At 40.8% G+C, this 144179-nt stretch overlaps 1 protein-coding gene across 8 annotated transcripts; it reads left to right on the top strand.

Moving 5' to 3' along the window:
- Positions 1 to 61519: 61519 nt before the first annotated feature.
- NBDY (negative regulator of P-body association) lies at positions 61520 to 127158 on the top strand. 8 transcript variants are annotated; one of them, XM_077888760.1, is made up of 4 exons: positions 61520 to 61890; positions 63205 to 63317; positions 69279 to 69359; positions 111822 to 112082. In XM_077888760.1, the coding sequence occupies exon 1, from the start codon at positions 61655 to 61657 to the stop codon at positions 61859 to 61861; it is 207 nt and encodes a 68-aa protein (XP_077744886.1). In that variant the 5' UTR covers positions 61520 to 61654; the 3' UTR covers positions 61862 to 61890; positions 63205 to 63317; positions 69279 to 69359; positions 111822 to 112082. The 8 variants fall into 8 exon arrangements, with proteins under 8 accessions (XP_077744886.1, XP_077744892.1, XP_077744890.1 ...); XM_077888764.1 differs by lacking the exons at positions 69279 to 69359; positions 111822 to 112082 and adding exons at positions 123887 to 123968; positions 125833 to 127158 and having other exon boundaries at positions 61521 to 61890; positions 63199 to 63317; XM_077888762.1 differs by lacking the exon at positions 69279 to 69359 and adding an exon at positions 95537 to 95617 and having other exon boundaries at positions 61521 to 61890; positions 63199 to 63317.
- The last annotated feature ends 17021 nt before the right edge of the window (positions 127159 to 144179 follow it).

Raw genomic sequence — 144179 nt, 5'->3', positions numbered from 1 at the left:
CATACACGTAGATCAGTGGAACAGAATAGAGAATCCAGAAGTGGCCCCTCAACTTTATGATAAATTAATATTCGACAAAGGAGGAAAGACTATCCACTAGAAAAAAGACAGTCTCTTCAATAAATGGTGCTGGGAAAATTGGACATCCACATGCAGAAGAATGAAACTAGACCATTCTCTTACACCATACACAAAGATAAACTCAAAATGGATGAAAGATCCAATGTGAGACAAGAATCCATCAAAATCCTAGAGGAGAACACAAGCAACACCCTTTTGAACTTTGCCACAGCACCTTCTTGCAAGATACATGTATGAAGGCATGGGAAACAAAAGCAAAAATGAACTATTGGGACTTCATCAAGAGAATAAGCTTTTGCAAAGCAAAAGACACCATCAACAAAACTCAGAGACAACCTACAGAATGGGAGATGATATTTGCAAATGACGTATCAGATAAAGGGCTAGTTTCCAAGATCTATAAAGAACTTATTAAACTCAAAGCAAAGAAACAAACAATCCAATCATGAAATGGGCAAAAGACATGAATAGAAATCTCACAGAAATAAAATAAATAAAATAAAATGAAAGAAAAAATCTCACAGAGGAAGGGAATAGAAATGAAGGGAGAAGAAATGGGTAGGAAATATCAGAAAGGGAGACAGAACATAAAGACTCCTAACTCTCGGAAATGAACTAGGGGTGGTGGAAGGGGAGGAGGGCAGGGGGTGGGGGTGACTGGGTGGTGGGCACTGAGGGGCACACTTGATGGGATGAGCACTTGGTGTTATTGTGTATGTTGGCAAATTGAACACCAATAAAAAATAAATTTATTATAAAACATTTAAAAAAAAACAAAAGATCCTCAAAAGAAAGCTAGGATAGCAATCCTCACATCAGATGAATTAAAGTTTATCCAAAGACTGCAGTAAGAGATGAAGAAGGACATTATATCATACTTAAAGGACCGATGCAGCAAGAAGACCTTTCAATCATAAATACTTATGCCCCTAATGTGGGAGTTTCCAAGTATAACAATTAATAAGCAAAGTAGAGATATTTATTATTTATTTATTTATTTATTTATTTATTTATTTATTTATCTATTTTTTATTGAAGTTCAATTTTTTATTGGAGTTTGCCAACATATAGCATAACACCCAGTGCTCATGCCATCAAGTAAAGAGATATTTAAATACTAAATACAGTAATAGCAGGAGACTTCAACATCACACTTTCTGCAAATGACAGAACTTCTAAGCACATCACCAAGGAAATAGGGGCCTTAAATGATAAACTCGACCAGATGGATTTCACAGATATATACGGAACTTTCCATCCAAATGCAACGGAATACACATTCTTCACAAGAATATATGGAACTTTTTCCAGAATAGATCACACACTGGGTCACAAATCAGGTCTCAACAGATACAAAATGACTGAGATTGTCCCCATCATATTTTCAGAACACAATATTTTGAAACTAGAACTTAATCACAGGAAGAAATTTGGAAGAAATTCACACCGATGGAGGTTAAGAGCATCCTACTAATAGACCTACTAATAGATGAATGGGTCTGTGAGGAAATTAGAGAAGAATTAAACAGATTCATGAAAAATAATGTAAATAATGATACAACTGTTCAAAAGCTTTGGGATTCAGCAGAAGAGATCCTAAGTGAAAAATACGTCACAATACAAGCCGCCGTCCAAAACTAGAGAAAAACTCAAATACGGGAGCTGAACTTGCACCTAAAAGAATGGAGGAACAGCAAATAAAATCTATACCAGGGGCAGCCTGGGTAGCTGAGTCGTTTAGCACTGCCTGAAGCCTAGGGTGTGCGTGATTCTGGAGACCCATGATCAAGTCCTGCATCAGGCTCCATGCATGGAGCCTGCTATTCCCACTGCTTCTGTATCTCTCTCTCTCTCTCTCTCTCTCTCTGTCTCTCTCTCTATCTCTATCTCTATGTGTCTCCCATGAATAAATAAATAAAATCATTTTTTAAAAAAACCTACACCAAGCAGAAAAAGAGAGATAATAAAAACTCAAGCAGAATTAAAAGAAATACAGAGCAAAAGAACAGATCAGCAAAATGAGAAGTTGGTTCTTTGAAGAATTATATAAGAGAGAAAACCAATTAGCCAGCCTTATTCAAAAGAAAAAATACTCAAATTAATAAAGTTATGAATGAAAGAGGAGAGATCAAAACCAATGCCAAGGAAATACAAACGAGTTTTTTAAAGATTTTATTTATTCATAGAGACAGAGAGAGGCAGAGACACAGGCAGAGGGAGAAGCTGGCCCCGTGCAGACAGCCTGACGTGGGACTCGATCCAGGGTCTCCAGGATCACGCCCTGGGGGGCAGGCGGCGGTAAACCGCTGCACCACCGGGGCTGCCCACAAACGATTTGAAAAACATTACGAGCAGATATATGCCAACAAATTAGGCAATCTAGGAAAAATGGATGCATTTCTGGAAACATACAAATTACCAAAATGGGAACAGGAAGAAATGGATAGCCTGAACAGGCCAATAATTGGAGAGGAAATTGAAGCAGTCCTCAAAAAAGTCCCAAGACACAAACGTCCAGGGCCAGATGGCTTCCCAAGGGAACTCCATCAAACGTTTAAAGAAAAAACCATACCTATTCTACTAAAGTTGTTCCAAAAGATAGAAAGGGATGGAATACTTCCAAACTCATTCTATGAGGTCAGCATCACCTTGATTCCAAAACCAGACAAATACCCTCCACAAAAAGGAGATTATAGACCAATATCCCTGATGCACACTAATGCAAAAATTCTCAACAAGATACTAGCCAAAAGGATCCAACACTACATTACGAAGATTATTTACGATGACCAAGTGTGATTTAAACCAAGATTCAAGGCTGATTCAACACTTGTAAAGCAATCAACGTGATAGATCACATCAACAAGAGAAAAAAAAAGAGCCATATAATACTCTCAACAAATGCAGAGAAAGCATTTGACAAAATACAGCATCCATTCCTGATCAAAACACTTCATAGTGTAGGGATAGAGGGAACATTCCTCAGCATCTTAAAAGCCATCTACGAAAAGCCGACAGGAAACATATTTCTCAACGGTGAAAAACTAGGAGACTTTCCCCTAAGATCAGGAACATGACAGGGATGTCCATTCTCACCACTGCTATCAACATGGTACTAGAAGTTGTAGTCTCAGCAATTGGACAACAAAAAGAAATGCTTTCAAATTTACAAAGAAGTCAACCTCTCCTTCGCAGATGACATGATACTGTATATAGAAACACCAAAAGACTCCACCCCAACATGGCTAGAACACATAGAACATTTCAGCAATGTGGCAGGCTACAAAATCAATGCCCAGAAATCAGTGGCATTTCTATACACTAACAATGAGACTGAAGAAAGAGAAATTAAGGAGTCAGTCCCATTTATAATTGCACCCAAAAAGGATAAGATACCTAGGAATAAACCTAACCAAAAATGTAAAGATCTAAACCCTAAAAGCTACAGAAAACTTCTGAAAGTAATTGAGGAAGACACAAAGAGATGCAAAAATATTCCAGGCTCATGGATTGGAAGAATTAATATCGTGAAAATGTTAATGTTATCCAGGGCAATTTACACATTTAATGCAATCCCTATGAAAATACCATGGACTTTCTTCAGAGTTGGAGCAAATCATCTTAAGATTTGTATGGAATCACAAAAGACCCTGAATAACCAGGGGGATTTTGAAAAAGAAAACCAAAGCAAGGGGCATCACAATGCCAGATTTCAAGGTGTACTACAAAGCTTATGACAAGACAGTGTGGTACAGGCACAAAAACAGACACATAGATCAATGGAACAGAATAGAGAACCCAGAAGTGGACCCTGAACTTTATGGTCAACTAACATTCGATAAAGGAGGAAAGACTATCCACTGGAAGAAAGACAATCTCTTCAATAAATGGTTCTGGGAAAATTGGACATCCACATGCAGAAGAATGAAACTAGACCACTGTTTTGCACCATACACAAAGATAAACTCAAAATGGATGAAAGATCTAAATGTGAGACAAGATTCCATCAAAATCCTAGAGGAGAACACAGGCAACACCCTTTTTGACAAATACCTACCATTTGCTTCAACATGGATGGAACTGGAGGGTATTATATGCTGAGTGAAATAAGTCAATCGGAGAAGGACAAACATTATATGTTCTCATTCATTTGGGGAATATAAATAATAGAGAAAGGGAATAGAAGGGAAGGGAGAAGAAATGGGTAGGAAATATCAGAAAGGGAGACAACATAAAGACTCCTAACTCTGGGAAATGAACTAGGTGGTGGAAGGGGAAGAGGGTGGGGGGTGGGGGTGACTGGGTGGCGGGCACTGAGGGAGGCACCTGACGGGATGAGCACTGGGTGTTATTCTGTATGTTGGCAAATTGAACACCAATAAAAAATAAATTTATCTTTAAAAAATAATAATAAAAATAATTTTAAAAAAGTATTTGAATCAGTAATGAAAAGCCTCCCAAGTAACAAAATGTCCAAGAACAGGTTTCTTCACAGGTGGATTCTACCAAGCATTTAAAAGAGTTAGCACCTATTCTTCTCAAACTCTCAAACTATTCAAAAAGCGGAGGAGGAATAGGACAAGGAGGAGGAGGAGGAAGAGGAAATGGAGGAGGAAAACTTTCAGCTTAATTCTATGAAGCTGGTATTATCCTGATACCAAAATGACATAAAGACACCAAAATGAGAGAGAGAGTGAGAGAACTTCAGGACAATTTCTTTGCTGAACATAGATGCAAAAATCCTCAACTAAATACTAGCAATCCAAGTCCAACAATACATTAAATAAATCTTTCACCATTGTCAAGTGGGATTTATTTGTGAGTTGGAACTGTGGTGCAATATTCACATGTCAATCAATGGGGTACATTAAATCAATGAGAAAGAGTAAAAACGATATGATCATTTCAATATATGCTGAAAAAGAATTTGACAAAATAGAACATACATTTATTATAAAAATCCTCAACAAAGTAGATGTAGAAGTAATATTCCTCAACATAATAAAGGCCATATATGAAAAACTCGCAACTAACCTCACACTCAATGATGAATAACTGATAACTTTCCCCCCTAAGGTCATTAGCAAGACTAGAATGTCCACTTTTAACACTTTTATTGAACAGAGTACTGGAAGTCCTCGGCAGAGCAATCAGACAAGAAAAATAAATAATGGAATACAAATGGGTAAGGAAGAAGTAAAACTTTTACTATTTGCTGATGACATGATACTCTATATACAAACCCTAATTACTCCATAAAAACTACTTCAATGAATAAATGAATTCATAAGGTCACAGGATACAAAACCAAGATATAGAAACTTTGCATTTCTACAAAATAATGAAGTAGCAGAAATATAAACTAGTACAAAAATTATATTTAAAAGTACATCAAAAAGTATAAAATAACTAGGAATAAACAAATGAGGTGAAGGACTTATACTCTGAAAATGGATTGATGATAGAGGAAAATGATTAAAACAAATGGAAAGATATTCCATTCTCATGTATTGGGAGAAGAAATATTGAAAAAATATCCATATTACCAAAGTAATCTACAGATTTCCGCAATCCCTATCAAAATACCAAAAACATTTTTCACAGATTTAGAACAGATAATCTTAGAATTTTTATGCAAAGACAAAAGGTCTGGAATAGCAAAGATGACATTGAAATCAAAGAACAAAAACAACAAAATCCCAGATTTGAAGATATAGTACACTTATTTAGTAATGAAAACAGTATGATAGTTGTACAAAATTAGACACAGAAATAAAAAGAACAGAGCCCAGAAATCAACCCACAATTACATCACCTATTAATCTATGAAAAAAAGCAAGAATATGTAGCTGGAAAAAGAGAGTGCCTTGAAAAAATGGTGTTGTAAAAATGGCTAGCAACAGGTAAAAAAGGAAAGTGGACCACTTTCTTATACTATACAAAAAAATAAAATCAAAATGGATCACAGTCCTAAATGTGAGGCCTGAAATCATAAAACCCTAGAGGACAGGAAGGCAGTAATTAATTACTCTCATGTCAGTCCTAGTAACATTTTTGTAGATATATCTTCTGAGGCAAGGGAAATAAAAGCAAAATTAAGCTACTGGGACTTCATCAAAAGAAAATGCTTTTGCACAGCAAAGCAAACAAAATAAAACCAAAAATCTGAGAAGAAGATATTCGCAAAAAAATATAGCCAATAAAGAGTTTTTATCCAGAATATATAAAGAACTTAGCAACTAAACACCAAAAACTTCAGAAACAATAAAAAAAATGGGCAGAAAACATGACAAAACATTTCTCCAAAGAATACATAAAAGAAACACATGAACAAAAGACACATGAAAAGATGTTCAACATCACTAATCATCAGGGAAATGCAAATCAAACCACAATGATGTATCACCTCACACCTGCCAGAATGGCTAAAATCCAAACTACAAGGAGCCACAAGTGTTGGTGAGGATGTGAGAAAAAGGAATACTTCTGCACTGTTAATAGGAATTCCAACTAGTACAGACTGTAGAAAACAGTATAGAGGTTCTTCAAAAAAATTAAACATAGAGGGGTGCCGGAGTGGCTCAATTGATTGAGCATCGGACTCTTGATTTTGGCGCAGGTCATGATCTTAGGGTATCAAAGCAAGCCACATTTGGGGCTCCGTGGTTAGGAGGGAGTCTTACTGAGATTCTCTCTACCTCTGCCCATTCACTCCACTCATGCTCTCTCTGTGAAATAAATATATCTTTTTTTTAAATTTATGTTCAATTTGCCAACATACAGAATAACACCCAGTGTTCATCCTGCCACGTGAGGCCCTCCGTGCCCATCACCCAGTCACACGAATCCGTCGCCCACCTCCTTTTCCACCATCCCTTGTTCGTTTCCCAGAGTTAAGTGTCTCTCAGGTTTTGTCACCCTCACTGATATTTTCACTCATTTTCTCTCCTTTCCCTTTGTTCACTTTCACTAATTTTTATATTTCCCAAATGAATTAAGACCATGTAATGTTTGCACTTCTCCAATTGACTTATTTCACTCAGCATAATACCTTCCAGTTCCATCCACATCAAGGCAAATGGTGGGTACTTGTCATTTCTAATGCCTGAGTAATACTCCATTTTAGACGTACACCACATCTTCTTTATCCATTCATCTTTCGATGGAAACCAAGGCTCCTTCCAGTTTGGCTCTTATGGACAATGCAGCTATAAACATTGGGGTAGAGCTGTTAAGCTGTTTCACTGACTGTCTATGGGGTAAATTGCCAGCAATGCAATTGCTAGGTCAGAGGGCATATCTACTTTGAACTCCTAGTGGAACCTCCACAGAGTTTTCCAGAGTGGCTGCACCAGTTCACATTCCCACCAACAGTGCTAAAGGGTTCCCCTTTCTCCACATCCTCTCCAGCATTTGTGGTTTCCTGTCTTCTTAATTTTCATCATTCTAACGGGTGTGTGGTGGTATCTCATTGTGGTTTTGATTTGTATTTCCCTGATGGCCAGTGATGTGGAGCATTTTCTCATGTGCTTGTGGTCCATGTCTATATTTTCCTCTGAAATTTCTGTTCATGTCTTTTGCCCATTTCAAGATTGAATTTTTTTTTGTTTCTTTGGTGTTAAGTTCTTTATAGATCTTTAATGCTAGCCCTTTATCTGATATGTCATTTGAAAATACCTTCTCCCATTCTGTAGGTTGTCTTTTAGTATTTTTCGCTGTTACCTTTGCTGTACCGAATCCTTTTATCTTGATGAAGTCCCATAATTAAGTTTTGCTTTTGTTTCCCTTGTCTTGTTGAATGTATCTTGCAAGAAGTTGCTGTGGCCAATTTCAAAAAGGGTGTTGCATGGGTTCTGTTATAGGATTTTGATGGATTCTTGTTTCACATTTGGATCTTTCATCCATTTTGAGTTTATCCTTTTGTATGGTGTAAGAGAATGCTGCAGTTTAATTCTTCTGCATGTGGATGTCCAATTTTCCCAGCACCACTTATTGAAGAGACTGTCTTTTTTTACAATGGAGAGTCTTTCCTGCTTTGTTGAGTATTACTTGACCATAACGTTGAGGGTCCACTTCTGGGTTCTATATTCTGTTCCATTGATCTAAGTGTCTCTTTTTGTGCCAGGACCACACTGTCTTGATGAACACAGTGTTGTAGTACAACCTGAAATCTGGCATTGTGATGCCCCCAGCTATGGTTCTTTTTTAAAATTCCCCTGGCTATTCGGGGTCTTTTCTGATTCCACACAAATCTTAAAATAATTTGTTCTAACTCTCTGAAGAAAGTCCATGGTATTTTGATAGGGATTGCATTAAACGTGTAAATTGCCCTGGGTAGCATTGACATTTTCACAATATTAATTCTTGCAATCCATGAGCATGGGATATTTTTCCATCTCTTTGTGTCTTCCTAAATTTCTTTCAGAAGTGTTCTGTAGTTTTTAGAGTATAGATCCTTTACCTCTTTGGTCAGGTTTATTCCTAGGTACCTTATGGTTTTGGGTACAATTATAAATGGAATTGATTCCTTAATTTCTCTTTCTTCAGTCTCATTGTTAGTGTAGAGAAATGCCACTGATTTCTGGGCATTGATTTTGTTGTATCCTGCCACACTGCCGAATTGCTGTATGAGTTCTAGCAATCTTGGAGTGGAGTCTTTTGGGTTTTCTCTGGAGGGTATCATGTCGTCTGTGAAGAGGGAGAGATTCACTTCTTCTTTGCCAATTTGAATGCCTTTTGTTTCTTTTTTTATGCCTGATTGCTGAGGTTAAGACTTCCAGTACTATGTTGAATAGCAGTGGTGAGAGTGGAAATCCCTGTCTTGTTCCTGATCTTAGGGGAAAGGCTCCCAGTGTTTCCCCATTGAGAATGATTTTTGCTGTGGGGTTTCGTAGATGGCTTTTAAGATGCTGAGGAACGTTCCCTCTATCCCTACACTCTCAAGAGTTTTGATCAGGAATGGATGCTGTATTTTGTCAAATGCTTTCTCTGTATCTATTGAGAGGATGATATGGTTCCTGTTTTTTCTCTTGTTGATATGATCTATCACGTTGATTGCTTTACAAGTGTTGAACTGGCCTTGCATCCCCGAGGATAAATCCCAGTGAGTCATGGTGAATAATTTTCTTAATGTATTGTTGGATCCTATTCCCTAGTATCGTGTTGAGAATTTTTCCATCTGTGTTCATCAGGGATATTGGTCTATGATTCTCCTTTTTGGTGGGGTCTTTGGTTTTGGCATTAAGGTGATGCTGGCCTCATAGAGCGACTTTGGAAGTACCCCATCTCTTTCTACCTTTCCAACAGCTTTAGTCGAATAGGTATGGTTTCTTCTTTAAATGTTTCATAGAGTTCCCTTGGGAATCGATCTAGCCCTGGACTTTTGTGTCTTGGGAGGTTTTTAATTACTGCTTCAATTTCCTCCCTGGTTTTTGGCCTGTTCGGGTTTTCTTAATTTCTTCCTGTTCCAGTTTTGGTAGTTTGTGGTTTTCCAGAAATGCATACATTTCTTCTAGATTGCCTAATTTATTTGCATATAGCTCTTCATAATAAGTTTTTAAAATCATTTGCATTTCTTGCTATTGGTGGTGATCTCTCCTTTCTCAATTATGATTTTATTGAGTGTTTTCTCTTTTGTTTTTAATAAGGGTGGCTAATGGTTTATCTATCTTATTAATTCTTTCAAAGAACAAAGTCCTGGTTTGGTTCATCTGTTCCACAATTCCTCTGGTCTCTATTCCATTGAGTTCTGCTTGAATCTTTATTAACTGTGTTCTTCTTCTGGGTGAAGGTTTTATTTGCTATTCCTTCTCCAGCTCCTTTATGCGCAAGGTTAGCTTTTGTATTTGAGTTCTTTCCAGTTTTTCGATGGATGCTTGTATTGCAATGTATTTTCCCCTCAGGACTGCTTTTGCTGCATCCCAAATATTCTGAATGGTTGTCTCTTCAATCTCATTAGTTTCCATGAATCTTTTTAATTCTTCCTTAATTTTCTGGTTGACCGTTTCATCTTTAAGCAGAATGGTCCTTAACCTCCACATGTTTGAAATCCTTCCAAACTTCTTGTTGTGATTTGGTTCTAATTTCAAGGCATTATGGTCTGAGAATATGCAGGGGACGATCCCAATCTTTTGGTATCGGTTCAGACCCAATTTGTGACCCAATATGTGGTCTATTCTGGAGAAATTTCCATGTGCACTTGAGAACAATGTGTATTCAGTTGAGTTTGGATGTAAAGTTCTGTAGATATCTGTGAAATCCATCTGGTCCAGTGTATCATTTAAAGCTCTCGTTTCTCTGGAGATGTTGTGTTTAGAAGACCTATCGAGTGTCGAAAGCGCTAGATTGATGTCACCAAGTATAAGTGTATTATTATCTAACTATGTCTTAACTTTGGTTATTAATTGATATATTTGGAAGCTCCCACATTCGGGACATATATATTGAGGATTGTTAAGTCCTCTTCTTGGACAGATCCTTTAAGTATGAGATAGTGTCCCTCTTCATCTCTCACTACCGTCTTCGGTGTAAATTTTAGTTTATCTGATATAAGGATGGCTACCCCTGCTTTCTTTTGAGGACCATTTGAATGGTAAATGGTTCTCCAACCTTTTATTTTCAGACTGTAGGTGTCCTTCTGTCTAAAATGAGTCTCTTGTAGACAATAAATAGTTGGGTCCTGCTGTTTTATCCAGTCTGACACCCTGTGTCTTTTGATGGGGTCATTAAGCCCATTCACGTTCAGGGTTACTATTGAAAGATACGAGTTTAGTGTCATCATGATACCTATTCAGTCCCTGTTTTTGTGGATTGTTCCATTGGACTTGTTCTTTAAGAGGAATTTTAAGAGTCCCCCTTAAAATTATTGCAGAGCTGGTTTGGAGGGCACCTATTATTTCAGTTCCTGCCTATCTTGGAAGCTCTTTATCTCTCCTTCAATTCTGAATGAAAGGCTTGCGGGATAAAGTATTTTTGGCTGCAGGTTTTTCTCCTTTAGGACCCTGAATATATCCTGCCAGCCCTTTCTGGCCTGCCAGGTCTCTGTGGAGAGGTCTGCTGTTACCCTAATACTCCTCCCCATAAAAGTCAGGGATTTCTTGTCTCTTGCTGCTTTAAGGATCTTCTCTTTATCTTTGGAATTTGCAAGCTTCACTATTAGATGTCGAGGTGTTGAACGGTTTTTATTGATTTTAGGGGTGGATTTCTCTATTTCCCGGATCTCAATGCCTGTTTCCCTTCCCAGATTAGGAAAGTTTTCAGCTAGGATTTGTTCAAATACATATTCTGGCCCTCTGGCCCTTTGGCGCCTTTGGTAACACCAATTAAACGTAGGTTTTTCTTCCTCAGGCTGTCGTTTATTTCCCTTAATCTATCTTCATGGTCTTTTAATTGTTTGTCTCTTTTTTCCTCAGTTTCCCTCTTTGCCATCAACTTGTCTTCTTTATCACTCACTCGTTCTTCCACCTCGTTAACCCTCTTTGTTAGGACTTCTAGTTTGGATTGCATCTCATTCAATTGATTTTTAATCAATTGCCTGATTAGTTCTAAATTCTGCAGTCATGAAGTCTCTTGAGTCCTTTATGCTTTTTTTTTCTAGAGCCACCAGTAGCTTTATTATAGTGCTTCTGAATTGCCTTTCTGACATTGAATTGTAATCCAGATTTTGTAACTCTCTGGGAGAGAGGACTGTTTCTGATTCTTTCTTTTGAGGTGAGGTTTTCTTTCTAGTCATTTTGCTCAGTGCAGTGGCCAAAAACAAGTTTTATTGAGAAAGGGAGAAAAAGAGAGGATAGATAGAAGGAAAGAAAAGAGAAATAGAAAAAAGAAAAAAGGAAGAAAAGAAGAAGAAAAAGAGAAAGAAAGAAAGGAAAAAAAGGGTGTGGAAACAAACAGAAATCAAAAAGAAAAAAAAAACGGGGTGGGGGTATCTTCTGATTCTGTATACTTTAAGTCCCTGGACTTGCCCTGGATCTTGTCCCTCTAGCTGGTCTTCTGGGGGAGGGGCCTGTTGTGCTAATTTTCAGGTGTTAGATCTTTGGGGAGCTGCTCTGCCCCCTGCCTGATGCAGGGGTTAGTGGGGGTTATTTCCCCCGTGATGCCCTGGGAGGAACAACCACAGTGGCGGCCGCCACCTCTGGAGCCCTGGATTCAGCCTCCACAGTAACTACAGAGCTCTCGGTCTGCCGGGGCCTGGATGTTCCGGGGGCGGGGCCGCTGATATGCTCAGCTCAGGGCAGAAGTGTCTTTGCTGACCTGGGCCCTCCTGGCCTCTGCCTGTCTCGGGGGGAGTCGGATCCTGGGCTGTGTCCCCGGTGCCCTGTGCTGCTGGGCCTGCGCCGTTGAATGTGTGCTCAAGACCGGGCAGCCCCCTCCACACGGAACCGCCGCCTGAGCCCCTCAGAGCTGCTCCCGCCGGTGCAGCCCCCTCACCACAGAGCCGCTGCCCGAGCCCCCCGAGCTGCTCCCGGAGCCGGGCAGCCCCCTCCACGCGGAGCTTCTGCTGGAGCCCTCTTTTGAGGACCTCTTGAAATGTAAATCGTTCTCCAGCCTTTCATTTTCAGGCTGGAGATGTCCTTAGGTCTAAAAGGAGTCTCTTCTAGATAGCAAAAGGATGGGTCTTGCTTTTTTTATCCAGTCCCAAACCCTGCATTTTGATGGGATCATTTAACCGATTTACGTTGAGAGTAACTATTGAAAGGTATAAATTTAGTGTCATCCTAATACCTCTTCAGTCCCTGTTTGTTTGTTTGTTTGTTTGGATTATTTCTTTCCCCTTCTCTTTCTTTTTTTTTTAATTTTTTAAATTTATTTATGATAGTCAGAGAGAGAGAGAGGCAGAGACATAGACAGAGGGAGAAGCAGGCTCCATGCACTGGGAGCCCGAGGTGGGATTCGATCCTGGGTCTCCAGGATCGTGCCCTGGGCCACAGGCAGGCACCAAACCGCTGTGCCACGCAGGGATCCCTCCCCTTCTCTTTCTTTTATAGGTTCTCTCTTAATATTTGTTGTCCAGCTGGTTCGATGGTCACATATTCTTTCAGTTTCTGCCATTCATGGAAGCTCTTTATCTCCCCTATTCTGAATGAGAGCCTTGCTGGATAAAATATTATGGGCTGCATGTTTTTTCTCCTTTAGTACCCGGAACATATCTTGCCAGCCCTTTCTGGCCTTCCTTATCTCTATGGAGAGGTGTGCTGTTAATCTGATATTTCTCCCCATATAAATAAAGAGTCTTTTGTGTCTCACTGCTTTAAGAATTTTCTCCTCAGGTTTGTAATTTGCAAGTTTCATTACTAAATGTGGAGGTGTTGAACTGTTTTTATTGATTTTGTGAGGAACCTCTCTATCTCCCGGATCGGAATTCCTATTTCACTCCCCAAATTAACAAAGTTCTCAGCTATGATTTGTTCAAGTACACTTTCTGGCCCTGTATCCCTCTGGGTGTCTTCTGGAACCCCAATTATAAAAATATTCTTCCTTCTAGGCCTATGATTTATTTCCCTTAGTCTTACCCCATGGTCTCTTAACTTTCTATTTTTTTCCTCGCTTCTTTCCTTACCATCAACTTCTCTTCTATGTCACTCACTCTTTATTCCACCTCATTAATTTAGCCATTTTGACATCCATTTTGGGGAGGCGGGTCAAGATGGTGGAAAAGCAGGGTCCCCATGTCACCTGTCCCCTCCAACTTAGATAACTTTCAAATCATCCTGAAAACCTACAAATTCGGTCTCAGATTTAAAGAGAGAAGCGTTGGAATGCTACCGAGAGAAGAGTTTCCACTTCTATCAAGGTAGGAAGACGATTAAAAAATAAGGAAATGAAAAAGCATCCAAGGTGGAGGGGCCCCCACGAGGAGCGGGTCTAAGGCCGCACTGCGAGTGCCCCTAGGACAGGAAAGCCCAGGCCTGGAGGAGCAGGAGCTTTACATATCATCCCTGGATGGAAAGGTGCTGCAGGGAACTCGGGCAGGATCCCAGAAGGGGCAGGGATGCCCTAAGGCTCCCAGGGGCACTAACAGAGGGACTGCGCCCTGGGGGAGATTGTGCGACACGCTGTGGGCCGAGCTCCCTAAAGGTCTGGAGTGCACACCCGGTGGGCCTCAGGAGAAGTTCCGGCTTCAGCTCCAGTGGCGGCTCTGCTCAGAGAGGGCTGCGGCATCCCGAGAGCGTGTGTGGAGCGGTGCAGGCTCCGGAGCCCAGGAGACTGAGGGGCAGACCAAAGATCCGGCACTCCGCCCGGCACAGGCAGAGGCCAGGAGGACCCAGGACAGAGAAGACGCTCCTGCTGCAGGGTGACCCCAAGCTGTGCAGATCAGAGCCGCCCGCCGCCAGAGCATCCAGACCCCTGGGAACTGAGAGCTGCAGTAGTTACTGCGGGAGCTGACTCGAGAGCTGGAGAGCTGGGCGCCCCCACTGTTGTTGTTCCTCTTGCTGTCACCTTGTACATGGGACTGAGCAGGAGCCACGCAGGATAAACAGCTCCCACTGAGCCATGCACCTGGAAAGGGGCTGAGCAGCTCCCCCAGCAGCACACACCTGAGAATCAGCACAGCAGTCCCCACCGCCAGAAGACCAGCTAGAAGGACAGGGGAAAAGCAAGTATTGACCAAGCAGCACTGTAAAGTTCCAAGGGAAGTCGAGGGATTTACAGTATATAGAATCAGGATAGTCCTCCTTTTTTTTTTCTGCTTTGTTCCCCCCCCCCTTTTTTTCTTTTTTTTTTTTTTTCCTTTTTCTTTCTCTCTTTTTCTCCTTTTTCCAGTAAAACTTGGTTTTGGCCTCTCTGCACTGAGCAAAATGACTAGAAGGAAAAACTCACCACAAAAGAAAGAATCAGAAACAGTACTCTCTCCCACAGAGTTGCAAAATTTGTATTAAAATTCAGTGTCAGGCTCCCTGGGACACTAACAGATACCTGTGCGCCCAGGAGAGTGCGCCAACCTCCCTAAGGGCTGCAGCACACACGGCTGGACCCGGAGGAGCTCGGAGGGGCTCGGTCGGCTGCTCCGCAAAGGGGGCTGTGTGACCCGGGAGCAGCTCGGAGCCGGTTCCATCAGAGGAAGCGGCTCCGGGTGGAGGGGACTGCGTGCTCCGGGAGCAGGTTGGAGGGGCTCGAACGGTGGCTCCGCGGATAGGCGACTGCGCGGCCGGGAGTGCGAATCCAAAAGTACAGGCCAGGGAGCACTGGGCGCCCGGACACACACCAGGATCCGGCCTCCCCCTCCCCGGGACAAGTCAGAGGCCGGGAGGGCCCAGGACCACAAGGACGCTCCTGCCCCGAGCTGAGCAGATCAGCGGACCCGCCCCGGAGCATCCAGGCCTTGCAGACGGAGAGCTCCGTACTTCCTGCGGGAGCTGAATCCAGGGCTCCAGAGCTGGCACCGCCACTGTGGTTGTTCCTCCTGGGGCCTCATGGGGTAAACAACCCCCACTGCGCCCTGCACCAGGCAGGGGGCAGAGCAGCTCCCCCAAGTGCTAACACCTGAAAATCAGCACGACAGACGCCTCCCCCAGAGGACCAGCTAGAAGGACAAGACCGAGGGGAAGTCAACGGACTTAAAGTATACAGAATCAGAAGATACCCCCATTTTTTTTCTTTTTGATTTCTGTTTGCTTCCCCCATCCTTTTTTTCCTTTCTTTTTCTTTCTCTTTTTCTTCTCTTTTTTCTTTTTTTCTTCCTTTTTTCTTTTATCTTCTTCTCTTTTCTTTCCTTCTTTCTCTCCTCTCTTTTTCTCCTTTTCCCAGTGCTAACACCTGAAAATTAGCACAGCAGGACCCTCCCTCAGAACACAAGCTAGACCGACAGGGGAAAAACAAATTATTGACCAAGCAACACTGGAAAGTTCCAGGGAAAGCCAAGGGATTTACAGTATACAGAATCAGAGGATACTCCCCGTTGTTTGTTTGTTGATTTATGTTTCCTTCCCCCCTTTTTGTTTTCTTTTTTTTCTTTTTACTTTTCTTCTTTTTCTTTTCTTCTCTCTTTCTCGCCGTTTCCCAATACAACTTGTTTTTGGCCACTCTGCACTGAGGAAAAGGATAGAAGGAAACCTCAACTCAAAAGAAAGAATCAGAAAGTCCTCCCTCCCAGAGAGTTACAAAATCTGGATTACAATTCAATGTCAGAAAGCCAATTCAGAAGCACTATTATAAAGCTACTGGTGGCTCAAGAAAAAAAGCATAAAGGACTCAAGAGACATCATGACTGCAGAATTTAGATCGAATCAGGCAGAAATTAAAAATCAATTACATGAGATGCAATGCAAGCCAGAGGTCCTAACAACGAGGGTTAACGAGGTGGAAGAACGAGTGAGTGACATAGAAGACAAGTTGATGGCAAAGAGGGAAACTGAGGAAAAAAGAGACAAACAAAAGATCATGAGGATAGATTAAGGGAAATAAGTGACAGCCTGAGGAAGAAAAATCTACGTTTAATTGGGGTTCCCGAGGGCGGCGAAAGAGACAGAGGTCCAGAATATGTATTTGAACAAATCATAGCTGAAAACTTTCCTAATCGGGGAAGGGAAACAGACATTCAGATCCAGGAAATAGATCCCCCTCAAAATCAATAAAAACCACTCAACACCTTGACATTTAATAGTGAAGCTTACAAATTCCAAAGATAAAGAGAAGATCCGTAAAGCAGCAAGAGACAAGAAATCTCTAAATTTATGGGGAGAAATATTAGATTAACAGCAGACCTCTCCACAGAGACCTGGCAGGCCAGAAAGGGCTGGCAGGATATATTCAGGGTCCTAAAGGAGAAAAACCTGCAGCCAAAAATACTTTATCCCGCAAGGCTTTCATTCAGAATTGAAGGAGAGATAAAGAGCTTCCAAGACAGGCAGGAACTGAAATAATAGGTGCCCTCCAAACCAGCTCTGCAATAATTTTAAGGGGGACTCTTAAAATTCCTCTTAAAGAACAAGTCCAATGGAACAATCCACAAAAACAGGGACTGAATAGGTATCATGATGACACTAAACTCATAACTTTCAATAGTAACCCTGAACGTGAATGGGTTTAATGACCCCATCAAAAGACACAGGGTGTCAGACTGGATAAAACACAGGACCCAACTATTTACTGTCTACAAGAGACTCATTTTAGACAGAAGGACACCTACAGTCTGAAAATAAAAGGTTGGAGAACCATTTACCATTCAAATGGTCCTCAAAAGAAAGCAGGGGTAGCCATCCTTATATCAGATAAACTAAAATTTACGCCGAAGACGGTAGTGAGACATGAAGAGGGACACTATCTCATACTTAAAGAATCTGTCCAAGAAGAGGACTTAACAATCCTCAATATATATGCCCCGAATGTGGGAGCTGCCAAATATTTCACTCAAATAATAAACAATTTAAGACATACTTAGATAATAATAACTTATACTTGGTGACTTCAATCTAGCGCTTTCGACACTCGACAGGTCTTCTAAGGACAACCTCTCCAGCCAAACAAGAGATTTAAATGATACACTGGACCAGATGGATTTCACAGATATCTACAGAACTTTACATCCAAACTCAACTGAATACATATTCTTCTCAAGTACATATGGAACTTTCTCCAGAATAGACCACATATTGGGTCACAAATCAGATCTGAACCGATACCAAAAATTGGGATCGTCCCCTGCATATTCTCAGACCATAATGCCTTGAAATTAGAACTAAATCACAACAAGAAGTTTAGAAGGATTTCAAACATGTGGAGGTTAAGGACCATTCTGCTTAAAGATGAAACACGTGGAGGTTAAGGACCATTCTGCTTAAAGATTTCTGCTTCCCAGAAAATTAAGGAGGAATTAAAAAGATTCATGGAAACTAATGAGAATGAAGAGACAACCATTCAGAATATTTGGGATACAGCAAAAGCAGTCCTGAGGGGGAAAAACATTGCAATAAAAGCATCCTTCCAAAAACTGGAAAGAACTCAAATACAAAATCTAACCTTACACCTAAAGCAGCTAGAGAAAAAACAGCAAATAGATCCTACACCCAGGAGAAGAACGGAGTTAATAAAGATTCGACAGAACTCAACGAAATCAAGACTAGAAGAACTGTGGAACAGATCACCAAAACAAGGAGTTGCTTCTTTGAAAGAATTAATAAGATAGATAAACCAATAGCCAGCCTTATTAAAAAGAAGACAGAGAAGACTCAAATTAATAAAATCATGAATGAGAAAGGAGAGATTACTACCAACACCAAGGAAATACAAACGTTTTTGAAAACATATTATGAACAGCTATATGCCAATAAATTAGGCAATCTAGAAGAAATGGACGCATTCCTAGAAAGCCACAAACTACCAAAACCGGAACAGGAAGAAATAGAAAACCTGAACTGGCCAATAACCAGGGAGGAAATTGAAGCAGTCCCCAAAAACCTCCCAAGACACAAAAGTTCAGGGCCAGATGGCTTCCGAGGGGAATTCTATCAAACGTTTAAAGAAGAAACCATACCTATTCTACTAAAGCTGTTTGGAAAGATAGAAAGAGATGGAGTACTTCCAAACTCGTTCTATGAGGCCAGCATCACCTTAATTCCAAAACCAGACAAAGACCCCACCAAAAAGGAGAATTGTAGACCAATATCCCTGATAAACATGAATGCAAAAATTCGCAACAAGATACTAGCCAGTAGGATCCAACAGTACATTAAGAAAATTATTCACCATGACCAAGTAGGATTTATTACCGGGACACAAAGGCTGGTTCAACACTCGTAAAACAATCAATGTGATTCATCATATCAGCAAGAAATAAAAACAGGAACTATATGATCCTCTCATTAGATGCAGAGAAAGCATTTGACAAAAGACAGCATCCATTCCTGATCAAAACTCTTCAGAGTGTAGGGATAGAGGGAACATTCCTCAACATCTTAAAATCCATCTACAATAGCCCACAGCAAATATCATTCTCAATGGGGAAGCACTGGGATCCTTTCCCCTAAGATCAGGAACAAGACAGGGATGTCCACACTCACCACTGCTGTTCAACATAGTACTGGAAGTCCTAGCCTCAGCAATCAGAAAAGAAAAAGAAATAAGAGGCATTCAAATTCGCATAGAAGAATTCAAATTCTCCCTGTTCGCCAATGACATGATACTCTACATAGAAAACCAAAAAGATTCCACCCCAAGATTGCTAGAACTCATACAGCAATTTGGCAGTGTGGCAGGATTCAAAATCAATGCCCAGAAGTCAGTGGCATTTCTCTACACTCACAATGAGACTGAAGAAAGAGAAATTAAGGAGTCAATTCCATTTACAATTGCACCCAGAAGCATAAGATACCTAGGAATAAAGCTAACCAAAGAGGTAAAGCATCTATACCCTAAAAACTACAGAAGACTTCTGAAAGATATTGAGGATGCCACGAAGAGATGGGAAAATATTCCATGCCCATAGATTGGAAGAATTAATATTGTGAAAATTTCAATGCTACCCAGGACATTTTACATAATTAATGCAACCCCTGTCAAAATACAATGGACTATCTTTACAGAGTTGGAAAAAATTATCTTAAGATTTGTGTGGAATCAGAGAAGACCCCTAATAGCCAGGGGAATTTAAAAAAAGAAAGCCATAGCTGGGGGCATCACAATGTCAGATTTCAGGTTGTACTACAAAGCTGTGGTCATCAAGACAGTATGGTACTGGCATAAAAACAGACATATAGATCAATGGAATAGAATAGAGAACCCAGAAGTGGACCCTCAACTTTATGGTCAACTAATATTTGATAAAGGAGGAAAGACTATCCATTGGAAGAAAGTCTCTTCAATAAATGGTGCTGGGAAAATTGGATATCCACATGCAGAAGAAGGATACTAGCCCACTCTCTTGCACCATACACAAAGATAAACTCAAAATGGATGAAAGATCTAAATGTGAGACAAGATTCCATCAAAATCCTAGAGGAGAACACAGGCAACACCCTTTTTGAAATCGGCTACAGTAACTTCTTGCAAGATACATCCACGAAGGCAAAAGAAACAGAAGCAAAAATGAACTATTGGGACTTCGTCAAGATAAGAAGCTTTTGCACAGCAAAGGATACAGTCAACAAAACTCAAAGACAACCTACAGAATGGGAGAAGATATTTGCAAATGACGTATCAGATAAACGGCTAGTTTCCAAGATCTATAAGGAACTTATTAAACTCAACACCAAAGAAACAAACAATCCAATCATGGAATGGGCGAAAGACATGAACAGAAAACTCACAGAGGAAGACATAGACACGGCCAACATGCACATGAGAAATGCTCCGCATCACTTGCCATTAGGGAAATACAAATCAAAACTACAATGAGATACGACCTCACACCAGTGAGAATGGGGCAAATTAACAAGGCAGGAAACCACAAATGTTGGAGCGGATGTGGAGAAAAGGGAGACCTCTTACACTGTTGGTGGGAATGTGAATGGTGCAGCTATTCTGGAAAACTGTGTGGAGCTTCCTCAAAAAGTTAAAAATAAACCTGCCCTACGACCCAGCAATTGCATTTTTTGGGATTTACTCCGGAGATACAGATGCAATGATACTCCAGGACAGTTGCACCCCGATGTTTATGGCAGTAATGTCCACAATAGCCAAACTGTGGAAGGAGCCTCGGTGTCCATCGAAAGATGAATGGATAAAGATGTGGTTTATGTATACACTGGAATATTACTCAGCCATTAGAAATGACAAATACCCACCATTTGCTTCAACGTGGATGGAACAGGAGGTGGAGGGTATTATGCTGAGTGAAATAAGTTAATCGGAGAAGGACAAACATTATATGTTCTCATTCATTTGGGGAATATAAATAATAGTGAAAGGGAATATAAGGGACTGGAGAAGAAATGTGTGGGAAATATCAGAAAGGGAGACAGAACATAAAGACCCCTCACTCTGGGAAACGAACTAAGGGTGGTGGCTGGGGAGGAGCGCGGGCGTTGGTTTGAATGGGTGACAGGCACTGAGGGGGGCACTTGACGGGATGAGCACTGTGTGCTGTTCTCTAAAACAGTAATGGGTTTGAAATAATCAGGTGTATCACTAAAGAAAACCAACAAATGATGAAAGAGCAATTAAATAAATGATCAGAGAACTCCAATAAACAACAAAAGTACCAAAATGGCAATTAATAATTATCTATCAATAATTTCATTGAGTATAAATGGACTAAATAATCCAATTTAAACAGTTATAGTGATAAAATGGATAAAAAACCAAGACCCATCTATTTGCTGCCTACAAGAGAGTCCTTTTAGACCTAAAGAATCCTGCAGATTTAAAGTGAGGGGATGGGCAACCATTTATCTTGATAATGGAGTCAAAAGGAAGCCAGAGTAGTCATACCTACAACAAACGAGATTTAAACCAAAGACTGTAATGTGAGATGAAGAAGGGCACTATATCATAATAAAGGGGTCTATCCAGCAAGAAGATCTAACAATAGTTATGTTTATGCCACTTACTTGGGGGCACCCAAATATAGAAATCAATTAACCACCATATAAAGGAAATAATTAATAATAGAAAATAGTAGAGGACTGTAACACCTCACTTACAGCAATAAACAGATGATTGAAGGAGGAAATCAACAAGGACACAATAGCTTGGGATGACACAGTGGACCAGGTGGACTTAACAGATATATTCAGAACATTTCATCTTTTTTTAAAGATGTATTTATTTATTCATGAGAGACACAGACTGAGAGAGAGGCAGAGACACAGGCGGAGGGAGCAGCAGGCTCCTTGCAGGGAGCCCGATGTGGGACTCGATCCCACATCCTGGGATCAGACCTGAACCGAAGGCAGGTGCCCAACCACTGAGCCACCCAGGCGTCCCAGAACATTTCATCTTAAAGCAGCAGAACACACATATTCTTTTTTGGGATATTCTCCAGGATAGATCACATATGAGGTCACACATCAGGACTCAACAAGTATAAATAGATGGAGATCATACCATGCATATTTTCTCACCACAATGCTATGAAACTTAAAGTCAATCAGAAGAAAAAATTTGAAAAGACCACAAATAACATGGATGTTAAACAACATGCTAACAAACAAGGAAAAAATCAACCACAGAATCAAAATAGAAATAAAAAATACATGGAAAGAAATACAAATGACCACATTGGACAATGGTCCAAAAACTTTTGGATGCATAAGTAGTCTTAAGGGGGATGTATGTGTAGCAATAAACCTTATCTTAAGCAAGAAAAATCTCAAATAAACACCCTAAATTTACACATGTAGGAGCTCGTAAAAGAACAACACATGGAGCCTAAAGCTAGAAGAAGAAAGGAAATAATAAAGATGAAAGCAGACATAGTGATGTAGAAACTTAAAAAAACAATGGAACAGATCAAAGAAACCAGAGGATGGTTCTTTTTAAAGCTCAATAAAATCGATAAACCTCTAGCGAGAATTATCAAAGGAAAGAGAAAGTACCCAAAGAAATAAAATTGCAAATGAGAGAGGAGAAATAACAACTAACTCCATAGAAATACAAACAATTATAAGAGAATATTATGAAAAACTATATGCCAACAAATTGGGAAACTGGAAGAAATGGATAAATTCCTAGAAACATATAAACTGCTGAATCTAGGTTAAGATGATGGAGTAGTAGGAGGACTTTATGCATACCTTATCTGTCAAACACAGCTAGATAAATATCAAATCATTCTTCACATCCAGGAAATCAATATGAGGACTGAGAGAACACACATAGACAGTGAAAGATTCCTGAAAGCAGAAAGAAAAAAAAAGAAATCCTTCACCTACAAGGGAAGACAGATCAAGTTCATAGCAGAGCTGTCCAAGAAACATGGCAGTCCAGAAGAGAGTGGCAGGGGTATATTCAATATGTCGAATGGGAAAAATACGCAGTGAAGAATACTTTGTACAGCAAGGCTTTCATTCATCATAGAAGGAGAATTAGAGAGTTTCCCAGATAAACTGAAGGAGTTCATGACCACTAAATCAGCCCTGCAAGGACTATTAAAGGAGATTCTTTGGGGGAAAAAGACCAAAAGCAACAAATATTGCAAAGGAACATAGAAAATCTCCAGAAACACCAACTTCACAGTAACACAATGGCACTAAATTCATATCTTCCAGTAATCACTCTGAATGTAAGTGGACTAAATACTCCAATCAAAAGACATAGGGTATCAGAATGGATTAAAACAAAAACCACTAAGAACCATTGATGTGCTGCCTACAATAGACTCATTTCAGTCCTAAATGCACCTCCAGATTGAAGGTGAGGAGATGGGGAAAAATTCATCATGCAAAATGGACCTGAAGAGAGCCAAGATAGCAGAACTTACAGTGGACAAAATAGATGCTAAAACAAAGATTTTAAGAACAGACAAGGAAGGATGCTATATAGTAATAAGGGGGGCAATCCAAAAGGAGCATAAAACAATTGAAAAGATTTATGCAGCAAACATGAGAAAGCAAAATACATAAGATGGTTAATAACAAACATAAAGGAACTAATTGATAGTAACAACAGTGATAGTAGGGACTTTAACACTTCATTTACGTAAACAGATCATCCCAATAGAAAATTAACAAGGAAACAGTTGTGTTGAATGACACACTGAACCAGATGGACTTAACAAATGCATTCAGAACAAACTATCCTAAAACAGCAGAATACACATGCTTTTCAGGTGCACATGGAACATTCTTCTGACTAGATCACATAGTAGACCACAAAGCAAGTTTCAACAAATTCAAAAAGATTGAAGTCATACCATAAATCTTTTCAGACAATGCTGTGAAACTAGGAATTAACCATGAGAAAAACAGTGGAAAGAATACAAATACATTGAGGTTAAATAACATGCTACTAAGCAATGAATGGGAAAACCATGAAATCAAAGATGAAATTAAAAATTACATGGGTAATTACATGGGTGGCTCAGTGGCTGAGCATCCACATTTGGCTCAGGTCATGATCCTGTGGTCCTGAGGTCTGGGAATTGAACCCTGAATCAGGCTCCCTGTGGGGAGCCTGCTTCTCCCTCTGCCTGTCTCTATCCTCTCTCTTTGTCTCTCATGATTAAATAAGTAAATAAAATCTTAAATAAATAAAAATTTAACGGAGAGGATTGAAAATGAAAATACAATGATTCAATGTCTTTCGGGGGGGGGGCAGAAAAAGCAGTTCTAAGGGGGTAGATTTACAGCAAATAGAAGCCAACCTCATGAAGCAGGAAAAATATCAAATAAACAGCTTAACTCTACACCTAAAGGAGCCACAAAAAGAACAAGCAAAACCCCAAACTAGGAGAAGTATAAAAGTAATAAAGATTAGAGTGCAAATAAATGATATAGAAAGCAAAATAATAATAATAATAATAATAATAATAATAATAATAATAATAAAGGTCAGTGAAATCAGGAGCTGGTTTTTTGAAAAGATCAACAAAATTGATAAACCTTTAGCCAGACTCATGGGGAAAAAAAAAATGAGAGAGGGTTCAAATAAAATCACAATGAAAGAGGAGGAAAACAACTGACATCACAAAAATACAAAAGATTGTAAGAGAATATGAAAATTATATGCCAACAAATTGGACAGCCTGGAAGAAATGCATAAATTCCTAGAAATATATAACCAACCAAAACTGAATCAGGAACAATTACCAGTAAAGAAATTAAATCAGTAATCAAAAAACTCCCAGCAAACAAAAGTCCAGGACTAGATGGCTTCACAGGGAATTCAAACAAACATTTAAGGAAGAGTTGATAACTATTATAAAACTTTCCCAAACATCAGAAGTGGAACAAAAACTTCCAAATTCATTCTATGAGGACAGCATTACCCTGATACCAAAACCAGATGACCACAAAAAAAGAACTACTGACCAAGGTCCCTGAAAAACATAAATGCAAACTTTTTCAATAAATACTCAATAAAATACTAGCAAGCCAAATTCAACAATTCATCAGAAAAAAAAAATCATTTGAGATGATCAAGTGGGATTTATTTCTGGGAGAGTAGTTCAGTGTTTGCAAATTAATGTTATACATCCTATCAGTAAGAGCAAGGATAAAAATGATACAATCATTTCAAGAGACGTAGAAAAATTTGAGAAAGTACAACATCCATTCAACAAAGTAGGTTTAGAGGGAACATACCTCAGCATAAAAAAACACAGAGCTAACATCACACTCAATGGGGAGAAACTGAGAGCTTTTCCTTTAAGGTCAGGAAGGATGACAAGGATGTCCACACTCACCAATATTACTCAAGATAGTACTGTTAAACTTACCGACAGCAATCAGAAAACAAAAAAACAAAAGGCATTCAAATCAGTAAGGAAATAACACTTCCATTATTTGAAGATGATATGATACCCTATATAAAACAACCCAAAGACTCCACCACAAAATTACTAGAACTGATAAATGAATTCAGTAAAATCTGCAGGATGCAAAATCATTGTGCAGAAATGTGTTTCTATACACTAATAATAAAACAGCAGATAAAGTAAGAAAACAATCTCATTTACAATTGCATCAAAAATAATAAAATACCTAAGAATATAATTAACCAAAAAGGTGAAAGATCTGTCTCTGAAAACTATAAAATTCTAATGAAAGAAATTGAACATGACACAAAGAAAATGGAAAGACATTCTGTATTTATGGATTGGAAGAACAAATATTGTTAAAATGTCTATACTACCCAAAGCTATTTACACGTTTAATGAACTCCCTATCAAAATACCAGCAGTGTTTTTCACAGAAGTAGAACAGACAATCCTAAAATTTGTATGGAACCAGAAAAGAACTGGAATAGTGAAAGCAGTCTTGAAAAAGAAAAAAACTATAGAGGTATCACAGTTCCAGATTCCAAGTTATATTACAAAGTAGTAAGATATGGTAGTGGCATAAAAATTGAGACAGATCCATGGAACAGAATAGAAAGCCGAGAAATAAACCCACAATTACATGGTTGATTAAAATTCAATAATGGAGGGCAGCCCTGGTGGCGCAGCAGTTTAGCACCGCCTGCAGCCAGGTGTGATCCTGGAGATCCCGGATCGAGTCCCACATCAGGCTTCCTGTATGGAGCCTGCTTCTCCCTCTGCCTGTGTCTCTGCCCCTCTTTCCCTCTGTCTCTATGAATAAATAAAATCTTAAAAAAAAACTCAATAATGGAGGCAAGAATATGCAATGGAAAGAAGATAGTCTCCTTAACAAATGGTGTTGGGAATACTAGATAGCTACATGCAGAATAAACTGAGCCACCCTCTTATGCCATAACCCAAAATGAACTCAAAAATGGATTGAGGACCTAATAGGAGACCTGAAACCATAACAATCCTACAAGAGGGCGCAGTAGTTTCTCTGACATTTGTCACAGCAGCACCCTTTTGTATGTGTCTCCTGAGGCAATGGGAAAAAAGGAAATAAGCTCTTGGGACTACATCGAAATTAAAATAATAAAAAATAAAGTGACAAAAAATAAGAAATAAAAGGCATCAAATTTGGTAAGAAATCAAACTCTCCTAATTTGCAGATTTGATACTATATAATGAAAACCTTAAAGACTTCACCAAAAACGTATTAAAACCTACAAATAAGTTCAGTGAATTTGCAAAATATAAAGTTAATATACAGAAATTTATTGTATTTTCAAAGATTTATTTATTTATTAGAGAGAGGGGCAGATCGGAGAGAGGGAGAGGGTCCTCAATCAGACTCCCTACAGAGGGTGGAGCCCTACATGGGGCCCAGTCAATCCCATGATTCTGAGACCATGATCTGAGCTGAAATCAAGAGTCAGATGTTTAACTGACTGAGCCACCCAGGTGCCTCTATTGTGGTTTTAGACACTAATAATGAACTCACAGACAAATTAAGAAAATAATTCCATTTACAGTTGTTTTTTTTTAAGATTTTATTTATTTATTCATGAGAGACATGGAGAGAGAGAGAGGCAGAGACACAGGCAGAGGGGGAAGCAGGCGCCATCATGCAGGGAGCGCAACGTGGGACTCAATCCCGGGTCTCCAGGATCATGCCCTGGGCCGAAGGCAGCGCTAAACCACTGAGCCACCCAGGCTGCCCTCCATTTACAGTTGTAACGAAAAGAATAATACTCCTAAGAATAAATTTAACCATGGAAATAAAAAACCTATACTCTTAAAAACTAAGATAACTGATGAAAAAATTTGAAGACAACAAAAACCCAATGTTCATGGGTTGGAAGAATTAAAATTGTTAAAATGTTTATACTATTTAAAGTAGTTTATGGGACACCTGGGTTGCTCAGCGGTTGGGAGCCTGCCTTCGGCTCAGGTTGTGATCCTGGGATCCAGGATTGAGTCCCACATTGGGCTCCCAATGGGGAGCCTGCTTTTCCCTCTGCCTGTGTCTCTGCCTCTCTCTCTCTCTCTCTCTCTCTCTCTCTCTCTCATGAATAAATAAATCTTTTTTAAAAAGTAGTTTAGAATTTCAATAAAATATAACATTATCATTTTTCACAGATCAAGAACAAATAATACTAAAATTTGCGTGGAACCACAAAAGACCTTGAATAGCCAAAACAAAATTGAAGATGAAAAATGCTGGTAGTGGGATCCCTATGCTGGTAGTGGGGATCCCTGGGTGGCTCAGTGGTTTAGCGCCTGCCTTTGGCCCAGGCACGATCCTGGAGTCTTGGGATCGAGTCCCACGTCGGGCTCCTGGCATGGAGCCTGCTTCTCTCTCTCCTCCTGTGTCTCTGTGTGTGTGTGTCTCTCTCTATGTCTATCATAAATAAATAAATAAATAGATAGATAAATAAATAAATCTTTAAAAAAAGAAAAATGCAGGTAGTATCACAACCCCAGATTTCAAGATACAGTAAAACACTATTGTAATCAAAATAGTATGGTACTGGCATAAGAAGAGACATAGATCAATTGAAAAGCATAGGGAGTGGCGCCTAGGTGGCTCAGTTGGTTAAGTATCTGCCTTTGGCTCAGGTCATGATTTCAGGATCCTGAGATGGAGCCCTGTGTTGGGCTCCCTGCTCAGTGAGGAGTCTGCTTCTCCCTCTCCCTCTGCCCCTCCCTCCTGTTTGTGTGTGTGTGTGCTCTCTCTCTCTCAAATAAATAAATAAAATCCTTAAAAAAAAAGAATAGGGGATCCAGAAATAAAATCACTCATATATAGTAATTTAATCTATGTCATAGTGTTATAAATATACAGTGGGGAAATAACAGTCTCTACAACAAATGCTATTGGGAAACCTGGACAGCTGTATGCATGGTAATTAAACTGGATCACTTTATTATGCCATATACAAAAATAAACAAAATGGATTAAAGACCAATATGTGAGAGCTGAAACCATAAATATCTTCAAAGAAAACAGAGGCAGTAATCTGTTTGACATCAGCCTTAGCAAAATATTTATTGATGTGTCTCCTCTGGCAAGGGAAACAAAAGCAAATATAAATTATTGGTACTACATCAAAATAAGAAACTTTTGCATAGCAAAGAAACTTTGAACAAAGTTTCATGAACAAAACAGAGAACCTACTGAATGGCAGAAGATATTTGCAAGTGATAATATTTGATAAGAGATTAATATCCAAAATATATAATGAACTTCTATAACTTGACACTAAAAAACAACCAGATTTTTGGAAAATGGTAAAGGATTTGAGTAGACATTTCTCTAAAGAAGACATACAGATTGCCAACAGTCATATGAAAAGTTGCTCAACATCACAAATCATCAGGGAATTGCATATCAAAGCCAAGATGAGAGATCAATTCACAACCGTCAGAAAAACTAGAATCAAAAAGAAATAATTAGTGTTTGTAAGGACATGGAGAAAGGGGAATCCTCCTGCATTGTTGTTTGAATGTAAATTAAACTAACCACTATGGAAAACAGTATGGAAGATTCTTTAAAGAATGGGTGTTATACTATATGTTGGCAAATCAAACCTCAATAAAATACATATATATATAATATATATAATAATTAAAAATAGAAATACCATATGATACAGTAATTTCAGTATTGGTTGTTGGTTCAAATAAAACAATAATACTAATTTGAAAAAATATATGCATTCCTATGTTTATCACAATGTCATGTTTGATGGCCAAGTTATGTTAGCTGCCTGTGCTACATAACCAAGAGATGAATGTATAGAGGGGGGATATATATATATATATATCACACACACAATGGAATATTAACTTAGCGATAAAAAGAATGGCATTAGCAAAAACATGGATGAACATAAAGAGTATTATGGACAATACAGTAAGTCAGACAAATTACATATAATTCTGCTTATATGTGGAATGTAAAAACAACCAAAAGTAGATATGGACACATAAATACAGAGAACTGGAGGTTCCAAACGGGATTGGTGGATGAACGCAAAAGATGTAGGTCCCAACTTGCAGTTATAAATAAGTCACAGGAATAAAAAAACCACAGCATAGTAATAGTAACTATAGTCACTAATATAATAACATTTCTTGTTGATAGATGGTAACTACACTTGTTGTGGTTAGCATTATGTAATGTATAAAATCATTGAATAACAATGTTTTGCACCTGAAGTTAATATGATGTATGTAAGCTATATTTTCATAAAGGAAAATAAACAAAAGTTTTTAAAATGTGAAAATTTGGAAAAGAAGAGAAAATGAGTGTGTATGCACAGAAAAAGGCCACCTGAAGACATAGGAAATTACCCATTCAGCCATCTGCAAGCTAAGGATTAAGGCCTCAGAAGAACTCAGACATGCCAGCACCTGAATTTTACACTTCTAACCTCCATAACTGTGAGAAACAAATTTCTGTTGTCTTTTTTTTTTAAGTGTCAAAATATGTCACAAAAACCCTCATAGTGAGAAGGAAACCAACAATACATTAATCGGTTGAACGAAGGAAAACAACAGGTAAACAGAAAAGGGAAAATATAGATTTTCTATTTCTAATATTTACTATTTTAAAAATAAAAGTATCTAGAATGCCTTTAGACAAGAGCAAGTGCTAGGGAAGTAAAAATGATTTAATAGAAAATTGAGTACCTCTTATTAAATTGACTTATTTTATTTTGTATATTTTTTTATCAGAGTTCGATTTGCCAACATATAACACCCAGTGCTCATCCCGTCAAGTGCTCCTCTCAGTGCCCGTCACCCACTGACTGTTATTTTGAATGTATATGATAGCAATATTTGATAGGAATGGTGTTCCCACACATGGGTAGTATAAGAATATAATGAAATTTAGGATATAATTTGCTAAAAATTCTTGACATTAGCCTTAGGTGTTCATGTGAGATCCATTGAATTCACATTTCATTCATTTTTATTTTTCCAAACTTTTTCATTATTTGGAAAAAAAATTACATATTGAGAATTTACAGTGTGACATTTGGATACATTTGAAATAAACACTACAAACATACAGATTAACAAAATCGTTCCTTCACAGTTACATATTTTCTTTGTTATTTTAGTGAGAGCAATTATATGAACTTTTAGTAAGATACTAAAATAGTATGTAAATTGACATATAATTAATTATTGCAGAATTGGTAACTAGAATCACAGTATGCTATATTAGATCTCTAGGATTTATACAACATATTTAAAAAATTGGGAGCGAGTGAAGAAAACCTTGTCATTTCCCATATTGCAAACATCTAAAAATCAATATTCTATGCTCATCCTGTAAGTATGACTTGCTGAGATTACACATATAAATGAATTTTGCAGTATTTCTCTTTCAGTATGCAATATATTTCAATAGAAATTTTATGCTCTACACTCCTTTTATTCAGGGTGATATATTATCTTTCAGAATATTTTAAACATTGTCTTATATGAATATAACATAATTATTTCTTCTATTTGTCCACTCACGTGAAAATTTTTGCACAACTTGGCTACTATGAAAATACAACAAAAAATTGGGAATACACATATATCTTTAAAATGCAGATTTCCTATGTATTCAGATTGCTTTATAACATGGTAGTTCTATTTTAATGTTATGACAAAAAGCAATGATAATTTATCAAATGTTTTTGAGACTTTCTATGGAAAGCAAGAGAAAAGATGGGATGAAGAACAGAAACAAAGTTACAAAGACTAAGATTACTCTAAACCTAACACTCAATAGGGAAAAGACACAAATGTGTTTAAAACAACAGCCAGGGGACACCTGCATGGCTCAGGAGTTGAGCATCTACCTTTATACTCAGGGTGTGGTCCCAGAGTCCCCGATTTGAGTCCCGGATCAAGTCTGACATGGGTTCCCGACGAGGACCATACTTATCCCTCTGCCTATGTTTCTCCAACTCTCTCTGTGCATATCATGAATTAATAAATAAAAACTGTCAAAACAACAAAATTAATCATTACAAAACATAAAATTCGGAACACTGAAACGAATGAACTCTATGCAAAATAGAAAACTTGATAAAATTTTAAAATATCCAAAGCACATTGAAAACGTCCGTAGAAACAGAAGTATTCATATCCCAGAAAAATACAATTTCTATAAAAATTCTGGCAAAAAAGAAAAAAGATATATACTCCCCATGAGATACAATAACGAACCAAACGAAGTATATTCTCAGCAAACTCTGATGAAGAAACAATCATTCTCTATGACATATGTAAGACATTATAAAAAGGAGTGTATTTTAGAGTCTGGGAGAAAAAGCAGGGAGAAAGAAGGGCGGGGATCCGGACCAACAAACAAGTGACAGAATCCCCGCTCTGCAGCGTCTGGGGTCATCTTTGGTTCCTCACATCTGTCTGGATGCAGCCCTCCTCCTCCACACCTTTCCCTGTAGTCACCTGTGCTTACTATCATGAACTCGGGCACATACCTCCACACCTCTACCCACACCCACACCCATTCTCGCTCTCCCCCCCCCGCCCCCCGCCCCTACACTCACAGGCACGTGCAAACAGGCACACGGGCAGGCGGACGGGCATACGTGCATACACAGCTTTATTCAGGTAGACCGGTCTGGGCAGGCCCCCTCCCTGACGGCCCCGACACAGCCAGTCTCTGCGCAAGGAGGCTCAGTGGGCCCGGCAGACGCCCTTCCTTGTTGTTCCCCTTTCCTTCCTCCCTGCCCCTTTCTGTTTGGCCTCCCACTCCTGAGTTGGGCCCTAGAGCATGGCAAAACAGGCCTCTCTCTGGACAGGGCTCAACCCCTCGCCTAAGTGGCTGAGACTTTGCCTTGGCTGATGGCTCTTCCCCTAGGAAGCCAGGGCTGGCTGGTTCCGCAGGTCCAGCTGGGGCGCAGTGCCTTTTGAGGTCACCTTCGTTCTTCTCCTGCACTAGGGTTCCTCCTTTGCTCACCATAGAAACAAACAATCCAATCATGGAATGGGTAAAAGACATGAAGAGAAATCTCACAGAGGAAGACATAGACATGGCCAACATGCACAGGAGAAAATGCTCTGCATCACTTACCATCAGGGAAATACAAATCAAAACCACAATGAGATACCACCTCACACCAGTGAGAATGGGGAACATTAACAAAGCAGGAAACCACAAATATTGGATAGGATGCGGAGAAAAGGGAACATTCTTACACTCTTGGTGGGAATGTAAACTGGTGCAGCCACTCTGGAAAAACGTGTGGAGGTTCCTCAAAGAGTTAAAAATAGATCTGCCCTCTGACCCAGCAATTGCACTGCTGGGGATTTACCCCAAAAATACAGATGCAATGAAATGCTAAGACACCTGCACCCCGATGTTTCTAGCAGCAATGTCCACAATAACCAAACTGTGGAAGGAGCCTTGGTGTCCATCGAAAGATGAATGGATAAAGAAGATGTGGTATATGTATACAATGGAATATTACTCAGCCATTAGAAATGACTACCACCCCCATTTGCTTCAACGTAGTTGGAAGTGGAGGGTATTATGCTGAGTGCAATAAGTCAATCGGAGAAGGACAAACATTATATGTTGTCACTCATTTGGGGAATATAAATAATCATGAAATGGAATATAAGGGAAGGGAGAAGAAAAAGACTCCTAACTCGGGGAAACAAACTAGGGGTCGTGGAAGGGGAGGAGGGCGGGTGGTGGGGATGAATGGATGACGGGCACTGAGGCGGGCACTTGACGGGATGAGCACTGGGTGTTATTCTGTATGTTGGTAAATTGAACACCCATAAAAAATTAATTTATTAAAAAAAAAAAGCCATAGCTGGGAGCATCACAGTGCCAGATTTTAGGTTGTATTACAAGGTGTGGTCATCAAGACAGTATGGTAGTGGCACAAAAACAGACACATAGATCAATGGAACAGAATAGAGAATCCAGAAATAGACCCTCAACTATATGGTCAACTAATATTCGACAAAGGAGGAAAGAGTATCCACTGGAAAAAGACAGTCTCTTCAATAAATGGTGCTGGGAAAATTGGATTGCCACATGCAGAAGACTGAAACTGTAGCATTCTATTTCTCCATACAGAAGATAAACTCAAAATGGATGAAAGATCTAAATGTGAGACAAGATTCCATCAAAATCCTAGAGGAGAACACAGACAACACCCTTTTTGAACTTAGCCACAGCAACTTCTTGCAAGCTACATCCTTGAAGACAAGAGAAATAAAAGCAAAAAGGAATTATTGGAACTTCATCTAGATAAGAAGCTTTTGCACAGCAAAAGAAACAGTCAACAAAACTAAAAGACAACCTACAGAATGGGAGAAGATATTTGCAAATGACCCAGCAATTGCACTCCTGGGGATTTACCCTAAAGATACAGATGCAGTGAAACACCAGGACATCTGCTGGTGTTATGTTTATAGCAGCAATGTCCACAATAGCCAAACTGTGGAAGGAGCCTTGATGTCCATCGAAAGCTGAATGGATAAAGAAGATGTAGTATATGTCCACAATGGAATATTACTCAGCCATTAGAAACAACAAATACCCACCTTTTTCTTTAACAACAATGGAAATGAAGGGTATTTTGCTGAGTGAAATAAGTCAATCAGAAAGGACAAACATTATATGGTCTTATTCATTTGGGGAATATAAAAATTCGTGAAAGGTATTAAAGGGGAAGGAGAGAAAATGAGTGAAAATATCAGTGAGGTTGAGAAAGCAGGAGAGACACCCAACTCTGCGAAACGAACAAGGGGTAGTGGAAAGGGAGGTGGGCGAGGGATTGTGGTAACTGAGTGATGGGTACTGAGCGGGGCACGTGGAGGGATGAGCATTGGGTGTTATGCTATATGTTGGCAATTTGAAATCCAACAAAAAAATTATAAATAAAAAACTCTTCAGAGTGTAGGAATAGAGAGATAGTTCACAGCATCTGAAAAGCCATCTTTGAAAACTGAACAGCAAACATCATTCTCAATGGGATAAGACTGGGAGCCTTTTCCTAAGTTCAGGAATACGACATGGATTTGCCCTCTCATCACTGCTATTCAACATAGTACTAGAAGTCCTAGCCTCAGCAAGCAGACAACAAAAACAAAAGGCATTCAAATTCGTCAAGAGGAATTTAAACTCTCCCTCTTTGCAGATAACATGATAGTTTATATGGAAAACTCAAAAGACTACACCCAAACATTGCTGGAACTCATAAAATAATTCAGCAGTGTGGCCAGATACAAAATCAATGTCCAAAGACAAAAAAAAAAAATGTCCAGAAGGGAGGGAGCAAGATGGCGGAAGAATAAGATCCCTAAGTCACCTGTCCCCACCAAATTACCTATATAAATTTCAAATCATCCTGAAAACTTACGAATTCGGTCTGAGATTTAAAGAGAGAACAGCTGGAATGCTACAGTGAGAAGAGTTCACGCTTCTATCAAGGTAGGAAGACAGAAAAAAAAATAAAGAAATAAAAAAGCATCCAAGGGGGAGGGGCCCCAGCGAGGAGCCTGGCTAAGGCCGCAGGGCGAGTGCCCCAAGGAGAGGAAAGCCCCTTCCCAGAGAAGCAGGAGCTTCACCAATCTTCCCAGAACCAGAGGCACTCGCTGGGAGTTGGAGCAGTATCCCAGGAGGGCCGGGGACCCCCTCAGGCTCCCAGGGGCACTAACAGAGAACCTGAAATCGAGGGAGAGCTCACCACACACCTTGGCCCAGCTCCCTAAAGGGCTGTAGCACTCGACCCAGAGGGCCGGGAGCGGCTCTGGGGGCACCTCCTCGCAGAGGGATTGCACGGCCATGGGAGCGCAATTCCAGCAGTGGAGGCCCCAGGGCCCAGAGTGCTGTGGGACACAGCTCAAGATTCAGTGCTCCCGCCTGGACAGGCAGAGGACGAGAAGGCACAAGACAGCGTGAGGCTCCTGCCGCCGTTCGCCCGGAGCTGTGCAGATAGGCACCACCCACCCCTGGAGCATCCAGGCCCCTGAAGATTGAGAGCAATGGTAGTTACTGTTACAGCAGGAGCTGACTCCAGGGCTGGAAGGCTGGGCGCCATGACTATTGTTGTTCCTCCTGGGGCCTCACAGCATAAACAACCCACACTGAGTCTCACAGTGGCATCACTGGAAAAAGAGGATAAACAACTCCCACTGAGCCGGGCACCAGGCAGGTGGCTAAGCAGCTCCCCCAAATGCACACACGTGACAATCAGCACAGCAGGCCCATCCCCCAGAAGACAAGCTAGACGGACAGGGGGAAAGCAAGTTATTGACCAAGCAGCACTAAGAAATTCCAGGGGAAGTCAAGGGATTTACAGTATATAGAATCAGAGGATACTCCCCCCTTTGTTTTGTTTTCTGTTTGCCTCCCCCACCCTTTTTTTCTTCTTCATTTTTTCTTTTTTTCTCCTTTTCCTAGTACAACTTGTTTTTGGCGACTCTGCACTGAGCAAAATGACTAGAAGGAAAAACCCACCTCAAAAGAAAGAATCCGAAACAGTCCTCTCCACTAGATGGGATGAGCACTGGGTGTTATTCTGTATGTTGATAAATTGAACTCCAATAAAAATTATTTTATTAAAAAAAAAGAAACAGTCCTCTCTCCCACAGAGTTAAAAAATCTGGATTACAATTCAATGTCAGAAAGCCAATTCAGTAGCACTATTATACAGCTACTGGTGGCTCTAGAAAAAAGTATAAAGGACTCAAGAGACTTCATGACTGCAGAATTTAGATCTAATCAGGCAGAAATTAAAAATCAATTAAATTACATGCAATCCAAACTGGAGGTCCTAACGAGGAGAGTTAACGAGGTAGAAGAACGAGTGAGTGACATAGAAGACAAGTTGATGGCAAGGAGGTAAATTGAGGAAAAAGAAAAACAATTAAAAGATCATAAGGATAGATTAAGGGAAATTAATGGCAGCCGCAGAAGGAGAAATCTACATTTAATTGGGGTTCCCAAGGACGCCAAAAGGGACAGAGGTCCAGAATCTGTATTTGAACAAATCAAAGCTGAGAGTTTTCCTTACTTGGGAAGAGAAACAGGCATTCAGATCCAAGAGATAAAGATACCCACCCCTAAAATCAATAAAAACCACTCAACACCTCGACATTTAATAGTGAAACTTGCACATTCGAAAGATAAAGAGAAAACCCTTAAATCAGCAAGAGACAAGAAATCTCTAACCTTTATGGGGAGAAATATTAGCTTACCTTGTACCTAAATGAGCTGTAGAAAAAACAGCAAAAGGATCCTACACCCAGCAGAAGAATAGAGTTAATAAAGATTCGGGCAGAACTCAACAAAATCGAGACCAGAAGAACTGTGGAACAGATCAACAAAACCAGGAGTTGGTTCTTTGAAGGAATTAATAAGATAGATAAACCATTAGCCAGCCTTATTAAAAAGAAGAGAGAAAAGACTCAAATTAAATAAATCATGAATGAGAAAGGAGAGATCACCACCAATACGAAGGAAATACAAATGATCCTAAAAACTTATTAAGAGCAGCTTTACGTCAATAAATTAGGCAATCTAGAAGAAATGGACATATTTCTGGAAAACCACAAACTACCAAAATTGGAACTGGAGGAAATAGAAAACCCGAAGAGCCAATAACTAGGGAGTAAATTGAAGCAGGAAAACCTCCCAAGTCCCAAAAGTACAGGGCCAGATGGCTTCCCAGGGCAATTCTCTCAAACGTTTAAAAAGAAACCATACCTTTTTACTGAAGCTGTTCAGAAAGATAGAAAGAGATGGAGTGCTTCCAAATTCGTTCTATGAGGCAGGCATCACCTTAATTCCAAAACCAGACAAAGACCCTACCAAAAAGGAGAATTATAGACCAATATCCCTGATGAACATGGATGCAAAAAATCTTAACAAGATACTAGCCAGTAGGATACAAAAGTACATTAAGATTATTCACCATGACCAAGTGGGATTTATCCCCGGGATGCAAGGCTGGTTCAACACTCGTAAAGCAATCAATATGATAGATCATATCAATAAGAGAAAAAACAAGAACCATATGATCCTCTCAATAGTTGCAGAGGAAGCATTGGACAAAAGACAGCATCCATTCCTTATCAAAACTCTTGAGAGTGTAAGGATAGAGGGAACATTCCTCAACATCTTAAAAGCCATCTATGAAAAGCCCACAGCAAATATCATTCTCAATGGGGAAACACTGTGAGCTTTTCCCCTAAGATCAGGAACAAGACAGGGATGTCCACTCTCACCACTGCTATTCAACATAGTACAGGAAGTCCTAGCCTCAGCAATCCGACACCAAAAGGAAATAAAAGGCATTCCAACTGGCAAAAGAAAAAGTCAAACTCTCCCTCTTCACAGATGACATGATACTATACATAGAAAACCCAAATAATCCACCCCACGATTGCTAGAACTCATACAGGAGTTCAGCTGTGGGGCAAGATACTAAATCAATGCCCCGAAATCAGTGGCATTTCTATACACTCACAATGAGACTGAAGAAAGAGAATTTAAGGAGTCATTCCATTTACAATTGCACCCCAAAGCATAAGATACCTAGGAATAAAGCTAACCAAAAAGGTAAAGGATCTATTCCCTAAAAACTACAGAACACTTCTGAAAGAAATTGAGGAAGACACAAAGAGATGGAAAAATATTCCATGCTCATGGATTGAAAGAATTAATATTGTGAAAATGTCAATTTACACATTGAATGCAATCCCTATCAGAATACCATGGACTTTCTTCAGAGAGTTGGAAAAAACCATCTTAAGATTTGTGTGGAATCAGAAAAGACCTCAAATAGCCACAGGAAAATGAAAAAGAAAACCAGAGCAAGGGGCATCACAATGCTGGATTTCAAGTTGTACTAAAAAGCTGTGATCATCAAGACACTGTGTTACTGGCACAAAAACAGACACATATATCAATGGAACAGAATAGAGAATCCAGAAGTAGACCCTCAGCTCTATCGTCACCTAATATTCAACAAAGCAGGAAAGATTATCCACTGGAAAAAAGACAGTCTCTTCAATAAATGGTGCTGGGAAAATTGGCCATCCACGTGCAAAAGAATGAAACTAGACTATTCTCTTACACAGGACACAAAGAGAAACTCAAGAAGGATGAAAGATATAAATGTGAGACAAGATTCCATCAAAATCCTAGAGGAGAACACAGTCAAACCCTCTTTGAACTTGGACACAACAACTTCTTGCAAGATACCTCTATGAAGGCAAGGGGAATCAAAGCAAAAATGAACTATTGGGAGTTCATCAAAATAAAAAGCTTCTGCACAGCCAAAGAAAGAGTCAACAAAACTAAAAGACAACCTACTTTTAGTAGAAGAGTGGGAGAAGATATTTGCAAAAGACCTATCAGATAAAGGGCTAGTATCCAAGATGTATTAAGAACTTATTAAACTCAACAGCAAAGAAACAAACAATCCAATCATGAAATGGGCAAAGAGATGAATAGAAATCTCCCAGAAGAAGACATAGACATGGCCAACAAGCACATGAGAAAGTGCTCCACATCACTTGCCATCAGAGAAATAAAACCAAAAGCACAATGAGATATAACCTCACACCAGTGAGAGTGGTGAAAATTAACAAGACAGGAAACAACAAATGTTGGAGAGGATGTGGAGAACAGGGAACCCTCTTGCACTGTTGGTGGGAATGTGAACTGGTACAGCCACTCTGGAAAACTGTGTGGAGGTTCCTCAAAGAATTAAAAATAGAGCTACCCTACAACCCAGCATTTGCACTACTCGGGATTTACCCCAAAGATACAGATGCAGGAAAAGCCGAGACACCTGCACCCCAATATTTATAGCAGCAATGTCCACAATAGCCAAACTTTGGAAGGAGCCTTGGTGCCCATCGAAAGAAGAATGGATAAAGAAGATGTGGTCTATATATACAATGGAATATTACTCAGCCCTTAGAAACAAGGAATACCCACCATTTGCTTTAACGTGGATAGAACTGGAGGGTATTATGCTGAGTCAAGTAAGTCAATCGGAGAAGGACAAACATTATATAGTTTCATTCATTTGGAGGATATAAAAAATAGTGAAAGGGATTAAAGGGGAACGGAGAGAAAATCAGTGCGAAATATCAGAGAAGGTGACAACATGAGAGACTCCTAACTCTGGGAAATGAACACGGGGTAGTGGAAGGGGTGTTGGGCAGGGTAAAGGGGTGCCTGGGTGATGGGCACTGAGGAGGACACCTGATGGGATGAGCATTGGGCATTATAGTATATATTGGCAAATCAAACTCCAATAAAAAATATCAAAAAAGATATTTACATAGAAAAATTCAATAAAATAGAAATCTAAGAAATAAACTATTGCATATGCTGAAATAATTTTTTAAAAATTTTTTAGAGATTTTAGTTACTCATGAGAGACACCCAGAGAGTTTCAGATACAAGGGAGGAGCAGATTCCACACAGGGAGCCTGATGGAGGACTTGATCCCAGGATCCTTGGTTAATAACCCGAGCCAAAGGCAGACTCTCAGTCTTGAGCCACCCAGTTGCCCTTCACATACTTTCAATAAGAGTGCTAACACTATTTAATGGAAAAAGGACAGTCTTTTCTACAAATTGCATTGGAAAACTGAATATACAAAGGCAAAAATTTGAGTTGGTCCCTTACCTTATACCACATACAAAATGTGAATATCAATGAATCAAAGACCTAAACCAAAAAGGTAAAATTATAAAATTCATAGAATAAATCAGGGACATGAGGAAGTTGGAAATAGAGGAGCAATTTCATTGATATGACCCAAATACCATAGGTAACAAAAGTAAAAAGAGATAAATTGTACTACATCGAAATTTTAAAATTCTGTACATCAAAGGACACAAACAATAAAGTATAAGGCATCCTACACAATGGGAGAAAATATATGCATTATTGATAAGGGTTTAATATCCAAAATCAGAAACTCCTACAAGTCAATAAAGTATAAGCAACCTAACTGAAAAATGTGCAAAGGGCTTGGATACGCTATTCTCAAAAGAAGATTTATAAATGACCAATAAGCACATTGAAAGGCATTCAATGTCACCAATTAAACAATGTTGGGGGTCGCCTGGGTTGTTCAGTCAGTGAAGCATCTTTCTTTGGCTCAAGTCATGATCCCAGGGTCCTGAGATGGAGGCCTGCATCAGGCTCCGTGCTCAGAGGTGCCTGAGTGCCTCTGCTTCTCTCTCTGCCCACCCCTCCCGCTCATGCTGCCTCTCTCCATCTCTCAAATAAATAAATAAAAATATTTATTTAAAAAAACAATGTTGGAAACAATAGGATAATAAAAAATGTCAGAAGGAACAGCTCAGAAATGACATTTCCATCGAGGATTTGAAAAGTTCTGCTCCTGGGTGGAGCAGTAGTTGAAGTGTTTGACTTCTGGTTTCAGCTCAGGTTGTGATCTCATGGTCATGAGACATAGCTTCAAGTCTGGCTCCCTACTCAGTGCAGAGTCTGCTTAAGTTTCTGTTTCCTTTTCCCCCTGCTCTGCCCCCTCTCTTTCTCATTCTCTCAAATTAATAAATAAATCTTTGAAAAAAGAAAAGGATTAATGTATTCCTGGTAATCTAGAAGATCGCACATATGCATAGGCATGTGCATATGCCCAGGAATGTGTGGATACGAACCAAAGAAGCCAAATCCTTACCTCTGGCTGACTTTGAGGCTCTATGTAAGCAGGAAGTGAAGATGAAAGCAGAGTTGTCAACTCCTGTTAGAATGTTGAAGGCATACACAAACATGTACACAGAACTCCTGGGAGACCTATTGGTTACAAACGTATATGGAAATATTTTTGTAATTATTACCTGACCACTGAACTAATGGAGCAGACTTCAGTGACCACACAACATGACAAAAATACAGACTATACAAAATTAGATTCAAAAAGTCACTGAACAAGCTACAGTGTTATCACAAGTAAGAAAAGCAACGAGTCTTAGGAACAGAAAATTTAATCTGCAGAATTTTTCAGGTAGTATTATTTAAAATTTAAATGTAAAATGCACTGATTCCAACAAAAACTATAAGGCATGCAAATAAATAAGGAAATTATGCTCCTTACACAGAAAATAATAAACTATACACACAGAAAGAAGACAACCATTTCTAAAGAACTAAAGAAAATGTCCATCGACTGATGAATGGATAAAGAATATATATACATATTATGAGGTTTACTCAGCCGTTTAAAAGAACGAAATCTTGCCATTTGCGATAACAAGGATGGAAAGATAAACCATTATGCTAAGTGAAATAAGTTAGTTAGAGAAAGGCAAATACCATATGATTTAGCTCATATGTGGAAATTCAGAAACAAAGCAGATGAAGACAGGGGGGAAAGAGGCAGACCAGGAAACAGACTCTTAATTACATAGAATAAACTGAGGGTTACCAGAGGGGAGGTGGGAAGGCGGATGGCTTAAATAAATGATGGGAATTGGGGCACCTGGGTGGCTCAATGGTTGAGCATCTGCCTTTGGCTCAGGTCATGATCCCGGGATCCTGGGATCAAGTCCCGCATCAGGCTCCCTCTGGGGAGCCTGCTTCTCCCTCTGCCTATGTCTCTGCCTCTGTGTGTCTCTCATGAATAAATAAATAAAACCTTAAAAAAACAGTGATGGGAATTAAAGAGGTCACTCATGATGAGCACTGGGTGTTGTATTTAAGCAATGAATCACTAAATTCTTCACTTGAAACTAATATTAAACTATGTTAACTGGAATGTAAGTAAAAATTTGGAAAAGAAAAAAAGAGAAAAGTATGAGATTGGTCTCTCATAAAGTAGGAAGTATCAATAAAGAGGTAGAAATTTTTAAAAAGAACCAAATAGAAATTAAGTGATTGAAAAGTGCAGTAACTGAAATTTCTTTTAAAAAAATCACTAGAGGGGCTCAATAGAATATTTGAACAAGTAGAAGGAAGAATTGATAAACTTAAAGTTGGTGTATTGGGATAACTCATTCTGAGACACATAAAAGGAAAAAAAGTGAAAAATGAACAGAGGTTCAAAGACATGTGGGACATTATTAAACATACCAAAATCAAGAATACAGACATAAATTCTTGTATTTGTGGTCAACTGATTTTTTAAAAGGCTGCCAAAACTATTCAGTGGGTGGCGGTGGGGAGGTAGTATCTCCAAAAACTAATGCTGGAAACAATTGAACATACACCTGAACAAAACGAAGTTAGATCTCTACCTTCCACCGTATGTTAAAATTAACTCAAAATAGATCATAAACCTAAATGTAAGATCTAAATCTACAACACACTTAGGAAAAAATAGGGGCACACGAATCTTTATCACATCGAATTTGGTAATGGATCCAGAGATTTATAACACTCAAAGCACAAACAATAACAAAAATATTAGACCTGATCTAAATTTTTAAAATTTGTGGATGAAAGAACACTGCCATGAAAATGAAAAAAATAACCCACAAAATAGGAGAAAATATTGCAAATTATAATTGATAAGTCTGTTATCCCAAATATGCAAAGAAAACTTACAGCTAAATCATAAAAAAGAGAAATAACTCAATTTTAAAATGGTCACAGATTTGAAAAAAAAAACATTTCTCCAAAGAAGATACACAAGCATCCAATAAGCACATGAAAACATTCCTAATATCGCTAGTCATTAGGGAGATGCAAATGTAAACCACAATGAGATGACACCTAACACACATTAAGATGACTACTATGGAAGTTCCTCCAAAAATTAAAAATAGAGCTACCATATGACCCAACAATTTCACTTGTGGGTATTTTTCCAAAGAAAACAAAAAAGCTAACTTGAAAAGATATATGCAACCCATGTTCACTGCAGCATTATTTATAATAACCAAGATATGTTAGCAACCAAACATATGGATTGATGCATTGATGGATGAATGGATAAATAAGTGATATATATATGTATATACATATATACATATGCTATACATATATAGCTTCCAGTTATAAACTAATAAGTAATGGAGTAGAAGAAGCTAAGATGGTAAAATACTAGGACTTTGGCCTTGCATTGTCCTTAGAACACAGTTAGATAAATATCAAATCATTCTGAGTACCCCAAAAATTGATCTGAGGACTGACAGACTAAACTGCACAACTACAGGGAGTGAAGAGGCCACATCGAGGTAGGTAGGAGGTCCAGAGGCATGATTTGGAGGAAGAAAGGGAACAAGAGTGCTGCAGAGGGGAAGGAGCCCTGGCCACAGAGAGAGGTGAGAGAGGGAGAGGAGCACACAGGGAATTGCACGAGGAAAACACTTCCCTGGAGACATTGATGGAGAAAATGAGAGGGGTTGATTTTTGTGAATTTTTACAACCAGAGGGACCAGAAGTTTTAGCAGTCTGTGGTGTAGCTGGTATATAGTCCTGAGAGTACTGCAGAACTTCTGTACAGAAGACAGCAGATCACCCAGGGGCAGAGAGCACGATCTGAGAATTGCCTGAGATACACTGGTAGAGAAGTTTCCTCCTTCTTGGAGCAAAATTGAGAGAGGTGGCATTGCCTCTCTGAGGGACAAAAGAGCCTGCAGGTGACATTCCCTCCCTGGCCCTTCATTAGAGGTACAGAGACATCTGCTGAGAGCAGCTAACCTGCACAATGGCTCTTTGTAGTGATTTACTCCAAATCCCATGCCTCTGCGCATTGGTGTAACTGCCCTCCTGGGACAAACCTGCATGAAACCCAGCAGAGTGACAATCTCCCCCAGAGTAACAGCATGGGTTTGGGCCATGCCAGCTCCCTAAAATGAGCTGGCCTGCCTGGAATAAAACACAGGTGCACTGTGCTTCCAGATTGGCAGACAGCCCAGACAGAGACAGGGCCAAGGCAGGGATCAGAGGGATATTTTAGACACATGATTGGAGATTGTTTGCTCTTCTGGGAGGGCTTCTCAGGGAAAAGCCAGTGTGAACACCCTCTCCAGGGACAAGGTGGGGGCTAGCAACATTTCCCTCCCTAGCCCCTTGGCATAAAATAACTTAACTAAGCAGCACAGCACCAACATTATCAGCCTAAACCACTTACACAAGACCTGCCCCCTGAGCTCTGTAGGGTACTGCTTTTCTTAGTCAAGTGTGACCAAAAACCAGATCAGTGGGCCCATCCTCCAGAAGACCAGCACAAATCCTCACATGCACCAAGTCTTCTCAGGACAGTGTTACACAAAGCTTCAACTGTAGTGGAAATTGCATCAGATCTCTTCACAAGCAAACTAGAGCACACCTAGTTAAAACTCCATACTCTGGCAAAGTCCAAACACTCCTCCCCAGTGCACACAAGGAGAAACACTATTTTTTAAGATTTTATTTATTTATTCATGAGAAGCAGAGAGAGAGAGAGAGAGAGGCAGAGGCACAGGCAGAGGGAGAAGCAGGCTCTGTGCAGGGAGCCCAATGCGGAATTCTATCCTGGGACCCCAGGATTACGCCCTGAGCCAAAAGCAGAGGCTCAACCACTGAGCCATCCAGGCATCCCAGAGAAATATTATTTAAATGTTGGAAATTTTCTGTTTTAAAAACTAGCTGGGCTTGACAAAAGCATAGAAGACACCAGGTAGTCCTTTACTACAGTGATAAAAGACCTTAAAACTAGTCAAGCTGAAATAAAAAAATGCAATGACAAAGATTCAAAACCAAATGTATGTAACGACCACAAGGATGGAAGAAGCTAAGGAACCAATAAGTGATATAGAAGAAAAAAGAATGGAAAATAAGAAACTTGATCAAAAGAGGAAAGAAAAATATTAAAGCACAAATATAGACTTAGGGAAATCAGTGACTCCAAAGCACAATAACATTGGCATCATTGCTGTCCAAGTAGAAGAAGAGAGGGTAAAGGGAGCAGAAGATTTATTTCAGGAAATTATAAATGAAAATATCCCTTATCTGAGGAAGGAAACACACATCTATATCCAGGAGGCACAGAGAATGCCAACCAAAATCAACAACAAAAAAGCCAATGTCAAGACACATTATAATTAAATTTGCTAAATATAAAGATGAAGAAAAAGCAGCAAGAGAAAAGAAGTCCCTAATATACAGGGGGAGACAAATAAGCTAGCAACAGATCTCTCCACAGAAACATGGCAAGCCAGAGGGGAATGGCATAATACATTCAAAATGCAGAATGGGAAAAATACAGAGCCATGGATACTCTATCCAGCAAGGCTATCATTCAGAATAGAGGAAGAGATAGTTTCCAGATGAACAAAACCTAAAGGAGTTCATGACCACTAACCAGCCTTGCAAGCAATTTGAAAGGGGATTCTTTGAGTAGGAAGGAAAGACCAAAAGCAACAAAGACTAGAAAGGAATAGAGGAAATCTCCAGAAACAATGACAAAAGAAATGATAAAATGGAACTAAGTTGAAATCTATCAATAATCACTCGAAATAGAAATGGAATAAAGGCTCCAATTAAAAGACATAGGAACAAAAGCAAAAATGAACTATTGGGACTTCATCAAGATAAGAAGCTTTTGCACAGCAAAGGATACAGTCAACAGAACTAAAAGACAACCTACAGAATGGGAGAAGATATTTGCAAATGACATATCAGATAAAGGGCTAGTTTCCAAGATCTATAAAGAACTTATTCAACTCAACACCAAAGAAACAAACAATCCAATCATGAAATGGGCAAAAGACATGAAGAGAAATCTCACAGAGGAAGACATAGACATGGCCAACATGCATATGAGAAAATGCTATGCATCACTTGCCATCAGGGAAATACAAATCAAAACCACAATGAGATACCACCTCACACCAGTGAGAATGGAGCAAATTAACAAGGCAGGAAACAACAAATGTTGGAGAGGATGCGGAGAAAAGGGAACCCTCTTACACTGTTGGTGGGAATGTGAACTGGTGCAGCCACTCTGGAAAACTGTGTGGAGGTTCCTCAAAGAGTTAAAAATAGACCTGCCCTACGACCCAGCAATTGCACTGTTGGGGATTTACCCCAAAGATACAAATGCAATGAAACGCCGGGACACCTGCACCCCGATGTTTCTAGCAGCAATGTCCACAATAGCCAAACTGTGGAAGGAGCCTCGGTGTCCATCGAAAGATGAGTGGATAAAGAAGATGTGGTTTATGTATACAATGGAATATTACTCAGCTATTAGAAATGACAAATACCCACCATTTGCTTCAATGTGGATGGAACTGGAGGGTATTATGCTGAGTGAAGTAAGTCAGTCGGAGAAGGACAAACATTATATGTTCTCATTCATGTGGGGAATATAAATAATAGTGAAAGGGAATATAAGGGAAGGGAGAAGAAATGTGTGGGAAATATCAGAAAGGGAGACATAACGTAAAGACTGCTAACTCTAGGAAACGAACTAGGGGTGGTAGAAGAGGAGGAGGGCGGGGGGTGGGAGTGATTGGGTGACGGGCACTGGGGGTTATTCTGTATGTTGGTAAATTGAACACCAATAAAAATAATAATAATAATAAAATAAAAGACATAGGGTGTCAGAATGGAAAACAAAACAAAATACAAATATATGCTGCATATAAAAGACTTATTGTTGACTTAAAGACACCTGCAGATTGAAAAGTGAGGGGAGGGAGAAACATTGATCATGCTAATGGATGTCAAAAGAAAGCCAGAGTAGCAATACTTCTATCAGACAAGCTAGATGTTAAACCAAGACTGTAACAAGAGGTAAGAAAGGGCACTATATCATAATAAAGGGGTCTAGCCTAAAAGAAGATTAATAATTGTAAATATTTATGTCCTCAATATGGGAGCATCCAAATATATAAAATAATTAATAACAAACATAAAGGAGGCAATTGATAATAATACAATAGTAGGGGATTTAACACCCCACCTATAGCAATGCACAGATCACCTACACAGAAAATCAATGAGGAAAGAATGGCTTTGAATGACACAATGTACCAGAAGAACTTAACAGATATATTCAGAGCATATCATCCTAAAGCATCAGATACACAGTCTTTTCCAGTGCACATGCAATATTCTCCAGAACAGATCACACAGTGGGTCACAAATCAGCCCTCAACAAGTACAAAAAGATTGAGCTCATACCATACATATTTTCAGACCACAGTGCTATGAAATGTGAAGTCAACCACAAGAAAAAAATTAGAAAGACCACAAATTCATCTAGGCTAAAGAACATCCTACTGATGAACGAATGACTTAACCAGGAAATTAAAGAAATGAAAAAGTACGTGGAAACAAAGATGAAAACATGATGGTTCAAAACCTTTGGGCTACAGCAAAAATGGTCATAAGAAGGAACTATATAGCGATACAGGCCTACCTCAAGAAGCAAGAAAACTCTCAAATACACAATCTAACTTACAACAAAGAGGCTAGAAAAAGAACAAGAAACGAAGACTAAAGCCAGCAGCAGAAGAAAAAAAATAAAGATTAGAGCAGAAAAAGTGATACAGAAACAAACAAAATCGAGTAGAACAAATCAAGTGAAACCAGAAGTTAGTTCTTTGCAAGAATTAACAAAATTGATAAATCCTTAACCGGACTTATAAAAACAAAATAGAAAAGACCCAAAGAAATAAAATCATGAATGAGAGATGAGAGATCACAATCAACACCACAGAAATATAATTATAAAAGAATACCATGAAAAATTACATGCTGGCAAACTGGGCAATCCAAAGAAATAAATTCCTAGAAACTTAAACATATAAACTACCAAAACTGAAACAGGAAGAAATAGAAAATTTGTATGACTAATAAGCACCAAAGAAATTAAATCAGTATTCAAATTTCTCCCATGGGAGGAGTTAGGATAGCAGAGACATGGGAAGACCTAAAGTTTCTCTTGTCCCTTGAATATAACTAGATAGTTACCAGATCATTGCGAATGCCAGAGAAATCAATCAGAGATCTAAGAAAACAAATGCTGCCAGTAGACCAGTAGAAAAACAACCACCATTTGGAAGGTAGGAGGTGCACAGACTTGAATCTGAGATGATATAGCTGAGGATATTGGAAAGGGGAGGCAGCCTGTTTAAGGTGGCAACTTCAAGGAATCATAACCAGCAGAGTGGAAAACCAGAGCTTTTAGAAGTCTCCTACATAGGAAAGACTATCCACTGGAAGAAAGACAGTCTCTTCAATAAATGGTGCTGGGAAAATTGGACATCCACATGCGGAAGAATGAAACTAAACCACTCTCTTGCACCATACACAAAGATAAACTCAAAATGGATGAAAGATCTAAATGTGAGACAAGATTCCATCAAAGTCCTAGAGGAGAACACAGGCAACACCCTTTTTGAACTCGGCCACAGTAACTTCTAGCAAGATACATCCATGAGGGCAAAAGAAACAAAAGCAAAAATGAACTATTGGGACTTCATCAAGATAAGAAGCTTTTGCACAGCAAAGGATACAGTCAACAGAACTAAAAGACAACCTACAGAATGGGAGAAGATATTTGCAAATGACGTATCAGATAAAGGGCTAGTTTCCAAGATCTATAAAGAACTTATTAAACTCAACACCAAAGAAACAAACAATCCAATCATGAAATGGGCAAAAGACATGAAGAGAAATCTCACAGAGGAAGACATAGACATGGCCAACATGCACATGAGAAAATGCTCTGTATCACTTGCCATCAGGGAAATACAAATCAAAACCACAATGAGATACCACCTCACACGAGTGAGAATGGGGAAAATTAACAAGGCAGGAAACCACAAATGTTGGAGAGGATGTAGAGAAAAGGGAACCCTCTTACACTGTTGGTGGGAATGTGAACTGGTGCAGCCACACTGGAAAACTGTGTGGAGGTTCCTCAAAGAGTTAAAAATAGACCTTCCCTACAACCCAGCAATTGCACTGTTGGGGATTTACCCCAAAGATTCAGATGCAATGAAACGCCGGGACACCTGCACCCCGATGTTTATAGCAGCAATGTCCACAATAGCCAAACTGTGGAAGGAGCCTCGGTGTCCATCGAAAAATGAATGGATAAAGAAGATGTGGTTTATGTATACAATGGAATATTACTCAGCTATTAGAAACGACAGTACCCACCATTTGATTCGAAATGGATGGAACTGGAGGGTATTTATGCTGAGTGAAATAAGTCAATCGGAGAAGGACAAACATTATATGTTCTCATTCATTTGGGGAATATAAATAATAGTGAAAGGGAATAGAAGGGAAGGGAGAAGAAATGGGTAGGAAATATCAGAAAGGGAGACAACATAAAGACTCCTAACTCTGGGAAACGAACTAGGGGTGGTGGAAGGGGAAGAGGGTGGGGGGTGGGGGTGACTGGGTGGCGGGCACTGAGGGGGCACTTGACGGGATGAGCACTGGGTGTTATTCTGTATGTTGGTAAATTGAACACCAATAAAAAATAAATTTATTATTAAAAAAAAAAGAAACACCCCTCCCCAAAAAAGAAGTCTCCTACAGTGAGGGATGTGCCTGGCTAAGAGGTGCTCAGGTGGTGAAGCAGGGTAGAATCCCAGGGTGACAGAGTGGTCTCAGGATCCCCGTGGGTCACAAGAAGAATGAATGGTGCCTGAATGGGGCGGAGTTCCCAGACATAGGAGCAGGGAAGCCGGCTGAGAAGAGTGAGTCTAGGAGCAACTTTCTGCTCTGTGTTGCCATAAACTGGGAACTGTTGCATGGTCGTGTGACTGCTTTCCTAGGATGGGTTCAGCAAAAGGCAGAAGGGTGTCAAGATGTCCCTCCCCTGGGAGGAACAGTGCAGGTTCACCCCCAGAAGTCCCTAAAATTTGGAGGATTGAAACTCAGTCATGTGCCTGAGATAAAAATGCTTGGTACAGGCAGGGTGAACCTAGGGCTCTGACAGAAACCAGGGAGATAGGAGTGATAGGTTACTTTTGTCTGAGGGCTCACTGAAGAGTAGAGGACATGCAGATTTCAGGTTGTACTACAAAGCTGTGGTCATCAAGACAGTGTGGTACTGGCACAAAAACAGACACATAGATCAATGGAACAGAATAGAGAATCCAGAAGTGAACCCTCAACTTTATAGTCAACTTATTCAACAAAGCAGGAAAGACTATCCACTGGAAAAAAAAAGAGTCTCTTCAATAAATGGTTCTGGGAAAATTGGACAACCACATGCACAAGAATGAAACTAGACCATTATCTGACACTCTACACAAAGATAAACTCAAAATGGATGAAAGATCTGAATGTGAGACAAGATTCCATCAAAATCCTAGAGGAGAACACAGGCAACACCCTTTTTGAACGTGGCCACAGCAACTTCTTGCAAGATACATCCATAAAGGCAAGAGAAACAAAAGCGGAAATGAATTACTGGGACTTCATCAAGATAAAAAGCTTCTGCACAGCCAAAGAAACAGCCAACAAAACTAAAAGATAACCTACAGAATGGAAGAAGATATTTGCAAATGACCTATCAGGTAAAGGACTAGTAATCAAGATCTATAAAGAACTTATTAAACTCAACACCAAAGAAACAAATAATCCAATCATGAAATGGGCAAAAGACATGAAGAGAAATCTCACAGAGGAAGACATAGACATGGCCAACAAGCACATGAGAAAATCCTCCGCATCACTGGCCATCAGGGAAATACAAATCAAAACCATAATGAGATACCACCTCACACCATTGAGAATGGTGAAAATTAACAAGGCAGGAAACAACAAATGTTGGAGAGGATGTAGAGAAAAGGGAACCCTCTTACCCTGTTGGTGGGAATGTGAACTGGTGCAGCCACTCTGGAAAACTGTGTGGAGGTTCCTCAAAGAGTTAAAAATAGATCTGCCCTACGACCCAGCCATTGCACTGCTGGAGATTTACCCCAAAGATACAGATGCAGTGAAACAATGGGACACCTGCACCCCGATGTTTATAGCAGCAATGTCCACAATAGCCAAATTGTGGAAGGAGCCTCGGTGTCCATCGAAAGATGAATGGATAAAGAAGATGTGGTATATGTATACAATGGAATATTCCTCAGCCATTAAAAATGACAAATACCCACCATTTTCTTTGACGTGGATGGAACTGGAGGGTATTATGCTGAGTGAAGTAAGTCCGTCAGAGAAGGACAAACATTATATGGTCTCATTCTTGGGGGAATATAAACAGTAGTAAAGGGAATATAAGGGAAGGGAGAAGAAATGTGTGGGAAATATCAGAAAGGGAGACAGAACATGAGAGTCACCTAACTCTGGGAAACGAACTAGGGGTGGTGGAAGGGGAGGAGGGCAGGGGGTGGGGGTGAATGGGTGACGGGCACTGAGGGGGGCACTTGATGGGATGAGCACTGGGTGTTATTCTACATGTTGGCAAATTGAACACCAATAAAAAATAAATTTATTAAAAAAAAGAAAATTAGTAAGACAGGAAATAAATGTTGGAGAGAATGTGGAGAAAGTAAAATCTTCTTGCACTGTTGGTGGGAATATGAACCGTACAACCACTCTGGTAAAGTGTTTGGAGTTTCTTCAGAGTTAAAAATAGAGCTACCCTACGACCCAACAATTGCACTGTTGGGGATTTACCCCAAAGATACAGATGCAGTGAAAAACTGAGACACCTGCACCCCGATGTTTTTAGCAGCAATGTCCACAATAGCCAAACTGTGGAAGGAGCCGTGGTATTCGTAGAAAGATGAATGGATAAAGAAGGTGTGGTCTATATATACAATGGACTATTACTCAGCCCTTAGAAACGATGAATACCCACGAGTTTTTTGACGTGGATGGAACTGTAGGGTGTTTTTCTGAGAGAAGTAAGTCAGTCGGAGAAGGACAATGGTTATATGGTTTCCCTCAGACTGGGAATATAAAACATAGTGATGGGGATTGTAGGGAAAGGAGAGAAAATGAGTGGGAAAAATTAGAGGGGGTGTCAAAACATGAGAAACTCCTTACTCTGGGAAATGAACCAGGGGTAATTGAAGGGTAGGTTGGTGGGGGAATGGGGTCACTGGGTGAGGGGCACTGAGGGGGGTACTTGACGGGATGAGCATTGGGTGTTATAGTATATTTTGGCAAATGGAACTCCAATAAATATATACATAAAAATAGAACTTATCAAACTCAACACCCAAAAATCCAAATATTCCATTCAAGAAATGGGTAGAAGAAATGAACATACATTCCTCCAATGAAGACATACAAATCGCCAACAGACACATGTAAAAAATGCTCAACACCACTTTGCATCAGGGAAATAGAGATCAAAACCACAATGAGATATCACCTAACACAAAGCAGAATGGCTAAAATTAACAAGTCAGGAAATGACGGATGTTGGTGATGATGTGGAGAAAGGGGAACCATTGGGAATGCAAACTGGTGCAGCCACTCTGGAAAACAGTATAGAGATTCCTCAAAATGTTAAAATGTCTAATTCTCTTTGATCCAGCAATGAAGTCCTTGATATTTTTCCACAGGATACAAACATAGTGATTTGAAGTGGCATATGCACCCCAATGTTTATAGCAGCAATGTCTACAATAGCCAACCTATGGAAAAAGTCCAGGTGTCCATTGACAGGTGAATGGTAAGAAGAGGTGGCATATATACACAATGAAATGTTACTCCACCATCAAAAATTGAAATCTTAACATTTGCAACAACCTGGATGGAACTAGAGTGTATTATGCTAAGTGGAACAAGTCAGTCAGAAAAAGACAAATACCATGGGATTTCACTTGTAAGTGGAATTTCAGAAACAAACCAGATGAACAGGGGCACCTGGGTGTCTCAGTAGTTGAGCGTCTACCTTTGGCTCAGGTCCTAATCCTGGGGTCCTGGGATCGAGTCCTGCATCAGGGTCCTCGTCTATGTCTCTGCCTCTGTCTTTGCCTCTGTCTCTTTGTCTCTCATGAATAAATAAATAAGTAATTTAAAAAAATCAGAACACACATGAGGGAAAAATAAAATGAGATGAAATCAGAGGAGACAAACCATGAGAGATTCTTAACTATAGAAAACAAACTAAAGGTTTCTGGAGGGGTGGTGGGTGAGGAGTCGAGGTTACTGGGTGCTGAGCATTACAGAGGGCACTTGATGCAATGAGCACTGAGTGTTACATTCAACTGGTGAATCACATAACTTTGCCTCTCAAGTTAATAATACACTATATGTTAATTAATTGATTTTAAATTTAAAAAAGAACCTAAATTAATAAAACTTGAAACAAAATCAGATCATGAGTACATAATGTATGACTTGTCGAATATACTTAAAAATAATGTAGTACCAATTTGATGGTTGCTAATAGAGTAGATCTCAAAAGTTCTCTTGACAAGAAAATTAATTCTGTAAGTATGTATGGTGATAAATATTAAGTGGCATTATTGTGGTGATCACTTTGCGGTATGTATAAGTATCAAATCATTATTTTGTACACCTGAAACTAATATATTGCTTTATTTCTATCATACTTCAATTTTTAAAAGATGTTATAATTTGTTTGAGATAGAGAGGATTGGGGGAAGGGGCAGAGGGAGAGGAAGAAGCAGACTCCCTGCTGAGCAGAGAGCCTGATGCTGAGCTAAATCCCATAACCCAGGGATCATGACCTGAACCCAAAGCAGATGCTAACCGACTAAGCACCCAGGCGCCCCAATTATACCTCAGTTTTAAAAACTACTGTGAAGAAACATCAAAAATAATTTGATGCATGTCCAAAAATAATTATAACAAGTGTTGGCAAAGAAGTGGTGATATTGAAACCCTTGTGCACTGTTGGTGAAAATGTCAAATGGTGTAGCCACTATGGAAAACATTTTGGTGTTTCCTAAAAAAATCATGCATAGAATTACTATGTGATCGATTAATTCTTTTTCTGGGTCATACCCATAAAAATTTAAAGCAGGATCTTTGAGATTTATTTGTATACCCATTCTCATGGAGGCATTATTCACAATAGTCCAAAGGTGGAAGTAACCCTAATGTGCAATAACAGGTGAATGGATGAATACATTGTAATATACACATACAATGGAATACTATTCAGCTTTTCAAAGGAAGGAAATTCTTTTTTTTAATAATAAATTTATTTTTTATTGGTGTTCAATTTGCCAACATACAGAATAAAACCCAGTGCTCATCCCGTCATGTGCCCACCTCAGTGATCGTCACCCATTCACCCCGACCCCCCGCACTCTTCCCCTTCCACCACCCCTAGTTCGTTTCCCAGAGTTAGCACTCTTTATGCTCTGTCTCCCTTTCTTTTTTTTTTTTAATAATAAATTTATTTTTTATTGGTGTTCAATTTGCCTACATACAGAATAACACCCAGTGCTCATCTCTTTCTATCTTTCTAAACAGCTTTAGCAGAATAGGTATGGTTTCTTCTTTAAACGTTTCATAGAATTCCCCTGGGAAGCCATCTGGCCCTGGACTTTTGTGTCTTGGGAGGTTTTTGATGACTGCTTCAATTTCCTCCCTGGTTATTGGCTAGTTCAGGTTTTCTATTTCTTCCTGATCCAGTTTTGGTAGTTTGTGGCTTTCCAGAAATGCGTCCATTTCTTCTACATTGCCTAATTTATTGGTGTATAGCTGTTCATAATATGTTTTTAAAATCGTTTGTATTTCCTTGGTGTTGGTAGTGATCTCTCCTTTCTCATTCATGATTTTATTAATTTGAGTCTTCTCTCTCTTCTTTTTAATAAGGCTGGCTAATGGTTTATCTATCTTATTAATTCTTTCAAAGAACCAACTCCTGGTTTTGTTGATCTTCCACAGTTCTTCTGGTCTCGATTTCGTTGAGTTCTGCTCGAATCTTTATTAACTCTCTTCTTCTGCTGGGTGTAGGATCTATTTGCTGTTTTTTCTCTAGCTCCTTCAGGTGTAAAATATTTTTTTCTTTATTTATTTATGATAGTCACACAGAGAGAGAGAGAGAGGCAGAGACACAGGCAGAGGGAGAAGCAGGCTCCATGCACCGGGAGCCTGACGGGGATTCAATCCCGGGTCTCCAGGATCGCACCCTGGGCCAAAGGCAGGCGCCAAACCGCTGCGCCACCCAGGGATCCCCAAGGTTAGCTTTTGTATTTGAGTTCTTTCCAGTTTTTGGATGGCTGCTTGTATTGCGATGTATTCCCCCCTTAGGACTGCTTTTGCTGTATCCCAAAGATTTTGAACGATTGTATCTTCATTCTCATTAGTTTCCATGAATCTTTTTAATTCTTCCTTAATTTCCTGGTTGACCCTTTCATCTTTTAGCAGAATGGTCCTTAACCTCCCCGTGTTTGAAATCCTTCCAAACTTCTTCTTGTGATTTAGTTCTAATTTCTTTTTTTAAGCATTTTTTTAAATTTATTTATTCAGAGAGAGAGAGAGAGAGACTGAGAGGCAGAGACACAGGCAGAGGGAGAAGCGGGCTCCATGCTGGGAGCCCGACGCGGGACTGGATCCTGGGTCTCCAGGATCAGACCCCGGGCTGCAGGCGGCGCTAAACCGCTGCGCCACCGGGGGGTGCCCTAGTTCTAATTTCAAAGCATTATGGTCTGAGAATATGCAGGGGAAGATCCCAATCTTTTGGTATCGGTTCAGACCTGCTTTGTGACCCAGTATGTGGTCTATTCTGGAGAAAGTAAGGAAGGAAATTCTGACACATATTCACCTTTTAAAGGAAAATTCTGAAATATGCTACAATATGAATGAATCTTGAAGGCATTATAGTAAGGAAAAGAATTCATTCACAAAAAGACTAATATATGATGCTATTGTAATGAGGTACTAGAGTAGTCAAAATCATAAAAAGTAGAATGGAGGTTGCTCGGGGCTGGCGGTGTGGTGAATGAGGGGTTGTTACTTAATGGTTATAGCATTTCAATTTTGCAAGATGAAGACTTCTGGAAATTGTTGCATAACACCTAACACTTCTGAGCTGAACACTTTAAAATGATTCAGGTCTTTTAAAATAAAAAAAAACATAATAAACTTTATGTTATGTGTATGTTACTACAATGAAAATATTTTTAAAATATTAAAAATAAAGAAGTGATACATCGTACAACATCATGAACCTGAAAAGTATGCTTAAAGAATCCAGATGCATAAGGTCATATGTTATATGATTCCATTTGTATGAAATGTCCAGTATAGACAAATTCATATATATAGAAAAGAAATTAGTAGTTTCCAGGGGCTGAGGTAGGAGAGGATTGAAAGTGCTTACTAATGTGTATGTGGTTTCTTTTTGGAGTGATGAAAATGTTCTGGAATTAAATAATGGTGATAGATGCACAATTTTGTGAATAATCTTAAGCAGACCAAATTCCATACTATAAAAAGGTGAATTTTATGGCATATGGATTAACTTTTTTTTTTTTGGATTAACTTTTAATAAAAAAGTGGGAACAACTAATGTGTCCACAAACATCGATCCACAGAAAATCAGTTAAATAAAAAATTAGTCTAAGTCCATATAATGGATTGTAGGCAGCCATTAAAAAATTAACAATGAATACAATGGAATATTGCATATATTTGCATATAACTGAATAACTGATAAATTACTGAATTCTAGATCTGAAACCAATAGTACACTATATGTTAACTAGTTGAATTTAAATAAAATAAGTAAAAGTAAATAAAATTAAAACTCAACATTAAAACAGATTACAATCATGCAGAGGTGGGTTCAGTTTTGTTCTAAGTTTTTGATTAAAGTATAATTGACACACAACATTATATTAGTTTCAGCTGTACAACACAATAGTTCAACATTTGTTTGCATTGGGAAATTATCACCACAGTAAGTCTAGTTACCATCTGTCACCACATAAAATTACAAAAAAAAATTCATGTAATAGGAAACGTTAAGATTTACTTTCTTAGCATCTTTCAAATTTGCAATATAATATTATTGACTATAGTCCATTATGTTGCATATTACAACCCCATGACATTTATTTTATAACTGAACATTTGTACCCCTTGATCTCCTTCACCCATTTTACCTACCTCCTGAACCTCCTCCCTTTTGGCAACCACCAATTTGTGAGTTTTGTTTTGCTTTGCTTTTTCATTTGCTTTTTTTTTTTTTTTTTATTCCACATGTAAGTGAAATCATACGGTGTTTTTCTCTTACTTCACTTAGAATAATACCCTATAGGCCCATCTATATTGTCACAAATAACAATATTTCATGCTTTTTCATGATTGAGTCATATTGCATTGTGCTTTTGTGTGTGTGTGTATGTGTGTGTGTATACCATATCTTCTTTATCCACACATCCATCACTGGACATTTAGTTTGTTTCTATCTTGGCTATTGTGTGAATAATGCTTCAATGAACACAGGATGTGCATATATCTTTTTATTATTTTTTGTTTCCTTTGGATAAGTACCCATAAGTGGAATTGCTGGATCATATGGTAGTTATGTTTTTAAATTTTTTCAGGAACTTTCATACTGTTTTCCATAGTTGTTGCATCAATTTACATTCCCACCAACAGTGCATAAGTATTCTTTTTTCTCCATGTTCTTACCAACACTTATTTCTTATCTTTTTGATAATTGCCATTCTAATAGGTGTGAGGGGATATTTCATTGTGGTTTTGATTTGCATTTCCTTGATAATACGTGATGTTGATAATCTTTTCATGAGGTTATTGGCCAACTGCATGTCTTCTTTGGAGAAAATGTCTATTTGGATCCTCTGTCCATTTTTTAATCAGATTTTTTTTTTTTTTTTTGCTATCGGGGTTGGATGACTTCTTTTTTTAAAAGATTTTATTTATTTATTCATGAGAGACAGAGAGAGATAGGCAGAGACACAGGCAGAAGGAGAAACAGGCTCCATGTGGGAAGCCTGTCGTGGGACTCGATCCCGGGTCTCCAGGATCATGCCCTGGGCTGAAGGCAATGCTGAACCGCTGAGCCACCCGGGCTGTCCTGGATGACTTCTTTATACATTTTGGATATTGGACCCATATCAGATGTACAATTTGCAAAACCTTTTTCCTTTTGAATACATTGCCTTTTTATTTTGTTGGTGGTTTCCTCTACCGTGGAAAAGCTTCTTAATTTGATGTAGTCCCATTTGTTTATTTTTGCTTTTGTTGCCATTGCCTTTGGAGCATATCGCCAAGACTGATGTCAAAGAGCTTACTGCCTGTTTTCTTCTAGGAGTTTTATGGTTTATGGTCAAGTCTTTAATCTGTCAGTCAATTTTTGTGTATGGTGTAAAACAGTGATCCAGTTTCATTCCTTTTCATTTGGCTATCCAGTTTTCCCAGCTCCATTTATAGAGGAGATTGTCATTTCCCCTCTGTTGTCACCTTTTGAGAACTTCATGAAAGAAATTCAGATCTATAACACTTCTCAAATCTGGTTTGCTAGCTCTCTTCTGGTTTCATGATTCACAATCACCTATTTCATCAATGTTAAAAAAAAAGTTTAACTTGGAAAAGGTGATGGGGAGAATCATTTTGAGACCTAGCTTTAAAAAAGCTTTAGTTTTCCATTTTAGTATAACAAAAATAAACAAACAAAATGCAGTTAGGAGTATCATGATGGTTACCAAATATTGGGAAAGGGAAAAAAGGGAAAGCATTTTTTAAAATTTTTATTTATTTATGATAGTCACAGAGAGAGAGAGAGGCAGAGACATAGGCAGAGGGAGAAGCAGGCTCCATGCACCGGGAGCCCGACGTGAGATTCGATCCCGGGTCTCCAGGATCGCGCCCTGGGCCAAAGACAGGCGCCAAACCGCTGTGCCACCCAAGGATCCCGGGAAAGCATTATTTAATGAGTACGAAAAAATTCTGGAGATTTGTTGTACAACATTGTGAATATACTCAATACTACTAAACTGTACACTTAAAAATGATTAAGATGGAAAATTTTATGTATATTTTACCACAATTAAAAATAAAAATAAGTAAATCCAGTTGAGGTATAGATAGTCCAGGTTGATGGCAGCAGCTTTAAGTTGGGATTATTTCCACAAGTCAAATGTTTACCATAAATATAACACATCTGGATTTGATATAACTTTTAATTCCTGTTATTTTACTAAAATAGGCAATATTATCTTAATTTATTAAAATGATAACTATAAAACAACTTAATTTTAACTTTTACTCTTAAAGTCTTTAGTCTCACAGATTTAGAGATTCATCTGAAAAGACTGCAAAAATGTTACCTCATTTACTTCGGAAAATAATGGAATATTCTGCAGTATAAAAAATAGTAAAGTTTGACTTGTACAACTGGGTAGAAAGGATGACATTCACTGAAGTAAAGAAGACTATGAACAAGTGAGTTTGGAGGATTAAGGATAGACCAATGGTTCTCAGTGGGGATGATTTTGCTTCCCAGGGGACTTTGGCAGTGTCTGGAGACATTTTTGGTTTTCACAGCTGGGAGTGATAAGGAGGTGCCACTGTCCTATTTGGGATACTGCTAAACATCCTACAAGGCACGGGGCAGGCCCCCACCACAAAGAGGAATCTGGCCTCAAATATCAATGGTGCCAAGAGTGAGAAACACTAGGTCAGAATCCTCTCTTCTGACTTTGGCTACTCTTTCTCAGCCTCTACAGTAAACTACACTTCAGTCTATAATCAATCAATACTCTGTCTTCAGGCCATTTCCTTTTTCTCTATATTTTCTCTTGAGGATAACATGCATTTCCATGACTTCTACTACCAGATCTATGTTGGTGATACCATGTTATGTCTAGTTCCCAACTGCTTTTCTCAATCTAAAGCATTGTTTCTCTTGATTTCCCCTCACATGTTTTCATTAACCCATTGCTGCAATATTTTTTTTATTAGTAACATCTGGTAGAAAACCATAGGGTCATTTATTTCCTAAACATTTATTTAGTTTCTAGTTTGTGTAAAGGACTGTTTTGGTACTTAGAGGAAGGCAGTGATTGTGAATATGAGAGGCAATCATGTAATAAGTACTTTAAATACATGATCCCTAACTATGGCAATAGTTTTATTATTATTATTATTACTTATTTTTTTGGGAATAGTTTTAAAAGGAAGAAATTATAATCTCCTGGAAACTATAGCTCTGTTTAATCAACTACTTAAATATCACAGAGCTTGTAAATAACAGAGTATTTTAAAAGTTGTATTTCGACATTAAGGATTGAATTCTTTTCATTGAAAAACACTTAGGACAGTGCTGTAAAAGTATGGTCTAGTTTGCACATAGCTAAAGGGGATGGACCTGAATGCTGAAGGTCTAAGAAGTTCCACTAGCCTTTTTTTCTAAGCCACTTTGCACCCTCCTCTGGTTGCTTACCATATATCATAGAATATAATACACCAGATAGTAAGATGAATTATTATTTTCCTTAAGTCTGGGAAAGAGAACACAAACATTGCTAATTAAAGTATGACATTTCATCAGTTGAGATTCATCAACTGAAATTTTATAGATGTTAAAACATTAAAAAAATTAGACATTTAAAAAAATAAGCTTTCAGAGATTTCTAATTTGTTAAAATAGTTAAAAAAGTGATATTACATTCTATGACATACGGTGAATTTATTTTCCGTGGTCAATGCTAGTGTGCTATTCTACACTTCAGTCAACTAACACGTTTGCATATTGCTTTTTAAATGGTCCTCGGAAGTTTCAGGGCTCTGGGTTGCGCATTAGTAACTCGATAGTAAAGCCCTTAGCTCTTAACTCATTTCTTTGTTCTCCTCCCTACCCCCATTTGCGCACCTCCCTTCCCCGTCCCCTCCCCTGCGCTTTTCCACAATATATCTATGCAGAGATCACCATCTAGGAGTAAACCTAAATTTCTTCTAATCTTAAAATTGCATTGATTGAAGACAGAACATAGATTTAGTTACATTTTGGGGGATGTGCTGTGGAAAAACATTATATATTAACTATACGCTGGGTCTTCTTAAGACCCGCCCCTGAAGAAACATTAAAATTGGGTGGAGTAGGGAAGGGAGGGAGGAGGCGGAGAGGGGATGTGCGTTTCAGGATACAGGAAATACGGTAAGCGCGAAACCCAGAGGAAGCTCTGTGCCTGGAAGGGACCCGCCGCCATCTCAGGTCTCGGCCTCGCCGGGCCCACTGGAGAGAGCTGACGCCCAGTCCTATAATCCTTATGGGGGACCAACCTTGTGCCTCCGGGAGATCCACGCTCCCTCCTGGAAACACGCGGGAAACCAGGCCTCCAAAAAAGCGCTGCCTCCTAGCACCACGGTGGGATTATCCGGAAGGAACTCCCAACGGAGGTAGTAACCCTCTCCCCTCCGCACCTTCTCCTGCATCACCCGGACTGAAGTCGCACCCTCCTCCTCCGGAGAAGTAGTAGAATATACTTCTCACATCGCAAACCAGGTCAGATTTTTTTCTTTCTCATCTTGGACATCCAGGCTCCCTGCAACTTAATTATGCAATTTCCCAGATCTCTTTCCTCTTTTTTCTATTCTTATCACGATTTCAAAATTGAAAAACAAAAATGGAGGCATTAAATAGCTCTTTCACAAAATATGGTTGGATGAAATTATGGATATTGACGTTAAGTAATATATTTTTAATATATTAGTTAATATATTAAATGTGATAAATGTGGTTACAGTTTTAAGAAATAGGTTTAAATCTTTTGATATGCTTAAAAGTAATTCAGTGGGGACGAAATGGGGATTTCAAATAAAATGTTCATGAGTTGATCATAACTGAGTGATATATACGTGGAGATTCATTATACTGTTCTCACTACTTTTGTGTATATTTGAAAGTTTTCCATTAAAAAAATCCTTGATTCAAGATCAACGATGTAGGAAAGGCCTCATTCCTATGCTAGCAAGCCTAATTCCTGTGCTTTCAGAGGGTATTCTAAAGTGAGTCTCAGGAGTGTGTGTTTCTCTGTGAGTGGCAGGAAAATTAGTAAATAAAAAAAAAAGTTACAATGTGGTAAGTCAAACCCAAGTGCCATAATGTTTGCTTGTCCAGGGTATGCAGGGATCACTCAGGATGGATAAAATCATTCTGCCTGATAGTAATCATGACCCATCAAAAAGGAAAGGGGAACTTCGGGTGGGCCTTAAAGGGTGAGTGACATCTGTCTTGTGGAAGGGTAGAGATTGGTTTTCAGGCCTGGTGTTTACAGGACAAAAGCTCCAAAGCAGGCTACCATGAAAAACTTGAGTATAACTGAATCTTGGAGAAGGACTTGGAGGTGCATGGAACTTAAATGTTATGCTTAGGATATGTAGTTTAATCTGAAATCATTGGTAACTATTGAATATTTTCAATCAAGTGATGTATTTTAGGAGTCCAGTTTTTACTATCAGAGAAACAGCCTTCTATTTAGATGACCTTCTAGAATGCAAAAAAAGAAGACCAAATCTGACCCAAGCCTCATAGATCCTTAAAATCCAAGGAAACAGGGCATCCTTTCTTCATTCATGCAATAAACCTCTATGGAGCCCTTGCAAAGGACTAGGCATTGTGCTGGGAGCTGTAGGAAATGGATGAGTCTATGATTTTAATTTGCAGTAGACCTCTTTTAATATTATCCATAGTGTTTTACAGGAATATATGAGAAATGGGAGCATAGTGGAGCATAAGGACTTGAGGAAGCTAGGGGAAAGAGATGGACAATAACAGAGGAAATCATTTTATCTTATTTTTACTATTTTTCAGTCTCAGAGGGATTGGAGAATGACTCCATTTCCTTGGTATATTCATAAAATGGTTCACCCAGTGAGGACAATGAAGATTATGGACACTGCTGCCCTGCTTTTTCTGATGTCCTGCACCAGGTAATTGTGTTTTTTGTTTTTTTTTTCAATTTTTATTTATTTATGATAGTCACAGAGAGAGAGAGAGAGAGAGGCAGAGACATAGGCCGAGGGAGAAGCAGGCTCCATGCACCGGGAGCCCGATGTGGGATTCGATCCCGGGTCTCCAGTATCGCGCCCTGGCCCAAAGGCAGGCGCCAAACCGCTGCACCACCCAGGGATCCCGGTAATTGTGTTTTTTAAAGTAATATATTTACTGAAACTTATTAAGGGAGGAAGAGGAATAAGAGTTGTAAAACAGCCAAACAAAAAGTAAAGCTAGCACCAAATGGTAAAATTGAAACTATTTTCTACATTATATGAAACCATATATATCATATAATAATAATGTAATTTATAGGCTACTTTGTTAGGTTCACTCCTAATTACCTTATAGTTTTTGTTGTTACTGTGAAATGCATCATTTAAACCACACTTTCTGATTTTTGCTCATAAAAGGGAACATGATTGTTATTTTTACATATTGATTTTATGTGCTAGTCTTTCTGAATTGTTTGTTCTGATAACATATAGATTTCCTTGGATTATCTATTAATTATTTTGTGAATAATGTCAGTTTCTTGTACTATATTTATATTTTAGCTTCTCTTACCTGCCAGCTAGGATCTTCAGTACAATGAAAACAGTAGCAGTGATAGAGCATTTTCTTCTCTTGCTTTTGAATTTACAAGGGAATTCTACAAATGTTTCACCACTTTTAGATTTCTCTCTTCAGAATAAGGAAGTTCATTGCTATTTTTAGAATGCTGAGACTTTTTAATTGTGAATAAATATGGAGTTTTTCTCCATTATTCTGAGACTGTAATAATGCAATAAATTACAATAATCAATTTTCTAATACATTTCCTGATTTTGTTTTCAGCATCCTCACGGCTGAATATTTTGTTTTTAAAATTTTTGCTTTAATCTTTATTATTTTCTTTACTTGCTTTATGTTTTGTCTTTTTCTAATTTATATTTTGGACCTTTAGCCTAGTAATTATCAAGTGCCTTTTCTAAAATAAGAATTTATGACTATAAATCTTGATTACATATGACTTTAAAAGAATTTCACAGATTTTTATGTGTAGTATTTTATTGTCATTAGATTGTAATTTTTTTCTGTAATTGTAATCTCAAGATTTCTTTTTTGATTCATGGGCTTAATTTACAAATCAGATTGTGATTTGGGTGGGCCTTAAAGGGTGAGTGACAAAAAAAAAAAAAAAAAAAAAAAAAGGGTGAGTGACATCTGTCTTGTGGAAGGGTAGAAATTGGTTTTCAGGCCTGGTGTTTACAGGACAAAAGCTCCAAAGCAGGCTACCATGAAAAACTTGAGTATAACTGAATCTTGGAGAAGGACTTGGAAAGAGATCTGGGAAATTCTTTTTTGTTTCTTAAATTCCACATACGAGTGAAATCAAGTGGAATTTGTCTTTCTCTGACTGACTTATATCACTTATATCACTTTGCATAATAGACTCTAGCTCCATCTATATTGTTATAAAAGGCAAGATTTTTGATAGCTGAGTAATATTCCATTATATGTATACACATCACATCTTCTTTATCCATTCATGCATATCCATTCATGGACATTTGGGCTCTTTCTGTAGTTTGTCTATTGTTGATAATGCTACTATAAACATTTGGGTGCATGTACCTCTTCGAATCTGAATCTGTATTTTTGTATCCTTTGGTTAGATATCTAGTGTAATTACAGGATTGTAGGGTAGTTCTATTTTTAACTTTTTGAGGAAGGTCCATGCTGTTTTCCAGGGTGAATGTTACAGTTTGCATTCCCACCAACAGTGTAGGAGGGTTCCCCTTGCTCTTCATCCTCACCAACACCTGTTTTCTGTGTTGTTCATTTTAGCCATTCTGACAGTTATGAGATGGTATGTCATTGTGGTTGTGATTTGTATTTCCCTGATGATTAGTGATATTGAATATCTTTTCATGTATCTGTTAGTTATTTGTATGTCTTCTTTGGAGAAATACCTGTGCATATCTTTTTCCCATTTCTTAACTGAATCATTTATTTTTTGAGTGTTGAGTTTGATAAGTTCTTTATGGATTTTGGATAATAGTACTTTATCTGATAAGTCATTGCAAATATCTTCTCCCATTCCATAGGCTGCTTTTTAGTTTTGTCAACTGTTTCCTTCGCTGTGCAGAAGCTTCTTACCTTGATGAGGTCCCAATAGTTCATTTTTTCTTTTGTTTCCTTCGCTTCTGGAGACGTGTCTAGTAAGAAGTTGCTGCAGCCAAAGTCATGGAAGTTGCTGCCTGTGTTCTCCTCTAGGATTTTGATAGATTCCTGTCTCACATTTAGGTATTTAATCCATTTTGAACTTATTTTTGTGTATGGTGTAAGAAAGTGGTCCAGTTTCATTCTTCTGCATGTTGCTGTTCAGTTTTCTGAACACCATTTATTGGAGAGACTCTCTTTTTCCCACTGTATCTTCTTTCCTGCTTTGTCAAAGATTAGTTGATCATATAGTTGTGTTTCCATTTCTAGTTTTCTATTCTGTTCCATTGATCTGTGTGTCTGTTTCTGTGCCAGTACCAATACTCTCTTGATGACTACAGCTTCGTAATAAACTTTGACGTCTGGAATCATGATGTCTCTAGCTTTGCTTTTCTTTTTGTTCAGGGTTGTTTTGGTTATTTGGGGTCTTTTGTGGTTCTATATATATTGCAGAATTGCTTGTTCTTGGCTCTGTGAAAAATTCTGGTAGTATTTTGATAGGGATTGCATTAAAAATGTAGGTTGCTTTGGGTAGTATAGACATTTTAACAATATTTATTCTTCCACTCTGAGCATGGAATGTTTTTCCATTCCTTTGTGTTCCCTTCAATTTCTTTCATAAGTATTATATCATTTTCAGCATACAGAACACTTACCTCTGGTTATGTTTATTTCTAGGGATCTTACGGTTTTTGATGTAATTGCAAATGGGACCGATGCCTTGATGTTGGTACATTTTTTATTACTGATTCAGTTTCCTTGCTGGTTATGGGTCTGTTTAAATTTTCATATTCTTCCTGTTTCAGTTTTGATAGTTTGTATGTTTCTAGGAATTTTTCCATTTCTATCAGATTGCCCATTTGTTGGCATATAACTTGTCATAATATTCTCCTAGTAATTATTTGTAATTTTGTGGTGTTCATTGTGATCTCTCCTCTTTGATTTGTGACTTTATTTATTTGGTCATTTCTCTTCTTTTTGATAAGTCTTGTTAGGGGTTTATCAATTGTCTTAATTCTTTTGAAGAACCAGCTCTTAGTTTCATTGATCTGTTCTACTGTGGGTTTTTTTTTTCTGTTTCTATATCATTTATTTCTTCTCTTATCTTTATTATTTCTCTAATTCTGCTGGCCTTGGGCTTTATTTGCTATTTCTTTTCTAGCTCCTTTAGGTGTAAGGTTAGGTTGTGTATTTGAGACTTTTCTTGCATCTTGAGGTACGCCTGTATTGCAATATACTTCCCTCTTAGGACTGCCTTCATTGTATCTCAAAGGTTTTGAACTGTTGTGTTTTTTTTTTCATTTGTTTCCATGTAGTTTTTAAGATTTCCTCTTTATTTTTTAAAAATATTTTATCCATTCATTCATGAGAGACACAGAGAGAAAGAGAGAGGCAGAGACATAGGCAGAGGGAGAGCAGGCTTCATTGCAGGGAGCCTGATGTGGGACCCGATCCCAGGACTTGGGGATCATGTCCTGAGCCAAAGGCAGACGCTCAACTGCTGAGCCACTCAGGCGTCCCAAGATTTCCTCTTTAATTTCCTGGTTAACCCATTCATTTTTTAGTAAGATGTTCTTTTACCTCCATGAATTTGGGGTCTTTCCAAATTTTTTCTTGTCGTTGACTTCAACTTTTGTAGAATTGTGGTCTGTTATGCGTGGTGTGATCTCAGTATTTTTGTACTTGTTGAGGCCTAATTTGTGACCCAGTATGTTATCTATTTTGGAGAATGTTCTCTGTGCACTTGAAAAGAATGTGTATTCTGCTGTTTTTGGATGAAGTGTTCTGAATATATCTGTGTAGTCCATCTGGTCCAGTGTGTATTTCAAAGCCATTGTTTCCTTTTTGATTTTCTGCCTAGATAATCTGTCCATTCTTCTAAGTGGGATATTAAAGTCGCCTAGTATTATTGTATTATTATCAATGTGTTTGTTTATGTTTGTCATTAATTGATTTATATATTTGGGTCCCATTTTGGGGACATAAATATTTACAATTGTTAGAAATTGTTGTTGGATAGATCCTTTAATTATGATATTATGCACTTCTTCATCTCTTCTTAGAGTCTGGTTAAAATCTAGTTTCCTGATATATGTATTGCCACTCTGGCTTTCTTTTGACGTCCATTATGATAAATGTTCTCCACCTTCTCACTTTCAACCTGCAGGTATCTTTAGGTCTAAAATGAATCTCTTGTAAGCAGCATATAGATGGGTCTTGTTTTTTTATCCTTTCTGATACCCTATATCTTTTGATTGGAGCATTTAGTCCATTTACATTCAGACTGATTATTGATAGATATGAATTTAGTGCCATTGTATTACCCATAAAGTTGGTATTTCTGGAGATTTTCTCTGTTCCTTTCTAGTCTTTGTTGCTTTTGGTCTTTTTTTCTCTACTAAAACAATCCCCCTTAAAATTTCTTGCATGGCTGGTTCAGTGGTCATGAACTCCTTTAGTTTTTGTAGGTCTGAGAAACTCTTTACCTCTAGTTCTGTGCTGAATGGCAGCCTTGCTGGATAAAGAATTCTTGGCTGCATACTTTTCCCATTCAGCACATTGAACATATCATGAATGTTAAAATTTCTTGCATGGCTGGTTCAGTGGTCATGAACTCCTTTAGTTTTTGTAGGTCTGGGAAACTCTTTACCTCTAGTTCTGTGCTGAATGGCAGCCTTGCTGGATAAAGAATTCTTGGCTGCATACTTTTCCCATTCAGCACATTGAACATATCATGACACTGTCTTCTGGCCTGTGGAAGTTTCTGTGGAGCAATCTGATGCAAACCTGATTTGTCTTCTCTTCTTGTAGGTTAAGGAATTTTTTTCCCTTGCCGCTTTTGGGATTTTTTCCTTATCTATGAATTTTTTAAAAGATTGTATTTATTCATGAGAGGCACACAGAGAGAAAGGCAGAGACACAGGCAGAGGGAAAAAGCAGGCTCCATGCAGGGAGCCCAATGTGGGACCTGATCCTGGCTCACCAGGATCATGCCCTGAGCCAAAGGCAGATGCCCAACTGCTGAGCCACCCAGGCGTCCCTCCTTATCTGTGTATATTGTAAATTTCACCATATGTTATATCTTGGTGTTGGCTTGTTTTTGTTGATTTTGATGGGAGTTCTTTATGTCTTCTGGATTTCAGTGTTTGTTGTTATCCAGATTAAGGAAGTTTTCAGCTATAATTCTCTCAAATAAACCTTCTGCCCCTTTTTCCCTCTCTTCTTCTTCTGAGACTCCTATGATACAAATGTTATTACACTTTATGAGGTCACTGAATTCCCTGAGTCTACATTTGTAATCCAGTGTTTTTCTTTCCTGCTTCCTTTCAACTTCATTATTTTCCATAATTTTATCTCATATGACTGATTCATCCTTAGCTTCTTCCATCCTTGTGGTCATTACCTCCAGTTAGTTGTTCTTCTTGGTTCTAGCTTTTTTTTTCTGCCTGACTAGTTAGTAGATATTTGATCTGTGCAGTAATGTACTCCCTGGTATTTTCTATGCTTTTCTCAAGTCCAGTTAGTATCCTTAAGATTGTTGTTTTAAATTCTTGTTCAGGCATATTACTAATATTATATATTACATGTAACTGTTTTAATTGGATTACTGGCCATTACCTCTTGGTCTTTCTTGTGGGATGGATTCCTCTGTCTTGATGTTTTGTTTATAACCCTGTCTTCTGTGTGTTCAGAAATCCTGTTATGTTTCCTGCTCCTGAGAGCAATGGCTAAATTAAGAAGAGGTCATATACCATCCAGGGCTTGGCGCTTCAGTAAGTTTTTTGGTGTATGTTGTGTGCACTCTGCTGTGTGTTTCCACTGCTCCTTCTCTTAGGTCAATCATCTGCAGAGTTTTTCCTTGTCTGCATTTTGTCTATGTGGGGGGATGGTGTGTGTTTGGACATTGGACATTGTATGGAGGGTTTTAACTAGGTGTGTTTTGGTGTGCTTTTTGGAAAAGGCTGGATCCTGTTTCCCTTAGAGCTAAAGATTTGCAGTACTCTATGATCAGTACACTTTGTGCAAGGGGTTTGTGCTGGTCTTCTGGGGGAGGGGCATGCTGCACTGGTTCTCAGGGTGGATTTGGCTTAGTGCAGATGCACCTATAGGGTGCAGTGGGGCAGGGATTGTTGTAAGCAGCTTCACCTTCCACTGGGGATGCTGTTTTATTCACTGAAGTATGTCTATGCTGATGGGTGAGGGAGAAATGGCCTCACCCCACTCTCTTGTCCCCGTAGAGGGAAGTTGGTGCCGTCTGCTGTTCAGGAAGCCCTCACAGAAGAGCCAACTATCTCCCTCTGTGTCTCAGGATTCCATCAGAACCCTGTCTGTGTCTGTGCCATCTACCTGCCTGGCAGCACAGTGTTTCTGTGTTTTATCTCAGGGGTGAAGCTGGGTTTCAAAACTCCAATTTTAGGAACTGGGTATAATGCAAACCTACATTGATTCTCTGGGGGAGGGTCTTGCTGCACTGTGGTTGGTGTGAGTTTGTCCCAGAAAAGCAGCTGCATGAATGTACAGGGGCTCGGAATTTATGGTAAAGCTCAGCCAAAAGCTGTCATCCAGGATAGCTGTCTTCAGCACTTTCCTCTGCTGATATGTTAATTAACAGTGCAGCTCAATGGTGCCCATCATCTGTTTCATGCCCTCTCAGGATATGCCACCTCTCCCAAATGCACTCCAAAAAGGGGAACTGTCTCTCCAGGTGCAACCAAGGGTCTCCTCAGACCATGCTGTCCACTCTCAGGACTCTGCCCTCCTTCCCCAGATGAGCACAGTTATGCCCACATGGTATGACCCCAGTGATACCATACTTCTAGAACTTTAGACTTTGAGCTCCACTGCTTGTAAAAACTTTACAATAAGCAGCCCCTCTCCTTTCCCTAGTCAGTGGTTTTGGGGAAGTGCTTTTCTTATGTAATCCCCTTCATGTTGGTTTCTCTCTCTTTCTTTCTCTGTTCCTTGATCCTCTCTCCATGATAAGGCTTCCCTCCACTCCGAAGAACCTCTAGTTCTTTTCTCCCCCAACTTAACTGTCTGCAGCTCCTGCCTTCCATGATGTGGCTGTTTTTCTCCTTCTAGATGTGCAGTTTGTTCTCTTAGTCCTCAGATTGATTTCTTACATGTTTAGAATGATTTATTAATCTAGCTATGTTTAAGGTACAAGGCAAGTATAGGGTTCCCCAACTACTCTGCCATCTTAACTCATCCTCCAATAAATCTTTTATTTTGGTCTAATTTTACAATTCAGAAACATTGGTAGAACATTACAAAGAACTCCCATATACTCTTTACCCAGATTCACCAATTAATATTTTTCCATGTTTGCTTTTTTCATTCTCTATTTCTTTTTCTCTCTCTCAAACCCCTTCTTCCTCTCTCTTCTCTTTTGTCCTTACTCCTCCCCCATCCATTCTTACCTCTACCTTCCCTTCTTCCTCTGCCCTTCTCCCTCTTCCTCTCTCTGAGCTATTTAAGAGTTCCTAGCAGATACCATGTCCATTTACTGGGAAATACTTAAGTACCTGTAAATACTTCAGTGTGTATTTCCTCAGAAAGATGTGTTTCTTTTATATAATCTCCTATATGTGTCAAAATAGATACTTGACATTGTTCCAATTTTTGTTTCATAAATGTTTATTGTTAAGAGTATCCACTTATAATTAGTGAAAAAGGGATGTTTTTGGAAGAACATATAATCCAAGTGGACAATGCAAGCTATATTATAGTTCTTTTTTGTCTAGGTTTATTGAAATATATTTGGCATGTAATGTTGCAAGTTTGCAGTATACAATAAGATGATTTGCTATACCTATATATTAAAAAATAATTACCACAGTAAGTTTTCACACAGTCATCTTACACAGTTACCAATTTTTTCTCTGTGGTGAGAACTTTTTTTAAATTATTTTTTTAGAGAGATCACGCGAGCGGGAGGGGCAGAGAGAGAGGGAGAAAATTTTAAGCGGGCTCCATGCTCAGCACAGAGCCCAGTGCAGGGGCTCAGTCTCACGACCCTGAGATCATGACCTGAGCCGAACTCAAGAGTTGGACACATAACCGACTGAGGCAACCAGGTGACTGACCCCTGTGTGGTGAGAACTATCTATCTATTCTCAGCAACTATTAACTATACAATATTATATTGTTAATTATAGTCATTATGCTGTAGTGTGAACTATGTTGGAAATACACTGTAACTATAATTGTATAAATATTTTTATGTATTTATATATTTATATAATTATATTATTAGCTCAAGTATAATGTACATTGTGTTATTAATGTATTAGATACAAGGAACTTATGGATGTTACAGTTGAAATTTTATACCTTTTGGCCACTTTCACCAATTTCTCCTATCCTACAACTTCTGGAAATTACCAACATACTCTTTGTATCTATGAGTTTATTTTTTTTTTTAGGAAGATTCCATGTATAAGTGAGATCATACAGTGTTTTTTTTCTGACTTAGTTCACTTAGTATACTGTCCTCAAGTTTTATCCACTGTGCTGGAAATGACAAGATTTCTTTTTATTTCCTATATTTTTTATTGAAGTTCCATTTGACAACATATAGCATAACACCCAGTGCTCACCCCTCAAGTTCCTCCCTCAGTGCCTGTCACACAGTCAACCCATCCACCTCCCACCTCCCTTCCACCACCCCTTGTTCGATTCCCAGAGTTAGGTGTCTCTCATGTTCTGTCACCCTCACTGATATTTCCCACTCATTTTCTCTTTCGCCTTTATTCCCTTTCACTATTTTTTATATTCCTCAAATGAATGAGACCATATAATGTTTGTCCTTCTCCAATTGACTTACTTCATTCAACATAATACCCTCCAGTTCTATCCACATTGAAGCAAATGGTGGGTCTTCATCATTCGTAATGGCTGAGTAATATTCCATTGTATACATATACCACATCTTCTTCATTCATCTTTCGATGGACACCGAGGCTCCTTCCATAGTTTGGCTATTTTGGACATTGTTGCTATAAACATTGGGGTGCAGGTGTCCTGTCTTTCACTGCATCTGTATTTTGGGGTAAATCCCCAGAAGTGCAATTGCTGGGTCATAGGGCAGTTCAATTTTTAACTCTTTGAGGAACCTACACACAGTTTTCCAGACTGGCGGGACCAGTTCACATTCCCACTAACAGTGCAGGAGGGTACCCCTTTCTCCACATCCTCTCCAACATTTGTGGTTTCCTGCCTTGTTAATTTTCACCATTCTCACTGGTGTGTGGTGGTATATCATTGTGGTTTCGATTTGTATTTCCCTGAAGGCAAGTGATGTGGGGCATTTTCTCATGTGCATGTTGGCCATGTCTATGTCTTCCTCTGAAATTTCTGTTCATGGCTTTTGCCCGCTTCATGATTAGATTGTTTGTTTCTATGCTGTTGAGTTTAATAAGTTCTTTATAAACCTTGGATACTAGCCCTTTATCTGATATGTCATATGCAAATAACTTCTCCCATTCTGTAGGTTGTCTTTTAGTTTGGTTGACTGTTTCTTTGGCTGTGCAGAAGCTTTTTATCTTAATGAAATCCCAATAGTTCCTTTTTGCTTCTATTTCCCGTGCCTTCTGAGATGTATCTTACAAGAAGTTGTTGTGGCCAAGTTCAAAGAGGGTGTTGCCTGTATTCTCCTCTAGGATTTTGATGGATTCTTGTCTAACATTTAGATCTTTCATCCATTTTGAATTTCTCTTTGTGTCTGGTGTAAGACAATGATCTAGTTTCATTCTTATGCATGTGGATGGCCAATTTTCCCAGCACCATTTACTGAAGAGACTGTCCTTTTTCCAGTGGATAGTCTTTCCTGCATGGTCGAATATTAGTTGACCATAGAGTTGAGAGCGCATTTCTGGGTTCTCTATTCTGTTCCATTGATTTATGTGTCTGTTTTTGTGCCAGTACCCCGCTGTTTTGATGATCACAGCTTTGGAGTAGAACTTGAAATCCGGTATTGTGATGCCCCTGGCTCTGGTTTTGTTTTTTAATATTCCCCTGGCTATTCAGGGTCTTTTCTGATTCCACACAAATCTTAAGATGGTTTGGTTCAACTCTGAAGAAAGTCCATTGTTTTGATAGGATTGCATTAAATATGTAAATTGCCTTGGGTAGCATTGACATTTTCACAATATTAATTCTTCCAATCTATGAGGATGGAATATTTTTCCATCTCTTTGTATTTTCCTCAATTTCTTTCAGAAGTGTTCGGTAGTTTTTAGGGTATAGATGCTTTACCTCTTTGGTTAGGTTTATTCCCAGGCATCTTATGCTTTTGGGTGTAATTGTAAATGGGATTAATTCCTTAATTTCTCTTTCTTCAGTCTCATAGTTAGTGTATAGAAATGCTACTGATTTTTGGTCATTAATTTTGTATCCTGCCACACTGCTTAATTGCTGTATGAATTCTAGCCATTTTGGGGTGGATTTTTTGGTTTTCTATGTAGAGTATCATGTCATTTGTGAAGAGGGAGACTTTGACTTATCCTTTGCCAATTGGAATGCCTTTTATTTCTTTGGTTTCCTGATTGCTGAGGCTAGGACTTCTAGTACTGTGTTGAATAGCAGTGGTGAGAGTGGACATCTCTGTCTTGTTCCGGATCTTAGGGGAAAGGCTCCCAGTGCTTCCCCATCGAGAATGATATTTGCTGTGGGCTTTTCATAGATGGCTTTTAAGATGTTGAGGAATGTTGGAATGTTCCCTCTATCCCTACACTCTGAAGAGTTTTGATCAGGAATGGATGCTGTATTTCGTCAAATACTTTCTCTGGTATCTATTGAGAGGATCATATCGTTCTTGTTTTTCCTCTTGCTGATATGATGAATCACATTGATTGTTTTCCGCGTGTTGAGCCAGCCTTGCATGACGGGGATAAATCCTACTTGGTCATGTTGAATAATCTTCTTAAGGTATTGTTATATCCTATTGTATCTTATTTAGCATTTTTGCATCCATGTTCATCAGGGATATTGGTCTATAATTCTCCTTTTTGGTGGGGTCTTTGGTTTTCTAATTAAGGTGATGCTGGCCTCATAGAACAAGTTTGGAAGTATTCAATCTCTTTCTATCTTTTTGAAAAGCTTTAGTACCATAGGTATGGTTTCTTCCTTAAAAGTTTGATAGAATTCCCCAGGGAAGCCATCTGACCCTGGACTTTTGTGTCTTGGCAGGTTTTTGATGACTGCTTCAATGTCCTCCCTAGTTATTGGCCTGTTCAGGTTTTTTATTTCTTCCTGTTCCAGTTTTGGTAGTTTGTGGTTTTCCAGAAATGCATCTATTTCTTCTAGATTGCCTAATTTATTGGCGTATAGCTGTCCATAATATGTTTTTAAAATTGTTTGTATTTCCTTGGTGTTGGTAGTGATCTCTCCTTTCTCATTCGTGATTTTACTAATTTGAGTCTTCTCTCTCTTCTTTTTAATAAGGCTGGCTAATGGTTTATCTATCTTATTAATTCTTCCAAAGAACCAACTCCTGGTTTTGTTGATCTGTTCCACAGTTCTTCTGGTCTCGATTTCATTGAGTTCTCCTGGAATCTTATTAAGTCTCTTCTGCTGGGTGTAGGTTCTATTTGTTGTTTTTTCTCTAGCTCTTTTTGGTGTAAGGTTAGCTTTTGTATTTGAGTTCTTTCCAGTTATTGAATGGATGCTTGTATTGCGATGTATTTCCCCCTCAGGACTGCTTTTGATGCATCCCAAAGATTTTGAACGGTTGTATCTTCATTCTCATTAGTTTCCATGAATCTTTTTAATTCTTCCTTAATTTTCTGGTTCACCCTTTCATCTTTTAGCAGGATGGTCCTTAACCTCCAGTTGTTTGAAATCCTTCCAAACTCCGTCTTGTGATTTAGTTCTAATTTCAAAGCATTATGGTCTGAGAATACACGGGGGAGGATCCCAATCTTTTGGTATCGGTTCAGACCTGACTTGTGACCCAGTATGTGGTCTATTCTGGAGAAAGTTCCATGTGCACTTGAGAACAATGTGTATTCAGTTGAGTTTGGATGTAAAGTTCTGTATATATCTGTGAAATCCATGTGGTCTAGTGTATCATTTAAAGCACTTGTTTCTTTGGGGATGTTGTGCTTAGAAGACCGATCAATTGTAGAAAGCGCTACATTGAACTCACCAAGTATAAGTGTATTATTTCTAAGTATGTCTTTACTTTGGTTATTAATTGATTGATATATTTGGCAGCTCCCACATTTGGGGCATATATATTGATGATTGTTAAGTCCTCTTCTTGGATAGATCCTTTAAGTATGGTATAGTGTCCCTCTTCATCTCTCACTACAGTCTTCGGGATAAATTTTAGTTTATCTGATATAAGGATGGCTACCCCTGCTTTCTTTTGAGGACCATTTGAATGGCAAATGGTGCTCTAACCTTTTATTTTCAGGCTGTAGGTGTCCTTCTGTCTAAAATGAGTCTCTTTTAGACAGCAAATAGATGGGTCCTGCTTTTTTGTCCAGTCTGAAACCATGCGCCTTTTGATGGGGTCATTAAGCCCATCACGTTCAGAGTTACTCTTGAAAGAGTTTAGTGTCATCATGATACCTATTCAGTCCCTGTTTTTGTGGATTGTTCCATTGGACTTCCTCTTAAAGAGGAATTTTATGAGTCCCCCTTAAAATTTCTTGCAAGCTGGTTTGGTGGTCACACATTCTTTCAGTTCCTGCCTATCTTAGAAGCTCTTTCTTTCTCCTTCTATTCTGAATGAGAGCCTTGCTGAATAAAATATTCTTGGCTGCAGGTTCTTCTCATTTAGGACCCTGAATATATCCTGCCAGCCCTTCCTGGCCTGCCAGGTCTCTGGAGAGGTCTGCTGTTAATCTAATATTTCTCCCCATAAAAGTTAGAGATTTATTGTGTCTTGTTGATTTAAGGATCTTCTCTTTATCTTTGAAATTTGCAAACTTCACTATTAAATGTCGAGGTGTTTAGTGGTTTTTATTGATTTTAGGGGGCGATCTCTCTTTTTCCTGGATCTGAATGCCTGTTTCCCTTCACAAATTACGAAAATTTTCAGCTATGATTTGTTCAAATACATATTCTGGACCTCTGTCGCTTTCTGTGCCCTCGGGAACCCCAATTAAACGTAGATTTTTCTTCCTCAGGTTTCATTTCTTTCTCTTAATCTATCCTCATGATCTTTTAATTCTTTGTCTCTTTTTTCCTCAGTTTCCCTCTTTGCCATCAACTTGTCTTTTATGTCACTCACTAGTTCTTCCACCTCGTTAACCCTCGTCGTTAAGACCTCTAGTTTGGATGCCTCTCATTCAATTGATTTTTAATTTCTGCCTTATTAGATCTAAATTCTGCAGTCATGAAGTCTCTTGAGTCCTTTATGCTTTTTTCTAGAGCCACCAGTAGCTGTATAATAGTGCTTCTGAATTGGCTTTCTGACAGTGAATTGTAATCCAGTTTTTGTAACTCTTTGTGAGAGAGGACTGTTTCTGATTCTTTCTTTTGAGGTGAGGTTTTCCTTCTAGTCATTTTGCTCAGTGCAGAGTGGCCAAAAACAAGTTGTATTGGGAAAAGGAGAAAAAGAGAGAAGAGAAAGAAGAAAAGAAAAAGAAGAAAGAAAAAAAAGGAAAAAAACTGAAGAGAAGAAAAGAAAAAAGGGGGGGAAAGCAAACAGAAATAACAAAAAAACAAGGGGGCGTATCCTCTGCTTCTCTATACTGTAAATCCCTTGACTTCCCCTGGAACTTTCCAGTGCTCCTTGGTCAATAATTTGTTTTTCCCCTGTTGGTCTAAGTGGTCTTCTGGGAGAGGGGCCTGCTGTGCTGATTTTCGGGTGGGACTTGGGGGAGCTGCTCAGCCTGCAGCCTGGTGCAAGGCTCAATGAAAGTTGTTTAACCTGTTTATCGGTGAGGCCACTGTGAAGCTCAGTGGGGGTTGTTTATCCTGTGAGACCCCAGGAAGAACAACAACAGTAGCAGGTGGAGTCAGCTCCTGTCCTAACTTAGGAGCTCTCAGTCTACAGGGGCCTGGATGCTCCGGGGGCGGGGGCCACTGATCTGCTCAGCTCGGGGTCGCCTGGTGGCAGGAGTGTCCTTGCTGTCCTGGGCCCTCCTGGCTTATGCCTGTCCTGGGGGGAAAGTTGGATCCTGGGCTGTGTCCCCGGTGCCCTGTACTCCCGGGCCTGCACTGTTGGAGTCGTGCTCCTGGCCGCGCAGCCCCCTCTGCTCGGAGCCTCTGCCAGAGCCGCTTCCCAGCTGCAACCGGTCATGCAGCCCTCTCCCCAGAGCCTCCCCCTAGCCGCCTCGGAGCTGCTCCTGGGTCCAGCAGGCTTGTGCTGAAGCCCTTTAGGGAGCTTGGCCGCGGGGTGTGGCTTGCTCTCCCTGGGGCGCAGGTGCTCTGTTAGTGTCCCAGGGAGCCTGAGGGCATCCCCGCCCCTCCTGGGATCCTTCTCCAACTCCCTGTGAGCTTCTTTCCCTCCGGGAAGGTTGGTGAAGCTCCTGCTTCTCCGGGATGGGTCTCTCCTGTCCTGGGGGCACTTGCCTCATGGCCTTAGCCTGGCTCCTCTTGGGGCCTCTCCCCCTTGGATGCCTCTTTTTCTCTTTCTTCCCCCTGTCTTCCTACCTTGATAGAAGCGTGAATTCTTCTCACTGTAGAATTCCAGCTGTTTTCTCTTTAAATCTGAAGCCGAATTTGTAGGTTTTCAGGATGATTTGAAGGTTATCTAGGTAATTTGGTGGGGATAGGTGACTTGGGGACCCTACTCTTCTGCCATCTTGCCCCGCCTCCTTGATGCCCATTTTAAGAGAAATGTGGACAGCAGCATTATAGATAGTAGAGGATTCAAGAAGTTTAGTTCAATGCGAAAAACTTTCATTGAGTTCATGAATGAATTTAACATGAATAGTTTCAGTGTTGTTAGAATAGAAGTAAGGCTGCAGTGGGTTGAAGAATGACTAGAAGGTGCCAAATTGAAGCCAGTATACACCACTCAGAGATGTTCAGGTAAGGAGGAGAAGATAAAAATGGATGATAATTGTAAGAGGTTTAAGTGCCATGGCAGATTGTTAAAAATTGCAGAAAGTTGGGAAAGCTTATTGGCCAACAGCAACAAGTAAGGAGGAAGAGATTGATGTTCTAGGAGAGAAGAGAATTCCTAATAACTGAGAAAGAAAAGAAATCAGCCTTGTTATTAAATGGGCGTGCAATGCTAAGGAAGGGATTGTTTTTGTCTTTGGATGGGAATAAAGTGGTGGTGGCTCTCAGTGATGGTAGTATCAACCAAAGGAGATCATTTGAAAGTTTGTGAGGCGCTTGTAGATAATCATAATGACTGGAGTACTTCCTGTCCTATTATGATCAGGGTTTTGTGTCAGAACAGGCTGCACAAAAAAAATAATTTTTCTATGTCCCAGACAAATTTGACTATCCCATTGGATGTTTATATAGATGAAACGCCCCTTTGTATTGATCCAGGCCTTGAATCAAACTTCATAATATATACAAAGAAAGTTTTAATATACACTGACTTTTCTAGGACTGCGTCTACCATGTACACTAACATAGATCTTACTTTGTTTTGTTCAGAATGTTACCAAGAATGTTCAGTTTGGAAAATCATTTCACCTACAAAAATACTGTTCTTGGATATTTGAAATGAGAGTAATAACAGACCTGTAAAAGAGCATTTGTAACTAGTACATTTACAGGCATTCTATGTATATTTGTCTACATGTGTCTTTTAGTGTTGTCATGACCCAGCATTTCCATTTTGAAATACATTCTGTTTCACCATAAACTGCTTTCTTTGTATTTCTCTTTTATATTGTAGATATCATATTTTTGATATTTTGTATATCAGATATTTTGTATATCACTTCAGTATAGTGAAATAAGCAATAAAATAAGAAACAGGGCCAGATAGGATTGAGAAATACTAGCTAGAGTAGAGTAGATAAGAATGGGTGAGAATGTTGAAAAACTGTATGTAGAGACGCAGGAAATTGTTAGAATGGCTATGCATGCTTTGTGGTATAGATTACTATAGATCTGATGGCCAGATTTAGTGAATAGCTTTAAGCTTTTATTGTGACTCTAATATTTAAAATTCTCTCCTCTTTTGCTCCCTAGGACATCCTTCTCTTTCAGTTCTTCTCTTATATATCTGGCCTTTGTTTCTCACTCTTTTTTTTTGAGTACTCCTCCTCTGCTGGAATCTTTAGATTTAGTGGTTCCTAAAACTCCCTGTTTGAAGTCTCAGTTCTGCTTGGCAATCTCGCCCACTGCCTTGAGTTTAATTAAATATACAAATGCTTTATATCAGGCTTCAGACTCATCAAGCCAACTGAACTCTATTACACCACCACTAGCACCACATTTTTGTTGGTACTAATATTCTCAAGGATAAACAACTTGGGCATCATGTCATATTTCTCCTTTTTTACCTCTACTTTTTAATCTGATGTAAAATCATAAAGGATTATTCTTCAAAATATCTCATGAATTTGTCTTCTTTTCCATTTCTAAAACTCTATTCCAGTACTCTGGTGTATTTATTTTTATTTTTCAAAGATTTTATTTATTTATTCATGAGAGAGGCAGAGACGTAGGCAGAGGGAGAAGCAGGCTCCCTGCAGGGAACCTGATGTAGGACTCAATCCCAGGACTGCAGGATCATGCCCTGAGCCAAAGGCAGCCGCTCAACCACTGAGTCACCCAGGTGTTCTGTGGTACCCTAGTTTAGGCCCTTACCATTTCTCCTGATGACAAAAATAGTTTCGTAACTGAAGCTGCTGCCTCCACTACTGCCTGATGACTTTTTGTACAGTCTCTAGAGTATATATCTAACCATATTGTTTCTCTAATTAAAAATCTTTTAATGACTTTCTGTTTCCTGTGATAGTCTTAGTGTAGCCTAAAAATTCTCTATGACATGCCTCTTACTGGAACTGCTCTCTTACCACTAATCCCTACACCACCCCAAGTTTTATATAATCCCTTTCTTGTAGTTTATGTTTTACCAGGGTTTCCTTGAATCTACTATGTTTGATTCCCATTTTTTTGTGCATTTGTTTTCCTGTAATCTCTTTATACTCTTTACTTCATGAACTTTGCTCTTCATAGTCCTGCTCAGTTGTCTTAACCTTAAGAAAGTTTTCTTTTATTTCTTGTTCTTTGCTTCTAGAAGTGATTACTTCCTCATTGCCATGTTTCTGTCTGGTATTTATCTATTATTGTACATATCATATGCTTGGTAGATGCACATTGATACACATTGAATTCTCACCATAGCATCTTTCCATCTTGTTGATTAGGAATGTAGAAGATAACGTACACAACAGAAGTTCATAAGTTTGTTTGTTTATTAATTGATATATAACTTATAGTAAAGTACATAAATCTTAAGTATGTAGTTCTGATAAGTTTATACCTATATTTATCCATTTATGTAACCACAACCTAGATCAAAATATAGAACATTTTCAGTAACCCAGAAGGTTCATTTGTGCCCCTTCAAGTTAGTACCCTCAAGAAGTAACCACTATTCTGACTTTAATCACCATCTATCAAGTTTGCCTGTGCTTGAACTTTATATACATGGAATCACAGAGTATGTATTCTTTGGTGAGACACGTTTTTATTTTTTTTAAAGATTTTTATTTATTTATGAGAGAGAGAGAGAGAGAGAGAGGCAGAGGGAGAAGCAGGCTCCATGCAGGGAGCCTGATGTGGGACTCAATCCTGGGACTCCAGGATCGTGACCTGGGCCGAAGGCAGGCACTAAACTGCTGAGCCACCCAGGGATCCTGGTCAGACACGTTTTTATAAAAACCTTAGAATTTTGGTGCACTCCAGTGTTGTGTATGAGAAAAGAGATTCTGAAACAGCCTATTAGAGAGGATGTTCTAAGAATGAGGCAAGGCTTCAGCACCTCCCCAGTCACAAAGATCAGAAAGTCATCAGTGCCCTCACAGCAAAATAAAATGTTTTAGTACATATATTAAGGACAGGAAAAATGAAATCTTATTAATTTTGAAGAAACTATAGAGGAAGAGATTTTCAAATTTTCTAGGGAAGAAAATATGTTAATTTGAAACTTATTCAGTTCAATTCAGTCAGCACTTACTGAGAATTTTTGTGTGTCAGGTACACAGAGTATTAAACTGTGCACCTGCCCTTGAAGATTACACATTTTAGTGCTGGAGACAGAATCATCTCTAAGGGAGATTTGAATTAAACATACACTATAAATGGGAGGCACCCAGGTGAAGAAAGTTGATGAGGTATACTTCATTTTCAGCCATGATTAATTTGAGATTCTTGTGGGACATTCACATGTAAACATTCTTTAGAATGTTAGAATTACAGATGAGGAATGCAGATTTGGATGTTATCAGCATATAGATGGGGATTGTGAGTACATAAATGGGAGCTAAAGTCATGGGGAGTGTATAATATGAGACCAGAGAGTGAAGTGGAATTCTGAAGCACAACAACATTGAAAAGACTATGAGAGGAAGAGGATTCTGTAAATGAAACTGCATAGCCAAAGATGGAAGGAAGATGAATAGGAAATGAAGTGTCCTAAAAAAAAAAAAAAAAAGGAGTGTCCTATCACCTAAAGGAAAAGTATATATCAAGAATGAGGAGGTAATCAACAATATCAGCATGTTTTTGTAAAAGACTTTAAAGTATTCGTTGGCATTGAGAAAGGAAGGGGAGAACAGTCATTTAATTTATCAAAAGAAGGCCTTGATTTGGCATAGAAGAAAATGATTGTAGTTGTTTGGGGAGTGCATGGAGGGAGATTGGAGAAGTGTTTAGAGAGTGTAGAGTGCGCTTTCAAGAAGTTGAACTATGATACAGGGGAATAAGGATAAATATAATGAGAGGAACATAAGGTTAAATGAAACCTTGTTTTGAAGGAAAAGACTTGAGAATATTTTTTTAAGACTTGAGAATATTAAATATTTATGGAAATGTGAACTATTGGGACTTCATCAAGATAAGAAGCTTTTGCACAGCAAAGGATACAGTCAACAAAACTAAAAGACAACCTACAGAATGGGAGAAGATATTTGCAAATGACATCAGATAAAGGGCTAGTTTCCAAGATCTATAAAGAACTTATTAAATTCAACACCAAGGAAACAAACAATCCAATCATGAAATGGGCAAAAGACATGAAGAGAAATCTCACAGAGGAAGACACAGACATGGCCAATATGCATATGAGAAAATGCTCTGCATCACTTGCCATCAGGGAAATACAAATCAAAACCACAATGAGATACCACCTCACACCAGTGAGAATGGGGCAAATTAACAAGGCAGGAAACCACAAATGTTGGAGAGGATGTGGAGAAAAGGGAACCCTCTTACACTGTTGGTGGGAATGTGAATGGTGCAGCCACTCTGGAAAACTGTGTGGAGGTTCCTCAAAGAGTTAAAAATAGACCTGCCCTACGACCCAGCAATTGCACTGTTGGGGATTTACCCCAAAGATTCAGATGCAATGAAACGCCAGGACACCTGCACCCCGATGTTTCTAGCAGCAATGGCCACAATAGCCAAACTGTGGAAGGAGCCTCGGTGTCCATCCAAAGATGAGTGGATAAAGAAGATGTGGTTTATGTATACAATGGAATATTACTCAGCTATCAGAAATGACAAATACCCACCATTTGCTTCAGCGTGGATGGAACTGGAGGGTATTATGCTGAGTGAAGTAAATCGGAGAAGGACAAGCAGTGTATGTTCTCATTCATTTGGGGAATATAAATAATAGTGAAAGGGAATAGAAGGGAAGGGAGAAGAAATGTGTGGGAAATATCAGAAAGAGAGACAGAACGTAAAGACTGCTAACTCTGGGAAACGAACTAGGGGTGGTAGAAGGGGAGGAGGGCGGGGAGTGGGAGTGAATGGGTGACGGGCACTGGGGGTTATTCTGTATGTTAGTAAATTGAACACCAATAAAATAAATTAAAAAAAAGAAAAAAATATTTATGGAAATGTCAAATAAGGAGAGGCTGAAGGAACAGGAAAAAGTGGGTATAATTAATAGTTTGATGGAGGTGAGATTAAGTGCAGAGATGGAAGACTATGCTTTATAAGAGGAGAAAACTGAAGAGAGAAATAGTAATAGTTGAAGACATAAATACTTCACTTTCAATAATGAATAGAATGTGTAGACAGATCAGTAAAGAAATAACAGATCAGTAAAGAAATAGCAGACTTAACCTGCTCTTTGAAAGTGGGTAGATAGAGAAACATGTATTATGGACCTCAAAAGAACATAAAGGTAACAATGCTTGTATCAGATAAACTAGATTTTATTTTTAAGGTTTTATTTATTTATTTATTCATGAGAGACACAAAGAGAGAGGTAGAGACATAGGCAGAGGAAGAAACAGTTCCTTTGCCCAGAGCCTGATGTGGTACTCAATCCCAGGACCCCTGGGATCACGACCTGAGCCAAAGGCAGATGCTCAACCACTGAGCCAACCAGGTGCCTGGATAAACTAGATTTTATTTTTTTAAAGATTTTATTTATGAGAGACAGAGTGAGAGAGGGGGCCAGAAACATAGGCAGAGGTAGAAGCAGACTCCCTGCGAAGAGCCCAACAAGGGACTCGATTCCGGGACTGTGGCATCACGCCCTGAGCCAAAGGCAGACACTCAACCACTGAGCCACCCAGGCATCCCTGGATAATCCAAATTTTAAACCAAAGACTGTAACAAGACATGAAGAAACATGGTATATCATAATAAAGGCAACTATCTAACAGATATAACCATTGTAAATATTAATGCATCCAACATGGGAGCACCCAAATATAAAATACAGTTTATAACAAACATAATGGAACTCATTGATGATAATACACTAATATTAAGGGGCAGTAACAGCCCATATTCATTAATGGATAGATCATCTAAACAGAAAATCAATAAGGAAACAATGGCTTTGAATGACATACTGGACAAGAACTGCTTAACAGATAAATTCAGAACATTCCATTCCAAAGCTTCAGAATATATATTCTTGTCAAGTGCACATGGGATATGCTACACAGTAGAGTTCATATTAGGTCACAGATTACACCTCAGAAAGTACGAAAAGTTCGAGATCAAATCTTGTGTATTTTCTGACCATAACGCTATGAAACTTGAAGTCAACCAGAAGAAAAAAATTTAGAAATACGAGAAATACATGGAAGTTAAACAACATTCTGCTAAACAATGAGTGGGTCAATCAGGAAATCAAATAAGAAATAAATACAAGGAAACAAACTAAAATGAAAACACAATGGTCCAAAACATTTATTTATTTATTTTTAATTAATTAATTAATTAATTAATTAATTTGAGTTAAATTTGCCAACATTAAGCATAACACCCACTGCTCATCCCGCCAAGTGCCCCCCTCAGTGTGGTCCAAAACATTTAGAATGCAGCTAAAGCAGTCGTAAGAGGAATGTAAATTATAATAAGGCCGACTTCGAAAAGCAAGAAAATTCTCAAACTATCTAACCGTATACATAAAGGAGCTGGATAAAGAACAACAAAGGAAACATAATGCAAGTGGAAGAATATAAATAATAAAGATTAGAAAAGAAAGAAATGATATAGAATCTTAAAAGACAAAACAAAAACAGAAGAGATCAATGGAATCAGAAGGTGATCCTTTGAAAAAATTAATAAAATTGATAACTCCCCTGCCAGAGTTATCAAAAAGAAAAGGAATTCAAATAAATTAAGTCACAAATGAGAGAGGAGAAATAACAAGCAACACCACAGAAATACATACAATTATGAAGAGAATATAATGAGAAACTATATGCCAACAAATTGGACAGCCTAAAAAAAATGGATAAATTCCTAGAAACATGTAAACTACTAAAACTGAAACAAGAAGAAATTGAAAAGTTGAAAAGACTGATAACCAGCAAAGCAATTCAATCAGCAATTAAAAAACAAAAGTCCAGTACCCACCAGATGGCTTCACAGGTGAATTCAAGAAAACATTAACAGAGGAGTTAATACCTATATTTCTCAAACTATTGCAAAAAATAGAAATTGAAGTATAACTTCCAATTTCATTTTGTGAGGCCAGTATTACACTGGTAACAAAACCAGGCATTCTCAACTAAAAAAAGGAAATTAATTCATCAACCAATACCGTTGATGAATATGGATGCAAAAATTCTCAATAAATTATTAGTAAATTGAATCCAACAGTACATTAAAAGAATCATCATCACAATTTAGTGGCATTTATACCTGGGCTGCAAGAGTGTTTCAATATTCAAAAATCAATCATTATGCTATACTATATTAATAAAAGAAAGGGCAAAAATCATGATAATTTCAATAGATGCAGAAAAATTATTTCACAAAGTACAACATCCATTCATGATAAAAACTATCAACAAAGTAGGGATAGAGGGAACATACCTCAGCATCATAAAGACCATATACAAAATACTCATAACTAATATGATTCTCAGTGAGCGAAAAACTGAGAGCTTTTCCTCTGGCCAGATACAAGACATTGATGTTCACTCTTACCACTTTTAAATAACATAGCATTTGAAGTCCTAGCCATCGTAATCAGAGCCCCCCCCCAAAAAAAATCCAAATTTGCAAAGAAGAAGTAAAACTTTCACTATTTTCAGGGGAGATGATTCTCTATATAGAAAACCTGGCACTCAAACTGTGGAAGGAGCCTCGGTGTCCATCGAAAGATGAATGGGTAAAGAAGATGTGGTTTATGCATACAATGGAATATTACTCAGCCATTAGAAATGACATATACCCACTATTTGCTTCAATGTGGATGGAACTGGAGGGTATTATGCTGAGTGAAATAAGTCAATCAGAGAAGGACAAACATTATATGGTCTCATTCATTTGGGGAATATAAATAATAGTGAAAGGGAATAGAAGGGAAGGGAGAAGAAATGTGTGGGAAATATCAGAAAGGGAGACAGAACATAAAGACCCCTAACTCTGGGAAACGAACTAAGGGTGGTGGATGGGGAGGAGGGCGGGCGTTGGTTTGAATGGGTGACAGGCACTGAGGGGGGCACTTGACAGGATGAGCACTGTGTGTATTCTCTAAAACACTAATGGGTTTGAAATAATCAGGTGTATCACTAAAGAAAACCAACAAATGATGAAAGAGCAATTAAATAAATGATCAGAGAACTCCAAAAAACAACAAAAGTACCAAAATGGCAATTAATAATTATCTATCAATAATTTCATTGAGTATAAATGGACTAAATAATCCAATTTAAACAGTTATAGTGATAAAATGGATAAAAAACCAAGACCCATCTATTTGCTGCCTACAAGAGAGTCCTTTTAGACCTAAAGAATCCTGCAGATTTAAAGTGAGGGGATGGGCAACCATTTATCTTGATAATGGAGTCAAAAGGAAGCCAGAGTAGTCATACCTACAACAAACGAGATTTAAACCAAAGACTGTAATGTGAGATGAAGAAGGGCACTATATCATAATAAAGGGGTCTATCCAGCAAGAAGATCTAACAATAGTTATGTTTATGCCACTTACTTGGGGGCACCCAAATATAGAAATCAATTAACCACCATATAAAGGAAATAATTAATAATAGAAAATAGAGAGGACTGTAACACCTCACTTACAGCAATAAACAGATGATTGAAGGAGGAAATCAACAAGGACACAATAGCTTGGGATGACACAGTGGACCAGGTGGACTTAACAGATATATTCAGAACATTTCATCTTTTTTTAAAGATGTATTTATTTATTCATGAGAGACACAGACTGAGAGAGAGGCAGAGACACAGGCGGAGGGAGCAGCAGGCTCCTTGCAGGGAGCCCGATGTGGGACTCGATCCCACATCCTGGGATCAGACCTGAACCGAAGGCAGGTGCCCAACCACTGAGCCACCCAGGCGTCCCAGAACATTTCATCTTAAAGCAGCAGAACACACATATTCTTTTTTGGGATATTCTCCAGGATAGATCACATATGAGGTCACACATCAGGACTCAACAAGTATAAATAGATGGAGATCATACCATGCATATTTTCTCACCACAATGCTATGAAACTTAAAGTCAATCAGAAGAAAAAATTTGAAAAGACCACAAATAACATGGATGTTAAACAACATGCTAACAAACAAGGAAAAAATCAACCACAGAATCAAAATAGAAATAAAAAATACATGGAAAGAAATACAAATGACCACATTGGACAATGGTCCAAAAACTTTTGGATGCATAAGTAGTCTTAAGGGGGATGTATGTGTAGCAATAAACCTTATCTTAAGCAAGAAAAATCTCAAATAAACACCCTAAATTTACACATGTAGGAGCTCGTAAAAGAACAACACATGGAGCCTAAAGCTAGAAGAAGAAAGGAAATAATAAAGATGAAAGCAGACATAGTGATGTAGAAACTTAAAAAAACAATGGAACAGATCAAAGAAACCAGAGGATGGTTCTTTTTAAAGCTCAATAAAATCGATAAACCTCTAGCGAGAATTATCAAAGGAAAGAGAAAGTACCCAAAGAAATAAAATTGCAAATGAGAGAGGAGAAATAACAACTAACTCCATAGAAATACAAACAATTATAAGAGAATATTATGAAAAACTATATGCCAACAAATTGGGAAACTGGAAGAAATGGATAAATTCCTAGAAACATATAAACTGCTGAATCTAGGTTAAGATGATGGAGTAGTAGGAGGACTTTATGCATACCTTATCTGTCAAACACAGCTAGATAAATATCAAATCATTCTTCACATCCAGGAAATCAATATGAGGACTGAGAGAACACACATAGACAGTGAAAGATTCCTGAAAGCAGAAAGAAAAAAAAAGAAATCCTTCACCTACAAGGGAAGACAGATCAAGTTCATAGCAGAGCTGTCCAAGAAACATGGCAGTCCAGAAGAGAGTGGCAGGGGTATATTCAATATGTCGAATGGGAAAAATACGCAGTGAAGAATACTTTGTACAGCAAGGCTTTCATTCATCATAGAAGGAGAATTAGAGAGTTTCCCAGATAAACTGAAGGAGTTCATGACCACTAAATCAGCCCTGCAAGGACTATTAAAGGAGATTCTTTGGGGGAAAAAGACCAAAAGCAACAAATATTGCAAAGGAACATAGAAAATCTCCAGAAACACCAACTTCACAGTAACACAATGGCACTAAATTCATATCTTCCAGTAATCACTCTGAATGTAAGTGGACTAAATACTCCAATCAAAAGACATAGGGTATCAGAATGGATTAAAACAAAAACCACTAAGAACCATTGATGTGCTGCCTACAATAGACTCATTTCAGTCCTAAATGCACCTCCAGATTGAAGGTGAGGAGATGGGGAAAAATTCATCATGCAAAATGGACCTGAAGAGAGCCAAGATAGCAGAACTTACAGTGGACAAAATAGATGCTAAAACAAAGATTTTAAGAACAGACAAGGAAGGATGCTATATAGTAATAAGGGGGGCAATCCAAAAGGAGCATAAAACAATTGAAAAGATTTATGCAGCAAACATGAGAAAGCAAAATACATAAGATGGTTAATAACAAACATAAAGGAACTAATTGATAGTAACAACAGTGATAGTAGGGACTTTAACACTTCATTTACGTAAACAGATCATCCCAATAGAAAATTAACAAGGAAACAGTTGTGTTGAATGACACACTGAACCAGATGGACTTAACAAATGCATTCAGAACAAACTATCCTAAAACAGCAGAATACACATGCTTTTCAGGTGCACATGGAACATTCTTCTGACTAGATCACATAGTAGACCACAAAGCAAGTTTCAACAAATTCAAAAAGATTGAAGTCATACCATAAATCTTTTCAGACAATGCTGTGAAACTAGGAATTAACCATGAGAAAAACAGTGGAAAGAATACAAATACATTGAGGTTAAATAACATGCTACTAAGCAATGAATGGGAAAACCATGAAATCAAAGATGAAATTAAAAATTACATGGGTAATTACATGGGTGGCTCAGTGGCTGAGCATCCACATTTGGCTCAGGTCATGATCCTGTGGTCCTGAGGTCTGGGAATTGAACCCTGAATCAGGCTCCCTGTGGGGAGCCTGCTTCTCCCTCTGCCTGTCTCTATCCTCTCTCTTTGTCTCTCATGATTAAATAAGTAAATAAAATCTTAAATAAATAAAAATTTAACGGAGAGGATTGAAAATGAAAATACAATGATTCAATGTCTTTCGGGGGGGGGGGGCAGAAAAAGCAGTTCTAAGGGGGTAGATTTACAGCAAATAGAAGCCAACCTCATGAAGCAGGAAAAATATCAAATAAACAGCTTAACTCTACACCTAAAGGAGCCACAAAAAGAACAAGCAAAACCCCAAACTAGGAGAAGTATAAAAGTAATAAAGATTAGAGTGCAAATAAATGATATAGAAAGCAAAATAATAATAATAATAATAATAATAATAATAATAATAATAATAATAAAGGTCAGTGAAATCAGGAGCTGGTTTTTTGAAAAGATCAACAAAATTGATAAACCTTTAGCCAGACTCATGGGGAAAAAAAAATGAGAGAGGGTTCAAATAAAATCACAATGAAAGAGGAGAAAAACAACTGACATCACAAAAATACAAAAGATTGTAAGAGAATATGAAAATTATATGCCAACAAATTGGACAGCCTGGAAGAAATGCATAAATTCCTAGAAATATATAACCAACCAAAACTGAATCAGGAACAATTACCAGTAAAGAAATTAAATCAGTAATCAAAAAACTCCCAGCAAACAAAAGTCCAGGACTAGATGGCTTCACAGGGAATTCAAACAAACATTTAAGGAAGAGTTGATAACTATTATAAAACTTTCCCAAACATCAGAAGTGGAACAAAAACTTCCAAATTCATTCTATGAGGACAGCATTACCCTGATACCAAAACCAGATGACCACAAAAAAGAACTACTGACCAAGGTCCCTGAAAAACATAAATGCAAACTTTTTCAATAAATACTCAATAAAATACTAGCAAGCCAAATTCAACAATTCATCAGAAAAAAAAAAATCATTTGAGATGATCAAGTGGGATTTATTTCTGGGAGAGTAGTTCAGTGTTTGCAAATTAATGTTATACATCCTATCAGTAAGAGCAAGGATAAAAATGATACAATCATTTCAAGAGACGTAGAAAAATTTGAGAAAGTACAACATCCATTCAACAAAGTAGGTTTAGAGGGAACATACCTCAGCATAAAAAAACACAGAGCTAACATCACACTCAATGGGGAGAAACTGAGAGCTTTTCCTTTAAGGTCAGGAAGGATGACAAGGATGTCCACACTCACCAATATTACTCAAGATAGTACTGTTAAACTTACCGACAGCAATCAGAAAACAAAAAAACAAAAGGCATTCAAATCAGTAAGGAAATAACACTTCCATTATTTGAAGATGATATGATACCCTATATAAAACAACCCAAAGACTCCACCACAAAATTACTAGAACTGATAAATGAATTCAGTAAAATCTGCAGGATGCAAAATCATTGTGCAGAAATGTGTTTCTATACACTAATAATAAAACAGCAGATAAAGTAAGAAAACAATCTCATTTACAATTGCATCAAAAATAATAAAATACCTAAGAATATAATTAACCAAAAAGGTGAAAGATCTGTCTCTGAAAACTATAAAATTCTAATGAAAGAAATTGAACATGACACAAAGAAAATGGAAAGACATTCTGTATTTATGGATTGGAAGAACAAATATTGTTAAAATGTCTATACTACCCAAAGCTATTTACACGTTTAATGAACTCCCTATCAAAATACCAGCAGTGTTTTTCACAGAAGTAGAACAGACAATCCTAAAATTTGTATGGAACCAGAAAAGAACTGGAATAGTGAAAGCAGTCTTGAAAAAGAAAAAAACTATAGAGGTATCACAATTCCAGATTCCAAGTTATATTACAAAGTAGTAAGATATGGTAGTGGCATAAAAATTGAGACAGATCCATGGAACAGAATAGAAAGCCGAGAAATAAACCCACAATTACATGGTTGATTAAAATTCAATAATGGAGGGCAGCCCTGGTGGCGCAGCAGTTTAGCACCGCCTGCAGCCAGGTGTGATCCTGGAGATCCCGGATCGAGTCCCACATCAGGCTTCCTGTATGGAGCCTGCTTCTCCCTCTGCCTGTGTCTCTGCCCCTCTTTCCCTCTGTCTCTATGAATAAATAAAATCTTAAAAAAAAACTCAATAATGGAGGCAAGAATATGCAATGGAAAGAAGATAGTCTCCTTAACAAATGGTGTTGGGAATACTAGATAGCTACATGCAGAATAAACTGAGCCACCCTCTTATGCCATAACCCAAAATGAACTCAAAAATGGATTGAGGACCTAATAGGAGACCTGAAACCATAACAATCCTACAAGAGGGCGCAGTAGTTTCTCTGACATTTGTCACAGCAGCACCCTTTTGTATGTGTCTCCTGAGGCAATGGGAAAAAAGGAAATAAGCTCTTGGGACTACATCGAAATTAAAATAATAAAAAATAAAGTGACAAAAAATAAGAAATAAAAGGCATCAAATTTGGTAAGAAATCAAACTCTCCTAATTTGCAGATTTGATACTATATAATGAAAACCTTAAAGACTTCACCAAAAACGTATTAAAACCTACAAATAAGTTCAGTGAATTTGCAAAATATAAAGTTAATATACAGAAATTTATTGTATTTTCAAAGATTTATTTATTTATTAGAGAGAGGGGCAGATCGGAGAGAGGGAGAGGGTCCTCAATCAGACTCCCTACAGAGGGTGGAGCCCTACATGGGGCCCAGTCAATCCCATGATTCTGAGACCATGATCTGAGCTGAAATCAAGAGTCAGATGTTTAACTGACTGAGCCACCCAGGTGCCTCTATTGTGGTTTTAGACACTAATAATGAACTCACAGACAAATTAAGAAAATAATTCAATTTACAGTTGTTTTTTTTTAAGATTTTATTTATTTATTCATGAGAGACATGGAGAGAGAGAGAGGCAGAGACACAGGCAGAGGGGGAAGCAGGCGCCATCATGCAGGGAGCGCAACGTGGGACTCAATCCCGGGTCTCCAGGATCATGCCCTGGGCCGAAGGCAGCGCTAAACCACTGAGCCACCCAGGCTGCCCTCCATTTACAGTTGTAACGAAAAGAATAATACTCCTAAGAATAAATTTAACCATGGAAATAAAAAACCTATACTCTTAAAAACTAAGATAACTGATGAAAAAATTTGAAGACAACAAAAACCCAATGTTCATGGGTTGGAAGAATTAAAATTGTTAAAATGTTTATACTATTTAAAGTAGTTTATGGGACACCTGGGTTGCTCAGCGGTTGGGAGCCTGCCTTCGGCTCAGGTTGTGATCCTGGGATCCAGGATTGAGTCCCGCATTGGGCTCCCAATGGGGAGCCTGCTTTTCCCTCTGCCTGTGTCTCTGCCTCTCTCTCTCTCTCTCTCTCTCTCTCATGAATAAATAAATCTTTTTTAAAAAGTAGTTTAGAATTTCAATAAAATATAACATTATCATTTTTCACAGATCAAGAACAAATAATACTAAAATTTGCGTGGAACCACAAAAGACCTTGAATAGCCAAAACAAAATTGAAGATGAAAAATGCTGGTAGTGGGATCCCTATGCTGGTAGTGGGGATCCCTGGGTGGCTCAGTGGTTTAGCGCCTGCCTTTGGCCCAGGCACGATCCTGGAGTCTTGGGATCGAGTCCCACGTCGGGCTCCTGGCATGGAGCCTGCTTCTCTCTCTCCTCCTGTGTCTCTGTGTGTGTGTGTCTCTCTCTATGTCTATCATAAATAAATAAATAAATAGATAGATAAATAAATAAATCTTTAAAAAAAGAAAAATGCAGGTAGTATCACAACCCCAGATTTCAAGATACAGTAAAACACTATTGTAATCAAAATAGTATGGTACTGGCATAAGAAGAGACATAGATCAATTGAAAAGCATAGGGAGTGGCGCCTAGGTGGCTCAGTTGGTTAAGTATCTGCCTTTGGCTCAGGTCATGATTTCAGGATCCTGAGATGGAGCCCTGTGTTGGGCTCCCTGCTCAGTGAGGAGTCTGCTTCTCCCTCTCCCTCTGCCCCTCCCTCCTGTTTGTGTGTGTGTGTGCTCTCTCTCTCTCAAATAAATAAATAAAATCCTTAAAAAAAAAGAATAGGGGATCCAGAAATAAAATCACTCATATATAGTAATTTAATCTATGTCATAGTGTTATAAATATACAGTGGGGAAATAACAGTCTCTACAACAAATGCTATTGGGAAACCTGGACAGCTGTATGCATGGTAATTAAACTGGATCACTTTATTATGCCATATACAAAAATAAACAAAATGGATTAAAGACCAATATGTGAGAGCTGAAACCATAAATATCTTCAAAGAAAACAGAGGCAGTAATCTGTTTGACATCAGCCTTAGCAAAATATTTATTGATGTGTCTCCTCTGGCAAGGGAAACAAAAGCAAATATAAATTATTGGTACTACATCAAAATAAGAAACTTTTGCATAGCAAAGAAACTTTGAACAAAGTTTCATGAACAAAACAGAGAACCTACTGAATGGCAGAAGATATTTGCAAGTGATAATATTTGATAAGAGATTAATATCCAAAATATATAATGAACTTCTATAACTTGACACTAAAAAACAACCAGATTTTTAGAAAATGGTAAAGGATTTGAGTAGACATTTCTCTAAAGAAGACATACAGATTGCCAACAGTCATATGAAAAGTTGCTCAACATCACAAATCATCAGGGAATTGCATATCAAAGCCAAGATGAGAGATCAATTCACAACTGTCAGAAAAACTAGAATCAAAAAGAAATAATTAGTGTTTGTAAGGACATGGAGAAAGGGGAATCCTCCTGCATTGTTGTTTGAATGTAAATTAAACTAACCACTATGGAAAACAGTATGGAAGATTCTTTAAAGAATGGGTGTTATACTATATGTTGGCAAATCAAACCTCAATAAAATACATATATATATAATATATATAATAATTAAAAATAGAAATACCATATGATACAGTAATTTCAGTATTGGTTGTTGGTTCAAATAAAACAATAATACTAATTTGAAAAAATATATGCATTCCTATGTTTATCACAATGTCATGTTTGATGGCCAAGTTATGTTAGCTGCCTGTGCTACATAACCAAGAGATGAATGTATAGAGGGGGGATATATATATATATATATCACACACACAATGGAATATTAACTTAGCGATAAAAAGAATGGCATTAGCAAAAACATGGATGAACATAAAGAGTATTATGGACAATACAGTAAGTCAGACAAATTACATATAATTCTGCTTATATGTGGAATGTAAAAACAACCAAAAGTAGATATGGACACATAAATACAGAGAACTGGAGGTTCCAAACGGGATTGGTGGATGAACGCAAAAGATGTAGGTCCCAACTTGCAGTTATAAATAAGTCACAGGAATAAAAAAACCACAGCATAGTAATAGTAACTATAGTCACTAATATAATAACATTTCTTGTTGATAGATGGTAACTACACTTGTTGTGGTTAGCATTATGTAATGTATAAAATCATTGAATAACAATGTTTTGCACCTGAAGTTAATATGATGTATGTAAGCTATATTTTCATAAAGGAAAATAAACAAAAGTTTTTAAAATGTGAAAATTTGGAAAAGAAGAGAAAATGAGTGTGTATGCACAGAAAAAGGCCACCTGAAGACATAGGAAATTACCCATTCAGCCATCTGCAAGCTAAGGATTAAGGCCTCAGAAGAACTCAGACATGCCAGCACCTGAATTTTACACTTCTAACCTCCATAACTGTGAGAAACAAATTTCTGTTGTCTTTTTTTTTTAAGTGTCAAAATATGTCACAAAAACCCTCATAGTGAGAAGGAAACCAACAATACATTAATCGGTTGAACGAAGGAAAACAACAGGTAAACAGAAAAGGGAAAATATAGATTTTCTATTTCTAATATTTACTATTTTAAAAATAAAAGTATCTAGAATGCCTTTAGACAAGAGCAAGTGCTAGGGAAGTAAAAATGATTTAATAGAAAATTGAGTACCTCTTATTAAATTGACTTATTTTATTTTGTATATTTTTTTATCAGAGTTCGATTTGCCAACATATAACACCCAGTGCTCATCCCGTCAAGTGCTCCTCTCAGTGCCCGTCACCCACTGACTGTTATTTTGAATGTATATGATAGCAATATTTGATAGGAATGGTGTTCCCACACATGGGTAGTATAAGAATATAATGAAATTTAGGATATAATTTGCTAAAAATTCTTGACATTAGCCTTAGGTGTTCATGTGAGATCCATTGAATTCACATTTCATTCATTTTTATTTTTCCAAACTTTTTCATTATTTGGAAAAAAAATTACATATTGAGAATTTACAGTGTGACATTTGGATACATTTGAAATAAACACTACAAACATACAGATTAACAAAATCGTTCCTTCACAGTTACATATTTTCTTTGTTATTTTAGTGAGAGCAATTATATGAACTTTTAGTAAGATACTAAAATAGTATGTAAATTGACATATAATTAATTATTGCAGAATTGGTAACTAGAATCACAGTATGCTATATTAGATCTCTAGGATTTATACAACATATTTAAAAAATTGGGAGCGAGTGAAGAAAACCTTGTCATTTCCCATATTGCAAACATCTAAAAATCAATATTCTATGCTCATCCTGTAAGTATGACTTGCTGAGATTACACATATAAATGAATTTTGCAGTATTTCTCTTTCAGTATGCAATATATTTCAATAGAAATTTTATGCTCTACACTCCTTTTATTCAGGGTGATATATTATCTTTCAGAATATTTTAAACATTGTCTTATATGAATATAACATAATTATTTCTTCTATTTGTCCACTCACGTGAAAATTTTTGCACAACTTGGCTACTATGAAAATACAACAAAAAATTGGGAATACACATATATCTTTAAAATGCAGATTTCCTATGTATTCAGATTGCTTTATAACATGGTAGTTCTATTTTAATGTTATGACAAAAAGCAATGATAATTTATCAAATGTTTTTGAGACTTTCTATGGAAAGCAAGAGAAAAGATGGGATGAAGAACAGAAACAAAGTTACAAAGACTAAGATTACTCTAAACCTAACACTCAATAGGGAAAAGACACAAATGTGTTTAAAACAACAGCCAGGGGACACCTGCATGGCTCAGGAGTTGAGCATCTACCTTTATACTCAGGGTGTGGTCCCAGAGTCCCCGATTTGAGTCCCGGATCAAGTCTGACATGGGTTCCCGACGAGGACCATACTTATACCTCTGCCTATGTTTCTCCAAATCTCTCTGTGCATATCATGAATTAATAAATAAAAACTGTCAAAACAACAAAATTAATCATTACAAAACATAAAATTCGGAACACTGAAACGAATGAACTCTATGCAAAATAGAAAACTTGATAAAATTTTAAAATATCCAAAGCACATTGAAAACGTCCGTAGAAACAGAAGTATTCATATCCCAGAAAAATACAATTTCTATAAAAATTCTGGCAAAAAAGAAAAAAGATATATACTCCCCATGAGATACAATAACGAACCAAACGAAGTATATTCTCAGCAAACTCTGATGAAGAAACAATCATTCTCTATGACATATGTAAGACATTATAAAAAGGAGTGTATTTTAGAGTCTGGGAGAAAAAGCAGGGAGAAAGAAGGGCGGGGATCCGGACCAACAAACAAGTGACAGAATCCCCGCTCTGCAGCGTCTGGGGTCATCTTTGGTTCCTCACATCTGTCTGGATGCAGCCCTCCTCCTCCACACCTTTCCCTGTAGTCACCTGTGCTTACTATCATGAACTCGGGCACATACCTCCACACCTCTACCCACACCCACACCCACTCTCGCTCTCCCCCCCCCGCCCCCCGCCCCTACACTCACAGGCACGTGCAAACAGGCACACGGGCAGGCGGACGGGCATACGTGCATACACAGCTTTATTCAGGTAGACCGGTCTGGGCAGGCCCCCTCCCTGACGGCCCCGACACAGCCAGTCTCTGCGCAAGGAGGCTCAGTGGGCCCGGCAGACGCCCTTCCTTGTTGTTCCCCTTTCCTTCCTCCCTGCCCCTTTCTGTTTGGCCTCCCACTCCTGAGTTGGGCCCTAGAGCATGGCAAAACAGGCCTCTCTCTGGACAGGGCTCAACCCCTCGCCTAAGTGGCTGAGACTTTGCCTTGGCTGATGGCTCTTCCCCTAGGAAGCCAGGGCTGGCTGGTTCCGCAGGTCCAGCTGGGGCGCAGTGCCTTTTGAGGTCACCTTCGTTCTTCTCCTGCACTAGGGTTCCTCCTTTGCTCTCTCTCCGCTTTTGACTCCTTACTTTCGCGTCTTTACTGGCATTCTTCCTCTGCGCGTGTCCCCACGTTAACCTTTACTGGTGCTATGGAAGCGAACGTGGGCCCCGTGGATTGGGGGAGCAAGGGGCATCGCCTTACGACCATCCCTTGACCATCCCTTTATTGCCGTGGGAGAGAGTAAGTAACTCATCCCTCTCCTCTCTCGGGTCCCCGACCTCCCGCTTTTTAAACCCACCCCAGTGTTTCCCCGGGGTGTCCTCCGACCCGACCCTCTCTTTGCCCTGGGTGCATGCCCCGGGCTCTTTGGCTCTTTTGGCCCTATGGCGCGTGCCCGCTCCATATTCAGGGTGTGGTTGGGCCTCTCCTTTGGCCCTCTCTGTGCCCTCCAGGGCGACCTCCGGGTCAGGACCCTTGATGGCACTCAGGAGGGCTCCTTTGGCAAGAGGCTGCCTGGTGGGCGGTGGGCCCTTTTCCTTGGCGGGGCCGCCTGTAGCTTGTGTCTCCTTGTCATTCCTTGTGCCTGTTAGCCCCACAGTGAGGCGCGCCTGGACTGCATCTAGGACAGCATTGGCCGGTGGCACGGTGGATGGTGGTGACCTTCCGCTTCTCTCTTTTCCTTTCACTTTCTATACTAAGCCCGGTGGTGGGGTTGGGGGTGAGGGTGTGGGGCTTGGTGGGAGTGATGGGTGGGGATGGGTGTGCTAGGGGCCCAGAGGGGTGGAGGGGGGCAGGGGCTGTGGGCGGGGCTCGGGTGTGTTTTGGAGGGTGGGTGGGTTGGCGGGGGCGGGGGGGTGGGGGGTGGGTGGCGTGGGGAGAAGTCCCTGGTCCATGGATCCTCCTCCCAGCCCTGACCTTGGGTTATGGGAGAGGCACCGGTGTAGCAGAAGGCCGTGGTGAGGTGCAGCCGTTCCCCTTCGTGGACCGGTGGTGGAGGCCGCGCTCATCCTTGAAAAAGGCGATCCAGACGTTCCTTTGCAAGGAAACAGCATCGGGAACTCAGGACAGGGCAAGGTATCTTGTGGCTTTGTTTTCGTTCCTTGCAGTTCTTCTCCTTATCGGAGCTCTTAAGGTCAGTACTTGAAGGAGTTGGAACCTCTTCAAGTTGTGCCTTCCTTCCTTCCCCTTGTTCTCAGTCCAGTGGTGTGACCCGGGCCGATGGAGATTTCAGGGTGTGCCTAAGGGGCTGCCGTGTCGTCCATTTCCACGTGCCGGGGCGGGCCTAGCAAAAGCAGGTGGGCGAGCACCCGAGGCTCGCAGCAGCCCCGCCGCGGCCCCCGTCACGCACGGGTACACGGGGCCACACGGGCACGCCCATCCCGCACGCGCCATGCGCACGCTGAGCATACTGACACACAGGCCGCGCGCGCGCACACACTGGCACGGGGACGCGGACACGCACATTCCCCGGCGGGCTCTCCAAGCGGGACACGCAGCCAAGCCCTTGGGGGTGGCGTGAGTTGGTCACCCGTGGACGGGCCTGCTCAAGCAAGGCCTGTGAACCTGGAGCCTGGCCTGTTTACCCAGATAGATGGGGACTCCCACATTGGAGGAGAGTCGGTGGCCGTCCTCCGCGGAATGGTGGCCCTGTGTGGGGCCCCGCGACTCGGAGAGGTTTGGTGGTGGCCTTGCCTAGGCCCCTGTGTGAGAGCACGGGCTGGGCTGCCTGCCATAGGGTCGGTGCTTGTGTGAGTGCTTGGTTCCCCATTCTGGGGAGCCCCCTGGATGCGGCCCTGTGGCTGCAGGTCGGGTGGGCCATTTCTGGCTGCTTTGTCGGGTCCTGGCAAGGCGGTGGTGACCTCAGGCTGTAGCTACAGGCCTTGGGGGGAGGCCACGAAGGGACCCGCAAGCCAGCGCGGGAGGGGTGGGGTGGGGGACAGTGGGGGAGAAAGCTTGTTCAGGGGAGGTCCTATGGATGTAAACCATCCCCGCAGAGTCAGAGTCACAGAGGTGGGCTTATGTGTCCCTTGCCACTTACCTCACCGGAGAGCAGGGGGCAAGAAAAATGGGGTAGGATAAAGGGAAGGGGAAAGGCCCGGCAGGGTGTCAGGCCTCCTGGTCCCCAGTCATTTAGGCCTGCTTAGTGATTTGGTATTCAGCTGGAGTCCCCTTGCCAGGTGTGTGTGTATATGTCTATATACATGTACACACATATGTACTTATGTATATACATATATATATTTCCGTGTGTATTTTTACGTATACATATATTTTTTCCCCTCTCTCGTTCTCCTTTCCCTGTAATGGGGTGTGTAAGTGTGTCGTGGTGGTGGTGTTGTTGCTGTGCTTTCTTGTCCCCTGTACTCCAGTGCCTTGTGATTTTTCGTGTTTTGCGTGTTGAGGGGAACTGGCTGTGGGGGCCTCGTTTTGGTTTTTACTTTGTCCTTTTGCTTTCTGAGTACCTCTGCACGTGCGTGCACGCGCTCAGCGCGCGCGCGCGCGCGCGCGCGTGTGTGTGTGTGTGTGTGCGCGCGCGCGCGCGAGAGAGAGAGAGAGAGAGAGAGAGAGAGAGAGAGAGAGAGAGGAGAGAGCGCGAGAGTGTTGTTGTTGTGGTAGCTGCTGTTGTTGTTTTGTTTGTTTTTAACCTTAGATGTGGCTGAGGACCAAGACCTGAGGTGGTTGGGATGAAGGGGGGAGGGGGCAGGGTCCGGAACTGAAGTTGGCATACGTGGAGCCATACTGCCATCAAGCGGAAATTGTTTCTGTCCAACGGAGCCGCCTGGGCTCCAGTGGTGAGGAAAGCCCAGGAGTTGAGGAGGAGCTGGCTTGGGGCGGGTGGGGGGAGAACTGGGCAGAGAGGGAAGGGGAAGCGGTGGGCCCTGTGCTTGGACACCTGGACACCTGGCTCCTGGCCTTCGCTTCACCTGTGTGCTGGATCCCAGATTGGACCCTGGCTCCGGAGCTGAGGAAGTCATTCAGAAGCCCCAGGGGCAGCCTGAGATGGCTGAGCCCAGGGGTTGCCTGGGACTGCCAAGCGCCATTGGCCGGGCCCGGAACCTCTAAAGTGCCTCGGCTCCCGGTGAGGAAAGGGAAAGGGGCCTCCTGATCCCCGCGTGGCCCCAGGCAGGGCACTCCCCACGAAGGACACCAGAGGAAAATACCCCCCTGGACCTGTGGTCAGTGGCGAGTTGCTTCCCCTGGGCCCACCCCAAAATGGCTGACAGGGAAGCTCCGCCCACCCCGGCTGTTTGGCCTTGGGGCTGCCTGCTGTATCCCCAGGGTCCCGAGAACCCTGCTTCCCCACTGGGTCCCACTGGCAGGCACAATTCCTTCGCGGCTTCTGAGGCCTGATGGGCCTGAGACCCTGGCCTGGGCAGGGCCCAGACAATCCAGGGCATCCCTGCTGACGTTCCCTCCCACCGCCCCCACCCACCCGGGTGCCTGGAGGAAGGCAGGTTGCTGCTGCCTGGGCTTTTCAGAGACAGTTTCCGCTGGATGGCACTGTGGCTCCAGAGATGGCAAGTCACCCCTTTCCCTGCCCCCACTGAGCCTTCCTCTTCCCTCTTTGGCTGCCAGACACTGGGTGGAGAACCACCACCACCACCACCACCCCTGCCCTTCTCCAGCCTCCTCTAGCCTCTGCCCCCTCTCCTCCTCTCCTGCTCTCCTGCTCACCGTCCCCCTCCTCATCCAAGCCACAGAGCACCCATCTCAACTCTGGCTGGGCTCAGGCCAACTTGACCACTTTGGGGCAAACCTGCAAGTGTAACTAGGCCTTTTTTTTTTTTTTTTTTTTTTTCTCGTTTCCTTCAGGTTTTTCCTTTGACTCCAGTTAGTTTAACGTGCGTGCGGCGCGTTGCATTCCTTTCGGGTGTGCAATATACTGATTCAGCAGTTCCCTAGGTCACCTGCTGCTCATCTGGACTCTGTGCACTGGCTAATCCCCCTTCACCTGTTACACCACCCCCACCTTCTCCCATTGGGTAACCATCAGTTCTCTCTAATTAAGAGTCCAGAGCCTCTGGATCTCTTCCCCCTCGCCCCCCCCCCCCCCCCCCGCAGCTTTCTGTTTTCTTCTTAAATTACCCTCATGAGTGAAATCCTAAGGTATTTGTGTTTGTCTGCCTGACTCAGTTTGCTTAGCCTTCTACTCTCGGGCTCCATCCATGTCCTTGGAAATGGGAAGATTTCATCCCCTTTTTATGGCTGAATGATACTCCTTCCTGTGTGTGTGCCCGCCCTCTCGCGTGTGTGTGCGCGTCCGCGTCCACGTCCACGTCCCGGCACACGTATGTACCACATCTTCTTTATGCACTCGTCAGTCCGATGGACACTTGGGGTGCTCCCCTCTTCTTGGCTATTGTAAATAACTCTGCGGTAAACGTAGGGGCGCGTGTGTCCTTTGAAGTAGTGTTCTTGTATCCTTTGGGTAATTATCCGGTCCTGCGATTGCTGGGTGTGGCAGGGTCGTTCTAGTTTACCTTTTCGAGGAACCTCCGCGCTGCTTTCCACTGTGGCTCTGTTCCCAGTTTGGGCTCCCACCAGCGGTGCGCCAGCGTTCCTTTTCTTCCCCATCCTCGCCGGCACCTGTTGTTTCTTGTGTTACCGATTTTTAGCTAGGCGTTTCCTGACTCCGTTCGTCGTCCTGCTGGTTCACGGTGAACACAGATGACCCTCAAGAGATCCCACCAGTAGGCTTACGGATTTTTCTTGGACTTTGAATCTTCAGGCTCCCCCTGGCCTCTGGCTTGTCTGCACCACACCTGTCCCTTGGCAGCCAGCTCTCTTCTCCTGAAGCCTCATGGTTCAGTGGGCCAAAGAATGGGCCAGAGGGCAGCCAGGTCCCACAGGGGTCCAGGACCTGTTGACCGGTCTTGCAGAACGCGGTCCTGCGGAGGGTCACGAGGCCCTGAGGGCCACCAGCTGCCTCCCTCCATGGAACCCCGGGCACTGGTTTGTGCCCAGGGGTGGGCGGTGGTGGGCGGTGGGCCTTTGCGGAGATGGGATGGGTTACAGAGGTGGGTCTCCCGGAAGGCCACTTGGCATCTCTGATGGAGCGCAGCAGTGTGTCCTTCCCCAAATGCCTCTGTTCACAAGTTCCAGTCGGGGGTCTCTCTGAGCGCCTCGCCCCACTCCCCCACCCCCACCCCCACCCCACCCCCGTTGCCTTTGGCGGCCAGGATCCCTGGTTTCAATTCTGCACAGGGAGCTCCACCATAAGACTTGCTGGGTTTTCGTCCAAGGGCCCCCGCGAATTTTTGCCCTTGGGCAGGGGGTGGGGGTTAGGAGGTCCATGGAGCTGGGGTTGGGGGCCCTTCCGTTTTCGAGGGGCTTGTGGCAGAAAGGGGGGGCATGTCTGGGGGCTTGGTTCGGTGTATATAGCTCTCTCTGTTCCTCAACCTAAACCGGGATTGATGCCGGCCCGGTATTGGCCCTGGAAAAGGAATGAGATGGGCCCCTGGGATGGGGGGGGGGGGGGGGGGCGGGGCGGGGGTTGGTTTTGTGTGTGTGTGTGTGTGTGTGTGTGTGTGCGCGCGCCTGTGCCAGCTGTTGGGGGGGAGGGGCGGTAGAGGGTGGAGTAGGTTGGGTCATCAGGTTATCAGGCAGTCAGTCTTGCAAAACCAGGGAATGAGGGCTTCTAAGCCAGAGCAGGTTGGGATGCAAAGCAAAGCAGTGGTCACCTCGGTGTGATTGTTTAAGGTCATACCCTCATAAGCCATGCCACCCAGTGCCTGGAGAACGTGATCCTGAAGGTTTTTACGGTTTCCCCAGTGGTTCCCTTCCTGGCCTTTTTGAAAAGCCTTCCTGGATGCCTGAGCCCATGGGAGTTCCACAGAGGAGGGAAAATCCACACCCGCAAGGCAGGGAATTCCAACACTGGGTGGTTAGTATCTTAAGGACCCTTAGAAAGGAGCAGTCACTGTTTGGGACACTCTTCCATTCCAGTCAAGCTGTTCCAGGAAGTAGGCCAACCTTTGAAATTGGCGAGAAAAAGGAAACACACGCGAAAACGAGCAACAAACACCTTGGAAGGTCCCCACCTTCCTGCCAAGCAGGACCTAAGGTGGATCTTTCCCAGACACTAAAGGGCAGGGCGCCTCTGGCACTTCCTGGGAGAAAAAGCAGGGAGAAAGAAGGGCGGGGATCCGGACCAACAAACAAGTGACAGAATCCCCGCTCTGCAGCGTCTGGGGTCATCTTTGGTTCCTCACATCTGTCTGGATGCAGCCCTCCTCCTCCACACCTTTCCCTGTAGTCACCTGTGCTTACTATCATGAACTCGGGCACATACCTCCACACCTCTACCCACACCCACACCCACTCTCGCTCTCCCCCCCGCCCCCCGCCCCTACACTCACAGGCACGTGCAAACAGGCACACGGGCAGGCGGACGGGCATACGTGCATACACAGCTTTATTCAGGTAGACCGGTCTGGGCAGGCCCCCTCCCTGACGGCCCCGACACAGCCAGTCTCTGCGCAAGGAGGCTCAGTGGGCCCGGCAGACGCCCTTCCTTGTTGTTCCCCTTTCCTTCCTCCCTGCCCCTTTCTGTTTGGCCTCCCACTCCTGAGTTGGGCCCTAGAGCATGGCAAAACAGGCCTCTCTCTGGACAGGGCTCAACCCCTCGCCTAAGTGGCTGAGACTTTGCCTTGGCTGATGGCTCTTCCCCTAGGAAGCCAGGGCTGGCTGGTTCCGCAGGTCCAGCTGGGGCGCAGTGCCTTTTGAGGTCACCTTCGTTCTTCTCCTGCACTAGGGTTCCTCCTTTGCTCTCTCTCCGCTTTTGACTCCTTACTTTCGCGTCTTTACTGGCATTCTTCCTCTGCGCGTGTCCCCACGTTAACCTTTACTGGTGCTATGGAAGCGAACGTGGGCCCCGTGGATTGGGGGAGCAAGGGGCATCGCCTTACGACCATCCCTTGACCATCCCTTTATTGCCGTGGGAGAGAGTAAGTAACTCATCCCTCTCCTCTCTCGGGTCCCCGACCTCCCGCTTTTTAAACCCACCCCAGTGTTTCCCCGGGGTGTCCTCCGACCCGACCCTCTCTTTGCCCTGGGTGCATGCCCCGGGCTCTTTGGCTCTTTTGGCCCTATGGCGCGTGCCCGCTCCATATTCAGGGTGTGGTTGGGCCTCTCCTTTGGCCCTCTCTGTGCCCTCCAGGGCGACCTCCGGGTCAGGACCCTTGATGGCACTCAGGAGGGCTCCTTTGGCAAGAGGCTGCCTGGTGGGCGGTGGGCCCTTTTCCTTGGCGGGGCCGCCTGTAGCTTGTGTCTCCTTGTCATTCCTTGTGCCTGTTAGCCCCACAGTGAGGCGCGCCTGGACTGCATCTAGGACAGCATTGGCCGGTGGCACGGTGGATGGTGGTGACCTTCCGCTTCTCTCTTTTCCTTTCACTTTCTATACTAAGCCCGGTGGTGGGGTTGGGGGTGAGGGTGTGGGGCTTGGTGGGAGTGATGGGTGGGGATGGGTGTGCTAGGGGCCCAGAGGGGTGGAGGGGGGCAGGGGCTGTGGGCGGGGCTCGGGTGTGTTTTGGAGGGTGGGTGGGTTGGCGGGGGCGGGGGGGTGGGGGGTGGGTGGCGTGGGGAGAAGTCCCTGGTCCATGGATCCTCCTCCCAGCCCTGACCTTGGGTTATGGGAGAGGCACCGGTGTAGCAGAAGGCCGTGGTGAGGTGCAGCCGTTCCCCTTCGTGGACCGGTGGTGGAGGCCGCGCTCATCCTTGAAAAAGGCGATCCAGACGTTCCTTTGCAAGGAAACAGCATCGGGAACTCAGGACAGGGCAAGGTATCTTGTGGCTTTGTTTTCGTTCCTTGCAGTTCTTCTCCTTATCGGAGCTCTTAAGGTCAGTACTTGAAGGAGTTGGAACCTCTTCAAGTTGTGCCTTCCTTCCTTCCCCTTGTTCTCAGTCCAGTGGTGTGACCCGGGCCGATGGAGATTTCAGGGTGTGCCTAAGGGGCTGCCGTGTCGTCCATTTCCACGTGCCGGGGCGGGCCTAGCAAAAGCAGGTGGGCGAGCACCCGAGGCTCGCAGCAGCCCCGCCGCGGCCCCCGTCACGCACGGGTACACGGGGCCACACGGGCACGCCCATCCCGCACGCGCCATGCGCACGCTGAGCATACTGACACACAGGCCGCGCGCGCGCACACACTGGCACGGGGACGCGGACACGCACATTCCCCGGCGGGCTCTCCAAGCGGGACACGCAGCCAAGCCCTTGGGGGTGGCGTGAGTTGGTCACCCGTGGACGGGCCTGCTCAAGCAAGGCCTGTGAACCTGGAGCCTGGCCTGTTTACCCAGATAGATGGGGACTCCCACATTGGAGGAGAGTCGGTGGCCGTCCTCCGCGGAATGGTGGCCCTGTGTGGGGCCCCGCGACTCGGAGAGGTTTGGTGGTGGCCTTGCCTAGGCCCCTGTGTGAGAGCACGGGCTGGGCTGCCTGCCATAGGGTCGGTGCTTGTGTGAGTGCTTGGTTCCCCATTCTGGGGAGCCCCCTGGATGCGGCCCTGTGGCTGCAGGTCGGGTGGGCCATTTCTGGCTGCTTTGTCGGGTCCTGGCAAGGCGGTGGTGACCTCAGGCTGTAGCTACAGGCCTTGGGGGGAGGCCACGAAGGGACCCGCAAGCCAGCGCGGGAGGGGTGGGGTGGGGGACAGTGGGGGAGAAAGCTTGTTCAGGGGAGGTCCTATGGATGTAAACCATCCCCGCAGAGTCAGAGTCACAGAGGTGGGCTTATGTGTCCCTTGCCACTTACCTCACCGGAGAGCAGGGGGCAAGAAAAATGGGGTAGGATAAAGGGAAGGGGAAAGGCCCGGCAGGGTGTCAGGCCTCCTGGTCCCCAGTCATTTAGGCCTGCTTAGTGATTTGGTATTCAGCTGGAGTCCCCTTGCCAGGTGTGTGTGTATATGTCTATATACATGTACACACATATGTACTTATGTATATACATATATATATTTCCGTGTGTATTTTTACGTATACATATATTTTTTCCCCTCTCTCGTTCTCCTTTCCCTGTAATGGGGTGTGTAAGTGTGTCGTGGTGGTGGTGTTGTTGCTGTGCTTTCTTGTCCCCTGTACTCCAGTGCCTTGTGATTTTTCGTGTTTTGCGTGTTGAGGGGAACTGGCTGTGGGGGCCTCGTTTTGGTTTTTACTTTGTCCTTTTGCTTTCTGAGTACCTCTGCACGTGCGTGCACGCGCTCAGCGCGCGCGCGCGCGCGTGTGTGTGTGTGTGTGTGTGTGTGCGCGCGAGAGAGAGAGAGAGAGAGAGAGAGAGAGAGAGAGAGAGAGAGGAGAGAGCGCGAGAGTGTTGTTGTTGTGGTAGCTGCTGTTGTTGTTTTGTTTGTTTTTAACCTTAGATGTGGCTGAGGACCAAGACCTGAGGTGGTTGGGATGAAGGGGGGAGGGGGCAGGGTCCGGAACTGAAGTTGGCATACGTGGAGCCATACTGCCATCAAGCGGAAATTGTTTCTGTCCAACGGAGCCGCCTGGGCTCCAGTGGTGAGGAAAGCCCAGGAGTTGAGGAGGAGCTGGCTTGGGGCGGGTGGGGGGAGAACTGGGCAGAGAGGGAAGGGGAAGCGGTGGGCCCTGTGCTTGGACACCTGGACACCTGGCTCCTGGCCTTCGCTTCACCTGTGTGCTGGATCCCAGATTGGACCCTGGCTCCGGAGCTGAGGAAGTCATTCAGAAGCCCCAGGGGCAGCCTGAGATGGCTGAGCCCAGGGGTTGCCTGGGACTGCCAAGCGCCATTGGCCGGGCCCGGAACCTCTAAAGTGCCTCGGCTCCCGGTGAGGAAAGGGAAAGGGGCCTCCTGATCCCCGCGTGGCCCCAGGCAGGGCACTCCCCACGAAGGACACCAGAGGAAAATACCCCCCTGGACCTGTGGTCAGTGGCGAGTTGCTTCCCCTGGGCCCACCCCAAAATGGCTGACAGGGAAGCTCCGCCCACCCCGGCTGTTTGGCCTTGGGGCTGCCTGCTGTATCCCCAGGGTCCCGAGAACCCTGCTTCCCCACTGGGTCCCACTGGCAGGCACAATTCCTTCGCGGCTTCTGAGGCCTGATGGGCCTGAGACCCTGGCCTGGGCAGGGCCCAGACAATCCAGGGCATCCCTGCTGACGTTCCCTCCCACCGCCCCCACCCACCCGGGTGCCTGGAGGAAGGCAGGTTGCTGCTGCCTGGGCTTTTCAGAGACAGTTTCCGCTGGATGGCACTGTGGCTCCAGAGATGGCAAGTCACCCCTTTCCCTGCCCCCACTGAGCCTTCCTCTTCCCTCTTTGGCTGCCAGACACTGGGTGGAGAACCACCACCACCACCACCACCCCTGCCCTTCTCCAGCCTCCTCTAGCCTCTGCCCCCTCTCCTCCTCTCCTGCTCTCCTGCTCACCGTCCCCCTCCTCATCCAAGCCACAGAGCACCCATCTCAACTCTGGCTGGGCTCAGGCCAACTTGACCACTTTGGGGCAAACCTGCAAGTGTAACTAGGCCTTTTTTTTTTTTTTTTTTTTTTTCTCGTTTCCTTCAGGTTTTTCCTTTGACTCCAGTTAGTTTAACGTGCGTGCGGCGCGTTGCATTCCTTTCGGGTGTGCAATATACTGATTCAGCAGTTCCCTAGGTCACCTGCTGCTCATCTGGACTCTGTGCACTGGCTAATCCCCCTTCACCTGTTACACCACCCCCACCTTCTCCCATTGGGTAACCATCAGTTCTCTCTAATTAAGAGTCCAGAGCCTCTGGATCTCTTCCCCCTCGCCCCCCCCCCCCCCCCCGCAGCTTTCTGTTTTCTTCTTAAATTACCCTCATGAGTGAAATCCTAAGGTATTTGTGTTTGTCTGCCTGACTCAGTTTGCTTAGCCTTCTACTCTCGGGCTCCATCCATGTCCTTGGAAATGGGAAGATTTCATCCCCTTTTTATGGCTGAATGATACTCCTTCCTGTGTGTGTGCCCGCCCTCTCGCGTGTGTGTGCGCGTCCGCGTCCACGTCCACGTCCCGGCACACGTATGTACCACATCTTCTTTATGCACTCGTCAGTCCGATGGACACTTGGGGTGCTCCCCTCTTCTTGGCTATTGTAAATAACTCTGCGGTAAACGTAGGGACGCGTGTGTCCTTTGAAGTAGTGTTCTTGTATCCTTTGGGTAATTATCCGGTCCTGCGATTGCTGGGTGTGGCAGGGTCGTTCTAGTTTACCTTTTCGAGGAACCTCCGCGCTGCTTTCCACTGTGGCTCTGTTCCCAGTTTGGGCTCCCACCAGCGGTGCGCCAGCGTTCCTTTTCTTCCCCATCCTCGCCGGCACCTGTTGTTTCTTGTGTTACCGATTTTTAGCTAGGCGTTTCCTGACTCCGTTCGTCGTCCTGCTGGTTCACGGTGAACACAGATGACCCTCAAGAGATCCCACCAGTAGGCTTACGGATTTTTCTTGGACTTTGAATCTTCAGGCTCCCCCTGGCCTCTGGCTTGTCTGCACCACACCTGTCCCTTGGCAGCCAGCTCTCTTCTCCTGAAGCCTCATGGTTCAGTGGGCCAAAGAATGGGCCAGAGGGCAGCCAGGTCCCACAGGGGTCCAGGACCTGTTGACCGGTCTTGCAGAACGCGGTCCTGCGGAGGGTCACGAGGCCCTGAGGGCCACCAGCTGCCTCCCTCCATGGAACCCCGGGCACTGGTTTGTGCCCAGGGGTGGGCGGTGGTGGGCGGTGGGCCTTTGCGGAGATGGGATGGGTTACAGAGGTGGGTCTCCCGGAAGGCCACTTGGCATCTCTGATGGAGCGCAGCAGTGTGTCCTTCCCCAAATGCCTCTGTTCACAAGTTCCAGTCGGGGGTCTCTCTGAGCGCCTCGCCCCACTCCCCCACCCCCACCCCCACCCCACCCCCGTTGCCTTTGGCGGCCAGGATCCCTGGTTTCAATTCTGCACAGGGAGCTCCACCATAAGACTTGCTGGGTTTTCGTCCAAGGGCCCCCGCGAATTTTTGCCCTTGGGCAGGGGGTGGGGGTTAGGAGGTCCATGGAGCTGGGGTTGGGGGCCCTTCCGTTTTCGAGGGGCTTGTGGCAGAAAGGGGGGGCATGTCTGGGGGCTTGGTTCGGTGTATATAGCTCTCTCTGTTCCTCAACCTAAACCGGGATTGATGCCGGCCCGGTATTGGCCCTGGAAAAGGAATGAGATGGGCCCCTGGGATGGGGGGGGGGGGGGGCGGGGCGGGGGTTGGTTTTGTGTGTGTGTGTGTGTGTGTGTGTGTGTTTGTGCGCGCGCCTGTGCCAGCTGTTGGGGGGGAGGGGCGGTAGAGGGTGGAGTAGGTTGGGTCATCAGGTTATCAGGCAGTCAGTCTTGCAAAACCAGGGAATGAGGGCTTCTAAGCCAGAGCAGGTTGGGATGCAAAGCAAAGCAGTGGTCACCTCGGTGTGATTGTTTAAGGTCATACCCTCATAAGCCATGCCACCCAGTGCCTGGAGAACGTGATCCTGAAACTATAAAGTTGTGCTCTTGAAACATTTTATTTGTAAGTATTAAATACACCTACATAGGTAAATCCCCTGTATTGTTTGTGGTCCAGAAAAGATCTATGTATACTAAATGTTTTTCAAGGGAGAAGTTACTACGTTCATTTTTTTTTTGCAATGTAATTCCATGATGCAGTTGGAATATTGGGAAAATTCTATTTTCATATACAAAATTATTTTGACTTTACGTGGATCAAATCAATTACCCTTTTAGTACGTATCATATGATTTATCTTTTATTGAAAACCTTAGCTAAAACTTTATAGTAAATATTATCACTGTACATTTTAGTGCATAGGTAAGAAAACTGTATGGATTTTGCTCAAAGAATTAAAATAGTACTGCCCTACAACTCAGCAGTTGCACTGCTGGGGATTTACCCCAAAGATGCAGACGCATTGAATCACTGGACACCTGCACCCCCATGTTTATAGCAGCAATGTCCCCAGTAGGCAAACTGTGGATGGAGCCTCATTGTCCATCAAAAGATGAATGGATAAAGGAGATGTGGTATATGTATACAATGGAATATTACTCAGCTATTAGAAACGACAAATACCCACCGTTTGCTTCAAAGTGGATGGAACTGGAGGGTATTATGCTGAGTGAAGTAAGTCAATTGGAGAAGGACCAACATTATATTGTCTCATTCATTTGGGGAATATAAAAATTAGTGAAAGGGAATAAAGGGGAAAGGAGAGAAAATTAGTGAAAATATCAGCGAGGGTGACAAAACACGAGAGACACCTAACTCTGGGAAAGGATCAAGGGGTAATGTAAAGGGAGGTGGGGGGGGTTTGGGTGCCTGGGTGATGGGTACTGATGGGGGCACTTGGAGGGTTGAGCGCTGGATGTTATGCTATATGTTGCCAAATTGAACTCCAATAAAAATATAAATAAATGCATAGAGAAGACTCTAGAACGAATTTATACTTGTCTCCTGGAGACAGGAGCACGTTTCTCAGTAGTGAAAGAATAGGTTGGAAGCTAAGAGCATCAACATGGAGGCAGTTGATCCATTAAGGAAGCCTAGAATAACAAGTAATGCAGAGATAAACATTCCAGCACTTTTTTTAAGGAAAGATTCCTAGGGTGATGGAAAGGTCTTGTCTACGTGACAGATCAGTATTCACTGTGCATTGACTCATCAGATATAAAGCCAGATGTCCATTATCAGCATCTTATGACTTAACATTTTATGTTTATGAAAAAATGTTCCAATAATTCTGTTTTTCTTATAACCTACCAGGAAATGGAAAGTGGGGTGTTATCTTCTTAAGTCATATCTGACCTGTATTATAGGTGCATTTCTCAATATAAATTAATAAATTTTCCTTCTGTGTTTATATCTTTCAGTCCTATGATATAATCAGCATAATTTCATCTCCTGAATTTGGATGAATTCTGGAATATAACCAAGATCAGGCTGTAGACGTCTAAAATTGAAGGCCATGGCCTGGATTCTGGTGAATTCACTAAGGCAAACAACCCCTGTGAGATGGTCCTGCAGCATCCATTGAGTGCTATCTTTGGTGACACCCAGTCTTTGTTGTGTAACTTTGAATTCCTATAAATCCTTTAAGGTCCCAATAAATTTTGTTTCTCATTGCTCTGTTAGTTCTGTATGTCTACTATCCAGTAAGTTGTGAGTTTTTAGTAAATGTTTTATACTAACTCCAAATACAAAATATTACAAATTTGATGTCAAAATATGACTTTTTTCCTATAGATCACCATCTACTCATTTTTTGTAGTATGAAAATATAAGAAAAGTGGGGGATTTAAAGAGTAATATCTGATAAATAACTTTTCAGTACATTATCCTCACTTTACTGTTAGTATTTCTATTCATTCTGTGGTATCTCTTATTCTTCTACATATTAACTGTTTTCCTGGTCAAAATGGTTGATGTGCTTGCTTTTTGTAATAGTCCACTTTACTTTTAAAATGCTCTGTATGTAAAGAACTAGTGTATTTCATGTGAAAGCATTTTTGAAAGTTATAACTTCCAGGGAAGATGGTGGAGTAGGCTTACCCCATCCCTTGGATACACCTAGAAAACATCCACATCAGTGTAAAAAATGCAGAAAATGACCCAAACACTAGAAGACCAGACTTTCCACTTTACAATTAGTAAAGAAGAGGCCACATTGAAAAAGGGAGTAAGGGTGGAGAAGTAGTTGGGAAACAAACTGGCCCAACTACTAGGAGGGAGTGAGGGCGGCTTCAAGCATGGAGAGGGAGAGGAGCAGACTCCATACAAGGCATGGAGAACCTGCACTGGGAAGACAAATCCCCATAACGTTTGGCTTTTAAAAACCAGAGTGACATAACTTCACAGGTTCTTAGTGGGGCTAAACACCTGGAACTTTGAAAATCACCCATCTTGGGATCCCTGGGTGGCGCAGTGGTTTAGCGCCTGCCTTTGGCCCAGGGCGCGATCCTGGAGACCCAGAATCGAATCCCACATCAGGCTCCCGGTGCATGGAGCCTGCTTCTCCCTCTGCCTATGTCTCTGCCTCTCTCTCTCTCTGTGTGACTATCATAAATAAATAAAAAAAATTAAAAAAAAAAAAAAGAAAATCACCCATCTTGGCTCCAAGAGAGCCAGAAGGTGATAGGAAATTGAATTGCCTCCCTTAATGGGACAGCACAACAAGCAGTTTTGCTGAGATCCAGCATAGAAGCAGCAGTTTGAACAATACCTGAGGTATACGAGAGGGAGATTGGTTTACTAAATCTCAGAGTGTGTGCTAGAAGAGCAGGGATCTTCAGGAGACTTTTCTAAGAATAAAAGAGCTGGTGGGTACCTTTTCTCTTCCTCTCCCTCCAGCCTAGATACACAGGCACCTATGAGAACCAGGGCAGAGGAAACACTCTTCACCTAGTTTGCTAACAGCATAACATGCCCCCATGCTCTTCTGCAAATCTGTCACCTCTAGCCCAGGCTCAGCAGGTATTTTCCAGAGTGGCTGCAAGTTCCCACCTACAGTGGACCTGCATGGACCTTGATGGCACTATGTGCCCTGCCCCCATGTTCTCTTGAGACCCAGTCTATCCAACATGCTCTTGACAAATGTCCATCGAAGTGGCACACAAGCATGGCAGTGTGCAAAGAGCCCCAACAGGGCAAGAACCATTTCAAAGTGACTTCTAACCAAGGGGAGGGGAAGGAAACATCATACAATAGTTTGCATCCCCAACAGTTTGGGTAGGGCAAGCATTTTCTGACTTCAAGCTCCACCCACCAATGAAAGCTTCTCAAAAGACAACACAGGGAGAGCATGCTGCAGTTGGGTGCCACTGCAGCTCTGGCAAACACCAAGTCTAACCTAACAAGCCCAAAGTGCCTTAGACTGGCCCACTAACAGCATAGGAAAAAACCCTGCCTACAACAGGCCAAGAAAGGCATTGCAAATGGCTGGACTGAAGGCATTTGAAGTTTAGCCACAATAGTAAGGCACACACAATGCACAGAGAAGACAATGTCTGAAGTGCCAGGTTCTCATGAACAGGGGACATTGCACTGCAGAGCACTACAAGACTTCTTGAAGTCATTACTATCAAGCAGGAAACATACCTGAAATTCTTGCCATATAGAAAGAGATAGAGACAAAATGAGGAGATAGAGGAATATGTCCCATATGAAAGAACAAGACAAAATCAAAGCAGGAGAGCTAAAAAAAAAAAAAAAAAAAAAAAGGAAAAGAAAAGAAAAAAGAAACACAAATAAGATGCCTGACAGAGAATTTAAAGTAATGGTCACAAAGATATTCACTGGACTTGAGAAAATCACATAGGACCTCAGTGAGACCCTCAACAAAGAGAGAGAAAACAAAAAAGAACCAACCGGGAGAATCTCTGGATGACTCAGCGGTTTAATGCCTGCCTTCAGCCCAGGGTGTGATCCTGGAGTCCAGGGATCAAGTCCCACATCGGGCTCCCTGCATGGAGCCTGCTTCTCCCTCTGCCTGTGTCTCTGCCTCTCTCTCTCTCTCTCTCTCTGTATCTCTCATGAATAAATAAAATCTTAAAAAAAAACAACCAAAAATTAAGAACTCAATAACTGAACATTAAAATACACTAGAAGGAATATATAGACCAGAGGAAGCAGAACAGGCTTGGAGGACAGAGTAATGGAAGGCAATCAAGCTGAACAGGAGGAAGAAAAAAAATATAGAGATTAAGGGGACTCAGTGACACAAAGTGTAACATTCACATTATAGCAATCTGAGAAGAAGAGATAGAAAAGTAGGCATAAAATTTATTTGAAGAAAATTGACATCCAGAGCCAGGAAGAACTGAGACACCCCCCACCCCACCCCCCAACAAAATTACCCAAGGATGTCCACTCCAAGATAAAGAATATTTAAAATAGCAAAAAGTAATGATAAAGAGAGAACTTTCAAAGGAGCAAAAGAAAACAGTTAAGTAGAAGGGAAACCCCACAGGGCTCTCTGGAGTTTTCAGCAGAAACTTTGTAGGCCAGAAGAAAGTGGCATGATATAGTCAAAGTGCCGAAAGTGAAACAAAACAAAACAAAAAAAACAGCAAACAGTATACTTTATCCAGCAAGGCTATCATTCAGAACGGAAGGAGAGAGAAAAATTTCCTAGGCAAACAAAGTTAAAAGAATTTATCACCACCAAACCAGCCTTACAAAAATGTTGAAGAGGGCTCTAAGTGGAAAGGAAAATTGATAAGCAGAAATAAAAAAAATAAGCACAAAATCAGTAAAATTAAATGTATCAATAAACATCAGCCAAGATATTCACAATATAAAAATGTTAAAATGAAAACACACAAAATGTAGAACACTGTGTTAAAAATTTAGTGCATTTAGACCAGTTCAAACATAAAATCAGTAAAATTAAATGTATCAATAAACATCAGCCAAGATATTCACAATATAAAAATGTTAAAATGAAAACACACAAAATGTAGAACACTGTGTTAAAAATTTAGTGCATTTAGACCAGTTCAAACATAAGTGGCCATCAATTTAATATAGATTACTATATGCATAGAATGTTATATATAAGCCTAATGGTAACCACAAATCAAAAGCTTGCCAAAAAATAAAGGGAATGGAAGTCAAGCATATCACTATAACCGCCCCCCCCCAAAAAAAAACCATAACCACAAGAGAAGAAAAGAACAGAGGACTAAAACAAACAAACAAAAACCCGCCATAAAACAAGTTACAAAATGGCAATAAGTACATCCCTATCAATAATTACTTTGTATATGGACAAAATACTTCAATTAAAATACATAAAGTGATTGAACTGATAAAAAAGAAAAAGAAGACCCATCTATATACTGCACTTCAACAGATTCACTTTAGACCTAAGGTCACATAGAGACTGAAATCAAAATGATAAAAAAAAAAAAAATTTATGCACATGGAAGTGTAAAGAAAGCTAGGATAGCAATATTGGGAAAAATAGACTTTAAAACAAATACTGTGAGAAGAAACAAAGACGCTATATAATGATAATCACAATAGTCAAACAAGAAGATATAGCAATTGTAAATATTTATGTACCCAACATGGGAGCACCCAAATGCAAATATCTATGTAATACAGTAACAGTGTGGAACTTTGACACCAAACTTACATCAATGGATAGATTCTCCAGGAAAATAACAAAGAAGCAGGCTTTTCTTTTTTTGATCTTGAAATCATTAATTTCCTTTTTTTGTTGGAGTTCAATTTGCCACCATATAGTATAACACCCAGTACTCATTCCGTCAAGTGCCTCCCTCAGTACCCATCACCCAGTCATCCCGTACCCCCTCCCACGTCCCTTTCCACTACCCCTGGTTCATTTCCCAGAGTTAGGAGTCTCTCATGTTCGAAACAGTGGCTTTCAATGACACATTCGACCAGATGGATCTAGCAGATTCAGTCACATTGCTCCATCCAAAACCAGTAGAATACCTTTTTTTAAAGATCTCCAAAGAAGAGTATTTTATTGTTTTCCATTTTAATTCCAATATAGTTAGCATAGTGTTTTATTAGTTTCAGGTGTACAATATGTGACTGGACCATTCAATACATTATTCAGGGATCATCATAAGTATACTCTAATCTTGTTCACCTTGTTCACCCATTAACCACCCCCCCACCCGCACCTGCCCTCTGGTAACCATCAATTTGCTCCCTATAGTTATGAATCTGTTTCTTAGTTTATCTCTTTCTTATTTGCCTTTGCTTGTTTGTTTTGATTCTTAAATTCTACATGTTGTTTTCTTAATTTCTCGTTCTACAGTTTCATTAGTGTTATATAAGCATGCAACATATTTCTGTATATTGATTTTTTTTTTACCCTGTAACTCTACTGAATTAATTCATTTATAACATCTAGCAATTTTTGGCGGAGTCTTTAGGGTTTTCTATATACACTGTCATGTCATCTGCAAATAGTGAAAATTTTATTTCTTCCTTACTGATTTGGATGTCTTTTATTTCCATTTGATTGCTGTGACTAGGACTTTGAGTACTATGTTGAATTAAAGTGGTGAAAGTAGACATCGTTGTCTTCTTCCTGACCTTAGAGGAAAACCTCTCAGTGTTTCCCTATTGAGGATGATGTTCTCTGTGGGCTTTTCAGATACAGTCTTTCTTGTTTTGAGGTATATTCCTTCTAAACCTACTTTGTGGAAGTCTTTTTATCATGAATGGATGTTGTACTTTGTCAAATGCTTTTTTTCTGCATCTATTGAGATGATCATATGGTTCTTACCCTTATTGATGTGATGTATGATGTTGATTGATTTGTGAATATTGAACCACACTGGCAACCCTGGAATAAAATCCACTTGATTGTGGTGAATGATTTTTTAATGTATTGTTCAGTTTGGTTTTATAAGAATTTTAGCATCTATATTCATCAGGGATATTGGTCTGTAGTTCTCTTTTTTAGTATTGTCTTTATTCCATTTGGGCATCAGGGTAATGCTGGCTACATAGAATGAATCTGGAAGATTTCTTTCCTTTTCTATTTTTTGGAATAGTTTGAGAAGAATAGGTAGTAACTCTCCTTTAAATGTTTGGTAAGATTCACCTGTGAAAACATCTGGTCCTGGACTTTTGTTTGTTGACCGTTTTTTTTTTTTTAATTTTTATTTATTCATGAGAGACACAGAGAGAGGCAAAGACATAGGCAGGCTCCATGCAGGGAGCCCAATGTGGGACCCAATCCAGGTACTTCCGGGATCCCTCTCTGGGCCAAAGGCAGACACTCAACCGCTGAGCCACCTAGGTGTCCCTGTTGGCAGTTTTTTAATTACTGACTCAATTTTCTTGTTAGTTATCAATCTGTTTAAATTTTCTATTTCTTCCTGTTTCAGTTTTGGTAGATTATATGTTTCTAGGAATTTATCCATTTCTTCTACATTATCCAATTTGTTGACATACAGTTTTTCATAGCATTCTTTTTTTTAAAAGATTTTATTTATTCATGAGAGAGAGACAGAGAGGCAAAGACACAGGCAGAGAGAGAAGCAGGCTCCATGCAGGGAGCCTGATGTGGGACTTGATCCTTGGTCTCTAGGATCACACCCTGAGCCAAAGGCAGGCACCAAACCGCTGAGCCACCCAGGGATCCCCTCATAACATTCTCTTTAAGTTGTTTGTATTTCTATGGTGTTGGTTATGACTCTTCTCTCATTTGTGATTTTATTTATTCAAGCCCTTTATATTTTATTCTTGGTAAAGTGTGGCTAAACGTTTATTAATTTTATTGCACGCGCGTGTGTGGGTGTGTTTAAAGAACCAGCTCTTGGTTCTCTTCTGATCTGATCTCTTCTAGTGTGTGTGTGTGTGTGTGTGTGTGTGTGTGTGTGTTTTAACTTTTAGGTCTATATGATTTACTTCTAATGTATGATCTCTTCTGATCTCTTCTAATGTGTGTGTGTGTGTTTAACTTTTAGGTCTATATGGTTTACTTCTACTCTTTATTATTTCCTTCCTTCTGCAGGTTTTATGTTTTGTTGGTTGTTCCTTTTTTAGCTCCTTTAGGTTTAAGGTTAGGTTGTTTATTTGAAATTTTTCTTGCTTCTTGATTTAGGCCTGTATTGCTATAAGCTTCCCTCTTAGATCTTTTGCTGTATCTCAGAGATTTTTTACCACTGTGTTTTCATTTTCATTTGGTTCTGTTTACTCTGAAGTTGTTTCTAATTCCAGTTAGTTAGCATACAGTGTTATATTGGTTTCAGGTGCACAATATTGGTGATTCAACACTTTGTACATCACCTTGTGCTCATCAAACAAGTGCATTCTTTAATCCCCATCACCTATTTGATCCATTTCCCCACCCACCTCCCCTCTGGTAACCATCAGTTTGTTTTCTATAATGCATAGTTTGTTTCTTGCTTTGTCTATTATTATTTTCATTTTGTTTGCTTGTTTTATTTCTTTAATTCCATGTATGATTGAAATCATATGGTATTTGTCTTTCTCTTACTGATTCATTTCACTTAGCATTATACTCTGTAGCCCCATCCATGTTCTTGCAAACAGCAAGATTTTTAAAAAATTTCTGAATAATTGTGAGTGTGTGTGTGTATCCATTCATCAATTGATGGACCTTGGGCTGCTTCCATATCTTGACTATTGTAAATAATGCTACTATAAACACAGGGGTGCATGTATCCTTTTGAATTAGTGTTCTTATATTCTTTGGGGAAATACCCAGTAGTGCAATTGCTAGATTATAAGGTAGTTCTATGTTTAACTTTTTGAGGAACCTCGATACTGTATATTCCACAGTGGCTGCACCAGTTTGCATTGCCACCACAAGGCTACAGGCATTCCTTTCTCCACATCCTTGCCAACACCTGTTGTTTCTTTTGTTGTTGATTTTTGCCATTCTGAAAGGTGTTCCTTGTACTTTTAAAATTTCTTCTTTGATTTCCTAGTTGACCCATTAATTATTTAGTAGCATGTTGTTTGACCTCCATGTATTTGTGGTCTTTCCAAATTGTTTCATGTGGCTGACATCTAGTTTCATAGCGTTGTGGTCAGAAAATATGTATGATATGAGCTCAGTCTTGAATTAGTTGAGGTTTGTATTTTGGGTTAATGTGTAATCTACTCTGGAGAATATTCTATGTGCACTGGAATGTGTGTTCTACTGGTTAAGGATGGAATATTCTGAATATATCTGTTAAAACCATCTTGTCCAGTGAGTCATTCAAAGCAATTGTTTCCTTGCTGATGTTTTGCTTAGGTGATGTATCCATTGATGTTAAGTGGGGTGTTAAAATCCCCTCCTATTATTGTATTATTATCAATCACTTCCTTTACGTTTGTTATTAAATGTTTTATGTATTTGGTTGCTCCTATGTTGGGTGCATAAATATTTGCAAGTGTTATATCTTCTTGTTGGATTGTCCTCTTCATGATTATATACTGTCTTCCTTTGTTTCTTGTTATAGTTTTTGTTTTAAAGTCTATTTTATCCAATATAAGTATTTCTTCTCTAGCTTTCCTTTGAATTCCATTTGCAAGTTGTGTTTTCCATCTCCTCACTATCAATCTGCAGGTGAGTTTAGGTCTAAATTGAGTCTCTTGTAGACAGCATATAAATGGGTCTTGCTTTTTTATCCATTCTGTCACCATATGTGTTTTGATTGGAGCATGTAGTGCGTTTACATTCAAAGTAATTTTTCCAAAGTAATTATGAATAGATATTTATTTATTTCCATTTTATTTGTTTTATGGTCATTTCTGAAGATTTTGCCTGATCCTTTCTTGTCTTTCTCTTTTATGGTTTGCTTGTTTTCTTTAGTGGTATATTTGGATTTTTTTCTCTTCATTATTTGCATGTTTATTAGTTTTTGATGTATGGTTATCACTAGGTTTGTATATACCTCTTTTCCATATAGCACTCTATATTAAATTAGTAGTTGTTAAATTTTGAACCCACTTTTTTTCCTCCTCTCATCTCATTTTAGGCGCATGCTATTATATTTTATAACCCTTTTTTGAGTTCCTTTGTGATTATTTATAGAAATCTGGGGTGGAAGTCCTTCTTTCTAGCTCTCTGTCTTCACTGGGGATTATTCCTTGGCTCTCGGCTTAAGTTTTTCTTTTGGCTCTTCATTTTGATTGGTGTTTATTACTCCTGGGCTAGAAGGTTTTTTCCCAAGCTCTTGTTTTGAGTCAAGTTCACCCCCTCACTCCTGGTCTGGAATTTTTTCTGGTTCTCTGTGAAGTTTTTTGTTGTGAAAGTTTTGTTTTGTTTTGTTTTGTTTAAATCTGATCCTGATTTTCCTTTGGGAACTTTTAAGTTGATTGAAGCCCCTTTCATGAACCCCTGCTCACTATATGTTTTGCCAACTCTGCCTACCCACTTCTTGTTTGTACACTTTTGCTGAGGATAGTTTTGAACTTTGTGGGCTCTTTGGAAACCGTGCAATCTCCCCAAACTGACTCCTCTAAGAATTTCTCCTTTCCCATTGCTTCCACTCCTCTGTTTGCCATCTTTAATTTTCCCGTTACTCCCTTTTTTTGGTATTTTTTTTTATTGGAGTTCGATTTGCCAACTTATAGTATAACACCCAGTGCTTATCCCGTCAAATGCCCCCCTCTGCCCGTCACCCCATCCCCCTGCCCACCTCCCCTTACACTACGCCTTGTTTGTTTCCCAGAGTTAGGAGTCTCATATTCTGTCACACTCTCTGATATTTCCCACTCACTTTCTCTCCTTTCCCCTTTATTCCCTTTCACTATTTTTTATATTTCTCAAATGAATGAGACCATATAATGTTTTTCCTTCTCCGATGGACTTATTTCACTCAGCGTAATACCCTCCAGTTCTATCCAGGTTGAAGCAAATGGTGGGTATTTGTTGTTTCTAATGGCTAATATTCCATTGTATACATATACCACATCTTCTTTATCCATTCATCTTTTTTTAAAAAATATTTTATTTATTTATTCATGAGAGACACAGAGAGGCAGAGACACAGGCAGAGGCAGAAGCAGGCTCCATGCAGGGAGCCTGACGTGGGACTCGATCCCGGGTCTCCAGGATCACGCCCCAGGCCGCAGGTGGCGCTAAACTGCTGAGCCACCCAAGCTGCCCTCCATTCATCTTTTGATGGACACCGAGCCCCCTTCCACAGTTTGGCTATTGTGGATATTGCTGCTATAAATATTGGGGTGCAGCTGTCTCAGTTTTTCACTGCATCTGTATCTTTGGGGTTAAATCCCCAGTAACGCAATTGCTGGGTCGTAGGGTAGCTCTATTTTTAACTCTTTGAGGAACGTCCACGATTTTCCAGAGTGGCTATACCAGTTCACATTCCCACCCACAGTGCAAGAGGGTTCCCCTTTCTCCACATCCTCTCCAACATTTGTTGTTTCCTGTCTTGTTAATTTTCACCATTCTCAATGGTGTGAGGTGGTATCTTATTGTGGTTTTGATTTGTATTTCGCTGATGGCAAGTGATGTGGAGCATTTTCTCATGTGCTTGTTGGCCATGTCTATGTCTTTGTGAAATTTCTCTTCATGTCTTTTGCCCATTTCAGGATTGGATTTGTTTCTTGGCTGTTGAATTTAATAAGTTCTTTATAGATCTTGGATACTAGACCTTTATCTGATATGTCATTTGCAAATATCTTCTCCCATTATGTAGGTTGTCTTTTAGTTTCGTTGACTGTTTCTTTTGCTGTGCAGAAGCTTTTTATCTTGATGAAGTCCCAATTGTTCATTTTCGTTTTCGTTTCCCTTGCCTTCAAAGATGTTCTTGCAAGAAATTGTTGTGGCCAAGTTCAAAGAGGGTGTTGCCTGTGTTCTCCTCTAGAATTTTGCCCATCACTCCCTTTAATCCTTTACTATGTCCCTCTACAAATTCCTACCCTTTCTGGGTGTCCCTGCCAGACTTTACCCTTCCCACTTCGGCCCCCTTTGTCCCTACAGTCACTTAAATTTTAGGCTGCCTACGTGTGGGGGCCCCTCAAGGAACAAAGTGTTCATCAAAAGCAACTACTTGTGAATAAAAGAGAAAAGGCAAGGGCTAATTAGAAACAGACAATATTTTATCCATGGATAGCTAACTTTGGACATGTCTAGACTGCCACTAGATGTCCCTCTTCAGCCTCAGAGGTAGTCTACAGCCTCCATATGATTACATGTTATGACAAAATAAAATCTTAAAAATCCCCACAAATATGAGTAAAAAGCACTAGCCCTAATATTTAACAGATAACCCTATCTTGTCCCATATTGGATAGAAACACTACCTAGATGAAAATATAATGTGGAGTAAGATGACAGTCAACTATTTTATATAAATCAGTGAGTTTTATATTGTTTTGTTGCCTGATTCATGGTTAAAATTTTACAATGAAAGCTATAAGACCTCTGTTTGCATCTGTATGACTGTACATGTATGAATGTATGTTATCTATATGTTTTATTTTTCTATCTTCAGATGGCATTGCCAATGTGTTCATAAAATCCCTTAAGAGTCTTATTTAAATTGACCTAGAGATAAATGAGAACTTAATAAATTAAATATTCTTAAAACTATAAGAAATATAGGAGGAAACAAATGCTATTCAGGTCAACATGAGTTGGGCAATCATTGGTAAATAATACTAGTTTAATACTGTTGCCTTAATAAAAACCGCTGTGTCTTCTGAGTTATCAGCATTATGTATAATGTCAGCATACATTTTTATTCCAACTCAGTTTCCTAGCAAAATAAGGTTTAAAATAGAAAACAGAGAGATAACGAGATTATGGGCTAGCTGATTGGTGTTATAGTATGTCTGTCTAAAATTAGTTGCCAAAATCTTTCTGCTCATTTGCAGCCTTAATTTTGCTAAATTAAGGAATACATAGTCATTCGTGTTGGGTCATTTCTAAGTCAGATAAACTACTGAAACACTAATTACTGAACTAGAGTTAAGTTTACATACTTTTGTCATCATGTTTTATATAAGTTAGAGAAGCTAAATGTATTTACGTTTGTGAATAAACATGTAAAATCGTACTATGCACAGGATGTTACCATGATGGCCATTTAGGAGACCTTAGCCATTATCCACTTGTAAAGATTAGTAATTAGCTATCTATGAGGAAAACCAGCTCTAGAGAGGAGTAGAGTCCACTTAAGAAAATTCAGCAGAGGGACACTTGGGTGGCTCAGTGGTTGAGCGTCTGCCTTTGGCTCAGGGCATAATCCTGGAGTTCCAGGATCAAGTGCTGCATCAAGCTCCCTGCCTGTGTCTCTGCCTCTTTCTGTGTGTCTCTCATTAATAAATAAATTAAATCTTAAAAAAAGAAAATTCAGCAGAAGAGTGGGATACAAAACTTGAGAATGACCACACAAAAAGGAGGAATAGCTTCGTATTTCCTGGAAAAATGATCTCCTGCAAATAATGCCAGTTTTTTGCCCCACAGGTATTTATGTTTGTGGACACCAGCCACTTGAGTCTCTCCTCAACATGTAACATGAAAACATATGGAAGTACACAACAAACTGGTAACAGGAAGTATATATTCAAAGTAATATAATATGGTGGATTGTAATCACTTATGAAAGTTAATAGACAACAGTATTGGGGGGATGAGTTAAGAAGGTAGAGAAATAGGGGGACCCTGGGCTTTCTTCAGTCTCTACACACAGTTGTATTGAGGTCAGATCACTGGGAACACACAAGAAATTGCCCTAAGAATGGAAATGAAGATTTCAACGGTTGGAGGGAGAAAGAGTGGCAGCTGTGAGGTGTGTGGAAGTGAACTGGGGGAGAGAAAAACTGCCATGTCATGGAGGGGAAGGAACCTTTTCTATGGGGCTAGAAAATGGAGAGAAAGAGAGAGGAGTTAAAAGAATGCAGTGTCAGGTTTTCACAAGAAGAAAACCTCTCCAGACCACAGACTGGGGAGCCAGGGGAACTGAGTGTGGCAGGTTTTTTGCAAACAGTGTGTGGAGCTCAATCCCAGGTTTTGGAAGTGCACAACTTTTGCCAGAGTGAAACTGTGGCCTATGCTCCTGGGGAGAAGGAGGGTGCTAGCTGGAGAACACACAAAGTAATGTAGTGATCTCCTGGGTCACGATGGGAGAGATAATTTCCATTCCTAGAGTACATATTAGAGGGCATATTTCCTCTCCAGGACAAAAGACCTGCAGGTATGAGAAAACGACCTTTCATCAACAGGGGGTAGAGGCACTCATAGAAGGTGGATAACCTGGTCACTATTTTTTCAGGTGGTACATCATAGATACCACACATTGGGCAAACATGGGACTGTTTTTCTGGGACAAAGGGCACTAGTAAGAGAAGGGAGGAGATCCATGCAGTGCCACCTCCTTTAAGATTTGGAGCTTTGAATCTAAACCCCGTGAGACAAAGATAAAATGCAGGAAAGTTGTGGCACGGGGCATGCTGATGGCACCCATTTTTCTGTAAGGGCTTACTGAACAGTGGTGTGTGTGTGTGTGTGTGTGTGTGTGTGTGATACAGTCTCCAGGAATGAGAGAGGGGTGTCGCTATTTTACCTTCACCACAAACATAGACTTCAGAGATTAACACAGCAGCCCCAGTAGAGGTGGGATGCACTTATATCAAACCCCACCCTCCTGTGCTTGGCAAGTACATTTTTACTTGGATGGGATTGACTCTCAGCCAGCTCAGCAGGCCCCTCCCCCAGAAGAGCAGCACAGGCAGCACTCTGCATGTACCACATCTACTGATCATACAGTCCTTCAAAGCATCACCTTCAAATCTGGTTGAAATAGGAACAGGCTGGATACCTGCACCCCAATGTTCATATCAGCAATGTCTGCAATAGCAAACTGTGGAAGGATCCATGATGTCCTTCAGCAGATGAATGGATAAAGATGTGGTATATATACGCAATGGAATATTATTCATCCATCAGAAAGATGAATGCCTACCATTTGCTTCAACATGGATGGAACTGGAGGGTGTTATGCTAAGTGAAATAAGTCAGTCGGAAAAGACAGTCATCAATCATATGGTTTCACTCATGTGGAATATAAGAAATAGTGAAAGGGACTATAAGGGAAAGGAGGGAAACTGAGTGGGGAAAACATAGAGAGCAAGACAAACCACAAGAGGCTCCTAACAATGGGAAACAAACAAAAGGTTGCAAAGGGAAGGAGGATGGAAGGATAGGGTGACTGGGTGACGAGCACTAAGGAGGGCACTTAATGGGATGAGCACTGGGTGTTATACTATATGTTGATAAATTGAATTTAAATAAAAAATTAAAACAAACTAAATTTAAAAAAAAGAAAAGAAAAATATAAAAAAAAATAAAAAAAAGAAAGAAGACCAGGCTGTATTTGTTTTCCTTATTTTTTTTTTTTAATTTTCCTTCAGAATCACAATTATAGGTGCAGATCAGTGCACCCATGCCAGCCTGGGAGCATCTAGGCCAGTGCGGACTGGGAGACTGCATTAGTCACTAGTGGGGAGCTGACTCCAGAGCTGGGGATCTGGCTGCTGCCATTGCTGTTTTTCCTCCTTGTTTCACCTTGTGCCTGGGAGAGGCCCGTGGCAAGGGAACAAAGGCCTCATAGGAGAAACAGCTCCCACTGAGCCGGGCCCCCACCAGGGGACAGGGCATCTCTTTCCAGGCACACACCTGAGAATCAGCACAGCAGACCCTACCCCAGAAGACCAGCTGGAAGAACAGGGGAAGAGCAAGTTCTTGACCAAGCAGCACTGCAAAGCTCCAGGGGAAGTCCAGGGATTTATAGTATATAGAACTAGAGGGTACGCCTTCTTTTTTCCTCCTTTTCCAATAAAACTCGTTTTTCTATCAGACTAATAATTTCCAATATTTTTTTCTATTTTCCCACCTTAACTACAATATTTTACCACCTCTTCATTTTTAAGTTTCTTCCTTTTTGATGTTCATATTTCTACAATTACATGTCTTAGATATATTTTCACTTCTAGATTCCCTTCAACATACTCAACTTAATTTTGGAAGATATACGAGATATTTTTTGTTTTGTTTTCTTCTGTGTTTTATGTTTTCTCTGTTTATTTTGTTCTGCAATGGTGGAAGTTAATACCTTCTAAAACATGACCAGCATGCACCCAGAACCAAGTGGTATAGCATGCTGGTTTGTTCTGTGAGATTATATTCTCTCTTCATTCCCATTCTGCCCCCTCTTTTATCTCGTTTATGTTTGGTGGTCAATGTTGGGGCTATATACAAGTATTTCTGGTTTATATAAATTTGGGACTGAGCATCTTCTAACATACAGAACATAATACACTCAGAACCAAAGGATCACCCTCTGGACCCCTCAGGTAGACTACATTCTTCATCCACTTCAACTTTGTCACCACTACCATCTCCCAGTTCCCCTCCATTTATTTTTTCTCTTTTTTTTCTTTTGTTTCACTTTATTTTTGCTTTTTTCTCTTCTTTTTTTTCTCTTTTCTTTTTTTACTTCTTCTTTGGCATTTTTGGCCTTTAATGTTTTTACTACATCATTTTAAAATTTGTTTTTCGGGCAGCCCTGGGGGCACAGCGGTTTAGTGCCACCTGCAACCTGGGGTGTGATCCTGGAGACCTGGGATAGGGTCCCACGTCCGGCTCCCTGCATGGAGCCTGCTTCTCCCTCTGCCTGTGTCTCTCATGAATAAATAAATAAAATATTTAAAATAAAATAAAATTTGTTTTTCACTTTAGTGGTCCTTTTGTTTTATTTCGTTCTGATCGTTATTTTCATTTTCTGGTCTCTAACCTCATCAGAATCATCTAGGGTGAAATTTACTTAGGTCGTGGTTGATATTCTTGATGCAGCCTGCTTATACAACCACTCTGCACTGAGCAAAATGACTAGAAGAAAGAACTCACCACAGAAGAAAGAATCAGAAACAGTCCTCTCTCCCACAGAGTTACAGAATATGGATTACAATTCGATGTCAGAAAGCCAATTCAGAAGCACAATTATAAAGTGGCTAGTGGTTCTGGAAAAAAATATAAATGATTCTAGAGACTTCATAACTGCAGAATTTAGATCTAATCAGGCTGAAATTAAAAATCAATTAAATGAGATGCAATCCAAACTGGAGGTCTTAATGACCAGGGTTAATGAGGAGGAAGAAAGAGTGAGCAACATAAAAGACAAGTTGGTGGCAAGGAAGACAGCTGAGGAAAAAAGAGAAAAGCAATGAAAAAACCATGAGGAAAGGTTAAGGGAAATAAATGACAGCCTCAGAATGAAGGATCTACATATAATTGGGGTTCCAAAGAACGCTGAGAGGGACAGACAGCCAGAAAGCATATTTGAACAAATCATAGCTGATAACTTCCCCAATATGGGGAGGGAAACAGGCATTCAGATCCAGGAGATAGAGAGGTGCCCCTCCCAAATCAATAAAAACCGTCCAACACCTTGATATTTAATAGTAAAACTTGCAAATTCCAAAAATAAAGAGAAAATCCTTAAAGCAGCAAGAGGCAAGAGATTCCAAACTTATATGGGGAGAAATATTAGATGAACAGCAGACCTCCCCACAGAGACATGGCAGGCCAGAAATGGCTGGCAAGATATATTCAGGGTACTAAATGAGAAAAACATGCAGCCAAGAATATTATATCCAGCAAGACTCTCATTCAGAATAGAAGGATATATAAAGAGCTTCCAAGAGAGAATCTACATATAATTGCGGTTCTAGAGAGGGACAGACAGCCAGAAAGCATATTTGAAGAAATCATACCTGAGAAATTCCCCAATATGGGGAGGGAAACAGGCATTCATTTCGTTTTGTATATTTTTTTATTGGAGTTCGATTTGCCAACATATAGCACAGCAGCCAGTGCTCACACTGTCAAGTGCCCCCCTCCGTGCCCATCACCCAGTCATGCCAGTCCCCCGCCCACTTCCTTTTGCACCACCCCTTGTTCGTTTCCCAGAGTTAAGTGTCTCTCATGTTCTGTCACCCTCTCTGATATTGCCCATTCATTTTCTCTTATTTCCCCTTTAATCCCTTTCACTATTTTTTATATTCCCCAAATGAATGAGACCATATAATGTTTGTCTTTCTCCGATTGACATACTTCACTCAGCAGAATACCCTCCAGTTCTATCCACGTTGAAGCAAATGGTGGGTATTTGTCGTTTCTAATGGCTGAATGATGTTCCATTGTATACAATAACTACATCTTGATCCATTCATCTTTTGATGGACACAGAGGCAGAAACAGGCATTCAGATCCAGGAGATAGAGAGGTCCCCCCTAATTCAATAAAAACCATTCAACAGCTCGAATAGTGAAATTTGCAAATTCCAAAGATAAAGATAAAATCCTTAAAGCAGCAAGAGACAAAGATTCCTAACTTATAATGGGAGAAATATTAGATGAACAGCAGACGTCCCCACAGAGAACTAACAAGCCAGAAATGGCTGGCAGGATATATTGAGGGTCCTAAATGAGAAGAACGTGCAGCCAAGAATACAATACCCAGCAAAGCTCTCAGAATAAGAGAGATAAAGAGCTTCCAAAATAGGCAGAAACTGAAAGAATATGTGGCCATCAAACCAACTCTGCAAGAATATTAAGGGGGACCCTACAAAAGAAAGTGGAAGCCAAAGAAATAATCCACAAAACAAGGACTGAAGAGGTATTACAATGATGCTAAATTCATATCTTCCAATAGTTCATCTAATCGTGAAGGGGCTAAATGATCCCATCAAAAGAAGCAGGGAGGGGAGGGTGTCAAGATGGCAGAAGAGTAGGGTCCCCAAGTCACCTGTCCCCACCAAATTACCTAGATAACTTTCAAATCATCCTGAAAACCTACGAATTTGGTCTGAGATTTAAAGAGAGAACAGATGGAATGCTACAGTGAGAAGAGTTCGCGCTTCTATCAAGGTAGGAAGACGGAAAAAAAATAAAGACATAAAAAAGCATCCAAGGGGGAGGGGCCCTGCGAGGAGCCAGGCTAAGGCCCCTAGGCGAGTGTCCCCAGGACAGGAAAGCCCCGACCTGGAGAAGCAGGAGCTTCACCAATCTTCCCCAACAGGAAGGCGCTCGCAGGGAGTTGGAGCAGGATCCCAGGAGGGGCTGACTCCCAGGGGCACTAACAGAGGACCTGCGACCTGGGGGAGAGAGCGCCACACACCGCAGGCGGAGCGCCCTAAAGACCTGGAGCCCAAGCCCGACGGAGCCCAGGAGCAGCTCGGGCAGCAGCTCAAGCGGCAGCTCCACATGGAATGGGCTGCGCAGACCCAGGAGCGTCATTCCAGTGGCGCAAGCCCCGGAGCCCAGGGCGCTGGGGGACACAGTCCAAGATCCGGCGCTCCTCCCGGTGACAGGCAGAGGCCGGGAGGGCTCAGAACAGCAAGGAAACTCCTGACGCTGGGCGCCCCGAGCTGTGCAGATTGGTGGCCCCCGCCCCCGGAGCATCCAGGCCCCTGCAGATTGAGAGCTGTGGTAGTTACAGCGGGAGCTAACTCAGGACTGGAGAGCTGGCTGCCGCCACTGTTGTTGTTCCTCCTGGGGCCTCACAGGATAAACAACCCCTACTGAGCCTCACAGTGGCCTCACAGGATAAACAGGATAAACAACTCCCACTGAACGGGGCACCAGGCAGGGGGCTGAGCAGCTCCCCCAGGTGCTCACACCTGAGAATCAGCACAGCAGGTCCCTCTGGGAGAAGACCAGCTAGAAGGACAGGGGAAAAGCAAGTTATTGACCAAGCAGCACTGGAAAGTTCCAGGGGAAGTTGAGGGATTTACAGTACATAGAATCAGAGGATACTCCCCTTGTTTTTGGTTTTCTGTTTGTACCTCCCCCTTTTTTATTATTTTTTCTTCTTTTTTTTTTCTTTTATCTCCTCTCTCTTTTTCTCCTTTTTCCAGTACAACTTGGTTTTGGCCACTCTGCACTGAGCAAAATGACTAGAAGGAAAAACTAACCTCAAAAGAAAGAATCAGAAACAGTCCTCTCTCCCACAGAGTTACAAAATTTGGATTACAATTCAATGTCAGAAAGCCAATTCAGAAGCATAATTGTAAAGCTACTGGTAGCTCTAGAAAAAAGCATAAAGGACTCAAGAGACTTCATGACTGCAGAATTTAGAGCTAATCAGGCAGAAATTAAAAATCAATTAAATGAGATGCAATCCAAACTAGAAGTCCTAACGACGAAGGTTAATGAGGTAGAAGAAAGAGTGAGCGACATAGAAGACAAGTTGATGGCAAGGAAGGAAGCTGAGGAAAAAGGAGAAAAACCATTAAAAGATCATGAGGATAGGTTAAGGGAAATAAATGACAGCCTTAGAAGGAAAAATCTACGTTTAATTGTGGTTCCCGAGGGCCCCGAAAGGGACAGAGGTCTAGAATATGTATTTGAACAAATCATAGCTGAGAAATTTCCTAACTTGGGAAGGGAACGGGCTTTGAGATCCAGGAGATAGAGAGATCTCCCCCTAAAATCAATAAAAACCTCTCAACACCTCGACATTTAATTGCAAATTAAATTAAATTGCAAATTCCAAAGATGAAGAGAAGATCCTTAAGGCAGCAAGAGACAAGAAATCTCTAAATTATGGGGAGAAATATTAGACTAACAGCAAACCTCTCCACAGAGAACTGGCAGGCCAGATAAGACTGGCAGGGTATATTCAGGGTCCTAAATGAGAAGAACATGCAGCCAAGAATACTTTATCCAGCAAGGCTCTCATTCAGAATAGAAGGAGAGATAAAGAGCTTCCAAGATAGGCAGAAACTGCAAGAATATGTGACCACCAAGCCATCTCTGCAAGAAATACTAAGGGGGATTCTGTAATAGAAAGAAGTCCAAGGGAACAATCCACAAAAACAGGAACTGAATAGGTATCATGATGACACTAAATTCATATCTTTCAATACTAACTCTGAATGTGAATGGGCTTAATGAGCCCATCAAAAGGTACAGGGTTTCAGACTGGAAAAAAAGGCAAGACCCATCTATTTGCTGTCTACAAGAGACTGATTTTATTTTATTTTATTTTATTTTATTTTATTTTATTTTATTTTTAATTTTTATTTATTTATGATAGTCACAGAGAGAGAGAGAGAGAGAGAGAGGCAGAGACATAGGCAGAGGGAGAAGCAGGCTCCATGCACCGGGAGCCCGACGTGGGATTCGATCCCAGGTATCCAGGATCGCGCCCTGGGCTAAAGGCAGGCGCCAAACCGCTGCGCCACCCAGGGATCCCAGAGACTCATTTTATTTTATTTTTTTAATAAAATAATTTTTATTGGTGTTCAATTTACCAACATACAGAATAACACCCAGTGCTCATCCCGTCAAGTGTCCCCCTCAGTGCCCGTCACCCACTCACCCCCACCCCCGCCCTCCTTCCCTTCCACCACCCCCAGTTCGTTTCCCAGAGTTAAGAGTCTTTATGTTCTGTCTCCCTTTCTGATATTTCCCACACATTTCTTCTCCCTTCCCTTATATTCCCTTTCACTATTATTTATATTCCCTAAATGAATGAGAACATATAATGTTTGTCCTTCTCCGATGGACTTACTTCACTCAGCATAATACCCTCCAGTTCCATCCACTTTGAAGCAAATGGTGGGTATTTGTCATTTCTAATGGCTGAGTAATATTCCATTGTATACATAAACCACATCTTCTTTATCCATTCATCTATCGATGGACACCGAGGCTCCTTCCACAGTTTGGCTATCGTGGCCATTGCTGCTAGAAACATCGGGGTGCAGGTGTCCCGGCGTTTCATTGCATCTGAATCTTTGGGGTAAATCCCCAACAGTGCAATTGCTGGGTCATAGGGCAGGTCTATTTTTAACTCTTTGAGGAACCTCCACACAGTTTTCCAGAGTGGCTGCAACAGCTCACATTCCCACCAACAGTGTAAGAGGGTTCCCTTTTCTCCCCATCCTCTCCAACATTTGTTGTTTCCTGCCTTGTTAATGTTCCCCATTCTCACTGGTGTGAGGTGGTATCTCATTGTGGTTTTGATTTGTATTTCCCTGATGGACAGTGATGCGGAGCATTTTCTCATGTGCATGTTGGCCATGTCTATGTCTTCTTCTGTGAGAGTTTTCTTCATGTCTTTTGCCCATTTCATGATTGGATTGTTTGTTTCTTTGGTGTTGAGTTGAATAAGTTCTTTATAGATCTTGGAAACTAGCCCTTTATCTGATACGTCATTTGCAAATATCTTCTCCCATTCTGTAGGTTGTCTTTTAGTTTTGTTGATTGTATCCTTTGCTGTGCAAAAGCTTCTTATCTTGATGAAGTCCCAATAGTTCATTTTTGCTTTTGTTTCTTTTGCCTTCATAGATGTATCTTGCAAGAAGTTACTGTGGCCGAGTTCAAAAACGGTGTTGCCTGTGTTCTCCTCTAGGATTTTTTTTTAATTTATTTTTTATTGGTGTTCAATTTACCAACATACAGAATAACACCCAGTGTTCATCCCGTCAAGTGTCCCCCTCAGTGCCCGTCACCCATTCACTCACAGCCCCCGCCCTCCTCCCCTTCTACCACCCCTAGTTCCTTTCCCAGAGTTAGCAGTCTTTACGTTCTGTCTCCCTTTCTGATATTTCCCACACATTTCTTCTCCCTTCCCTTATATTCCCTTTCACGATTATGTATATTCCCCGAATGAATGAGAACATATAATGTTTGTCCTTCTCTGATTGACTTATTTCACTCAGCATAATACCCTCCAGTTCCATCCACTTTGAAGCAAATGCTGGGTATTTGTCATTTCTAATAGCTGAGTAATATTCCATTGTATACATAAACCACATCTTCTTTATCCATTCATCTTTCGATGGACACCGAGGCTCCTTCCACAGCTTGGCTATTGCGGACATTGCTGCTAGAAACATCGGGGTGCAGGTGTCCCGGCGTTTCATTGCATCTGTATCTTTGGGGTAAATCCCCAACAGTGCAATTGATGGGTCGTAGGGAAGGTCTATTTTTAACTCTTTGAGGAACCTCCACACAGTTTTCCAGAGTGGCTGCACCAGTTCACATTCCCACCAACAGTGTAAGAGGGTTCCCTTTTCTCCGCATCCTCTCCAACATTTGTGGTTTCCTGCCTTGTTAATTGTCCCCATTCTCACTGGTGTGAGGTGGTATCTCATTGTGGTTTTGATTTGTATTTCCCTGATGGCAAGTGATGCAGAGCATTTTCTCATGTGTGTGTTGGCCATGTCTATGTCTTCCTCTGTGAGATTTCTCTTCATGTCTTTTGCCCATTTCATGATTGGATTGTTTGTTTCTTTGGTGTTGAGTTTAATAAGTTCTTTATAGATCTTGGAAACTAGCCCTTTATCTGATATGTCATTTGCAAGTATCTTCTCCCATTCTGTAGGTTGTCTTTTAGTTTTGTTGACTGTATCCTTTGCTGTGCAAAAGCTTCTTATCTTGATGAAGTCCCAATAGTTCATTTTTGCTTTTGTTTCTTTTGCCTTCGTGGATGTATCTTGCAAGAAGTTACTATGGCGAGTTCAAAAAGGATGTTGCCTGTGTTCTCCTCTAGGATTTTGACGGGAAAAAAGAAATAAAGACATAAAAGGCATCCAAGGGGGAGCGGCCCTGCGAGGAGCCGGGCTAAGGCCGGAGCGAGTGTCCCCAGGACAGAAGAGCCCTGTCCCGGAGAAACAGGAGCTGCACCAGCCTTCCCGGGCAGAAAGGGGCCCGCAGGGAGTTGGAGCAGGACCCCGGGAGGGAGGGGGTGCCCTCAGGCTCCCTGGGACAGTAACAGAGCAACTGCGTGCCCAGGAGAGTGCGCCATACCCCGCGGCCGAGCTCCCTAAAAGCAGCTCGCACTGCGGACCCGGATCAGCTCGGAGGGGCTCGGGGGTGGCTCCGCAGAGGGAGCTGCGCGGCCGGGAGCATCTCAGAGGGGCTCGAGCGGCGGCTTCGCGGAGGGGGCTGCGCGGCCCAGAGCGCGAATCCAACAGCGCGGCCCTGGGAGCACTGGGCGTCGGGACACAGCCCAGGATCTGGCCTCCCCCCAAGAGGCAGAGGCCGGGAGGGCCCAGTACAGCAAAGACGCTCCTACCCCCAGCTGAGCAGATCAGCGGCCCCGCCCCGGAGCTTCCAGGCCCCGCAGACAGAAAGCTCCTAATAGTTACTGCAGGAGCTGTATCCAGGTTTCCAGAGCTGGCCCTGCCACTGCAGTTGTTCCTCCTGGGGCCTCACGGGATAAACAACCCCCACTGAGCCCTTCACCAGGCAGGGGGCAGAGCAGCTCCCCCAAGTGCTAACACCTGAAAATCAGCACAACAGGCCCCTCCCCCAGAAGACCAACTAGACGGACAAGTTCCAGAGGAAGTCAAGGGACTTAAAGTATACAGAATCAGAACTCCCCCATGGGTTTTTTGTTTTTTGTTTTTTTGTTTTTGTTTTGTTTTGTTTTGCTTTTTGATTTGTTTGCTTCCCCCACCCTTTTTTTCCTTTCTTTTTCTTTTTCTTCTTTTTTCTTTTTTCTTCCTTTTTTTTGCTCTTTCTCTTTTCTTTCCTCCTTTCTCTCTTTTTCTCCTTTTCCCAATAAAACTTGTTTTTGGCTACTCTGCACTGAGCAAAATGACTAGAAGGAAAACCTCACCTCAAAAGAAAGAATCAGAAACAGTCCTCTCTCCCACAGAGTTACAAAATCTGGATTACAATTCAATGTGAGAAAGCCAATTCAGAAGCACTATTATACAGCTACTGGTAGCTCTAGAAAAAAGCATAAAGGACTCAAGGACTTCATGACTGCAGAATTTAGAGCTAATCAGGCAGAAATTAAAAATCATTGAATGAGATGCAATCCAAACTAGAAGTCCTAACGACGAGGGTTAACGAGGTGGAAGAACGAGTGAGTGACATAGAAGACAAGTTGATGGCAAAGAGGGAAACTGAGGAAAAAAGAGACAAACAATTAAAAGACCATGAAGATAGATTAAGGGAAATAAACGACAGCCTGAGGAAGAAAAACCTACGTTTAATTGGTGTTCCCAAAGGCGCCAAAGGGCCAGAGGGCCAGAATATGTATTTGAACAAATCCTAGCTGAAAACTTTCCTAATCTGGGAAGGGAAACAGGCATTGAGATCCGGGAAATAGAGAAATCCACCCCTAAAATCAATAAAAACCGTTCAACACCTCGACATCTAATAGTGAAGCTTGCAAATTCCAAAGATAAAGAGAAGATCCTTAAAGCAGCAAGAGACAAGAAATCCCTGACTTTTATGGGGAGGAGTATTAGGGTAACAGCAGACCTCTCCACAGAGACCTGGCAGGCCAGAAAGGGCTGGCAGGATATATTCAGGGTCCTCAATGAGAAGAACATGCAACCAAGAATACTTTATACATAAAGGGTCTCATTCAAAACGGAAGGAGAGATAAAGAGCTTCCAAGACAGGCAGGAACTAAAGAATATGTGACCTGCAAACCAGCTCCGCAAGAAATTTTAAGGGGGACTCTTAACATTCCCCTTTAAGAAGAAGTTCAGTGGAACAATCCACAAAAATAAGGACTCTATAGATATCATGATGACACTAAACTCATATCTCTCAATAGTAACTCTGAATGTGAACGGGCTTAATGACCCCATCAAAAGGGGCATAGTTTCAGATGATAAAAAAGCAGGACCCATCCATTTGCTGTCTACAAAAGACTCATTTTAGACAGAAGGACACCTACAGCCTGAAAATAAAAGGTTGGAGAACCATTTACCATTCAAATAGTCCTCAAAAGAAAGCAGGGGTAGACATCCTTATATCAGATAAACTAAAATTTACCCGAAGACTGTAGTGAGAGATGAAGAGGGACACTATATCACACTTAAAGGATCTATCCAACAAGAGGACTTAACAATCCTCAATATATATGCCCCGTTGTGGGAGCTTCCAAATATTTAAACCAATTAAGAGTCCCTCTTAAAATTTCTTGCAGAGCTGGTTTGGAGGTCACATATTCTTTCAGTTCCTGCCTGTCTTGAAAGCTCTTTATCTCTCCTTCCTTTTGAATGAGAGCCTTGCTGGATAAAGTATTCTTGGTTGCCTGTTCTTCTCATTTAGGACCCTGAATATATCCTGCCAGCCCTTTCTGGCCTGCCAGGTCTCTGTGGAGAGGTCTGCTGTTACCCTAATACTCCTCCCCATAAAGGTCAGGGATTTTTGGTCTTTTGCTTCTTTAAGGATCTTCTCTTTATCTTTGGAATTTGCAAGCTTCACTATTAAATGTTGAGGTGTTGAACGGTTTTTATTGATTTTAGGGCGGGATCTCTCTATTTCCTGGATCTGAATGCCTGTTTCCCTTCCCAGATTAGGAAAGTTTTCAGCTAGGATTTGTTCAAATACATATTCTGGCCCTCTGGCCCTTTCAGCGCCCTCGGGAACCCCAATAAAGGTAGGTTTTTCTTCCTCAGGCTGTCGTTTATTTCCCTTAATCTGTCTTCATGGTCTTTTAATTGTCTGTCTCTTTTTTCTCAGTTTCCGTCTTTGCCATCAACTTGTCTTCTATGTCACTCTCTCCTTCTTCCACCTTGTTAACCCTCGTCGTTAGGACTTCTAGTTTGGATTGCATCTCATTCAACTGATTTTTAATTTCTGCCTGATTAGCTCTAAATTCTGCAGTCATGAAGTCTCTTGAGTCCTTTATGCTTTTTTCTAGAGCTACCAGTAGCTGTATAATAGTGCTTCTGAATTGGCTTTCTCACATTGAATTGTAATCCAGATTTTGTAACTCTGTGGGAGAGAGGACTGTTTCTGATTCTTTCGAGGTGAGGTTTTCCTTCTAGTCATTTTGCTCAGTGCAGAGTGGCCAAAGACAAGTTGTATTGGGAAAAGTAGAAAGAGAGAGAGAAGGAAAGAAAAGAGAAAAAGAAAAAAGGAAGAAAAAGAGGGAAAAAAGAGAAGAAAAAGAGAAAGAAAAGGAAAGGTGAAAAAAAGGGTGGGGGAAGCAATCAGAAATCAAAAAGAGAAAAGAAAAGAAAAAAAACACACACACAAAAAAAAAAAAAAAAAACACGGGGGAGTATCTTCTGACTCTGTATACTTTAAGTCCCTTGACTTCCCCTGGAACTTTTCCGTCCAGCTGGTCTTCTGGGGGAGGGGCCTGTTGTGCTGATTTTCAGGTGTTAGCACTTGGGGGAGCTGCTCTGGCCTCTGCCTGGTGCAGGGCTCAGTGGGGGTTGTTTACCCCGTGAGGCCGTAGGAGGAAAAACCCCAGTGGTTGCTGCAGCTCTAGAAACTTGTTTTCAGCTCCCGCAGGAACTACTCCGTCTGCAGGGCCTGGAAGCTCCGGGGCGGGGCCGCTGATCTGCTCGGCTCGTGGCAGGAGCGTCCTTGCTATCCTGGGCCCTCCCAGCCTCTGCCTGTCCCGGGGGGAGGCCGGATCCTGGGCTGTGTCCCGGCGCCCTGTGCTCCCGGTCTGCGGGTTGGATTCGCGCTCCTGGCCGTGCAACCACCTCCGCGGAGCCGCCGCCCGAGCCCCTCCGTGCTTCTCCGGGTCCCGCCGTGCGCGCTGCAGCCCTTAGGGAGCTCAGCACAGTCTCTTGCTCGCGCCGCAGGTGCTGTTAGTGTCCCAGGGAGCCTGAGGGCATCCCCGCCCTCCTGGGGTCCTGCTCTAACTCCCTCTGGGCGTCTTTCCTCCCGGGAAGTTTGGTGCAGCTCCTGCTTCCCTGGGACGGGGCTTTCCTGTCCTGGGGACACTCGCCCCGGCCTTAGCCCGGCTCCTCGCGGGGCCCCTCCCCCTTGGAGGCCTTTTGTTTCTTTATTTGTTTTTCCCATCTTCCTACCTTGATAGAAGCCTGAACTCTTCTCACTGTAGCATTCCAGCTGTTCTCTCTTTAAATCTCAGGCCGAATTCATAGATTTTCAGGATAATTTGAAGGTTATCTAGGCAATCTGGTGGGGACAGGTGATTTGGGGACCCTACTCTTCCGCCATCTTGCCCCTCCGAGACTGATTTTAGACTTAAGGACACCTACAGCCTGAAAATTAAAGGTTGGAGAACCATGTACCATTCAAATGGTCCTCAAAAGAAAGCAGGGTACCCATCCTTATATCAGATAAATTAAAGTTTATCTCAAAGACTGTATTAAGAAATGAAGAGGGACCGAATATCATACTTAAAGGATCTAGCCAACAAGAGGACCTAACAATCATCAATATTTATGCCCGGAAAGTGGGAGGTGCCAAGTGTATCAATCAATTAATAACCAAAGTTAAGACATACTTAGATAATAATACACTTATACTAGATGACTTGAACACAGTACTTTCTACAATCGACAGATTTTCTAAGCACAACATCTCCGAAGAAACAAGAGCTTTAAATGATACACTGGATAGAAGATTTCACAGATATTTTAAGAACTTGATATCCAAATGCACCTGAATACACATTCTTCTCAAGTGCACATGGAACCTTCTTCGGAATAGACCTTCATAGACTTTCTTCAGAATAGACCACATACTGGGTCACAAATTAGGTCTTAACCGATATCAAAATATTGGGATCATCCCCTGCATATTTTCAGACCATAATGCTTTGAAACTAGAAGTAAATCACAAGAAGAAGTTTGGAAGGATATCAAACACGTAGAGGTTAAGGACCATCCTGCTAAAAGATGAAAGGATAAACCAGGAAATTAAAGAAGAATTAAAAAGATTCATGGAGGGCAGCCCGGGGAGGCTCATCGGTTTAAGCGCCTGCCTTTAGCCCAGAGTGTGATCCTGGAGTCCTGAGATCGAGTCCCATGTCAGTCTCCCTGCATAGAGCCTGCTTCTTTCTCTGCCTGTGTCTCTGTCTCTGTCTCTGTCTCTCTCTCTCCTTCTCTCTCACTCTTTCTATCATGAATAAAAAAATAATATCTTTTAAAAACTAAACAAATAAAGTGACCTCTTTAAGAAAAAAAGATTCATAGAAACTAATGAGAATGAAGATACTACCATTCAAAATCTTTGTGATACAGCAAAAGCAGTCATGAGGGGGAAATACATCGCAATACAAGCATCCATCCAAAAACTGGAAAGAACTCAAATACAAAAGCTAACCTTGCACCTAAAGGAGCTGGAGAAAAAATAGCCAATACATCCGACACCCAGCAGATGAAGAGAATTAATGAAGATTTGAGTAGAACTCAATGAAATAGAGACCGGAAGCACTGTGGAACAGATAAACAAAACCAGGAGTTGGTTCTTTGAAAGAATTAATAAGATAGACAAACCATTAGCCAGCCTTATTAAAAAGAACTGTGAAAAGACTCAAAATAATAAAATCATGAATGAGAAAGGAGAGATCGCCACCAGTACGAAGGAAATACAAACCATTTTAAAAACTTATTATGAGCAGCCATACGCCAATAAATTAGGCAATCTAGAAGAAATGGATGCATTTCTGGAAAACCACCAAATACCAGACTGGAACAGGAAGAAATAGAAAACCTGAACAGGCCAATGACCAGGGAGGAAATGGAAGCAGTTATCAAAACCCTCCCAAGGCACAAAAGTCCAGGGCCAGATGGCTTCCCAAGGGAATTCTATCAAACGTTTAAAGAAGAAACCATACCTATTCTACTAAAGCTGTTTGGAAAGATAGAAAGAGATGGAGTACATCCAAATTGGTTCTATGAGGCCAGCATCACCTTAATTCCAAAACCCGACAAAGACCCCACCAAAAAGGAGAATTGTAGACCAATATCCCTGATGAATATGGATGCAAAAATTCTCAACAAGATACTAGCCAACGGGATCCAACAATACCTTAAGAAGATTATTCACCATGACCAAGTGGGATTTATCCCCGGGATGCAAGGTTGGTTCAACACTCATAGAGCAATCAATGTGACTGATCATATCAGTAAAAGACACAGGGTTTGAGACTGGATAAAAGAGCAAGACCCATCTACTTGCTGTCTACAAAAGACTCATTTTAGACCTAAGGACACCTCCAGACTGAAAATGAAAGTTTGGAGAAACACTTACCCTTCAAATGGTCCCCCAAAGAAAGCTGGAGTAGCAATCCTCATATCAGATAAATTAAAGTTTATCCCAAAGACTATATTAAGAGATGCAGCGGGACACTATATCATACTTAAAGGGTCTATCCAACAAGAAGGCCAAACAATCATGAATATTTATGTCCCTAAAGCTGAAAATTATATCAATCAATCAATAATGAGGTAAAGACATGCTTCCATAATAATACACTAATAGTAGAAGACTTGTACACAGCACTTTTGCAAATGACGGATTTTCTAAGCACTACATCTCGGAAGACACAAGAACTTTACATGATACACTGGACCAGATGGATTTCGCAGATATATACTGAACTTTCCATCCGGGCATAACTGAATACATATTCTTCTCAAGTCCACATGGAACTTTCTCCAGAATAGACCACATACTGGGTCACAAATGAGTTTTAATCTGATATCAAAAATTGGGATTGTCCCCTGCATATTATTAGACCACAATGCTTTGAAACTAAAATTCAATCACAAGAAGAAATGTGGAAGAAACACATGTGGAGGTTAAAGAGCATTCTACTGATAGGTGAATGGGTCAAACAGGAAATTATAGAAGAATTAAAAATTAAGAATTCTTGGAAACTAATGAAAATGAGGATACAGCCATTAAAAATCTTTGGATACAGCAAAAGCAACCCCAGGAGTAAATACATCGCAATACAAAAATCCCTCCAAAAATTGGAGAAAAAAAACCTCAGATACACAAGCTAACCTCACACCTAAAGGAACTGGAGAAAGGACATCAAATAAAACCTACACCAAGCAGAGGAAAAGAGATAGTAAAGATTCGAGCAGAACTCAATAAAATAGAGACTAAAAGAATTGTAGAACAGATCAACAAAACCAGGAGTTAGTTTTTTGAAAGAATTAATAAGATAAATAAACCATTATACAGCCTTATTATAAACAAAAGAGAAAAGACTCAAATTAATAAAATCCTGAACGAAAGAAGAGAGAGCACAACCAATACCAAGGAAATACAAATGATTTTAAAAACATATTAAAAGCAGCTATACGCCAATAAATTAGGCAACCTAGAGGAAATGGGTGCATTTCTGGAAAACCACAAACTACCAAAACTGGAACAGGAAGAAATAGAAAACCTGAACAGGTCAATAACCAGGGAAAAAATTGAAGCAGTCATCAACAACCTCCCAAGACACAAAAGTCCATGGCCAGATGGTTACCTAGGGAAATTCTATCAAACCTTTAAAGAAGAAACAATACCTATTCTACTAAAGCTGTTCGAAAAGATGGAAAGAGATGGAGTACTTCCAAATTCGTTCTATGAGGCCAGCATCACCTTAATTCCAAAACCAGACAAAGACCCCACCAAAAAGGAGAATTACAGACCAATATCCCTGATGAACATGGATGCAAAAATTCTCAACAAGATACTAGCCAATAGGATCCAACAGCACATTAAGAAGATTATTCACCACGACCAAGTAGGATTTATTCCCGGGACACAAGGCTGGTTCAACACTCGTAAAACAATCAATGTGATTCATCATATCAACAAGAGAAAAACCAAGAACCATATGATCCTCTCATTAGATGCAGAGAAAGCATTTGACAAAATACAACATCCATTCCTGATCAAAACTATTCAGAGCGTAGGGATAGAGGGAACATTCCTCAGCATCTTAAAAGCCATCTACGGAAAGCCCACAGCAAATATCATTCTCATGGGGAAGCACTGGGAGACTTTCCCCTAAGAACAGGAACAAGACAGGGATGTCCACCCTCACCACTGCTATTCAACATAGTACTAGAAGTCCTAGCCTCAGCAATCAGGCAACAAAAAGAAATAAAAGGCATTCAAATTGGCAAAGAAGAAGTGAAACTCTCCCTCTTTGCAGATGGCATGATACTCTACATAGAAAACCCAAAAGACTCCACCCCAAGATTGCTAGAATTCATACAGCCATTTGGCAGTGTGGCAGGATACAAAATCAATGCCCAGAAGTCAGTGGCAGTTCTATACACTTACAATGAGACTGAAGAAAGAGAAATTAAGGAGGCAATCCCATTTACAATTGCACCCAAAAGCATAAGATACCTAGGAATAAACCTGACCAAAGAGGTAAAGGATCTATACCCTAAAAACTATAGAACACTTCTGAAAGAAACTGAGGAAGACACAAGGAGATGGAAAAATATTCCATGCTCATGGACTGGAAGAATTAATATAGAGGAAAATGGCAATGTTACCTAGGGCAATTTACACATTTAATTCAATCCCTATCAAATTGCCATGGACTTTCTTCAGAGAGTTGGAACAAATCATCTGAAGATTCATGTGGAATCAGAAAAGATCCCAAATGCCAGCGGAATATTAAAAAAGAAAAGCATAGCTGGGGGCGTGACAATGCCAGATTTCAGGTTGTACTACAAAGCTGTGGTCATCAAGACAGTGTGGTACTGGCACAAAAACAGACACATAAATCAATGGAACAGAATAGAGAATCCATAAGTGAACCCTCAACTTTATGGTCAACTAATATTCGACAAAGGAGGAAAGACTATCCACTGGAAAAAAGTCTCTTCAATAAATGGTGCTGGGAAAATTGGACATCCACATGCAGAAGAATGAAACTAGACCACTCTCTTGCACCATACACAAAGATAAACTCAAAATGGATGAAAGATCTAAATGTGAGACAAGATTCCATCAAAATCCTAGGGGAGAACACAGGCAACACCCTTTTTGAACTCGGCTACAGTAACTTCTTGCAAGATACATCCACGAAGGCAAAAGAAACAAAAGCAAAAATGAACTATTGGGACTTCATCAAGATAAGAAGCTTTTGCACAGCAAAGGATATAGTCAACAAAACTAAAAGACAACCTACAGAATGGGAGAAGATATTTGCAAATGACGTATCAGATAAAGGGCTAGTTTTCAAGATCTTTAAAGAACTTATTAAACTTAACATCAAAGAAACAAACAATTCAATCGTGAAATGGGCAAAAGACATGAAGAGAAATCTCACAGAGGAAGACATAGACATGGCCAAGAAGCACATGAGAAAATGCTCTGCATCACTGTCCATCAGGGAAATACAAATCAAAACCACAATGAGATACCACCTCACACCAGTGAGAATGGGGACAATTAACAAGGCAGGAAACCACAAATGTTGGAGAGGATGCGGAGAAAAGGGAACCCTCTTACACTGTTGGTGGGAATGTGAACTGGTGCAGCCACTCTGGAAAACTGTGTGGAGGTTCCTCAAAGAGTTAAAAATAGACCTTCCCTACGACCCAGCAATTGCACTGCTGAAGACTTACCCCAAAGATTCAGATGCAATGAAACGCCGGGACACCTGCACCCCGATGTTTCTAGCAGCAATTTCCCAATAGCCAATATGTGGACGGAGTCTCAGTGTGCATAAGAGAATGGCGGATGCAGGGCAGCAGTCCAGGACAGGCATGGAACATACCAGCGTGTCTGTTACCATGATGAAGAGAAAGGCTCCAGACAAGAAGCTTAAGAGCAGGCCCACCTCCCAGCCTCAAAGGAACATTGTGGGCTGCAGAATTCAGCATGGATGGAAAGATGGAGATGAACCTCTAAGAGTGGAAGGGAACTGTTCTGGATCAGGTACTTGTAAATCCCTCTTTGTATCTTATCAAATATGATTGATTTGACTGTGTATATGGATTAGAACTTCACAGAGATGAAAGAATGTCATCACTTGAAGTCCTTCC

The sequence above is a fragment of the Canis aureus genome, chromosome X (assembly GCF_053574225.1).
Source record: "Canis aureus isolate CA01 chromosome X, VMU_Caureus_v.1.0, whole genome shotgun sequence".
NCBI classification, from domain to species: domain Eukaryota; kingdom Metazoa; phylum Chordata; class Mammalia; order Carnivora; family Canidae; genus Canis; species Canis aureus.
The sequence above is the reverse complement of the archived record's forward strand: the minus strand, read 5'-3'. Positions and strand labels throughout refer to the sequence as shown.

Bases quoted from the DNA above. Each gene is read 5' to 3' on its own strand.
- NBDY (XM_077888767.1), top strand. From the start codon at position 61,655: ATGGGGGACCAACCTTGTGCCTCCGGGAGATCCACGCTCCCTCCTGGA.